The following is a 144,179-nucleotide window of genomic DNA, read 5'->3' as shown; positions in this document are numbered from 1 at the left end:
TCAAGTATAAATGGCTTTTTTTATTTTCCAAATATTTTTCAGGGGTGTCAATAATTTAGATTAAACATAGTTAACAAATTAGTTAAAACAAAATGACTTTTTTCTTTGTTGTTTGTATCAAGTCAGTTGAAAGGGACTTTATACATGTTACATGTACCTTACAGAACAGTGAAAATTTTTATTCATATATCCAAGTGATGTTGGGAAGCAGAAGACAGAGTGCAGGATCAACCATGATACAGCGCCCCTGGAGCACAGATGGTAAAGAACCTTCTTTAGCAGCGGATCATCCGTCTCCATACTACCCTGTCCTCCACATCTGCCTCTACATCTGGGACAGTGAAATTATTACCTTAAATATCCCAGCTGTTCAGTAAACCAGGGTCAAACATGATACAGTGCCCCTGGAGTTTAGAAGGTTAAGGGCCTTGCTCAAGGGCCCAAGATTAGTAACTTAGAGACTTAAACACTGAGCTACCACTACCCTAAATAAAGAAAGAGGCTTTCATTTGTCATACATACACTACAGGACAGGGAAATTCATTCTTCGCATATCTCAGCAATGTTAGGACGCCAGGGTCAAAGATGATACAACGTCCGTGGAGCTAATAGGGTTAAGGGCCTTTTCAGGGGCCCAAGACTGGCAGCTTGGCAATACTGCGTCTGGAACCTAGGGATCAGTGAACCAGAGCCTTAACCACTAAGCTACCACTTCTCTAAATAAAAAAAGAGGCTTTTATTTGCCACATATTCACTACAGGAAAATTATATTCTTTCCTCGTATTTCCCAGCTTGTTAGGAAGCCAGGGTCAAAGCGCAGGGTCAGCCATGATACAGTGTCCCTGGAGTACAGAGGGCTAAGGGCTGTTGAGTTCAGGGGCGCAGTATTCTTCTACTTGGGTACGAAACAAGCAAATCGTATTCGCTTGAACGGTTCTCTAATTCACTTCTTTAGAACATGTATTCAGAAACTTTTATTCAGAAAAGCATCAGCTCTGTACATCCGACTCCAACACTATTAACTTTCTACTTTTTCCAAAGTGCATTGTACAACGTAACGCCATCAGACCTGAATGTACCGTATTATCTTCACGAAAACAATAGGTAGTTTCCATAATATCATTTGGCTTGAACCTCTTATCTTCCAATCAGTAATGCAGAGTCTTAACCACTGAGAATGTTTTTACCTGCTTAGAAAGCTGTAGATTTTGATCTGGAAAATATGTCTCTTTTTCAGACAATATGAAAAAGACAATATGGAGCATTATGTGCTTTTCTAGAGCTGGATTTGTTCCAGAAACATCAGCTAATATTTAAAATAGCTAGCTTGCTACACTTCGCTAGCTCGCTGCACTTGTAACTCGTTTACATTCTGTGACTGGACTAAATGCAAGGAATCATGTAAATTTGGATGTCCGTTTAAATGTCTTAATGGACAAAATGTCTGGTTTGTTATTGCTAATTCCATTTTCTTGCTTCGAGCTTATATAAACTGTTAACCTGACAAAGCTTGTGTGAATTGGGTGAATCTGGTCTGAGAATGACATTATAATGTTCCTCAAAAAGAACTTAAACTCAGAGAATATGGGGGGTGACATTCAAATTAGTGTGCCACCCTGCTTTCACTCTCACACACACACACACACACACACACACACACACACACACTTTTACACAGAGACTTCAGTACATCTCTCCTGTTCTTAGAGTGGATCTGATCTAAAAGGTCTGCTGCGTGTGTGTGTGTGTGTATGAGTGTGTGTGTGTATAAGTGTGTGTGTGTGTGTGTGTGTGTGTGTGTGTGTGTGTGTGTGTGTGTGTGTGTGCGTACCACGTAGCTCTGCAGTGAGCCTCCTGCAGAAACGTGATCACCAACACCTCACTTTCAATCTGCTGCTGAAGGAGAAAGAGACGTGAAAAGAATTAAAGTTTCGGGAATATTCCTGTTTTGTACTATGTGTGTGTGTGTGTGTGTGTGTGTGTGTGTGTGTTATAAGCAAAGGATAATACTGTACATGCACATAGTTGCTTTTTACATACTATAGTGGATGAAAAGATAACAAAAGGAATGGTGGATTTTTATACAGCAAAGAAATTTTGTGTTCTTCCAATTATTTTTTATCCATAATAAGTGCCTTTATGTATATATCATGCTAATGTGGAAGTGACATAATAATAAAGATATGGATTGATTGACCTGTATAAATCCACCACTTAATAATCATCAATATTATAGAGAAACACAGAAGAACAAAGCGCTGCATCACACACAGGAATCTCATACAGTGGGGATGAATGGCATGAACACAAATCAACAAGTCTCCTTTCACTGTAGACAGCTGCAACACCTGCATACATCATCCCTAGCACAATCGATATTAACCCCATGAAATAACCTCAGGTTTTCTGTGCATTTTTTCTGTGGATTATTGTTTTCCTGGAGGTTTGAAATGAAGGCAAATTGTGTGTTTTTGTGCAAATTCCACAGGGAAGAAAACGCAAAAGTAGAAATGGTTCCTGAAAAAGCTTTTTGAACTGTTTTAGCTGATATTTCCTTATGATGTCTAGCTTCTCTTGAAATGTAGGTTTTGTAAAAGCCTTTGTGCTGTTAGTATATCTGAGACCAAATAAATTTCTTCTCCTCTGTCAGCCATTGCGACACATTTGAGTGCAGTTTGCTACATATGTGGTTTGTGAGCTCTGACTAGTGCACTCTCTGACCATCCAATCAAAAAACTTTCTTCGGCTTCTCCCGTTAGGGGTCGCCACAACGGATCATTCGTATTCATGTTTGATTTGGCACATGTTTTTACGCTGAATGCCCTTCCTAACGCAACCCTCCCCATTTATCCAGGCTTGGGACTGGCACTAAGAGTGCACTGGCTTGTGCAACCCTAATGGCGGGCCGCTGACCATCCAATCAAAGAATGTGAAAATACAGACAGGACTGGACGCCTTCTAGAGGGCCTGGAAGTCGGCAAGTTGAATTCTGATTGGTTCAAGCAAATTCGATTGTAAGTTATACAATGCCTGCAATGTTCACAGTGAAGGCTTAAGGCAGACAGATACCTTTGACCCTGGCAACACGTGATGTGATGGCTGAAATTTGATTGGAGGAAAATTAAATAGTGTATTTAAGTTAACTAGTTAGACCACATTTGTTTAATACAGATGTGTATGTAAGTGTGTGTGTGTGTGTGTGTGTGTGTGTTTTGCATTTAATATTTATTTTATTTTATTTTTCTCAACATATTACTTCCATCCTTCATTCGTTCACTCCCTTAATATATATGGAATTTCTCCTTTTATGAGCTGGACATAAAAAACACTAAGGAATCAATAGCATTAGCCACTATTCAGGAATCTTATTGGACAGAGTGGGTGGGCCTTTGATTGTAATACCTTATCTTATATCTTATCGCTGTGTCTTACTTTCTCATACATTTATTTTTCTCTTTGTCTTTCCCTTACTCTATCTTTTTTCTCTTTCTCTCTCTTCCTCTCTCTCTGCACTCTCAGCTTGTATTTTCTTATTGCAGTGAAACACCTGTGACAGAAATCAAAATAATACTTCCACATTTATTCTCTGTTTAAATATCAGTGCGTGTCTCTGTGTGTGTGTGTGTGTGTGTGTGTGTGTGTGTGTGTGTGTGTGAGAGTATGTGAGATGAATTCAAATGAGTGCTACAGGTCCCAGAGAGCAATAACAACTTCAAAAGGTCTCTCTAGGGTCTCTCTCTCTCTCTCTCTCTCTCTCTCTCTCTCTCTCTCTCTCTCTCCCACACACAATATATATATTTATGATACGTGTATTTCAAATATGCATTTCAAATAAAAAATACGATTTTGTAATTTATATTTGATAGGGTTGATAAAAATGGCTTAATATTTTGTATAAAAAAACTAAAGTGTTTTGTATTTTTGTTGTTTTAAAATACTTTAAAATATTTTTAAGAAGTCTACATAACATCATTATGATTGCGGCCTCGGTTTGATGCCTGCTCAGAATTTTCTGATCAGATCAGAACAGAAAATTGATCCACATGGAAGAATGTGGTGAAGGTTAGAAACATGCAAACTGCCAGCTTTTAAATCAGTGTCCAATAACTGATAAACATTTTATTGCCAAATATTGTACCCTAATTGAAGTAGCTGTTTATGTAGGATCATGATTTTGACTGCTTGACACAATATATATTATATTTATGATTTACAATCAAAGATTAATTAATTAGACACTAGTTGCTATGAATACAGGTGTCATCAGTCGTCTTCTTATAAATGACATGTTTATCATTGAGTTGCTGATGTAAAGAAGCTCTTCGTTACCAAACACCAAGTAGCTATATTAGGTTTCAATTCTGAGTAATTTGCAAACTGTTAAACATTAAACTGTTGGTTACTTTAAAACTAACCTTTATCTGGGAGATCACAGGGATTATGTTTGTGGATATTTCATCTGTTAACTGGTTGCATATGTCAGATTTATTGCGTGACTCAGCAAAGCTGTTGCTATCAAACATTGTTTACTTAATCTACTGAGCCGGTGTAATGGTGAAGGAACACATCAAATTTCTGGAATGGTTGCAAAGAAATTTCATGCTCCACTTGTAAAAATCTATATTTTTTTTGTATTTTTAAAATATAAAAATACAGTAGTTAATTTTGATACACTTGAAGTTAAGGGACTCGTTATTTTATTTTAAAATTCATTTTGATGTATCTCTGCCCAACCCTGTATTTATGGTTTGGGAGTGCATTAGTGCATTAATACTATATATAAAATGACATTTGCAAAAAATAAACTCAACATGTTTTACTAGTAACATGCTTGTCTACATTCGTCACTCAAGGTCATTCTAAAAACTCACTTTAGCTCATTTCTCACAAGTTGGAGATATGCCTGTGTTTTTATTTCTTGCATTCAATTATGCTCTTTCTTTTATTTTCTCATTGCTTTGTCTCTCTTCTGTCCTTTTCTTCTCTCTCTGTTTTGTTGTCTCTTGCTAGATCAACCCTCTCAACCTCAGCTTGTATTTTTTTTTGCAAAGAGTAAAAAAATCCCAACAAAAATGTTTGTCATTCCCATGACTAATCCCCAATGTATCTTTCCATGCAGCTGAAAACTTGTGTGTGTGTGTGTGTGTGTGTGTGTGTGTGTGTGTGTGTGTGTGTGGGTGTGAGTGTGTGAGTGTGGGTGTGAGAGAGAGATAGGCAGAGAAGCAGACTGTGAGTAAGAAAGTGAGAGAAAGATAAAAGCAGTGTGTGTGTGTGTGTGTGTGTGTGTGTAAACACAGAGAAAGTATATGAGACAGAAATGTTTTGTAACATAAGCGTGTGTTTGTGTTTGTGTGTGCATGTGCGCACGTGCATGCGTGTGTGTGTGTGTGTGTGTGTGTGTGTGTGTGTGTGCGCTTGTCTGCAAGATGGAGAAAGAAATACAATGAGAGATAGAGCAAACAGTCAGAAAGATGGTGAGGCAGTGTGTGTGAAAGAGAGAAAGGGAGAGGTAGAAAAACAAGGGAGGGAGAGAAAGTGAGGGAGAGAGAAAGAGTGTGTGTGAGAGAGAGAGACAGAGAGAGAGAGAGAGAGAGAGAGAGAGAGAGAGAGAGAGAGAGATGGAGAGAAATTGAAATTTAAAAGTCTCTTTTTGCTGTGTATTGATTAAACTTCACTAGTTTTGTTTAACCAAATTCCTTTTTTCTTTTACTGGGATTGTTTGATGGTGAGTGTGTGTGACAAATCACACACACACACACACACACACACACACACACACACACACACACACACACACACATAACAATAACACAATTAATTTCTTTAATGTTCAAATACCAGCTGTGTGTGTGTGTATGTGTGTGTTTTATGCTAAATAATGAAGTCAGTTATCTTACTTTGTATCATATTTGGCTACTTTGAATGACAGACTGCTACTCCAACGATGCTAAATCAGTAGTATTGCTAATATGGCTGGGTACAGGAAGCTAACTAGCTGTTGTAGTAAACTCTAACTAAAGATGTGTAACAGTGAGGAGATATTGTGCTAGATCTCTAGTTCTTGTGCTCATGTTTGTAGTTATTGTGTGTGTTGTTTCATTCGTTTGTAGCTTCCACATTTCTTTTGCACTACAAATAAACGATTCACACTTCATTCGCATCCATCTGAAAAAGGCACGCAAACAAAATAAAAGAAAGATAAAAGGATAAGGAGAAAGGAAGGGGACAAACAAAAAATACAGAAAGAAAGAAATCGGGGGGACGGAGGGGGAGGAAAGAATAAAAGCAAACCAAATAAAAGAAAAGAATAAGGCAAGCATAAGGATAAGGAAAAAGGAAGAAAGGAAGGAAAGCAAACCAAAATGAAGAAAGAAAGAAAGAAAGAAAGAAAGAAAGAAAGAAAGAAAGAAAGAAAGAAAGAAAGAAAGAAAGAAAGAAAGAACAAAGGGAAGTGACCTGGAAATAAACAAACTCATGTTTAAATCAGACTTAAAACTTACAACTGTACAGACTGCACACTATACTTACATGCAGTGTGTGCTTGTGTGTGTGTGTGTGTGTGTGTGTGTGTGTGTGTGTGTGTGTGTGTGTGTTCAGCAGCAGGATCGCTGCACTTCATCAGATTAGAATGTGTAATCATGACACTTCCCGAGCAGCACGCTGCGCCGGAGCTGGTATTCTTAATTTAGTGCTGTTCTGTTGTTCAGCAGGGTTGGAGGTGTGTGTGTGTGTGTGTGTGTGTGTGTGTGTGTGTGTGTGTGTGTGTGTGCGAGCGTGTGTGTGTGTGTAAGGAATATTGTGTGCATCTATCGAACTGTATGAAAGTGTAGATTTCTTCTCCTCACCCCCCTACTGTTTTATCCATCCAGCGCTGTCACGGCGGGAGTGCAGCCAATCTGTCACAAGCTCACCTGCACACACACACACACACACACACACACTGACAGGCAGAAAATAGATGTAATAAAGATCGTTTCTACACGGCCTTCACATCACTGATAAATCACCACCCACAAAGAGAGAGGGAGAGAGAGGGAAGGAAAGAAAGAAAGAAATGAAGAGAGAGAGAGAAAGGAAGGGAGAGAATGTGTGCTTGGGGTGGACATTGTGTCAGGGACAGCAAATGATGGTTGTGTGTGTGTGTGTGTGTGTGTGTGTGTGTGTTACATTCACTGACCACTAACAGAATACACCAGCTAGAAGACTAATAGATTGTCAGAGAATGAACAAATCCTCTTTAAATACAAATGAAAACTCATCAGGAGTCTAGTTGATTGTCGAGACGAGACGTGTGGGACGAGGACACAGCAAAAGGTCATGTGGTCAGATATGAAGCTTACGAGACAAAGAAAGAGCACATTCATTACCATAAACACACACCATTGTGTGATGCAGTTAGATTCTTATTACTGGTTTGGGCGGATTGCGGGGGCCTTGTTTAGGTGAACAGACATTTCTTTGTTTAACACAGGCAGGAAAAAAACCCCAAACAATTATATTGATAAACAATTAACAGTAATGATCTTGTCATACACCGTGCTGATGACATCAAAAAAGGTACACAAAAAGAGTTTCATTTTTATAGAAAAAAGACAAACTGAATGGAAGTAAAAATAGTAAAAAAAAAGAGAAAGAAAGAAAGAAAGAAAGAAAGAAAGAAAGAAAGAAAGAAAGAAAGAAAGAAAATAAAATAAAAAGAGTTTTTGTCAAACGGGCTAAAAATAAAAAGAGTGACTAAAGGACTGAAGGAGTGAATAAAGAAAGAAAGGGGACATGCAAATGAAAAAAGAAGGAAGGAAGCAAATAAATGAAGAAAAAGACAAACAAACTGAAGAAAAAGGACAAAAAGAAAGAAAGAAAGAAAGAAAGAAAGAAAGAAAGAAAGAAAGAAAGAAAGAAAGAAAGAAAGAAAGAAAGAAAGATTCTTGTAGGGTATAAAGGAAGACAAACCAACATGATAAAAAATAAAAGAAAGGAAAAGAAAGATAAAAAGAAAGAAAAACAAAATGAATAATAAAGAACATTAGATAGATAGATAGATAGATAGATAGATAGATAGATAGATAGATAGATAGATAGATAGATAGATAGATAGATAGATAGATAGTAGTGAATGCTCCACGCTCTCTTGAGGGAAACTTTATATTGGCAGCACTGCAGCATGTATAATAGAGTCATATTTGTGTGTGTGTGTGTGTGTGAGTGTGTGTGTGTGTGTGTGTGTGTGTGTGTGTGTGTGTGTGTAGGTTGGGAGTCGTAGCTCTCTGGGACCTGTGAAGCTCATTTGAATTCATCTCACCTTTTTACACACACACACACACACACACACACACACACACACACACACTACAACCTGCTTGGTTCAGCATCATTTGCATGCAGACAGAGGTTTGTATTCATGTGTGTGGTTATAGTAGGTGTGTGTTCAGACCTCTGAATGTAACACTGAGGAGTGTTTGTATTTAAAGAGTGATCAGGCATCATTATGTTTCAGGGTTAATTTTCTTTCTACAGAGTCTGTCACATGCCACTGTTCACTCACACCTGTTTGTTTGTGTGTGTGTGTGTGTGTGTGTGTGTGTGTGTGTGTGTGTGTGTGTGTGTGTGTGATTGTTTGTGTGCATGCTTGCATTTACAGGCTAAAATTTTTTTTAAAGTATAACACACCCTCTGTGTTTACTCAGGGTCGGTGTGGGTAGCAATCATGTGTTACAGTGTGTGTGAGTGTGTGTGTGTGTGTGTGTGTGTGTGTGTGTGTGTGTGTGTGTGTGTGTGTGTGTGTGTAGTTGGACAGATTAATGACAGAACCATGACTGAATCTCTGTGTGTGTGTGTGTGTGTGTGTGTGTGTGTGTGTGAATGAGAGGCCAAGTGGGCCAGATTAATAGCAGTGCCAGGGCCGAGGGAATATGGGTGGTTGTATGTTTGTTTGTGTGTGTGTGTGTGTGTGTGTGTGTGTGTGTGTGTATATTGATAACAGAGGGAGTGTGTGTAGCTTTCTGGCACTCCATCACGCCCCCCAGAGGCCAGTGTCACTGCTGCTAATGTGCTTCTTAATTACATTCGGTTTGCAAACAGCCATCAGCGTATGCCCGTACACACACACACACACACACACACACACACATACACACACTAATATTTTAACAACAGCTGAGGGCGAGAGGATTGAACCCTGTGTGTGTGTGTGTGTGTGTGTGTGTGTGTGTGTGTGTGTGTGTGTGTGGTTAATGTTGACTGCACTGTGAAATGAAGATGGTATAAATATGATGTGTACACTGATGTCAGTGCCAAAAAAAGTACCCCATTGGATTCGCAAAGATTTTCACAGATTTTTGGTGAAATGTGTGTTGTGGTCTGGGGTTGTTGTTGCACCTGGTTTTTGGAAAGAAGAAACAAAACCTCAAATTTAGACAAACATAATTTAGTTTATCTGCCAGTAATGTACACTGATGGCACAACTTTAAGTAAATATATAAATATATATATAAATATAAATAGATTTTGTATTATGTTATTATGAGAGGTTTGACCTTATCAGTGTATTTCATTTTGCTTTTCTGACTATTCGTTTTCCAATCTGAAGTCTAAAAGTCTTTTATGCCTGACGAGTCCAAATCAGAAGAAAAATCTATGCCCTTGACTAATTTGCTATTGGTATATTGTTTTTGGTTGAAAAAACCAAAGTCAGTTCATCATAACCTTTACCGTGTAAACCTGGAAATCAAAGAAAATGTTTGATAATTATGTCTATTAATGGTCCTAGGATATTATTCTCTGTGTGTGTGTGTGTGTGTGTGTGTGTGTGTGTGTGTGTGTGTGTGTGTGTGTGTGTGTGTGTGTAAGCACTCGTAGTTAGATTCATCAGTGTAAACTTGGGGCTCATGAGGGATGAAGCTGTTAGCATTTGGTACACTAGCCATGAATCACTCACACACACACACACGCACACACACGCACACACACGCACACACACGCACACACACACACACACACCAATGTAAAACATAAGATGGAGATGAAAAACACAGCAATTAAGTGATTTGATTCTGACTTGAACTGTTTCATTATTTTATTCCACACACACACACACACACACACACACACACACACAGAGAAACACAGTTGCCTAATGTTTACTTTGAGAAAGAAATATGAAGGTTGAGAAAAAAAAGAAGGGAACGAAGATCAGAATCATGTTCAAGTCGAATAGGAATCATTTCCTGGTTGTGTCCTAATCCAGGGTTAGAAAAAGCAAGCGTGTGGATGGGAGTTTTTAATTTGTCCACGGCTACCAAAGATTTTGTTTAAAAGAAAACGATTGGAAATGCAGTTTGTGTGTATATGATATACCAAGTTACCACAAAGTTGGAAACACAACTGTATAGGATGTCTTTGGATATGGTTGCATGAAATGTTCCCTTCACTCGAACTAGAAGACCCAAACCTTTCTAAAAATCACAATGCCCCTCTGCACAAAGTCAGCTAAATGAAAATATGCTTACATGGGTTGGAGTTAGTGGAAGATCCTGAATGTCCTGCTATAGGGCTCTAACCCTTTTGAATACCTTAGGGCCTACTCACGTCACCTACATCAGTACCTGACTTTGCTAACGCTTTTGAGGCTGAATTAGCAAAATCTCTCTCAATAAGCAGACTCCATAATTTAGTGGATCATCTTCCCAGAAGATTGGAGGTTATTATAAGAGCAAATAGGGACTACATGTGGAAGGAGATGTTCAAAAAGCACAAACCAAGTCTATAGGCAGATGTCCAAATCCTGGAACTTCATCCTCTATATTAGGTTTTCTCACTTGCCCTCTTGTCTCATGATAAGGAGTCTCTTTCTATAGGATTATATATAATATGTGTGCTGGTGGTTAAGAAAACACAGTAAAAATTGTCAAGTGCATCATGAATTCCCTCTGGGCTATGTCCCAATCCAGTAGGAATTATCTCCTGCAGCCTAGCCGATAGCGCTAGTGAATCTTTGGAACATCTGATCCACCTTACTATGTGTCCTCAGTGTTTAACTATGCCTTCTGTATTCTCATTAGCTTTATTATTAATTACTTCTGGTTTAACCTCTTATCTAAATACACGGATGTGTCTTAATTCATTAATCCAGCATCACTGAGCTGTATTTAAATTAATTAGGGAATGTGGCTGGGTTGTGTCCTAATCCTTCAGGGATTGCAGCTCGATTGTATCCTAATTCCATAGGAATAGGCGTGTATTATTTCAGAAGTAATTAATCAGGATTCTTTGTGAGTGTGTTTGTGAGTATGTGTGTTTGTGTGTGTGTGTGAGTGTTTGTGTGTGTGTGTGTGTGTGTGTGTGTGTGTGTGTGTTCCTTTCTGTTCTTTTAGTCTTCATATTTCACACATCATCACTCCAGCTGTGTTTCCAGTGCTGATCGTGAGCTCTGCACATCTTTATCCATCTTGTTGTTCCAGTTGACATTATGTTTGTCGTGTGTGTGTGTGTGTGTGTCCATCAGGGCAAGGAGAGTTTTAGACAGCAAGGAGATCACTGCAGTATGCCTGGCAAACACAAACACACATACACACACCAAGAAATGATGTTAACACCATCATATAGCTAATTACAGAGACACAGCAAATCAGGACGAGAACAGACATATAACATTGACTTCCTCTTCCAGCAGTATTGATTCTGGGTTGGGTTTTATTCCAGTAAGTGAAAAGCATTGACACCTATTAAGGTGTATTTAGACTCATTTCTTAATATCTGTTTTTAAGTTTCCACAAGGATCTCTGGTTTTCTACTACTTCCAAAAAACATGCTGGCAGGCAAACTGGTGCCTATAAATCGCCCCAAGTGTGAATGAGTGTGTGAATGTGTGTGTCTATGCTGCACTGTTGAGAATACACTGCTGTCCCATTTCGGGTATATTCTCACATCACCTAATTAACTTTGGGCCATGTCCTACTCCTAGAATAAAATAAACTTTTTGTTTTGTCTAGTAACATTTGTCTGTGGGTCGTGTCCTAAACCAACTAGAGTCAATTCTATATTGTGTCCTGTAGTACAAGGTCTAGTAGGGACCATCTCCAAGCCATGTCCCATTTCAATCAGCACTTTGAGCAATGTCACATTTTACTAAATACACTCTTGGCCAGATGTAGTCCATTCTACTACATCTAATCTCTGGGTTATATCCTAGTACACTAAGCAGTCTTTGGGTTATGTCCTTTTTCACTAAAGTCATAACTAACTAAGAAGTGAAACAGAAACCGGACCTTTTCGAATTTTGATAAAGTGTGTGTGTGAGATGGAAAGATGAATGCAGACAGTGGACGTGTTTGTTTTTTTCCTCCCTTTCTCTGCTGTGGCTGATGTGACTGGTATGCCGTCACCATGGTGACAGAGGTTGTGCTACAGCATGGCCCTAAAGCATGTTCAGAAGGATTTGTTTGTGTGTGAGAAAGTGTAAGCCTGGGTCTAGTTCTAGGAAGGTTGCTTACCAAATGCAGGATAAGATTTACTCATCACAATTATTCCATCTGATATATTGAGATATATTAAGATCAATAATTGGCTAATGCCAAAGCTACAGAAGCCTGGAGAGGACAGTAAAATGTTTTTTGTTTTTGTTTTTTTTTTTTTTTTTTTGTTTCCTTGCATATATCGTAATGCAGTTTGGTTTAGCTCTTAGTCGGGATACCGTAATGTTTGTGTATGATTTTGAAGTTTATTTCTTATCCCTGAATTATGTTTTTTTAAGCAACTATGTTTACAGTGTCAATGCTTGGACAAACGTAGGATCATGTCAAATCAGCAGCAGTCCAATCCAAGTATAGCACAGTAGTATAACACACTCTGAAGAGTTCGCTATCTACCCTCTTCCGCATTACATGAGCTCACAGAAGGCTATAATGTCACAGGCATAATTGCAATGTAGTTCGCTTGTCATGCATATTTACCTCCTCAAAACAATAAACTGTCTACCAAGATAACCATAATAATTGGCAAGGCTTTGTGAAAGAACTTGAGTTTGATTTGCCCTCGACTCCGTTAAGACTTGATCTTGGCTAGTCACAAACTTGTTTCAGTTCTGACAGTGGTGTTCATGACTAAAACTTTCTTTCGGCTTCTCCCATTAGAGATTCGCCACAGCGGATCATCTGCATGTTTGATTTGGCACACCAGGGATCCAGTGGTGTTCATGACTACAGAAAGAAAAATGAAACAGGTGAATACCATTAGTAACCAGTTGGAAAATAAATTACATTTACTCAATTACTGTATTTGCCTTGTTGTTTTTTTTGCGTACTTCTACTTTTTAAAGTAGTTAAAAAATCTGTAATTTTTACTTTTACTTGAGTATGTTTCGTTGGAAGTATTGTACTTAACTACATTTTAAATAAAATCTGTTACTGAGTTAAAAAATAAAGAAATAAAAATAATGCATAAATCCTCTTTTAATATACAGGTAGACCCCAACTTACGAAATAGATAGGGACCTAAATCTGGTCGTAAGTCGAGTGGTCGTAGGTCAGGGTCTGACTGTACATTAAAATCCGCCACCCCACCCCCCACTGTTAAAAAAAGTTGTGTAATATTTCATTACTCTTCCCACCTCTGTCAGAAACAAACTAACAGCAGAGACAGGAACAACTTACCTTAGTCATCCTGTAACAGAAATTAATGTGTTGTCTATCAAATGTGCACCCTCACTGCTGTGTGTTTCCACTGAACAGCCTCACACACCTCCCCTTGAGCTGCAAGTGCACACTCATGCCGACGTGTGATGCACACTTTGTTATGGGAAGTTGATGAGGGCATGTTGAAAACAGGCAGCTATATTTAACACTCCCTGTGAGGTTTGCTCATTAACACCTAGTCATGTAGCAAAGAAATGAGCACCTACATTTAATTTAGGTGTGTGTGTGTGTGTGTGTGTGTGTGTGTGTGTGTGTGTGTGTGTGTGTGTGTGTGTGAATTTAACTGAAAGACAGAAAGAGGCAGTGATATATTGTGCCACAGTTTGACTCTGATTAGAGTAACAGACACTTTAATGTATATATTATATATAGAAACAACTTGCTGTGTGTGTGTGTGTGTGTGTGTGTGTGTGTGTGTGTGTGTGTATAAGTGTTAATTGGGGTGAAAGAGCAGCGAGCAGTCTTGATGTGTGGACACACAGTGCCAGAGTGTGAAGAAGCCTTAGGATAAAATGTCACACCCGAGACTGCTAAAGAATACACACACACACACACATACACACACACACACACACACACACACACACACACACACACACACAGTATGTACATCTTCAAAACAACAAACTGTGAAGTTTTAGTTTTGACAAATAAATATATCTTTACATTGATTTGACTTAAAGTAGATGTAAAGAATTAACTAGAAATGTATTTTTTAAAAATGTCATATTTTTAAAATATAATCTAAAAGTAAGACATTTTGTTTATTGCTTTGTTTACTGCTGATGCTCTGAGCACCCATGTTGGTTTCATGCCTGAATTTTTTATTTTCCTGATTTCCGAGTAGGAATAGGAATGAAGAGTTTCTATAATTCGGATTTTCCTACTCAATTTCCACGTTACAAGTTAAAGTCACATGCAGATGTCTATATGCATATATTCAGAAAATGATCGCTAGCAGCACTGAGACAGTAATAAAAACAGAAAAAAACCCTCAGAAACTGTATGAGGGAAAAAAACAAGAAAAAGAGTGTCATTAATATCTACTCATCTTCCTTTCTTTATTCCTGATGCTTTTTGCTCTACACCTCCTTTCAATTCCTTTCTTCCCTCTTCCTAGCTCAACTCTTTTCTCCCCCCTCAACTATTCTCTGCTTCTTTTTCTTTTTCCTCTTTCCCTTCTGTATTCTCTTCATCTCTGTCCTCTCCGCTCCTCCGATTTCCTTTTCTTGCTTACCTCTGTGTCACTTATCATTCCTTCTTTCCTCTTTCCTCACCTCTCTTCACCTTATTTCTTACCTCCCCCCCAACCCCCACCTTTGTTTTGTGTTCTGCTCTTCTCCTCTAATTTTCTCCCTGTTCTCATCTTCTCTTGTTATCTCTTACATTCCCTCTTCTTCTTTATTCTCTGTCCGCTTTGATTCACCTATCTTTCATCTCTTCTGTTTCCTACTGTAATAAATTATCCTTTGACATGTTCATGAGTCCCACTGCTACTCATTACACACACACACACACACACACACACACACACACACACACACACACATGCACACAAATTCTATTCATGTAAGCTATAAATATTATATGTTTATACCTACGTGCAATATAGACTAGAAAAAGTTTGTGGACACCTGACCATAAGTTTAATTTGTGTTTTTTTAATATCCAATTTCACATTTAGTCCCCGTTTGCTATTATAATAACCTCCACTCTTCAGGAAAGATGTTCCACTAGATTTCAGATTATGATTATAGAGATTTGTGCCAGAGGAAAAGGCTAGGTGTAAGTCTGCGTTCCAGCTCATCCTATACAGTTGTGTTCAAAATTATTCAACCCCCACTGAAATTGATTGTTTTGGTCGGTTTGACATTGATTATGATCATTCAGTCATCCTGCTTACAATTAAATCAAAGAGGCACGTGTAGGTCAGACAAATATAACATAACATTTATAATGAAATAACCACAAATGTCTTTTCTGAGCTCACATCATTATCAGTTTTATTCAACCCCAAGTGACATTCAATCTTAGTACTTAGTACAACATCCTTTTACAGTTATAACAGCTTTTAAACGTGAAGCATAGCTTGACACAAGTGTCTTGCAGCGATCTACGGGTATCTTCGCCCATTCATCATGGGCAAAAGCCTCCAGTTCAGTCACATTCTTAGGCTTGCGCACTGCAACTGCTTTCTTTAAGTCCCACCAGAGGTTCTCAATCGGATTTAAGTCTGGTGACTGCGATGGCCACTTCAAAATGTTCCAGCCTTTAATCTGCAACCATGCTCTAGTGGACTTGGAGGTATGCTTGGGATCATTGTCCTGTTGAAAGGTCCAACGTCTTCCAAGCCTCAGGTTTGTGACGGACTGCATCACATTGTCATCCAATATCTCCTGGTACTGAAGAGAATTCATGGTACCTTGCACGCTGAAGCTTCCCAGTACCTGCAGAAGCAAAACAGCCCCAAAGCATGATTGACCCCCCGCCATGCTTCACAGTAGGCAAGGTGTTCTTTTCTTCATAGGCCTTGTTCTTCCTCCTCCAAACATAGCGTTGATCCATGGGCCCAAACAGTTCTAATTTTGTTTCATCAGTCCACAGAACACTATCCCAAAACTTCTGTGGTTTGTCCACATGACTTTTGGCATACTGCAGTCGACTCTTCTTATTCTTTGGGGACAGCAAGGGGGTGCGCCTGGGAGTTCTGGCATGGAGGCCTTCATTACGCAGGGTGCGCCGTATTGTCTGAGCAGAAACTTCAGTACCCACATCTGACAAATCTTTTCTCAGTTCCTCAGCAGTCACACGGGGACTTTTCTCCACTCTACGCTTCAGGTAGCGCACAGCAGTCGAAGGTAGCGACCAGGTAGCGTTTCAACAGTGCCCTTTGCCTTGAATTTGCGAATGATGCTTCCTATGGTGTCTCTTGGTATGTTTAACATCTTTGCAATCTTCTTATAGCCATTGCCCTTCCTGTGAAGAGTAATCACCTGTTCTCTTGTCTTCCTGGACCATTCTCTTGACCTCACCATGTTTGTAACCACACCAGTAAATGTCTAGAAGGAGCTGAGTATCACAGTCATTTTAAAGCTGCCTAATTGGTGCTTATTAGGCTTTATTGCTGCTCCCTGATATCCACAGGTGTTTTCAATACCTGATTGAAAACACTTCATTGAACCTCTGTTCTTCAGAGTGGTAGTCTTTAAGGGGTTGAATAATTATGTCAATGAAGAATTCACAAAAGAAACATTTACTACTGTATTACAAAACTAATTGATGTCATTTTAGTTGCATATGGTTCTTTAAGAAGTCCTTGTAGGATTTCATTCTGAATACAATTACAAATGTACACTAAATTCCCTAAAACCATTTACAGCATTGGGGGTTGAATAATTTTGAACACAACTGTAGTTGTTCGGGAGGGTTGAGGTCAGAGCTCTATAGCAGGCCACTCCAGAGCTTCCACTCCAACCCATTTAAAGCACATGTTAATGATGCACAGGGGCATTGGAACCGTAACTGCTCTCTCTAACATTTATTTAGTTATAAACAGTCAGTCCAAATTTTAATTTGTCTCAAATTAAAAGGTAATACTTGGCACATTAGTAAATAAACAGAAAGACTTTCACATTCTGGAAATTTTAAACTTTACTTCCAGCTTTACCTTTTACCTTTAGGATTTTGGAGACTTTCCAACATACTAAAACGAGCAAAATCTTTCATAATTATGAACAATATAAAAATTTGTATTGAACAATCACTATGACTGCGTCACACTACACAACAACTTGAAATTTTGTCACATACATTTACGTATACACCATACGACTGTGTAGTAAAATGCTTTTTACAACCGTTCCATGCTATATAATATTATAATAAGAAAAACTTTAAAGAATGAAATTTGAATAGAAAAATTAAATAGAATTTTACAATAGAATTTACAATATAATAAAATCGAATTTACGATAAAAAAATAGCAGTTCAATAGTATAACTAGAAGTAGAAAATTGAGTTTTTTTCTGTTCTATTGACTTCCATTCATATGCATGCGAATGTTGGAGACTGGAAAAACTATTTCAGAATAACAAAGTTTCCAATTTCACTGCATTCTAAAGTTCAATTTGGTGACAATTATTGCGTGCCGGATAATTTTACATTGAAATGAGCATCCCAAGGATACCAAAATGACGGTACCCAAATTGTGGGATCCTGCCCACAATGGAGGAGGAGTATTGTGATGTTTTGGTTCACCAAATCTAAAATAAAAAAAACATGGCAGTGATGCCAGTGATGCATTTTTCAGTTTTAGTTGTAAAGAAATTAGGAGTAGAAATAGTACCCTTTGAGTGCTTAGTACAAGTATGGTGAATTGTGATGCAGAACCCGTTCTAGTTGTTAAAAGAGAAACAATAATGTATTACTACAAGTGTGTTCATATACACCTGTGATTTGAATTACAGCCTTTCATCAAAGCTGCTGTAATACAAAACAAAAAATGAATAAAAATCTTTTTGACTTATCAGATTTCAGAATAATTCCATATAATGTGTTCTGATCTTGGCATCATAAGTTCCACACAAAGAGATAAATCCTGTTGTGTGCACAGACCGTCTAACAGGTTCACAAGAGGAACGAGGTGGAATGCACCCAATCTTAGCAGTGAAGCAAAGTACTCAGTAAGACGTCAATCCGTCAATCCTTCATTCACAAATTCCCTTCAGCTGTTTAATTCAGCACTTGTCATGTTAAACACAGACTCACAAACACACTCTTTATTCACTCATTGAATCTGTGTGTTCATGTCTCTGTGTGTGGGTGTGTTTGTGTCATTTCATACACCTTTTATGTCTGATATCGCCGAAAACCTGAATTCGTACAGACCCTGGAGGATGCTGTGGGGGTTCTATAATTTTATGACACGAAATGAAACAATCGAACTAACAGAAGCGCCAATGATACAAAAAGAGGCACAAAAATTTAATTGAATAAAGGAAATTATTCTTCTTTTTACAGTGACCATGACTTTTCAACTATCATAATATGCTAGGTAAGTATATAAAGACTGTCAGAAACGGGAGTAAGGACTGTTGGAGAGACTGTAGAACAGGGGTCACCAACATGGTGCCCACAGGCACCAGGTAGCCCGCAAGGACCACATGAGTGGCCCGCGGGCCTTTTCTAAAAATAGCTGTTTCCTACTTTGTTAGATCATTGTTGATAATTATTATGAGAAGTCATTAACATGATCAGTGTCTTCACATAGATGAATATCATTAATTATTAATAATAACATATAATAAAAGGTAAATTGAGCAAATTTGTTATTTCAGATTAAACTAAAAAATGTGTGTATCAAACTGGTAGCCCTTCACATTAATCGGTACCTAAGAAGTAGCGCTCAGTTTCAAAAAGGTTGGTGACCCCTGCTGTAGAATGTCTTGGAAAGTCATAATTCCCTCCCTTTTTTTTTAGAACAAACTTTCAATTTGAGTCATTTTACACCAAACAGATTGTAGTTACTTTGAAAAAAAGTATTGGGACTCCTGATTTTTCCAGCTATTTTTATGGTACTTCCCCAAACTCTTACCAAACACAATTGTATAGGACGTCTTTGGATGCAGAAGAATAAAACTAAGAACTAAGAGATCCAAAACTGTTCCTGCATGCCCAATGCCCATCAGATCTTGAGTAGCCTGCAATAGAGCTCTGACCTCAACCCTATGCACCCTATGCACTTCAGGCCTCCTCACCTCACCTACATTAAAACCTGACTTTACTAACTTAGAAGAATCTCTTGGAGATGAATCTACACAAAATCTTGTGGAACATCTTCCCAGAAAAGTGGAGCTTATTTTAGCACCAAATTGGGACTAAATGTGGAACAGGATTTTCAAAAAGCACCTCTGAATCTTATAGTCAGGTGTCCACAAACTTTTGTAAATATAGTGTATATTTGGTTCATTGTAATTATCTAAAGATAGAAGATCAATTATATGACTTTCCAAAAGCTCCAACTGTTCCAACACTTTGATGAAGAACCCCGAGGGCCAGGTGTCCACATATGTTTGGCCTCAAAGTATTTTTAGTTTTATTTTGATCTAACTTTAGGGTAACGGCATTTTTTTCCCCCTAACAAAATGGCTCTCTACCTGGCCGAGGTTTAGTTTGAGTGCCATATTTTATAAACTGTTTTTATTGCTATTAAAGTTTCCTTGAAAAAAAAAACACATTTATTGCGTTGAAGTGGTTCTTCATCTAATCCAGTGCACGACTGATGTTTGGAAAAATGTGTTTTTTTTTCAGTTTATATTCTCCAAAAAATAAAGAAGACGAAACTAAATCTCAGGAGACCAGAAGTGGATTTTCAAGAGCAAAAACGCCTTTTTGCAAATAAATCTGTGTGTGTATGTCTGTCACAGTTCACTAATTAATTCCCATGTCGAGGGTTTTTCTGCGCCTCTTGGCCCAGTCTCTCTCTCTCTCTCTCTCTCTCTCTCTCTCTCTCTCTCACTTGCTCTCTTACTCTTTCTCTTTTTTCCAGTTTTTATTCTGCTGTGATTCAGAGGAGAGGTTTTGGAATAATTTGTCCCAGAGAGAGCAGCTCAGTAAATCACACATGCTTTGATTTAGCAAACCAGATTTAATTTTGTTTGCTTTATGCAAACCCACTCTGTCCTGGCATGTTTTTAAATCTTAGTGTTTCTAAGAGAATAGGGACACATTCAGAGGTCAAAAAGCAGTCATTTGGCTGGTCTGCGGGAGGAAATCCTATTTTTTTAATTGATTTTGATTGAGGCGAGCTTTCCTTTTGATTACAGAGGTTAAAATAAGTGAGAGATTGAGGTGTTTTATAGCTTTTTTTTATTTAATTTGCATTAATACGGAATTAATAGAAGGTCAGTACAAGGAGAGTAGAGCAACCTTTCCTTATTGTCAAGTGTAAGATAGATAGATAGATAGATAGATAGATAGATAGATAGATAGATAGATAGATAGATAGATAGATAGATAGATATAGATAGATAGAACTTTATTGTCATTGCATAGTACAGGTACACAGCAACGAAATGCAGTTTAGCATCTACCAGAAGTGCAAATAGTAAAAATTGTGCAAAGTGGAAAAAATGAATACCGAATCTCAGAATCTGGAGAGACGATGGGCCTTTCGTTGTGCACACGCCGCCATCTTGGTCTTTTACAGTTAACTATCCAAATTCAAATTTCATTTTAAGACATCTATCTGTAGATTAATCATTTCCTTGTGGAATTTTGAACGTCAATAATTTCACATTTAGAAGTTTTAGGGTATTGGTAAGCTTGGTTAAGCACTTTGATCTGTGTGTGTTGCTCTGCCCTGTGGTGCCGTACAAGCAAACATAAAAAGAAACAAATAAAAAAAAAGATAGGACTGTACTGAGCTCACTTTTAGCTTAAATTTGAGTCTTTTGCCAAACAGTGAAACACACAAGCCCATTAAAAGGGAAAGAGAGATAGAGATATGAGATATGTGTCCAAGTGAAAATGTATTATTTTATTTATTTATTTGTTTGTTTGTTTATTTAGCCATTATCTTGATAAGATTAGTCTGGATGCTCTTAATAAATCCAAACTTTATATACTAATAAAAAAGTCAGCTGTGCAAGTGAAGATATCCTGAGTATAGTTAAATTGATCTAGATTACCAAATAAACCAAATATAAGATCCTTATGCATACAGCATTTTGCTCAATATTCAAGCCTATAATGCTAAGCAAAATGCTCTATCAGTAGAGCAAAACTTATTAAGTTTGGAATGACTACAAATGATTTGAAATAGGTTTAATAATTCTATAATATATTGACAAAAGTATTGGGACATCTGACTTTTCCAGCTATATGTAGTTTTTCCCCAAAAATTCGGATTCATGAAGATGTACTTTACATGGTTTGGAGTGGAAGATCTCCTGCTATAGAGCTCTTACCTCAACCATATTGGGATGAATTTAAACTCTGACTGCACCCCAGGCCACTAAACCTCACCTACATCAGTTTCTGACATTACTAACACCCTTGTGACTGAATGAGCACAAATCTCCATGACCTCACCCCACAATCTAGTGGAACATCTTCCCAGAAGAACAGCAAATGAGGAGTGATTGCACATACAAATCTTATGGTCAGGTGTCCACAAACTATTGTCAATATTGTGTATATTTGATTTATTATAATTGTATAATAATATAAGTCCTCGATACTTTTGTTAATATTCAAGATATTTTCACTTGATGCCATTAATTATAAATATAAATTGAGCACAATATTGATAGTATCATGTTGAACACACACAGGCTCAGTTTATGTAATATAGTCAATGACAAATCTTTTGTCGAATCTCTAAAAGCTTCATAAGTGCTGTTTACATCAAGTTGTCTTGCTTTCTCTGCTCGAACGTCCTCCAGGATTCTCGCCAGCCTAGCCGTTCGGAATTACCTACTCCCCAGAATCCACTATTGTGGCTGTTCTTGAGAAGATTCGTGCTGTTAGATTAGGCAAACTATCCTCCACCCTGACCCTTCTTGACCTCTCAGCATCCTCACACACAGCCGCTCGCACGAATTTCCTGCCTGTCTTTGTGATCCATGGATTTAGTGGCACAGCATGATGGAACTTTGCTTTCTACCTGGTCAGACGGTCATATGAGATGATGATCCCATCTAGTCTCTCCCTTGGAGTCCCTCAAGGCATAGGTCTTGGTGCTCACTCTTGGAGTGTAGTTTTATCCTGACACGGTAACACATGGGGCCGAGGATATTTTCATACAACTGCTATGCTCTAACACACTTAATCGTCCTTATTTTACCAACTCAGATTTGATCTTGTATCTCAGCATGTCTAGCAGATATCTTCTCATCCCTTGAATCTGAGCAAACATGAGGATGTCCCTGAAAATGTGTCCCCTTGTCGATATCTTGAAAAACTCTCTGGATCTTTGGACTGCTTCTGGGTTTGAAAACAGGGTTCAGGGTAAAGGCAAGTGGTGTAAAGTATTTGAGTAAAAGTATTTTATTACTGTACTTAAGTAGTTATTTGGCTATTTTCTAAGTTTTACTGAGTAGATATAAGATATAAGCAACTTTGACTCTCTACTTAACAATATTTATGATTCAATATATGTACTCCACTCAGTGGGCAATTTGGTACCTGGGCCTTCAGTAGCGACTTACCCGACTTAATCCACTTCTTAATACCACCACAATCACGTTGCGTGGATTTACAGAGAGAAAGTCATTTCTCATATGGAGGGTGTATACCCAGCAAGAAACCCAGTTAAGACTCCAAACCTCTACACTACCACCGCAACTGTGCACCTACATCATCTGGAGCAGTTCAGAATCAATATTTGTCTAATTAACATGACACAAACATTAATAATTTTAATAAAATACAACCTACTCACCAGAGATTTATACTCATAATTTGCACCGCTCCTCAGAGGCTGTAATCCAGTGGTACCGCTCGTATTCACTGGTCTGGAAGTGGAGAACAAACCCTTTCCCGGGCTGAGACACGCTAGCTAGCTTCGGGGTCGGCCGACCTCCTCACGATGTCTAGCTTTTCTGTAAAATAGATTTTTAAGTATGTCTGAGACCAAATTAATTTCTCTTTCTCCATAGGAATAAAAAAGTCTAATTCAGATGTATTAATGTGTGCAATGCTACACACGTGTTTTGCCAGTCGAACTTGGCTGTTACAGTTTCCCTCTGAGCAACCAATCAGAGGATGGAAAAATGCTGAAGCTATTCTGGAGCCAAGAGAAAACGCAAAAAATGAAAAAAAAAAGAGAATAAACTGTTGGGAATATATTAATACAATTTCATGGAACAAATATTAGAATTTAGGTTGTAAATGTAGGTCAATGCTTCTGATAGTGTTTAGGCCAGCAGAGAAGGCTTTGCTGGCCCTGACCGCCCGCCATTAACTCCACTAAATTTTAATTGATAATGACCATTACCGTTACCATCACCTCTGCTGATGTCATTAACACTCCCCTACTTGCATCTGCTGCTTGTGAGTGACATTTTAGCACCGCTTGCCTCATTTTCAGTCCAAAATGAGTCTGAAAGGTGAATCAAATCAGGCAGCTCTGAATATTTGGTTTTACTTTATCTAAAATTATTTGTCCATTGAATACTATTGATTCTTCTACTTTGTGACATGATACTGTCATTGGATACTGTCAAGGTGTACACATTGATTTGTATTTTAGGTAATAAAACCTCACAAATCAACAGTTTCTGGCATTTTATCAACATTTGACTTGGTGTCGAGGACTAGTGCATATTCGAGCCTACGTTCAATATGAATAAAACGTTTAACTACTGTTTAAATCAGATTCTCTAAGACTTTTACAGTCATATTGAATTTGTGACTTTTATTGTGATGGAACAAGTTTTGAAGTAAGGAATCTATATATATACTCAAGTATGATTTCCAGGTACTCTTTACACCTTTGGTAAAAATGTAATTAATAGCCATGTCCTGAACTCCAGCTACAGGCAGCCAGATTTTGTGTTAATCTTCTGGTGCTTATTGGAATTCAATCTTTACAAAAGATTTTCTATCACTAGATTACAGGAAGCTTGCTTGTTTTTTCCTTGTATTACAATGCAATGGTGTTGGAAAAAATGGAAAGCATGACGTTAAATGTAGTTTCAGTGACATTTGGTGAAGTTCAGGAGCTTTTATTAATCAGAAAGCTTGTCAGTCTGATTTTATTTATTGTTTCTAGGCACTAGAATGCACTGTTATTCAGATTCACACACACACACACACACACACACACACACACACACACTATGCCAAATATGAGCACAAAAAACTTTTAACATCATCTAATTTCTTTGGGAAGAATCATCACAACTCGAATAATCCCAACATCAAAGGAGGAAAAAGATCAAAGAAACTTGTGTTCTTCTGAAACACAATGTAGGTATGTGTGTGTGTGTGTGTGTGTGTGTGTGTGTGTGTGTGTGAGAGAAAGATAGAGAGAGGCAGAGAAATAAACATACAGTATGAAAAATGAGCATGGATTCAGATGGCCGTGTTTGAAAAATGATCCGGACTTTATGAGGCTCGATTAGCATGTTTACATTGCATTCTGTATCTGAAGAATTAATTGCCACCATTTGAAAATTAAATGCGCATTACGATGCAATTAACAACGCAAATGAGTCCTGTACTTCCTCATCCACACACGTAGGGGTTTTATTATTATAAGCATTAGGATTATAATTCTTAGTGTTATTATTATTGTTTATCTGCTTTTTCATCTTCCTCTTGTAAAATTAATAGTTCATATATACAATAATATAAACAGCAGACGGACAGTACACATGGAAATAATACAGACAGGCACACTGACAGTCATAAAAAAACAACAGACACATAAAGAAACATATATATGAAATTAATGTAGATAATGTGCATACAAAGACCTATTAGATAAATACAGATATATAGATAATTAGGCAGACAAATAGATAAATAAACAGGCAGACAGACAGACAGAAAAACAGACAGCTAAGTAGGCAAAAAGACACATAAACAAACAGACAGACATAGAGACAAAAAAATGGATAAAATGGCAAACAGTCAGACATATAAACAGACTAGCAGACAGACAGATAAACAGACAGACAGACAGATGGGCATATAGATAAACAGACAGACAGATAAATAGGCAGATACAAACAGATAGACAGGCAGACAGTGATATAGACAGACAAAATGTGAAACAGGCAGACAGATAAACAAAAATATTATAAATGGAAATACAACAGAGAGAGAGAAACAAACAGACCCAGGAAAAAAAGAGACATATAGTGTCAGACAGACAGTGCCAGTAAAAAAGACAGACAGACAGAGACAGATATACAGTACACAAGAAAATGATACAAGCACACAGGTAGACAGAGACTCATTTAAAACAACAGACCGATATATAAATACCTATTCGAAAATTACAGATATATAGATAAACAGACAGACAAATAGATAAATAAACAGGCAGACAGACAAACAGACAGACAGACAGATAAACAAATATATTATACCTGTAAATAATACATATATAGAGAAAGCCAGACCCACAGAAAACAACAGACAGATAAACTAAGACCCAGGAAAACAAGAGACAGATAGCGTCAGACAGACATTGTCAGTAAGATAGACAGACAGACAGACAGACAGACAGACAGACAGATATACAGTACACATCGAAATGATACAAGCATACAGGTAGACAGAGACGCGTTGAAAACAACAGACCGATATATAAACAGATAATCAGACATACAGTACACAATTAGCATACAGACAGATGCAAAGATGAAATAATACAAACAGTAAAACTACAGACAGACAAATAAAAAATAACAGACAGAGATCCATGTGTCTTGATCTCTCTGTCTGTAATTAATAGTGTCCATTATTCATATCAACCCATTTCATGTTAAAATGCTACTTTATGTGACTGATAATAATAGATTTTTAAGATTTTATTACCAAAGTGTGTGTGAGAGAGAAAGAGAGAGAAATGTGGTCCATAAAACTTGAGCTGCCCATAACCTTCCCTTCCCTAAAAACGATATAAAAGTTTATTGTGTGTGTACACACACACACACACACACACACACACACACACACACACACACAAAGCTGACGAATGTCTTGTGTCGTACATGCTTTAATTGCTCATAAATTGACCTGGTGAAGTGAAACGGCTTCTGTACTGGTGTTGGAATAAAGAGAAAGAGAAAGACAGAGACAGAGAAAGAAACAGAGAGACAGCAAGAAAGAGAGAAAGAGAGAAATACAGTGAGAGATAGAAAGAAAGGATAATATGGATTATGAACACTATTAACCAAGGGACAAAGAAAGAGTGTGAGACAGAGAGAGAGAGAGAGAGAGAGAGAGAGAGAGAGAGAGAGAGAGAGAGAGACAGTGGATACTATGGATTATGGACACAACTCACAGATAGACAGAGATAGAGACAGCAATATGAAAAAATATAAGAGACACAGAGAGACAATGATTATTATGGATTATTGACACTACTCACATAAATAGAGACACAGGGAGAAATAGAGCGAGAGACAGGGGACACTATTGAAAGAGGGAAAGAGAGAGCGAGAGAAAGTGGGAGAGGGAGAGCTTTATACCTGCACTAGGGTATAAATTATTTTTTTCTCCAGCCTATCTAGTGCACTTCATGTAAGTAGAAAGCCACATGTAGTGCACTATACATCCAGTACGGAAGACTTTGTGATACTGCTCCTGACTTTCTCTATAACCGTACTACAGAGATATGGTGAGGGGGGAAAAAATGGACGAAAAAAAGATTTCTTGGATTTATTTATTTATGAATTTCTTGGATTTTTCTGTTTCTGCCCCCAGCAAAACATCAAAATTGCGACTTGGCATGAATTATGCATGAGCCGAGGCTGAGACGAGGCCCCTGGGGGGAGAACGGGCTGCCCGAGCGCGTGCCTGCTGAAAAACTCCCTGCTGTGACAAACCTGCCCCCCCACAGGAAGCACATCACTCTACTTCCTCTGTCCCCGAGGGCGAGACGGCATCTCGCACACTCATTCAGCTAGCCTGTCAGTCAAAAACACACACACGATCGGTGAGACACAAGAGGCCAACACACACACACACACACACACACACACACACACACACACACACACACACAGCATAAGTATGTATGTTACACTCAGGTTCTGTAAATCGTGCAAACAAACATAAACTCCTGTCCATGATTCTTCCTCCTCATCCTCAGCTTCATCTTTTTTATGTTCAGACACCCATAAGACATAATCACAATGGTCATGTGATTCAAGATGTTGACGAGATCCTATTTTTTGTTTAATTTTGGCCGACGATATTTAGGATTCTTCACAAGTCTAAAGCTTCATCCACATCAATTTGAATAGATACATTTTTATTTTATAGCTGGATACATTTTTTAGTATTGACATTGACGATTTAAAAAATTCCCTCGACCAGCTGGGACGTCTGAATATCCCAAAATCGTATCATATGCACCACGTTTATTTACTTTCTGTTTTTTTTATGGATGGAGCAATGTGAAGGTTTTTTTTAAACGGACAAACAAAGTGCTGGATTTGGTGCTGAATGGGTCACATGACCGAAAAAAACAAACAAAAAAAACCCAAATTACCTAAATTTTTGCTGCACAATAAACTCAGATTTAATGGACAGAAAATGTAGTTTTCAAATGTATACAAATGAATTTGGCTGTAGCTGAAGCAACCTTCCCAGCACCTAATGTAGCCAGCTAGCCTGGTGATGCACCTGTAGGACAAATTTCACAAGGAAGGAAAAAACATGTGAAGAAAAATATATTTGAAACAGTTTAAAAGCTGTGCACTAAAGGTATGCTGGGTATGTGCATATTCTGAATTAACCTCAGTCTACTTCCTGGTGAGATGATGTTTGGCTGGCTTACATAATCAATATGAAGTAATTGCATAGAAAACGTTTGGCTCTTCATGGCGTGCAACACGACAGCTGGCCGAACTCAGGTTGACAAAAGCAAAGCCTGTGATTATGATATCACGTGAGTTTCGGTTGTAGTTGCTAATACATCTCCAGTTGACACATGGCTAAAATTTCTACTTTGACAAAAGCTGATAAAAAGTGGAGTCATATTTTTGTACTTTCCTCTGAACTGCTGATTTCGGAATGTAGACCATTTAATGGCATGAAAGCCTACTAGCTCTTGATATTTGGATTTGGAAATCACAAAGTAAACTATCCTTTGCTAATTTTAACAACATTTGCTAGCTAACTAGCAAACATACACTATTTAAATATCAGATCATAGGATTCAGAGGTGCTTTTTGAACATCTCATTCCACATTGTGTCCCTATTTGCAATTTGCTGATAGTAACCCCAACTCTTCTGGGAAGATGTTCCACTTGATTTTAGAGAGTGCTTGTGAAAGGATTGTACTGATGTTGGCGAGGAGAGAAGGGCTGTTCCAATTAATCCCAAAGCAGTTTAACAAGGTTGAGGTCTGACATCTATAGCAGGAGATCTTCCACTCCAACCCATAGACTATATGTTCATGGAGCTGGCTTTGTACACAAGGGAACTGTCATGCTTGAACAGGTTTGGGTCTCCTAGTTCAAAGACATTTGACTTTAAAATGTCAAAGGTTTCCTCAAATGGAAATAGTTTAGTAAAGTAAATATATGTGAAAAAGCTACTTAAGTGCACTTAAGTTGAATTTTTATGTTTTTTACTGTACATCACTGGTCTTTAGACATGGAATGAAAGTGGACATTTATTTAATCATGGCCCTGTAACATGCAGCCAGTCCACTATTTGGCGCTCAGTCCACTATATATCTTATTTTCTCTCTTTGACTTCCTTTTTTTCCTCACTTTCTCTTTTAGATGTCTGGGGATTCTTTAAATTGTTCATGCCTCTCTGCCCTCCTGCCATGTGGTTTAATATCATCTACTTTTTCAGAATGGGATGTTGTAGGTGTTTGTGTGTGTGTGTGTGTGTGTGTGTGTGTGTGTGTGTGTGTGTGTAAAATAGTGTGAAGCTCCTAATGAAGGTGGGTGACTCTTATGTCCAGTTCACAGCTGGGCTCAATCTGGCCTGAGGACTTAATCATTTTAATTATCTTAAATGAAATGCAGGTACTAGACAAATATCCTGGTTTTGTTTTGTCTCAAGTTACTGTAGAAAAAAAAACATATGTGGAACCTTTCCGTCTTTTACTTTATTGTAGAGGTATGTACTGTGTGTGTGTGTGTGTGTGTGTGTGTGTGTGTGTGTGTGTGTGTGTGTGTGTGTGTGTGTAAGTGTGTGTGTGTGTGAGAGAGAGAGAGAGAGAGAGAGAGAGAGAGAGGTGTAGTTTTATCTGTTGTTGCTTTTCTTATGCCAGATGTACATCTAATTGGCTTAATTAGGTAATTAAGAAGTCATAATTAACACACACACACACACACACACACACACACACACACACACACACACACACACACACACACACACGTTATCTTATTTCAGCAGTTTAAATGTCAAATACTGTTACTGAGAGTAGAAGGCCAGGCTGAACATGCCAGAATGTGTGTGTGTGTGTGTGTGTGTGTGTGTGTGTGTGTGTGTGTGTGTACAAGTGTGTATACGTGTGTAGAGGTGTTACTCACCTTTCTCAAGAGAGATGATCAGCTCATCAGATGAGCTGCCAATAAGTCTCCATTCCAAAAGCTGTCACTCACACCAGCTCAGTGCACAGGACTACCACTCCATCCACACACACACACACACACACACACACACACACACACACACACACACACACACACACACACACACACACACACAGCGCATCCCTTTCTGAAAACTAGATGGTTCCCACCACATAGCAAGATCTCAAAAAGGGTGCAGAGGCATGAAAGACCAAAAGAATTCTTAGACCGTTAAAAAAGAAAGGCGAGAAAAAGGAGAGACACAGAGAGGGGAGAGCGAAAGACAGTGGGAAGGAAGAGAAATGAAACGCAATGCTTTTTTTTCTAATGCTTCACATAGTGATGGTATGAAAGGGAGCCTATGGATCTGTAGCTGTGAAATGTGAAGAGGTGTTTCATGCAGCACTTGCTGGCTAATACAAGACGCTGTCAATCACTAGTCCAGACATGAGCTGAAATTGAAAATGTGCTGAAATTTAGGGAAGAAACCTCATATGGCTTGAAACGGCGGGTGTCCCAATACTTTTGCCAATATAGTGTATATTAAAATTCTGTAGAGATGGTTTACAAGGTCTTATTTTCGATCCAAAACAAACTTGCACTGCTGAGTGAGATGGGGTGTCAGTAATGGAATGAGTGTATAGGTTGTAATGAGGATAGATCATGACATAAGTAAGGGATGAATGTGTACAGGGCAGTGATTCTCAAAATGCCGAAAATAACTCAAACAAAACCGATTGCCATCCATTGTTGTTTATTCCATATTGAGTAAAACTCAGACCTTGCTTTTAGTTTTTGACTTAATATTTTAAATAACTGCCCCTGACTTCTGCACCCATCAGCAGGCCCACCTTTCATAAGCAACCTGCTCCAGCTGCCTCAGTTTTGAAGAATGCCTTGTCCATTCTGTTGAAACTTCCACACAACAGTTACAGAGCAACTCAAAAACTTTGAGGATGGACTTGGACTGTAATGAATAGGACCACAGGTGTCATTAAAATGCTAATCGCTGCAACACCTTTACAATGACGGAACTGTAATGAGTGAACAGATGGGTTGCCTTTTGAGTCCGGTTCCTCTCAATGTTTCTTCCATCTCAGGAAGTTTTCTCCTGCCATAGTCACGCTGGCTCGTGTATTAGGGACAAACTTATACATACGTTTATAACTTCTTTTATAAGCTTTCGTAACTGTATTATCGCTATATCTCTATATCTCTATAAAGCTGCAGAGAGACAATGCCTATTGCCTAAGTGCTTTATAAATGAAAATTAATTGTACTGAACTTACTATAAAAGTCGGATAAAATTCAGATCATAGAAACCGTTTGAGACTAGTGCAATGTTTTGTTTTTAGCCGTTCATAAGAGCTGTATTTACTGACACACTGTGAAGTGTATTCTAAACCTGGGCAGTACATTTCTCTCCAGAATAGCTTGGTAGTCTTGAGATTGTAATGTTTGCTGCACAGATTAAAGACGCTGCAAAGCTTTTGAACATACATCTGATTGTCTTGACTGTCCAAAGCACATTCTCCAAGAAGCCTTGCATTTCTAATTCTTTTTAATGGGTACCAATAACTTGGTTCATGTCTGTATGCACCGACCGAGAATTATGACATTCTAACATTATGACTGGTGTAGTGAATAACACTGATTATTTCTATCTATCTTCATTGTGGCACCTGTTAGTGGGTGGTATTTATTTATTAGGCAGCAAGTGAACATTTTGTCCTTAAACTTGATGTGTTAGAAGCAGTAAAATGGGCAAGCGTAAGGATTTAAACGAGTTTGAAAAGGGGCCAAATTGTGATGGCCATACGACTGGGTCAGAGAATCTCCAAAACTGCAGCTCTTGTAGGTTCCCGGTCTGCAGTGGTCAGTGTCTATCAAAAGTGCTCCAAGGAAGGAACAGTGGTGAACTGGCGTCATGGATGCCTGAAGGCTCATTGATGCACACAGGGAGGTGAAGGCTGGTTGGTGTGGTCCGATTCCAACAGACAAGCTCCTGTAGCTCAAACTGCTGAAGAAGAAAACACTGTTTATGCTCAAACTATTTTGGCAGCAAAAGTGGGACCAACACAATATCAGGCTAGTGATCATAATGTTATGCCTGATTGTTATGGCTGATCGGTGTATATAGGTATAGTGGATTGTGTAAGAGTCAAGTTGTGCTAGGAAGTAGTGCATTATCATGGGGATATGTTGTGGTATATTGGTTTATATTATGATATTTTGTGTTGCATTTGGGTACATTGGGGTATATAAGAATATATTTAAATCTTTGAGAGTTCATTGGGGTGTATTTAGGCTGTATTGGGTTGCCCTGGGGTATACTATGATATATTGGATTATATTGGGTTCATTGGGATGTCTTCAGAGGTGCAAAAATTGGGTACGCAGTATATATTTTTTAATTTACCACCCTTTTTTGGGAGAGCCATCCAACCATGGTTTTGCATACCCCTCAGCAAATGTGTAGTTGTACCCCTGGATGTGTTAGGAAGCACTGGTTTGCGCTGTTTTATGGAAGGTGCTTTCAAACATAATGGGGTTCGTTGTGGAATATTAAGAAATAGTGGAGCACAGTGGGGTACAATCTGGGGTCTATTTAAGATATTTTAGTGCCAAATAGAATTTACTGAGGTAAAGTGTGGTTCATTGTAGTGTGCTTATGTATACTGGGATTGGTCTGTTTAAACAAACTGGGCGTATTGGGGATTACGATATACTATCTATTCTTGAACTGCAACATTGTACTGAAATATATTTATTGCAATCTAGAGAATACTGAAGTATAGGGAGGGTGTACTAGCGTATATTGAAGCCGATGTGTTGTGAATAATTGATGTAGGCTATTTGGACTGCAGCCGGCACCACACGATTCTCTCCTGCTGATCTACATGTGTTCACACAGCACGAAATGTTGCTGGCACAAGTCCACAAGCACTTTCTTTCTTTCATAATTTTTTTTCCCCAGCTCTCTCTCTCTGTACATCCTGCATCCTACCGTATCTTTCGCCGAATCATGCCCACTGTCCGTTCCGCAATCTCTACTGCAATTTCTCCTGCTAATCTTCCTTTTGCGCTGTGTAAAATCTTTCTTTTTTTTCGCCCCATTTTCTCTTGCCAGTTTCTGTCTATATATACATTTTCCATTGTCCTTCTCTCTTTATTCCAAACCCAGCATGTTTTTTTTTTGTTCGATTGTTTGTTTGGTTTTTTTTGTCTGTTCTGGTCTACTGATTTGAGTGGAAAATAATAAAGATGATAATAGTAACAAAAGTCACACAATTAGAAGAAAGGAAGCTGTTCAGAAAGTTCAGAGTCTTTTATACAATTTTATAAAATAGTGCTATTATTATCAAGTTTTTGAAATCGGTGTCCTTAGTAAGTATCAGAGCATATCTTATTCCTTCAGTTTTCCAATCAGCCAATCATTGGGCAGCAACACAAATGCTAGAAAAAGTGATTTCAGTTACTTTGCCCATGGGTGGTTTGAGTTCAGAAACTTTGGGGATTTTACAAACACAACAGTCTCTCTACTTACATTTACTTACATTTATGGCATTTGGCGGACACACTTAACCGAAAGCAACTTACTTTTATCTCAGTCATACAACTGAGTAGCTATGGGGTTAAGGGCCTTGCTCAGGGGCCAAGGAGTGGCAGTTTGATGTGGCTGGGATTTTAACTCACAACCTTCAGATAAGTCTAATGCGTATACAAATTGTTGCAAAAAAACAAAAAGCATCCATTTAGCTGCTGGTCTGTGAGTAGAACCACCTTTTTGTTGAGAGGAATCAAAATAGGCTGGTTTAAGTTGACAAAAACCTTGTTTAAGCTGACAGAAACCTGGTTTAAACTGACAGAAACCTGGTTTAGGCTAACAGAAACCTGGTTTAAGATGAAAGAAACCTGGTCTAAAATGACAGAAAGCTGGTTTAAGATGACAGAAACCTGGTTTAAGCTGACAGAAACCTGGTCTAAGATGACAGAAAGCTGGTTTAGGATGACAGAAACCTGGTTTAAACTGACAGAAACCTGGTTTATACTGACAGAAACCTGGTTTAAGATGACAGAAACCTGGTTTAAGATGACAGATAGCTGGTTTAAGCTGACTGAAACCTGGTTTAGGATGACAGAAACCTGGTTTAAGGTGACAGAAACCTGGTTTAAGATGACAGAAACCTGGTTTAAGCTGACAGAAACCTGGTTTAAGATGACAGAAAGCTGGTCTAAGATGACAGAAACCTGGTTTAAGATGACAGAAACCTGGTTTAAGCTGACAGTAACCTGGTCTAAAATGACAGAAGATGATTTAAGATTACAGAAACCTGGATTAAGCTGACCTGACAAAAACCTGGTTTAAGATGACAGAGACCTGGTTTAAGATGACAGTAACCTGGTTTAAGACGACAGAAAGGAGACGTATCTCAAATAACCACTCTTTGTAACTGCGCTGAGCAAAAAAGCATAATACACACAATAGATTTTCAGGCAGATATGCTTCAACAGCAAAAGAACACATCGAGTTCAACTTCTTCCAGTAAAGCACAGGAATTTGTACATTGAGTTGTATTGTCCAGTGACACCCGTCATTGGTTTCTCCTCCATCATTATTCCTATATCATTTATCAATTGAAGACTTGTTCAGAACCTTCCAATTGGCCAGTGGACAAATCGTGGCCTGCCAAAGACTTTTTCCCAGATAGCAGAGCATTGTTTCGGCATCTCCTGTGTCATTCTAGTCAAGTGGCACAACATGGGTTCCTAACAAATGTATGTCTTTGCGAAGTAAAGTGTGCAGCTGACCCTTTAAATAGTATGAGCATATAGTGTCTCTGAGGATGTAGTAAAAAAAAAACAACAACAAACTGAATTAAATTTTAAACCCAAATTTAATTCTGTAGATACGTGTTGTTAAAGGGAGCGATATCGACTTTGCAGAGAGAGAGAGAGAAAGAGAGAAGTGCATCTGTGGAGAGCCGGCTCTCTGCTTGTGGTGAGAAACACTATTGATCCACCGACGGCATCCGGCAGCTTATTTACCAACAACAAATCGATGCTGCCCTCCACCAGGGGATACCAAGAGGTGTTGTTAGAAGTACCTCTGTTCTGTACCGTTACAATGAGACGATTAATCTGTGTTTGCATCCACCGTTTTCACTGCTACAACCAGAATCCTGCATTATGTTTGCACTTCTAAAATTACAAGAAACTTTTGAAATGATCAACCATGAGATGACGGGATTTTGTGATGCAGTCTGACCACCCCAAAGCTGATGATTTTCCCTTCATAACATCTTTGGAAGTTTTCTTATATTGGATCCCACATCATGTTTGGAGTTTTGACATTGGACCTCCTGGAGTGTTTAAAGGCTCTGGCATGGAGAAGCTGGTGTTGGATCTGTGATGATCACAAATGTTGAGCTATTTTATGAGTTGCTCAGTAGCTCCCAGTTTTATAACCATAATGACTGTATAAGACTGTAGAAAGAACGTTACTTATCACACACTCCCGTCCTCATGTTAGTTCTCAATCTCCAGTGTTCTGTATTGTTGAAAGACTATAATCACACTCTTGATGTCACCCAAATGAGGATGGGTTCTTCTTTGGAGTCTGGTTCCTCTCAAGGTTTCTTCCTCATAACATCTAAGGGAGTTTTTTCTTGCCACAGTCGCCATGGCTGCTCATCAGGGATAAATACACACCATTCACCTTGACTGTTGCTTTGAGACAATGACTGTTGTGAGAAGCGCTATAGAAATAAACTTGACTTGACTTGACTTGACTTGACTTGACTAGACAGCAATACATACCAATAATCACAATTAATTAAATAATGACAGAAAAGCAGTTAGTTCATTGTTATCATGTCAGCTGTGTTCACACATACTGTACAGCGACAGGGGATCAATCGTTTCCGATGCGCACTTCCCGAAGATGAAGATCCAGCTCAAAGGTTGTCACTGTTTTGACACCACAGTGGAGATCCAGTCTGAATTGCAGATGGTGCATGACACGCTTCGAAAAGAAGACTTCAAGTACAAATTCCAGAACGCTGGAAGCACTGTACTGCTGTGCAAGAGGACTATTTTGAAGGTAATATGTGTAAACATAGATAAATAAAGCACTTGTAAACAGACCAAGTCTCAAATCTTTTTGATACCACCTTGTACATTTGCTGTGACTTACTATTCCAAGTGCAATGGGATTTGAACTCATGACCTTCCAGTCAAAATCTAGCATCTTGACCACTGAGCTACCACTTCCTAATTGTACAAATGAAATAGATGTTAGTCACTTCGAACAAAAACATCTTAAAAATTGTTTCAGTTTGCCTCGAAATCAATACAATTAATAAAAAGTCCTGGTTGCAATAGTGACAGTAAGACAGTGCTAAACCAAAAGTGCCTTAGGAATTAGTGTACTAAACCCAAGAGCCTAGCATAACAAGCAGCATGAAACCTAGAACATTGTCTATATTAAAGCAAATGATTTCAATTCTTGTCTTTTAGGTTGTGCTTCAATGATCATACCTACAAATAAAGCAAAAAAAAAAAATGCTGGTACTGCTCATTTCTCACAAATCCACAGATTGATAACTGATAAGATTATTGTCTTTGTCCTTGTGCTACATTATAGGAAATGGTATGTTAGGAGCCATTTTGTGCCTAACACTGTACACACCATAAAGCTTTTCTACTTTGGCACACTCCCTCTCTCATTCTCACTTGGTCGAGCATGACCACTGGGTTCTTCTCTCTTTCAATCACACTCTCGCAGTGTGTGTCCTCCAAACACACAGTCCAGCGCAGCGTGTGTTCGACTCCGGAGTGTGCGCATGTGTGCGCTTGTGTCATGCCTCTTAATCCAGCTTCTCCCCTCGTACCGTGTCTAACGAGACAGCAGAGGCACAGAGGGTCTGACACACATCAATGACACGAGATGGCTTGGACGTAGACACACAAAACTCTTTACAAAGCAGCTCGAACGGACACTGGTTTCATTTCCTCAGAATGGTCTGAGAATGGAGTTTTAAAATCAGTATCGTAATATCCAATATACAGAATAGCCTTTATTTGTCACATATACATAACAGCACAGTGAAATTCGTACTTCACATATCCCAGCTTGCTCAGAAGCTGGGGTCAGAGCGCAGGGTCAGCCATGATACAGCACCCCTGGAGCACAGAGGGTTAAGGGCCTTGCTCAAGGGCCCAAGAGTGGCAGCTTGGCAATACAGGGGCTTGAACCCCCAACCTTCCGATCAGTAACCCAGCACCTTAACCACTGAGCTACCACTCCCCTAAACTAATTTACCAACATTATCTGTGGGCTTTTAGCATTTCATAGCATTCTAGATTCTAAAGCTTGTTTTGCTGTAAATAAGAATTATAGCACTGAGAAGGAAATAATCAAAGATGTTAAAGAGGTATTGTTACCTTCAAGTAAATGCTTATTAGTTTGTTTTTTTGAACAGTTAGTTTTTTTTACTAATAGCTAGTCTATGACCGTTAGAGGTTTACCTACAGTAAATTGTAAAAATAATAAATAAATAGAAATCATTTCTAAGTAATATATGTAAGTATTTTCTGCCACAAAACTGATTTTAGACTCACCAAGCAGAGATTTTTAGTGGTTAAGATGTTGGACTTTACATTGCAAGGTCATGAGTTCAAATCCCAGCACCACTAAGCTCCCAGTGCAGGGCCCTTGAGCAAGGATGTGAGCCCCCTGCTGGGCAAACAATTCACACATCTCTACAAGAATACTGGTGGAGAGATAAACCAGACAGCACAGCACGACTAAAGCTTTTGTGATAGTAAAAAAACGAATACAATTTCTACAATAAAATTACAACATTTGAGCTTCAGTAGTAAAACAATCACATATTTATGAATATCTGCAAATCTTACCTCTTTTATATGATTTATTAAATTACTGTGGAGTGTGACAAGTACATTCAATGCTGAACATGAAAACCTACAAAAATAAAGCAGGTACTTTGTTTTTTTGGGGGAATTGTATACAATCAATATTTGAATTTGTAATACATACATTAAACTGTATCACCTGTATCTGACTCTAAATATAAATTATGGACAAAAGTATTGGGAAACTTGACATTTCCAGCCATGTGTAGTTCTCCACCAAGAAAAGTTGGAGGCACACAAATGTATAGGATGTCTTTTGATGCAGTTGCAAGAAATTTTCCTTTCACTTCAACTAGGAGACTTATACCTGTTCCAGCATGGCACTGTATGGCCAGCATTCCAGAATCCAGTGGAACATCTTCCTGGAAGTTGGAGTGGAGATTTTTATAACAGTAAATGGGGACTAAATGTGGAATGGAAGTTGATAAAAGGACATCCGAATCTTATGGTTAGGTGTCCACAAACTTTTGACCATATAATAATGTGATATCAGAACAGGCTAAACTTATTTATTGAATTATCTAATAATTCTTCATAACAGGATGCACCAGATATGAATTTTCACCTTTTTTTACTTGTAGATTTTTTTTGTATACAAAATTTGACTTATTCGAGTGGGATTTGATGGAGATTAATAACTTTTAATGCACAATATAAAAAAAGCTGGAGAAAATAACCAAATAAACACAGAGTAGTTCGATTAGATGATTAGTTGTTTAAGTTGATGAGATGATTATTAGAATATTATAATCGATATTTACTTTGGTATTATTCTCATTGTGCATATAATGGAGGAGAGAACGGTGTTATGGAGTCTACAGGACCGGGTACGATCCGAATGATGAGTGCATGCGTGCGACGTTTGATCATCATGGGAAGGAAAACGGCGCTTTGGTTCATCAACAATGCATACCGTGCAGCTATTCATCTCTCTCGCTTTTTAGATCTAGGGGTCTCTCTCTTTCTCTGTGTCTCTTACACACACACACATAAGCACGGATACACACTGGGGTGGTCGGTCTTTTAAACCCCAACAATCACCAGCCGAGTTTAGAGAAGGACAGATTTAACGATGTCTTTGTGCCGCCTAATTGCATTGGATTACGAGATCCTGTGGAAAGATACCCCACCACCAGCTCCTGCACCACCACCACCAGGAGTACCGCCACCACCACCACAGAGAACACTCACACACTCACACTCACATACTGGGCGTGTGTGCAACCTCCTATGAAGAGATTTTAATGTAGGAATGTGTATAATAATTGCTCACACTCTCATAAAAACACTAAAATGTCCTTTTTTTTTTTAAAAAAAAAAAAAATTTTATATAGTATACCTTTAAAAAAAAATTTACATTAAACTGAAATAAACGCTATGTACATACAGGGACCGCAAGTATTTACTAATGCTTTAAAGATGCACTGCATGTTCCTTTCATGGTAAAAAGCATACAAAATATGCACCGTGTAAGGTCCTAGTCCATGTCCAAGAAAGATACGGTGTAGTAGAGAGCACAGGCCGGCCCTGCTGATACGCTATTAGCCATGTGTCTTTTGATTTCAGACGATTTTCAGCTTGTCCTCGTAAAACGTGCTTAATTATTTTTTAACGCCATGTTCGAACATGACGCATGAAACCCCCTGCTGCTGTACAGGGAGACAAATTCTCCAATTAGAGCGTAAAAAATTAGAATCTTTATAGCATGCGGGTCACATAATTACTGTTAATTTAACGCTTTGATTCTCGCTCTTCCGTTTTTTATTTCCTTATATGTAGTTCGGGCAGCAGCTCACCGAGCACCGTGATCGCCTGGACGGGAAATCGGCAGCGCTTCGTGATGAATCAGGGCCCAGGCCTCGCACATCAATTTGCGTGCTGTTAAGCCGTGTAATTGAACGAGCCGTAGTTTGCATATTAGGCCATTAAACGTAATGTGCTTTGGTTTGCTCCTGACACAGAGTGTTTAAGGTTTTGCGGTGACATGCTAATGCGCTGAATTATGACCCTAATCGCACACAATTGTTCTTTTGATTTGGCCGATTTGGCCATGAGGCGCCAATGATATTCGTGATTGCTGTGTCCATGCTGAAGCCTGAACAATTTTACAGTGGTAAGTCGTTTCGCTGGTGCACAGATCCCTGCTAGCATGTTTGTAGATGACTAATGTGTGACATGATTCATGTCATGTTTAGGACTTTGAACAAAAGACTGGCATTTGACAGACTCGCAGTTAACTGTATTCATTCAACTGAATGTAATTCGTTACTGCACTTAAGTTGCAGCAAGCAAGCAGAACATTCAGAAGAAGAAGAAGAAACTCCTGAATCAAACTTTTAACAACACCCGTGGCCTTATTTGCATAATAGTTAGAAAGAAGGGTTTTGAAAAGGAATAATAAAGTAAAACGTACTCATAAATACATTTTAGCAATCAGACCTATTTACATTAAAACAGCACTGTTAGATTGGTCTGTGGTGTTTGGAAAGAATCAGGCATATCATTTGGACCATCTGCCTAATGTTGTGTTGGTCCCCCTCTTGCTGTTAAAACAGTTCTTCAGCGATTTGAGCTACAGGAGTTTGTCTGTTGGATCAAACCACACAGTCCAGCCATCGCTCCCCACGTGCATCAATGAGCCTCGGCCACCCATGACCCTGTCGCCGGTTCACCACTGTTTCTTCCTCGGACCACTTGTGATAGATACTGACAACTGCAGACTGGGAACAGCCCACAAGATCTTCAGTTTTGGAGATCCTCTGACCCAGTTGTCAATTTGGTTGAACTCACTCAAATCCTTGCTAATTGTTCTGCTTCTAGCGTAACAACTTTGAGTACAAAATGTTAATTTGCTGCCTAATATGTTTCACCCATTAAAAGGTGTCATGTTAAAGAGATGTTATTCACACACCGGTCAGAATGGTATAATGTCATGATCAGTGTAAACAGTGCATGGTATGTCAAAGTAGTGTTCTACAATGCAAGAGAGTTTAGCCAGGAGCTTTTACAGCACCATACTGTGTTCATGTAGTCTTACCCAGGCAAGAAAAGTCATTCTGCTCTGAATTCCAAGTCTGGAAACGAGGCATCATCCACCTGAGTTTTCCGACATACCTGACCTCACAACAATATAGCACCTGAAATACAACATAAAATCTACTGACTGGTAAAGTAAATAACACTGATTATCTAGTTACAATGGCACCTGCCAAGTGGTGAGATACGTCATGCAGCAAGTAAACAGTCGCAAACCAGTCAGAGTGCTCATGCTGCTCCCAGTCCACCACTAAAAGCTCGTACAGTAGGCAACTGGTCAATGCAGCAATGGAAAAAGGTGGTCTGGTGACATCATCAGGCTGAATAAGTGTGTGATCGTCACTTATCTGGGGAAGAGACAGAATACGGCATTCATATGAATGTTGTTTTGACATGTACCATCTGTCATTGTTGTGGTATTTACTAACAGCAGTGGACTTTAATGGCAGGCAACTGCTCCCTGCTCATATACACTGGAAAATCATTCCTGGTTTGAGGGTCATGAGAAAGAGTTCAAGGTGTTCGCTTGGCTTGAAAATCACCCAGATCTAAACCGAGCATCTGTGGGATGCCATGGATTAGCAAAGTAGATCCATGGAGACCTCACCTTGGAACGTACAGGACTTGATGCTACAGCTTTATAGCTGTACGTTCATTTATTGTCACCAATTGTTTAAAAAAATCATACAAATCTTTTAGATGTTTATCAAATACAGAGACAAGCCATACAACAATGACCTTTGCTCCAGACTTCCCAGAGTGTTTTATTCCTCTTATACTATTGCATTGTGCCATTGTAGGGTCGATGCTAGATACAGTATAGACAGAGTGGGCAATAACCATGGCTCAGGCTTGGAAGCATGGCCTCCATAACTGTAAAAATCGTACACACTAGTTCACCAATCAAGATGCTGCACAAGACAAAGCTCTTTGTCCAGTGGATATAAAATAACCGTCTCTCACCTGAAGTGGAACCAGTTCATATCACTGTTAAAATGTGAGTCCTAACCCTCTGAATGCATGTGTATGGTGAAAACCACAGATGAACATCAGCACCCTTTGAAAATGGATCATAATTTGCAGCCGGTTTAGTCTTTAAATTTGCATATGTTTGACGCTTTGAATCTGAGCTGATCGACTTTACAGTGACATTGCGTCTGGAGCTGCCTTTTAAAATACTGAAGAAAAAGTCTGTAAATAAAAATAGCTATCGCAGCTAGGTGGCCATAGCCAAGGAATAATAATAATAAGGGCTAGTCGCGTTAACGTTTAATTGTTTTCTTTTTTTTATGTGTTGACCTTAGTTAAAGTTTAATTACTATGCATATTTATGTAAATATTAAAAAAATATTGATAACAGGTTTTGTATAAATAAAAAGGTTATAAATTATATTTGTTTCAAGCGCGTTTTATTTATTCTGAAAGGTGGAGGGAAGAAGGCCGAGGGGCCTTTAGATTTTGCCTAGGGCCTCCAAATGTCTAGAACCTAGCACACCCTGTGCCATTGATTTAATTTCTAAATGTATTAATGAAAGGCATAAGATAATTTGTGATATTCCAGCCCTCACCAATCTCTCTGTAAATTCTTTGTACTTGATTAATTAACTTACAGACTGTTATGAGAACTACAGACGCTGGAGCCAGTGTAGATTGTGTGTATGAGTTGACGTTAATACAAAACATTTTTTGAATAAAAGCTTAATAGTGTCTTGATTCCAACTCTGAAATATAACCATATCGTGCTCTGATGTTAATAAATAGAATAACATTTCTGCAAAAGAATCATTCAATGCTCGTAGCTTCGTCGACAGAGTTTAGTGTTTTTGTTTAACACATGCCTGTTTCATTTAATATGACAATAGGGAGAAGCTCTGAAACCAGAATGCCCCCCATTCCAGCCCTGCCTCCATCCTACCACCTTTACACACACTCACACTCTTACACACTTAGTCTGTCTTCTTCCATTCTCTCCTCTCTTACTCGGTGCTTTGTCCGCTTGAAAGCTGATGTAAGTAGGCTCTCAGATGCCCCACAGGGGGGTTACAGGGGGGGGCACTGTTTGATTTACCCTTACCCATTCCCTCAGCTGGTCTCTATAGCAACCCCTGGAGTTGATAAAGAAATGTACGGAGGGGGAAGATATAATAATGCGGTGTGCTTTTGCTTTCAGCACGGACACGGACACGGACAGCTGGTCAGTCTGAGGCACCTGCAGCCTGCTAACACACACACACACACACACACACACACACACACACACACACATGCACACATGCACACACACACACACACACACACACACACACACACACACACACACACACACATGCACACACACACACTGACCACCTGAACTTCACTCTGTGTGTGTGTGTGTGTGTGTGTGTGTGTGTGTTCTCTCTTTCTATATTTCAATCTGGCTTTCAGTACAGTATATAAATGAGGCTAGAGAAGACACAGCTTCAGCAAGATTTTATTTAATGGTTATCCAAAAAAGCCTCAAATTTCTGTTCTGGGCTGACAAAAGATAGACCTGATGGGACTTGTTTGACGTGTTGCGCTCCCCACGGTTGTAAAGAATGGTTGCGTGACTGTAGCCTTCCGTTCAGAACCAAGTCGTTTGACTTCGTTTATTGACCAGACGTCTTGCATTGTCATTTTGTATGCAATTCAATGTAAACCACTATCTACAGACAGACAGACAGACAGACAGACAGGCAGGCAGGCAGGCAGGCAGGCAGACAGACAGACAGACAGACAGACAGACAGATAGATAGATAGATAGATAGATAGATAGATAGATAGATAGATAGATAGATAGATAGATAGATAGATAGAACTTATTTTACATATTTAACATCAACAGCATTAACTTTTTTAGCAATTTGAGCTCCAGTAGCTCGTCTGTTGCATCGGACCACACGTCTCCTCTCCCCACATGCAATAGTGAGCCTTGGCCACCCATGACCCTGTTGCCGGTTCACCACTATTGCTTCCTTGGACCACTTTTGATAGAAACTGCCCGGTGGAGACTGGGAACATCCCACAAGAGCTGCAGTTTTGGAGATGCTCTGACCCAGACGTCTAGCCATCACAATTTGGTACTTGTCAAACTCACTTATATCCTTACATTTTCCCATTTTTCCTGCTTCTAACACATCAATTTTGTGTACTTCACATCACCGATCATAATGTTCTAATGTCAAAATGTTATGCCTGGTCAATGCAGGATGTGTCTAATATTCAATTCAGTTTGGATTCATTTCTATAGAGCTTTTTACAAAGGACATTGTCTCTAAGCAGGTTTACAAAATGTCAGAATTATAGCACAACATTCACTTACACTGAGCAGGCAAGAATGTAAAAAACTCCCTTAGATGGTATGAGGAAAAAACATTAAAAGGAACCAGACTCAAAAGGGAAACCCATCCACATTTGAGTGACACCAAGAATGTGATTATAAATCATTAAAACATTACACCAGAGAGTGAGAAATATCATGAGCACCGGAGTATGTGGTTATGAGTAATGTCCTTTCTACAGTCATCTACAGTCAGCTGGAGTTGTGGAAAGAGGAGCTCCTGAGCAACTCATAAATTAGCTCAACGTCTGAGATCATTATAAATTCAACACCGACTCCTCCATGTCTTTAAATGTTCAATGATGTAGAAACAGCGTGTGTAGAATGTTATTTTGAGTATTGATTAAAAGGTTGTTTATCCTCAGTCCATCATCTGAAATCTTTATAAGGTAGAATCCAACTGGAACTGGTACATCTCTTAATAGCTCAGGATGTGTAATGTGGGATATATAAATTTACAGTATGGAATATGTACATTGTATGTACAACTCGAAAAATTATGTACATTCCGATTATTTTCTCGTTCTGAGGTTTGGTTTTAACATCGAATAAAGCTCTTGAGATGTCTTCATTATTTGCATTGATCATGTATCATGTATGTCATGTCCATATTATATATGTTATCACGGCTTTTACTGTTTTGGTTTCAAAGTCGTCCTCTCTGTCCTCATTTTCTCGTGCTTTCCTCGAAACGCTAATAAATCCTAATTTCAAGATCATTTATCGACTTTTTTAGAAACAGGTAAAAATATAATCTACACTCACAACCCATAATCTCTCTCTTTCTCTCCTCTATCTCTTAATTTGGATTACTGATGTGCATTAACTATAGAAAGGACATACAGAAAAGGTAAAAAAAAAACAAAAAAACAATAAAAACAGTAGAAAGGAAATCTGTCACCTGTGACTTCAGCAATCTTTAACCGTGTTGCAAACAAATACACAATGAGGATATTCATAAAGAAGGAAAGACTTTTTGAATTTCTTCACTAGTTCAGTTCAGTGTCTAGACATCAGGAGAAAGGGTGGAATTACAATAGAATAGACAGGGAGAATAGACAGATATTCAAGATGAGAAATCGAGAAGCAGACAGAAGAAAAGGCAGAATGAGAAACAGAATAGCAGAAGGGAAGAAAGTGGCAGTTAGAGCCAGAGAGGAAGAGTGAGGGAAGAGTGCGAGAGACATGAGAGGCAGAGAGAGACATAAGGGGAGAGACACACTGATAGAGAGACCTTTGCAATAAAGGCACATCTGGTAACAAATCAGCAAATTTCGGAGGCGGGGCTTAGGTTAAAAATATTTGTATGTGTGTGTGTGTGTGTGTGTGTGTGTGAGAGAGAGAGAGAGAAAGTGTGTGTGTGTGTGTGTGTGTGTGTGTGTGTGTGTTATACCTCCGTCTCCGCCGTTCGCTGCGTTTCAGTCTCGCGCTGCTCCTCATGGCCGCGACAGCCTCCGCCGCCGCGCACTACAGTCTGCTCAGCGCGAGCGCGCCGGCGCACGCGGATCCCGGCGGCATGCAGCAGCACGCGGCTCCTGGTCCGGCGTACAGGCACGCGCACGCCGCCGCGCTGCTGCAGAGCGAGTTCGCGCTGCAGAATAACGGCGGCGTGGGTCACGCGCACCAGTGGCTCGCGGCGGCGCTCTCTCACGGCGGCAGAACGGGATTAGGAGGTGGAGGTGGAGGAGGTGGAAGTGCAGGAGGAAGTGCGGAAGAAGCCGCGTGGACGTCGGCCGACATCAAGCCCACGATCCGAGGGACCGGGGACGAGATGCACGAGGACACCGACAACAGCGACGATAACAACAACAATACCAACAGCTCAAGCAGTGGCAACTTACAGCACATGCTTCATCATCCTCATCATGCCCATCATCACCCTCATCACCACCACCATCATCATCACCACCAGCAGCATCACGAAGAGGACACGGCGCGCGCGTGGAGGAACGCGAGCGGCACGGCGGCGTCTCACCTGCCTGGCGTTGGCGCGGGGGCGTCCGGGCAGCAGAGCCTCGCGTACACGGGTGGGTTCGGAGCGCTCAGCGGGCTCGTGCCGGGCGTACAGGCGCACCACCAGCACCGCCAAGAGCACGAGCACGATCCACCGCCACATCACCACAGTCCGCACGTGCGCGAGCACCATCAGCACCACCGGAGTCTGCATGAGTCGCCGGCGTCGGACGAGGACGCAACGCCGACGTCGGACGACCTGGAGCACTTCGCCAAGCAGTTCAAGCAGCGGCGCATCAAGCTCGGCTTCACGCAGGCGGACGTCGGGCTCGCGCTCGGCACGCTCTACGGCAACGTGTTCTCGCAGACGACCATCTGCCGGTTCGAGGCGCTGCAGCTGAGCTTCAAGAACATGTGCAAGCTCAAACCGCTGCTCAGCAAGTGGCTCGAGGAGGCGGACTGCAGCGCGAGCGGCGGCGGCGGCGGTGGCAGCGGCCTGGACAAGCTCGCGGCGCAGGGGCGGAAGCGCAAGAAGCGCACGTCGATCGAGGTGAGCGTGAAGGGCGCGCTCGAGAGCCACTTCCTGAAGTGTCCGAAGCCGGCGGCGGCGGAGATCACGAGCCTGGCGGACAGCCTGCACCTCGAGAAGGAGGTAGTGCGCGTGTGGTTCTGCAACCGGCGGCAGAAGGAGAAGAGGATGACGCCGCCCGGGGTGCTCGGCGCGCTCGCGGGCGAGGAGGCCATGCTCGAGCTCAAAACGCAAAGCGTGCAGTGATGATGGAGTGAGTGAGAGAAAGATAAAAAAGAAAGTAAGAAAGAAAGAAAGACAGACAGAAACCGGAGTGTGAACAAAACTACAGCAGGATATACTGTGCGGAGACAAACATGCATCACTGTGACAGAGGGTTAACTTGGAAACACACACACACACACACACACACACACACACACACACACACACACACACACACACACACAAATCCGCGCGTGCAGGGCTGCTTTCCCATTTCCTTCTTTCCTTTGCAGAAAACTGTTACAGTGTTGTGAGCATTTTAAATACAAAAAAATTGTCCACATTATTATTATTATTATTATTATTATTATTATTATTATTATTATTATTCGAAATGAGCTATTGGCAGGTTATAATAATAATAATATTAATAATAATAATAATATTAATAATAATAATAATGGGACAGGATGTAAATAGTGTATAAATGAGAGGGCGATATTTCTTCACTTCAGCACTTTTTTTTCTCTAAACAGGCAAACGATTTTTAGTGCTTCTTATTATTCTTGATTTTTTAATTTTTATTATTTTTGTATAATTATTTCGAGATATATATATATATATATATATATATATATATATATATATATATATATATATATATGAATATATTCGATATGTTATGAATTTCATTTTTGTTTTCTTCTTTATGCATTTAGCATTTTTTTATATATATTAAAAAAAACGAAATAAAATATTTTATAAATTTGACTATACAACATGACCGAGTGTTCCTACTATTGTATACATCATATACTCTGTAAATATTTGGAATCAGATTTTTTTTTTTTTTTTCTTAAAACAAATGTGCTTTTTAAACATAAAGATTTTAAAGAAACAGAACATGTTGCATAAGGCTGGATGTGTTGTGTGGTTGGTATTTATATATTTTTTAAAACGTTTTATAAAACAAAAACAATGATACTATTATTAGTATAATAATTATTTTATAGGGGTTTGTTCCAGCTGTGGCTTTTTGTAGAAATCATTTATTTATCTGGGTTTTACCTGGTCCATTTGAGAAAAAAAAAGTGGTTGATTGTACATTATTTCTTTTATATGATATAATATTTATAAATTTTTTTATATATGTAATGATATAAATATGAATCTTTAACTGATACTTTTTCATTCTAAATGCTTTACAGGACTATAATATTAATAATTATTATAATTATAATAATAATAATCTCAGTGTTCCCATAAAATATGTTAATGATAAAGCATAAAATCCAACAATCTACACTTCCCAGTATTACAATTTCTACAATATATATATATATATATATATATATATATATATATATATATATATATATATATATATAAATAAAATGCCTGATGAATAAGAAGACCCTTCTAACCATTCCCAGGCACTCGACTTATTAACAGCCCACAGATTTAATCTGCACAACAAATTTTTTCATTTCTTGATCACACTTTTTTTCAAAACTTTTTCCACCTCTTTCTGCAACCAGCCAGGAAAATACTGGGACATCTGGATGTTACAAAATCATAGAACTCATTGTGCTGGATGATAGAGATGTGGGGACAGTCAGGATGTTGTTGTCAGGATGGAACATGTCTTGAATTTTAAGCTTTTGAGGACAAAAAAGAAGCACCGGTTGTTAGAGCTGGATGTAACTGATGTGTTTTGGATGTAAGATGCTGAAAATATGACAGTTTCAGTGAGAATGTAATGGAGATCTAATGGAGCATTCGTGGCAAACTGAGACTAATGTCTACTAGGAGAAAGAGGCAGGACTAGCAGAGAGAGAGAAAGAGAAAGAGAAGCAAAACAGAAGCTAAAAACACATTCATTTCTAATTTCTTTGCCTTGTAATGACACTCTGTTTACATCCAAAACTTGTCGATTATTCTGCAAAAAAGGATAAAAAAACGAACAAAACCAAAACCAGTGAGTGGACACTGTCCAGAGAGGGTACTGTACAGACCATGTACATTTATGGTATAAATCACACAGATCTTTAACTCCTCCAAAGCTCCAGAACCTACTTTTGTGCGATCGGGACGTATTCCCAGGTCCTGAATCTCTTTTAAAAGAAGTGTTGAAAAGTTGTTTCATTGCGAAAATATCACTTTGGCACTGAGGAAATGAATTAAACCCGACCTGTGTAATCAGAAATAACCAGAATAGGCCATTTAGGAGGGATTGAGCATAAACCAGGTTATAATAATAAGTGTAGGTATTATGAGTGAAGGAGTTCTTAGTGTCTTGTAATGAGGACGATGGTGGATACAGATGCAGATTACGATGACACACAGATCCAAATCGCAATCCAAATACTGTCAATGTACAAGAAGTGTGGGTCAGTTAATCAGCAGACAACATGATCTGGGCAAAACAATAAAGAGAATGTGAAACATGAAAAAAGTAGGAAAACAAAACCTCAAACAAAGGCATAGAAATGGCAGAGAGAACTGAACATATACTCCACAGTGATCTGAATGAATGAGGGCTGCAATGAGTGCATTTGGAAACAGGTGTAACTGATCAGTATTAGGGTGATTATGAACGTGGAAGTGTGTGTTGGGAGTCCAGCGAAGCCATGTTGGAAGGCAATGTCTGGGAGTTTGAGTTAGTGACCTGAAACTTAGAGAAAATACGTTCTCTTCTGATGCTGAGGTCAATTCAACTGTAAATAATGAAGTAGAACCTTCAAACACAAAAAAAAAAAGGTGCAACGAAGACAAAAAAGGTTGTTTTTTTTTTTCCCAGTGATGACACCAAAGAACAATTTTTGGTTCCCCAAAGAACAATTTTTTGTTTATTGCCATAAAAGACCTTTTCCGAAACCACTCATGACCTGTTTTCCAAGACCCTAATTGATTCCTCCAGGAAGTCAAACCCTGACATTTATCATATTCAACTCACCTTTTTTATTACAGTACCATAATCTGAAAGTTGTCCCGCAATAAAAAAGCACATGTGCAGTTGGAAAGGTTCTCCAAGGAACCATAAACCTTGACCAAGAACCGTTCAAGAACAATGATGTAGGAATTTAGTGTAGGAGAGAATTAAGCGAAACTAGAGAAAGAAGGCGATGAAGGTGTGGATGAGATTGGAGGGAAAGAAGGAATATATTACTTTTTAATACTCTCACCGTGATTCTTGATTTGTACCGATTGTCACAGTGTTCATTGGTTTAAAACTGTTTATTTCTAATTTTGCAAGGCGTTCTCTAGATGCTCCTAGTGCTGGTATAAAAGAATGAGGATGCAATCTCATAGCCAGGGTGACACGGGAGATAAAAAGATTATAAATGGTCAGTTTTAAGGGCTGAAAGAAGAATTTTAGGATCTTGAACTGATAATCGTTGAAAAACTGATTGTAGTTCAGCAGTCTAACCCAGCACAGCTTCTGTTTGAGATATGACATACTTAATCTGTTGATAGAGGATAGATAGGAGGACAGAAAGACAGATAGATAGATAGATAGATAGATAGATAGATAGATAGATAGATAGATAGATAGATAGATAGATAGATAGATAGATAGATAGGTTTCTCTTGACCTATTAAAGTTGGTGAATAAGCACTGCAGCACTATTGTAAGAAGATCATACACTGTCAGAAAATTGTACAGTTTTTACTTTAACTATTATTATATTCAATCATAATTTTTCATAATGTGTAGTCTGGCAGATTTAGTACTATTAAGGCCTTCTCCAGTAAAAATGAAATGCACAAAAAAGATACCGAGACAATTTTTTTTTTTCCAATAAAATAAGGTATGGAAAATGATTCTGTATTGTTTAGTGCCCCCTGGAGGAAAGTACAAGATATGCGGTTTTCACTAAAAAGTGTACAGTTAATTAGAGGCATTAGGGCTGATGGGAAATGACAAGAAACTTTTTAAAAACCCTGTGTTGTGTATCATATAAAACACAAGCTCTCACTGTACATCAGCTGATCAACAAACATCAATGTTCATTACAGTGTCATCCTTTGCAACTCCATGCACTCTTTAAATGGCTAATTCTTTTCGACTGAGCAATGCTTTAAAAGATTTATTCCACCTTCTATCTGCTCACTGCCCACCAGAGTTTTCATTACGGCTAGTGGCCACAAATAGGAACTGCAAACAGCATTAATGAAGGCCCATTGGGACAAGAATCACGCTGCCCCACGCTTACTCGATTAACATAAAAGGGAGATGGAGCAGAAAACAAGGTAAATAACAGGGTTGCCAGGATCTTTGTTTTTTCCACCAAGACTTTGTTTTATAACAATCAGAATTGAAACTAACATTGTAATTTGTAAGAAAAGACAAAGTGCCACTGTATATGAGGTTTCAGTAATGTTAAAACTGCATTGCAAAATTTAGAAAAGGTAGCTGGGTTTGTGCACGGGGTATTTTCATGCTGGAACAGGTTTGGGTCTCCTAGAAAACGAGAAGCTGTGGTGAAAGCACAAGCCTAACCATCATTCTAGTAAGAGTGTGTGGAATAAGTGTGTTCTCACTGTGTGGCTGTAACTACACGACACTTTCTCAAAACATGGTCCAGGAGAATGGATCGCCGAACTGCATCCTTTATTCAAAAAGTTCTCATAGATCATTATTTTTATTTTCCATACGCCGGTCACTTCAAAAGCTAGTGTACTTTTACTGGAGGCATGTTTAAGCAGGAGGTTAGTACGTTTAATTAAGTACAGGATCAACGTACAATTTATGGACTAAAAGATTGTGGACACCCGACCATAAGACAGGCGCTTTTTGAACATCTTATTTCACATTTGCTCTTATAACAACCTCCACTCTTCTGGGAAGATGTTCCACTAGACATTGGAGTGTGTTTGTGGAGATTCGTGATCATTCAGCTACAAGAGTGTTAGTAAAGTCAGATATTAATGTAGGGTGAGGTGAGGAGGCCTGGGGTCCCGTTGCAATTCATCCCAAAGGTGTTCAATAGGGTTCAAGCTCTATAGTTTCTATACATTTTCCACTACAAACCATGTAAAGCGGCCCTTTGTGGAAAAGATGGAACATCTCTGGTGTAAAGCATTTCTTCATAAAACTGGCTTTGTGCACACAGAGGCATTGTCCTGCTGGAGCAGGTTTGAATCTCCTAGTTCAAGGAAGGGAATATTTCATGCCACCGCATCCACAGACATCCTATACAATTGTGTTACTGCAATACTTTTGTTTCGGAATATCATATTGTGTACCTCATCCAATACTGGGCGATATAAACGTTATCCAGTGCCACTAAAATCTACCCAAACATCGTCTCTTCACTCGCCGTTGCTGTTGAAACCATCATGGTTGCGCCTGTTAGCAGGGGGTCTCATCATGAAATGATTACACATACACAAAAGCAACAAACAGTGAAAGACATATATACGCAACACTATACCTGATTGCTATTTTGTCCTGTCCCCCCCCTGAAGTCTAGTCGTTCTAGCCTGTAATCATGCTGCATCTCTTTTCTCTTTCGAATAGTGAGGACGGTAAACAGAAAAGCTGCCTCTTTCATGGCAAAACACACAAAACCTACGCTTGGGCTGTTTATCCTTTTGTGTCATTTGTACTTTGATTGCACTTCAATTGACTTTAAAGGTTTGCTGAAGACATTTTGAGAAATACGAGAAACACAGAGAAAGACATCCATACCGTTCATATTTATTACACTCACAACAGTGTATTCTCTCTCTCACACACACACACACACACACACACACACACACACTCACACACACACACACACACACAGTATCTCTTCTTCCGTATAAGGCACTGGCACACTGTTTAGAATACAGCTTTTTATTGATAGGAAATACAATAGCTTAGGGCAAACACACACACACACACACACACACACACACACACACACACACACACACACACACTTGATGGCATGTGTTAACTCCTAGCTTTAGTCCAATGCAACTCAATTCTCAAGAAACCCATCGCAGAAATAAAACTATTAGTACCACAGGGCTGCGTCCAAAACATGTATGTCTTATAGATTAGATGTCCAAAAGAATAGATAGATGTCCAAGCAATCGGATATCCAATAGACTAGATGCCCAAAAGATCTGATGTACAAAAGATTTGATGAGCAAGAGAATGAATGCCCAAGAGATCTGATTTCCTAGAGATTTGATCTAGAGATTAGATGTTCAATATATAAAGTGTACAATACATCGGATGTACAATCGATTAGATGTTCAATAAATTTGATGTGCAATAGATTAGATGTAAAAAAAGATTGGATGTACAAGTAATTAGATCTTCAATAGATTTGATGTCCAAGTGATTAGATGTTAAATAGATTAGATTTCCAATAGATTGAATGTGCAATAAATTTGATGTATACTTGATCGGATCCAAGAGATTGAATGTAGAATAGACTTGATGTCCAGGAAATGAGATGTCCAATAGATTGGATATCCAATAATTATTATCCATAGCTTTTGCAGCTGATCTATAATGAATTATCTGAAAAATAAAAACCTCCAGTATATTCGCATAAGATTCACAATAACACTGTATACAGTATGGTATGTAAACTCTTAACCAGCGCCCCCGACTGGTGGAGGTATGTTCTAGTTTATTCTCTAGTTAGTGTTGCAAGACAGATCCAATCTTGATTATAATGTGGAATTAGTGATCATTTACTACAATAATTACTTCTTTTGTGCATTTTTACTCTAGTAAATACTTGAGCCTGGTAAAAAGCGCTGTTTCCAGAATATTCACATTAAAACATTAACACAAGATAGTGTTAAGACAGTGTTTATTGATGAGATCAAAGGTCATGACTGATCTCTAAAAAACACACAGCAAGAGGATGCTGAGATCCTGAGTGCTGAGTAACTTCTCAACCAGTCTGTGTTTCACTGTCTCATATGACCCAGTGCATCATTGAGTCCTTCCAGTTTTATGTTCGTGTTCAGTTGGGTGTCCGTTTTGTTAACGCCAGACCACAGGGTCCTAGTGCCCACTGATCAGGATGTTATCAAAGTGAGTAGAGTTAAAGATCAGGGGTCACTGGGTGAAGCTATTTTTGATGGAGACGTTTGGGAAAAGCGCGCTGAGCTCTTGTATTGTCCGTGTGTCGATCTGGGAGCAGAAGGAAACGTCGAGCAGACGCAGGCGGGGACATGACTGGAGCAGCCTGCGTAGAGCAGCCGGGCTCACTAACCGTGTACCTGCATGTGCACACACACACACACACACACACACACACACACACACACACACACACACACACACACACGTGCGATGACCAGACACCTCTGTCACATGTTCAGGGTTCCTACACCTTTTTTATTTTTAAAATTCCATACTTTTCCAGACTCAAATATGCAGACTTCACTAAATATGTTTTGCTCAAGCACAGTTCAGGGACATGAGCATTTTTAGACGTTTCAGTGTGGATGAAATCGTGGACGCGGAGCGTTTTTAGACGAAAACGCTGTTTTTTAAGTGTTTTGGAAGTGTTTGAAGTGGTTCCCCCCCCAACTTTTAGTACTTTTAGTACTTTTTTATACTTTTCCAAAATGTGTAGGAACCCTGCATGTTCATTTCAGAGAAAGAAATTCTGTAATTCTCTGTGGCATAGTATATCATAGTATAAAGGTGTTATACTGATCTAGAAACTGTGTGAGTGTGTATGATTGAAAATTTCTCCTCACCCAGTATATCGAGGTGCTCCAGTGCAGGACACTGCGTTGCGATGTGTTCCAGGTCTGCGTCACAGATATTGCGGTTAGCGGTGAGGTAGAGTCTGCGCAGACGGCTCAGTCTGCGCGCTGCATGTCTGAACGAGGCAGACGCCCCGTGGAGGGCGGAGCCGCTGTGTAGGGCGGAGCTCCATCCGAGGTCGAGTTCCTCTAAAGCGCTACAGCCGGACAATAACTCGGCGAGGCCGCGCTCGCTCAGACTCCTGCAGCGCCACAGATCCAGAGACACGAGGGAACGACAGCGGGCGCTTAACACACTCACCACCACATCATAGTCCTCAATCTGGAAAGACACAAACTAAAGGGTATCATTTGGCAAAATATAAACACAAGGTTGTTGATGGAAAATGATCAAACGTGTCCATTTACACTGTAGGGACAAAAGTATTGGGATGCCTGACTTTTCCCACCACATGTTGGTCCGAAAGTTACCACAAATTTGGAGGCACACATTTGTATAGGATGTCTTTCGATGTGGTAGCATGACATTTTCCCTTCACATGAACTAGGAGACCCAAACCTGTTCCAGCATGACAATGCCCCTGTGCACAAAGCCGGCTCCATGAAGATATGGTTTACATGGGTTGGTGTGGAAGATCTTAAGTGGCCTGCTATAGATCTCTAACCCAACTCAACACCTTTGAGATGAAATGCTGACTGCACCCCAGGCCTTCTCACCTCACCTTACTTTACTTTACATTAAACAATAATGGCTGTATGATGAGTTTCAGAAGACAAGTAAATCTATACTGCTATACAAGCTGCACATTGACTGCAATAAAATATATCCAAGTTTCATTTCTACAGTTTTGTCCCCAGTTCACCACTGTTCCTTTCTTGAAACACTTCTGATAGACACTGACCACTGCAGACCGGGAACAGCCTACAAAAGCTGCAGTTTTGGAGATGCCGTCTAGACATCACAATTTGGCCCTTGTCAAACTTGCTCAAATCCTTACGTCTACCCATTTTTCCTGCTTTTAGCATGTCAACTTTGAGGACAAAATGTTCACTTGATTCATTTCAGTGCTCATAATGTTATAATGGCATAATGGCATAACGGTGTATATATATATATATATATATATATATATATATATATATATATATATATATATATATATATATATATATACATATATAAATCTTGTGTCAAAGAAACATCCTTCAGAATGGGGATATAATATTTTTGCCAAATCACCACTAAAATATAGCCCTGAACACAGAGACAGTGAAATGTGCTCGCTGAAATAATAGGCCTTATTTTTTTTTGGACAGAAATTGTTCTTTGGATTGAAAACGCAGACTCCTTAGACAGAAAATAAAGAGTTTAGTTCAGGAAAAAAAAAAAAAAAAACACGTACATTAGACAATTTAGTGATTCTTAGAGCCAAATAGTGGCTTTCTCATCGACACTTCAGCTAGAAAAAAAAGAACTCTTTGTACTAATGCTGGGGCATTATTCAAGAAAGGTCACACTGTGCGCATATCGGTGTGTTTCGGGAATATTCAAAAATGGAAGAACAAGATGGAGAGAAAAAAAATAAATAACTCACCATCACGCAGCTGCCTAAGTTGAGGTGTCGCAGTTCAGTACAGAACGTCAGGATGCTCAGTATAGCTGTTTGCTAAAGACACACACAGCAAAAACAAAAAGAGCATTAGCACGGCTCAATCAGGCAGCCTGTTTTATTACCAATAGCTGAATAGAAACTCATTATTTCCTATTTAAATCCAGAAAGGGATACGGCACAGCTATGGCAGCGTTATCTTATTTGAATGCATGCCGGAGGTGAATAACCGCTGACGTGAAACAGATTTCATTGTATGTACACGGATCTAGAAGTCTGCTTAAATAAAACATTTTAATAAATCGGAATAAACTTTTATCAAAGCAATAAACAGAGAAATAGAGAAAGAGAAAGAGAATGTGTATGTGTGAATTACACTATAATGCCAAAAGCTTCCGGATAAAAATATGGTGCTTTTTGAGCATCACATTCTACATTTAGTCCCAGTTTTCTCTTCCATCAACTCTTCTGAGAAGATGTTCCACTAGATTTTGTGAAGTGCTTGTGATAATTTGTGCTCATTCAGCCACAAGGGTGTTAGTAGTCAAGTACTGATGTAGGTGAGGTGAGGAGACCTGGGGTGCAGTCAGCGTTCCAAATCATCCCAAAGGTGTTCAATAGGGTTGAGGTCAGAGCTCTGTAGCAGGAGATCTTTCACTCCAACCCATGCAAAGCATATCTTCATAGAGTTTGATTTGTGCACAGGGGCATTGTAATGTTGGAGCAGGTTTGGAAATCCTAATTCAAGTGAAGGGAAAATTTTTTGCGATAACAGTATGGAAAAGAACCACATATGGCTGAGAAGGTCAGGTGTCTCCATGATTTTGTACATGTATCTAAACCCTCTTTATTAATATTAAAGCTGTTGGTGTTAGCTGCTTGTGCCATTTTTCGTTACCTCCTCCAGTCCTTCAAATTCATCTTGTGCCTCTGCTTATTTATCATTTACAATATTTATATTTACAAATAAAAGAATCAACAATTACGCTCAATGTGGTCATTCAGAAATGTCTCACAATAGCTGCATCCCACTTTATGAACTGAGACTATATGTTACTACCGTTACAGCTGATTATAAAGCAACGTGTTAATATAGCACGCTGCTTAAACTGTTCAATCAGAAACGATTTGAACACACCTTCCAACCAATCAGAATCGAGTCGGACTCTGACCACTCTGAATGCGTACAAATATTTTATTGAGGAAATTTCTTTTTCGTAGATTTTTTATGAATTTATCTATAATTACATTTAACGACGTGACACCCACAAAAGGCGTTTTATTTCCATTAGTTAATAGCATACTGATATTATGAAGTTATTATTCTATTAAATCGCTTCTATAAAGTTTTAAAGGTAACGTTAAAATCGATCAATCGCATCCACTTTTTTATTATCTGTTGACAAATATAGTCCTGTTCCTAAAAGAAAACATTTTCTCACCCATGATGATGTCCCTCTGATGGAAAATAAATAAACAGCATAACCTCTTTGTCTTACAAGCTACTGACACTGGAGACTCCTTCCATCAAAGTTAAATAGCATCTCCGCAATGAACCCGCATCGGTGACAATTTAAAATCCCATGTTAGAACAGGAGCATTAATATAAATCTAGTAGCTGATACCTTCAGAACCGTTCGATCCTAAACATCAGCGTTTGTTACACTGCCGAAATGAAAGCTAGCGTGCTCCGATTGTATTCGTGACCCCTGAACCGAGGACATCCAGAACAAAACACGTTTTATAAAGTCGTGCAAGAAAACAGAGCCGTGAACCGCAAAAGGCTGAGAAACCCTGGTTATGAAAAACAGAGATGTCAAAATGAAACTAGAATGTGACTTCATGGTCTGGCAGATATTACTAAAACCGGGATTCATAACAAGTGGGTTTCTAATTTCGGTTTTGGGGTGGGTGGGTGAGGGGGTTAATATTTAATTTTCACACAGACTTGGTAAGTAAAAAAAACAAAAAAACAACACACACATCTCTGTTTAAGCTGAGAGAACAGAGCTATTGTTCTGAGCTCGAGTTCAAACACGTCCTGGTGTATGTGTGTGTGTAAGTGTGTGTGTGTGTGTGAGAGTGTGTGGTGATGTTTTTTGACTGTACATCTCTTATTCTGCTGATGAAGAAAAAAAGAAATGTGTTAATTATAGCAGTGACAGTATAATTTGAGAGTGGAATGGATATAGCTTACAGAGATAAAGATATAGAGAAAGAGTGTGTGTGTGTGTGTGTGTGTGTGTGTGTGTGTGTGTGTGTGTGTGTGTGTGTGTGTGTGTGTGTGTGTGTGTGTGTAAGTAAATAATGCCCCAAAACACCATGCACTGATCGGTTTTGTACTACAAAAAGGCATTAAGGGGCCGTTCTAACCCGGTTTGTCCACGGTACAGGAAAATGATCTGGAATAAAAAACATTATAAAACTTATTCATAAGAGTTTTATAATGTTATAATGATTATTTATCTCATAACGATTCCGTTTTCACAGATCTGCCTACACAGACAAAAGTTTGTGGACACCTGACCATAAGATTAGTATTTTTTTTAACATCCCATACACATTTGGCAACCTCCACTCTTCTGGGAAGATGTTCCACTAGATTTTGGACTGTTAGTAAAGTCAGGTAGGTGAGGTGAAGAGGCCTGGGGTGCAGTCAGCATTAAAGTTCATCCCAAAGGTGTTTAATATTGTTTAAGCTCTTTTGAAGGCCACTCAAGATCTTACATGTGAAGCATATTTTCATGGATCTGGCTTCACCATCATGCTGGAACAGGTTTGGGTCTCCATGCTCCTAGTGCATCCGCTGACATCCTATACAATTGTGTGCCAACAACTTGGTGGTAACATTTTAGGAGAAGAACCACATATGGCTGAACAAGTTTTCAATCCTGCCACATGGATCCTGAAACTACTCTCACCACAAAGATGCAGACTTCTGCTGATTCTCAGAATGACTCTTCATTCTGACAGGTTATTTACAAAGATATTAAAATTAATTCTTGAATGCACACATTCAGCTCCATCGTGTGTGCACCAGAACTGTCTTAGAGGTTTAAAGAAAAGTGTCACTCTTGGAGACAGCAATCAGTAAAATTTTTCCTTTCACTTCAACTAGAAGATCCAATCCTGCTCCCAGTGATGGACAAGTTAAAGTAGAGATACACCAGGCAAAATATTACTCCAGTAAAAGCAAAAGTGCTTCCTTTAGAGTAAAAGTATTTGCCTTCAAATGTATAAGATTCATAGTAATATGATTTATGATGGCTATAATGTTCCTATTATAATTATTATTAAATAATAATAATCAACTCAGTTCATGTGAAAAGACTGTAATGCTGCTCTTAGCACACTGATCTATTAATAGAATGATATTAACGATTCAAACATTGACTGATATTTATTAAAATGATCATGAGCCCAAAATCTTCTTTTTAACTACTTGAGAAAAAAATGCGCAAATAAAGTCACGAGTGTTGTGGCGAGTTCGAGTCGGGTGTTTCTTCAATCATTTATTATTTTCAAAATGTTTGCTTGCTGTTGAACTAGGTCCCCTGGTGGTCTAGTGGTTAGGATGCGGCGCTCTCACCGCTGCGGCCCGGGTTCGATCCCTGGTCAGGGAACCAACCCCAGCCACTCTTAGTGCCGGTCCCAAGCCCGGATAAATGGGGAAGGTTGCATTAGGAAGGGGATCCAGCGTAAAATGACCCCTAATGGGAGAAGCCGAAAGTAGTTTTTTGCTTGCTGCTGAACTGTATGTTGGTGATCAGTAGATACACCAAGCGCCAATCAAAACAAGTTGAAAACAGAGCGCGTCCTCGACCCTGATTGGTGGATTGCTGCGTGTTTGAGCAGTTAAGTTTTTATCCGCTCATAAATAAAAAGGAATGACTGATTTCGGAAAATTTCGTTGAGTAAAAAGTAAAGATATTTGACTTTGAAATGCAGTGAAGTCAAAGTTAAAGTCTCCCCAAATAGAAATACTTCAGTAAAGTACAGATACGTGAAAAAGCTACTTCCTTACTGTCCACCACTGACAGCGAAGCCATTATTATCTCAGGCTGAACATAAGCGCAGAGTTGACATGACGATTAGAACTGTTTAAGTCTTATGTCTGTGCTTGTAGCTTCACCTCGATCTTGGTGCGGTACAGGACAAGTCGGCGCAGACGAACGAGTTTTGCGATTTGCACGAAAGCCTGGGGTTCGAGACGATCGCACGACGCGAGGTCGAGCTCCTGGAGGCTCGTGCACGTTTGCGCGATCGCCTCCAGGCACGTTCCGTTCACGTAGTGACAACACGAGAGCTCCAAGCACACCAAGCTCGCGCCGCACGCCCTGATAAAACTGAAAGAAAGGAGAGAGTGTAAAAAAGAGAAAGACAGAAGTGGAAAGACAGTATGAAACATGATTTAATATAGGCACTTGGTGTTTAAAGTGTGTACATCCTTCTTGAACCATCTCACCTACAGAATCCAGTGGGCGAGATAGCTGATCTGTTTCCGGTCCAGGACATGTTTAGACGCTGAAGGAGTGTGCAGCGGGATTGTAAGTGTGCCAGAGACAGATCGTTCAAGCGGGACCAATATGGCTGCAGGCTGAGCTGGATATACTGCAGCGGGTCGTAGCAGTGGCGCTGTAAGAGCTTACAGCTCTGAGCCAGGCGACACAGATCCGGCACGGCTAAGTGGCTCACAATCAATTGGATCAGCTGGAAAGATTTTTAGACATGGGTATAATTAGAGGGTCGACATTTTGCAATAAAAAAAAAATGTAAAATTTTGCGCTGGTCAGAAATTAATTTCAAAGATGACGCAAATGGGGCAGCACCAAATCCGAAAAGACATTTTCAATTCACCATCTCAAGAACAAAGTTCTCACGTGTGGCTTTTCGAACACCACTCGAATGAATACAAAACATTTCTTGACGTGCCTTTTAGCCGCAAACACTGTGGAAAGTTTATGAACAACTGACCATAAGATTTTACGTGTTTTAAACTATATCTGTATATTTATTTATTTTTTATAATAAAATTTTTTTTTTTTACAGCTGATGATGTCAATTAAACCACAAGTCTGTTATACCGCTTGGTCGACAGTTAAAATCGTGTGATAACATGAATTAGGCTGTTGTATAATATGATACGGCTTCCATCATGTCCTGTAACATTGCCATAAGTATGCGTTTGAAGCCGCACTTAATTTGTTCGAACAGAAACACAACTTAGCAGACGCAACTAAATGTTACATGTTTCTGTCTGCGGTGTTCAAATACATACAAGGAAGAATAAATAATGATGCCGCAAGAGTGTTCTGGGATTAAAGTGTATATTCGGCTTCGTAGGTCCCGAGAAATGAGAAGTCCTTGGGAAACAAAATGCTCAAGAATCCTGTATCTGAAAACGAGCGGGAACGTGTCAGACACGGTATCGGCTGACGCGTAATAGCACGTGTCGCATTACAGACATAATGAAGCGCTAGCGGTCTGGCTAGAAGATCTGAGCAGGGCGCATCGTGCCGCTGTTTGGAAAGTGACGTCCTAATGATCAAACAATGATGATAAACATGCTGTAATGGGGAGTCGAGTCGAAACTTGAAGCACGTCCTGTCGAACGCAAACAAAACAAAGAAGTGCAGTCTTTTTGGATCTCGGCCATGAAGCACTGGTGTGTTTTAAATGAACTGAACTGAACTGACCTCTGCTTGTATGATGAGAAGGCTAGTTATATCAGAGGCCTAGTTATAGCCTAATGTTAGCGTGATCGAGCTGGTCGTTCATTCATAACTCTGGATCGGAAGGTTACAAGTTCAAATCCCAGCACCACCAATCAACTGATTAGATGTAAGTCTCTCTCTGGATAAGGGCCATGTTTCTCCTCTAATAGACATTTTGGTTAGAAAATGGAGGATTGCTGAATTCTCACTCGTGATTTATAAGAAATTATCGGTTAATTTTATTTAGCATCAGTTCCAGCATTAATAGATGTTTGACATTTCAAGTTTTTGAAAATGTCTTCAAAAAAATTTGTCTGATGTGATGAGAAATAAGCCGATATTGAGCATTTTTGAAAGATGTCACTATGGGGACGATGGACACTCAGTAATCAAGGCATTGAACTCTGGATCGGAAGGTCACAAGTTCAAATCCCAGCACCACCAAGCTGCCACTGCTGGGCCCTTGAGCAAGGCCCTTAACCCTCAACTGCTCTGAAAAAAGGGTTTCTGCTAAATGATATAAACGTAAATATATGGATGAGGTTTCCCACCACAGTGAAGTCTTCAAGACAGACAACTGCTCTCCTGATTTCCAACATAATTACCTGATATCTCTGCACCAAGCTAAATTTGCAGTGGAGGACTTCAATTTTAACTTAATTAATAATTAGGCATTTGTGACCTTCCTATCATTCATAGTTTTTCCCTGCAATATTGCTGTGCCAGTTATCCCCACCTCGTACGGGAGTTTGGCGAAGTATCCATTGCCCTCGGTGAGGTTGTCTTGTGTGGTGTTCAGGATGGCGGGACAGGTGTTGGCGATGACGGGCGTGATGCCGCTAGCGCGTTTGCGAACGCCGCGCAGCACGATGGCATCCAACTCGGTGTAATAGTCTAATAAGGAGCTGTTGAATTCCAAACGCAGTAAATTAGTAGCGAAGCTAATCTGACGGATAGGAGGGCAAAACTGCCGGGCCTGAGGACTGGTGACTTTGGTGGGCTCGCCCGCCCACAGCACCTCCCACCTGCACACACTAAACAAGGAACGAGAAGACATTGTCAGAACATTGCCGTATACTTACATATAGTATTGGAAAGAATGAAAAACATGGTGTACAACTTGGACATGACTGGATGGTATTGTACGGTTGGTGATCTGAACCCCAGAACATCGAAACACCAGTTTAGAACCAGTGTTCTTTTTTATTTAATAAAATCAATAATCTGAACCAGGTCTAATTCAGGAAACTTCATCCTATGTATCATCAGAATCAGGTGTATTGGCCAAGTGTGTTGACACACACAAGGAATTTGGTTCCAGCTGTTAGTGACTCTCAAAGTACAGACATAAATAACACTATAGAGAACTAGAGATATTGACTTCTTATATTCGTATATTATCAGGAACTATGTTATTTGTAATCTAATTGAAAAATTTGTTGATATTTTGGGACGAAATGAAGGAAAAGGGAAGAAAATGTCAAACATTGAGCACAAGTTGGGGCAGAAATGGTCAAGGGTGTCAGTTAGAACAAGTGGAAAAAAGTCGTTCAAATTTTGATCAGGGTTTAACAGGCATGTAATTCTTTAAAAACCAAAAAAAAACCAGGTCATCTCAACATTGGAGGGAATGCATTACTAGTGGGTGAGACCAATTTCACGAGTAATCGGCACACAAACCATGTACCGTATTTTTCGGACTATAACTTTTCTTTTTTTTATATTCACCTGACATCAGTAGTGTGGCTTTCAGCATAGGGGTTATGAGAGCAGGCGAGTATTTGGACGATGGCCCCGGGGTGGTACGTCTCCAGGACGGTGACGGCGGTCGGGAAAATCTGCTCCTCGAATGTCACCTCGAGGAAATCTCGGCTGTGGAAGGAGCTCGGTGTGCGACTGAAACGCTGCGCTACGCCCTCGTCCTGCCACCAGCGTCCGTACGTGCGGAACACAGCCGTGTGCGTGAAGTCCCCTGAGCTCGGGAACACGCTGGGTGGTCCGGCTGCGTTCCACATGGTGTACGACATGCTCCCTTCACCACCATAATGCGAGCTGAAGTCCAGCACTTCCTTGGCGTACTGATCCAACTCGGACTCTGTCTCGGCAGCGATGGGAAGAGCTGCACCTCGCCCATGGTTTTGCGAGCTGCTCCTGTACCAACGCCAGTGCAAAGACACGAAGGAAGTCACGGCCAGAACAGTGATCATAGGGAAGAACGAAGAAGAGGAATCTGTACAGTCTATGAATAAGAAGTAGCTGCACTAAGCTGATAGATAGATAGATAGATAGATAGATAGATAGATAGATAGATAGATAGATAGATAGATAGATAGATAGATAGATAGATAGATAGATAGATAGATAGATAGATAGATAGATAGATAGATAAATAGATAGATAGGGAACATATAGGGGACAAGCTGGAGGTGGAGGACAGCTGTCTACATTCCTACAGGCCGAGCTGCATGCATGACCTGCGAGACAAACACACACACACATATACACACACACACACACACACACATAGAGTAAGAGTTAGAACAGCAACAATACAGCACACCAAGCATTTCTTTTAAAAATCTCATTGCATCTCTGACCTCATATTTTTATTAGATTAGTAAGCGCAGTGTCACTGTGGCTACTCACTCCATACTGGAAATACGATTTGTAGTGCGTTGTAAAATTGTAAAATTTTGCATATGCGAGAAATCGCTGCCACTTCCTGCATATTTAGGACAGTTAGCGTTTTCTTTTCCGTTTTATGTATAACTTCAAGAATTTCTCTTAAAAGGAGAAAATCCTGACAATTCAGAATCAAGGGAGTGAATGAATGAATGAATACATTTGTTAAAGTATGTTGAAATAAGTATACAGTTAAGTAAAACACACACACACACACACACACACACACACACACACACACACACACACACACACACACACTTATATGCACCTCTGTTTTGCCCAAAATGGGTAATACATTTTTCCATTTATTTAATTGTATTTAATCAATTTTATTTTTGGCAATTTAATTGATTACACAATTGATTTCATTTACTCTATTTTATGTTTATACACTTAGTTTTTTTGTAAAATATAATAAGTTTTAATATAATTTATCCAATTGTATTTAAATAGTTTTAAAAATGTAAACTGCTGATGTACACAAATGTTAATATTCATAAACTGCGTTAATAAAAAAGGACAAACAATTTTATGTTTTGCATTTCTTTCTTTAAACTGTACGGAAATAAAACCAAACCGTGACTTAAAATCCGAGGTACGTACCGAACCGTCGATTTTGTGTACAGTTACACCCCTATTAACTACACATAATTTTCACTCTTTTACAGCCAACTTCCAAAATTATTGACACCCTCGAAATGAAAGTTCTTAAGAGCCAGTCAGAAACCAAATTTCAAATTACCTACAAGTAAAATCCAATCTTTGGATAACTAAATTGATAGGAAGGTAGTAGCTCAGTGCTTAATGCTCTGGGTTCTGATCAGAAGGTTCTAGTATCTAGTAACTAGTTCTAGTAGGTTCAAGTATCACCAAACTGCCACTTTGGCAAGGACCTAAATCCTCTGTGCTCCACAGCTGACCCTGTGATCTGACCCCAGCTTCCGAACATCATTGGCATATGCGTAAAAAAGAATTTCACTGTGCTGTATTGTGCATGTGACAAGTAACAAAACTCTCTCCGATGGTGGACCTATAAAGCTTTCGAGCTGAAATCTGGATATCTGGTTGCCTCTGCCATTAGGTTACAAATGAGGAAATCTTTAAACACAATGACCCAAAAGTTTGGTGATATCACAGCAAATCCTGTATATTCATTCACAAAGCATCTATTATTTAAGAATTACCAGAGATTTTGTGAAAGAAAATATTTTAATTTAATATTTTATAGAATATTTATAAATGTGTACATAAATACGTATATATAAATGTATATTGTGCTAAAAAAAATACCACAAATTTACATATGTTTAGGCTTCGGGGTGCCAATATTTTACATTTTTGTAACTACGTTTGGCTTCGCATGCAATTGAATAAATAAGGAAAGTAACACAGCGGGGTGTTCTGTTATAGGAGAATAATCAATAGCAGGGTCATGCAAGGAACTCAAAGCAAAGCAAAGTTGTTAAAAAAGGAAAATCATAACAGCATACCCTGGAGTATTTTATTTCTCAGAAAGTTGCCAACATTTAACAATAATTAAAGAACCTGCCATACTTCAATCTGTTTACGGTTACATTCAACGTCGTAAAACGTCCAAAACTACTTGTTATTTCCTGCGATCAGCGACTAGAAGCAGTTAACAGTTCTTAATTGTATAGACTTCTCTACATTTGTAAAAACCCCCTAAAAACCATTACAAACATTTTTATAATTAGTATTATTAGATTATTTGGTGGGCGTGGCCCATTGTGTGAGCTGTTGCTATAGAAACCTAGAACCTACTTTCTGAGCCTTTCTGTTATTCAAAAAAAGTCTGCAGATCAACCGACTAATCTGATTTAATTGCGCATTCAATTTATATACACACACAGTAATGTGCAAAGGTTTTAGGCAGGTGTTAAAAAATGCTGCAAAGTAAGAATGCTTTTAAAAGTAAAAGTGTTTTTACCAGTTAAGAAAATGGAATACAAATGAACAGAAAAAATCGAAAAATCAAACCAATATTTGGCGTGACCACCCAGGTACACCCATTTACTGTTTGGAGAAGTCTGGCCAGAAATGGTCTTTATGGAAGAATTGTGGTTAAAATGCTTCACCTCTGACATGGAGACGCTGCTAAGTGACTCAACTTTGCATGAAAACAAAAACTGTGGAGCGGAAAAATAGCAGCGCGTGCTCTGGGCTGATGAGTCAAAATCTGAAATGTTTGGCTGCAGCAGGAGGCAAATTGTTTGCCGAAGACCTGGAGAGCAGTACAATGAGTGCCCGCAGGCAACAGTGAAGCATGGTGGTGTTTTTCTGCAAATGGAGTTGGAGATTTGGTTTAATAGTGTACTTAATGCTGAGAAACACAGGCGGACACTTTGTTATGCAATACCATCAGGGAGGCATTTGATTGGCCCCAAATTAATTCTACAGCAGGACAACGACCCCAAACATACAGCCAATGTCATTAAATTCTATCTTCAGCATAGAGAAGAACAAGGAGTCCTGAAAGTAAAAGTTTTGGCCCCCACAGAGCCCCGATTTCAACATCATCGAGTCTGTCTAGGATTACATGAAGAGACAGAAGCATTTAAGGTCGCCTACATCCACAGAGGATCAGTGGTTAACTGTCCGGGATTTCTGGAACGACCTTCCTGCCAAGTTCCTTCAAAAACCATGTGCAAGTGCAACTGGAAGAATTAATGCTGTTTTGCATTAATCGGATATCTCTTTTGTTCATCTACTTTCTATTTTGTTCATTGTTTAAAATAAACTATTAACACTATTTCTTAAAAGCATTTAAATTTGACAGCATTACACACACACACACACACACACACACACACACACACACACACACACACACACACACACATATATATATATATATATGTTAGGGCTAAAACGATTTCTCGAGTAACTCAAGTGAATCAAATATAAAAAATGAATTCAGTCTACACACAGAGAACTGCTTTTCCTCACTGACCATTATTACTGAGGCACCACCCACTAAACTCTGGACCGCTCTGGGGTCTCATTTATAAATTGGGCTGAAAACTTGCGTGGAAAATGGTGTACGCACAGGTTGTGTATCTGTGTCACCAATTTGACTTCTCACCTTCTGTGTTTCCACGTTGTGAGTATGCAGGGCTAATAGTTTACTTGCAGGTGCACACTTTCTCCTGTCAAGTTTTTTATTTTTTTTATGAATCACAACCTTTGCGAATCAGCCTTGTTTTCTGCGTACCCCCGGTTTATAAATGAGACCCCTAGAGTGGTAAACACAGAAGAAGCTGTAGATTGAAAATAGGGAAATGGCGAGAAAACAGCGAGGGGCCAAAGTTTGGGATAATTTCAAACTAAAATTATATATATATATATATATATATATATATATATATATATATATATATATAACTAAAATTAAAATAAAATTATATATATATATATATATATATATATATATATATATATATATATATATATATATATATATATATTTACAGTATCTTACAAAAAGTAAGTACACCTCTCACATTTCAGCAAACATTTTAGTATCTTCTCAAAGGGCCAATACTATAGAAATTAACTTGGCTATAATACACAAGTTTGAATCAAAAAATAGCTCTTTATACAAGAAAACACTTTATTTCCACTATTTTTTTTGCCACTTTCAAAATGTGTCCTGGATGTCTTCTTTTCTAAACATGTCAAGCACTTTCTGCGATTCACACTATGTTTCTGCAATGCTGTCAAAAGGGCAACTTTTTGGCTTCTAGTGATTTTCTTCGTCTCTTGACTCTCGCCTTATTCAAAACACCTTGAACGATTCATTGCAGCATCGCCGTAAATTTGCCAAATCATGCCAAACATCTCTGTGGCAGATTTGCTCAGTTTCACACAAAATTTCATGTTTGCTCTTTGTTTTAACTTGCTGTATATCATTAAATCACATCAATGTCTTTGGCACACTGACTTATGAAGGTCGGTGCTTCATGTGACTGTGCGTGCAGCTTCGTGCTGCCATCTGTTGGCGGGTTACAAAACTAGTCTTAAAAGCACACGCGCGTTTGTTACTATAGCAACGGTAAGTGCATTAATTGTGTCTATAGAAACGAAGCAACTTTGACCAATCAGAATAAAGAATCAAGAGACTTCTGGTGGGTTTTTGTAAAATACAAAAGTGCATTATCCTTTTAAAAAAGCATGCATTTTCTGTAAATAGACTGTAATAATCAGAAATCGCTGAGCTCCATATTTAATATCAGCTACTTTACTGTATCCAGTTTGTATTTGTATTATTCATTAATAAAATTTTAAAAAATATACAACAAATACAATATAAAACATCCCAAAAGCAGTGCAATAAAAACAGATCATCCGAATTATGAAGCAACTTCAACTCATATTAATAACTCACAGCGAATCAAACTTCGGAAACCGGAAGTCCATCTGCCGCTCTACTTCCTCCTGTCCCTCTATACATATAAATATTTTCACTAGTTCAATTTACAAATAAAATAAAATGAAATAAACAACAGTTTTTATACATACTACTTCTACTCATGTGTCATTACACTGCAGGCGCTCATACGGTTTACTTCCGAAATCAACATCCGGGGAAACGGTGACGCAATTCTACGCGTTCTGGGATTTGTAGTTCATTTTGAGTTGAGTCCATGAAAAAAGAAGGAAAAGCTCCACAGGAGCAAAACGAAATAAAATAAATCAAGATAAAGTGCTGTATCTACATGTTTGCAGTAGTTTTAAGGTAAAAAGCACAAATAAATATGAATCAATTATATAGTTTATGCCCCCCCCCCCTTTTTTTTTTTTAGCATTTCGTAGGCCTGTTCAAAATGCCAGAACCTGTGCGTGTGTGTTTGTGTTGGTTTGGCCAAAATGTCCACTCTGAAATGTCTAACAGCTTCATATGTCTGATGCGCTGAATAAAACATTTTCACAACACAAATGAACAGACAATGTGTTAATTGTGGCATTTAACTATTTTCCTTATAAATGCCCGTTCCCTCGTGACATGACCAGCTGCCTCTCCCGGGCTGTGGCTCTCCGAGCTGAGTGGCGTACGCACAGTCTCACCCGCATCCATCACACATCACAAACCTCTTTTTTGACAAAGGCGGGATTTTATGCCTACCTTTTTTTCTTGGCATGACATTTACATTCAGAGGGATGAATGGCTCGTGCAGTCTCGAAGGAATTGAGCATTGAACCACAAAGAGCGGCAGAATAGCATAAGAGGAGCTTTCGGTTCTTCACTGTTCTCACTACAAAGGATTTTTTTGTGTCTAATTTTTTATAAAATACTATTTGGGGTTTTTGTTTTACCTGAATTGCCATCAATCACATTATGTATATTAAAAATTATTAATTAATGATTTAAAAGTGTATAACATCCACAAATATTTAATGTACGCATGTAAAATAGGTTTACGCATTAGAAAGGGATGACTGGGGCAATTCATACGGGTTCTACGTCTTCAAAATTTGGGGTATGATTACATTTTGTACTAACCCTAACCCTATTAGTGCTACTACAACTACCGTACAAATCCATATTATGGCAAGAAACACTAAGTTATGTAAAGAAAAAAGACAGTCCATCATTTCTTTAGGAAATGAAAGTCAGTCGGGATGAATAATTTCAAGAACTTTAAATGTTTAAATGTCTCCAAAACCATCAAACACTATGATTAAACAGGCTCCGTGATGATCGTAATAGGAAAAGAAAGACCAAGAGCTACCTCTGCTGCAGAGGATAATTTTATTAAAATTAATTTAACAGCTTGAGAAACTGCTGATTTACATAAACCCTTCTCAGAGTTCAAGTGGCAAATAGTTTAGGGCTTCATGTTCGACTTCACCATTACTTTGGAAGAACAACATAAGGTAGAGAAACACAAAAGACACAAGAAATTGGCATTAGCTCAGTGGTACACTGTCCTTTAGTCTGATGAGTCCAAGTTTGATACTTTTGGTTCTAACCACTGTGTCTTTGTGAGACATGGAAAGCGTGAACGGAGGGTTCCTGATGTGTGGGTCCTGTGTTGAAGCATGGAAGAAGAGGTGTGATGGTGTGAAAAAAATATTAAAACATATTCTGAGTTGTTTAACACATTTTTGCTTACTATATAATTCCATACATGTTTTTTCATAGCTTGAATGTCTTCAGTAAAAAAAATATAAATATATATATATAAAAAAAACTTTTAAAGCAGAAGGTGTGGCTAAACATTTGTCTGGTGGTGTATATTCCTACACATCTGCTAAGACATATACAATTTTCTGATCAGCCAATGATGTGGAAGAATGGCAATTCATAATATCATGCAGCTATATGCAGAATAGAGCGAAACAAAAAACATCCATTGAGCAGCTATTTATTTAAGAGGACATGCCTTGTTAAGGCAAATAGACAAAAAATTTAAAGACTTTTCTATTTTGGCATCAAGACTTCCGCTTGATGTCCAGCTGAGTTTCTAGCGAGCTTTAAATAAACAATTTTTCTTGATTATTTTGCTTTCCAACCAAAAATATTCCTTTTCATCAGTTTCTTACTGATATTCCTTTCAATCGATGTCCCTATAAACCAGTATCAGAATACATTTATCAAGAGAGACTTCAAAGCACTTCTGTAAGTTGCTCTGGATAAGGTCATCTGCTGAATTCCATAAATCTAAAGGAAGTCTTAATTTTTCCAGACCCGGATTTGCCTAAAAACAACATTGGATTGTAATGCAGGAGCAGTTAAACACTAATGATATTAGCATTTCCTTATCATATAATACAGGTGTAAAAAAAAAGAAATCTGAGCGTATTGGCGAAATAATAAACCCTAATCAACATTGGACACAGAAAATTATAGCTATCTTTTCTTATCCATCAGCCTAAATGCTAATATTTATTCATAAATTCATCTCGCCTATCAGAACATTTGATTCCCCACTCAGTGAGCGTTTTGGTTATTAAGGAGTTCCAGGGTGTTTTTTTTTTTTTCAAAATGACACAATCTGCAAATGTAATTAACACGACGCGATAGCGCTGTAAGGGGCTTGTAACCTTCATCTATCCCCCTCCATACTGCAGTTATAATTTTCATAAAACTCATGCAAATTCCTGAGGAAACAAGAACAACAAAACAGAAATAATGTCGCAGTGCCCGTGCAGCAATTTTTAACACTCGTTACATCTGTTATCATCGGCCGAACTGATTAATACTGTAAGAAAGACTGACCTTGAAACCCTTTTTCATTTAGAAACATTTGTGGACACCTTATAATAACCTCCATTTTTCTGGGAAGATGTTCCACTAGACTTTGGAGCTCCAATTCATCCCGAAGCATTTGACGATATGTGGTATTCTGTATGAATGTGTATGTGACAAAATTAAATTTTAATTTAAGGTTTAATAGGGTTGAGGTTAGAGATCTAGCAGGCCACTCCAGATCTTTCACTCCAACCCAAATAAACCACATCTTCGTGAAGCTCAGTTTGTGCACAGGGTCATGCTGGAACAAGATTGCATCTCCCACTTGTGTGCCTCCAGCTTTGTGGAAGAACCTCAAAAAAAGTCAATTGCCCCAATACTTTAGTGTCTGAGTGAATATATCTGATCAGCCAATCGTGTGTCAGCATTGCAAAGCATAATATTCAGAGTGGTGCAAAACACAAAAAACATCCATTGAGCAGCTAGTCATGTAAGAGGAAATGCCTTGTTAATAAGAGAGGGTTTAGGGTTGAGGGTTTGAGATGACTGGAAGTCACATAGCCACTCTTTTCAACCGTGCTCCCTCCACCTTCTTCCAGGAGCTATATTAGATTTAAAACACTGGTGCTCACCTAAAGAGCCAAAAAAAGACCAGCAACCATATCCCCTCCCTGGCGTGGTACCAGACTTATTCCTTCCTCTACCACTGCTCAGCTGGTCCTAACATTTCTCAGGAAGAGATGCGTTAAGACTCTACTTTTCTGGCACCTAGGTGGTGTGCTGGACTCCCACTTGAAGTCCGAATAGCTGAATTTCCAGCAATTTTCTTGCTTTTTTGTGCTTCCCTAACTATATTCCCTTCCATCAGTTTCTTGCTGATGGTCCTCTTAGACTGTGTCCCAATAATTCACTGATTGGCAATGGGGAGATTGGTGTTGAGGGTTTTTAGATCGCAGGATTGCTAACTCAAATAGTTACTCTTTAAAACCATGGTGAGCTGAAAATCGTTTCAGGAATCTGGAGTGAGGGTAGGCTCCGACTCTGGAAACTGGACAAGTGAAGATTGGACATAATATTCCTCTCCCAGGTTCTGATGATGATCATCTTACTGCAGTCATCTTTTTGTTGTTAAGGACGTCTTACATTTTAATGCTGCTGTCTAACAAAATTTAGTGCACTTGGTGTTCATAACAATTTTTGTTGCTTTGTTTATTTGTACGCTTCATCCCAGACAGGCAGCGTCAAACTCTAGCACTCACATGAAACCACATTTCCAGCTCCGTAGCCGATTTTCTCGTTCAGCCTTGAGGGAGCCGTTTAAAAAAACCATAATTACCGATCAACCAATAGCGTTCTCCTCTGCCGAGACAGTCCAGCAGATTAGAACATTCCCATTCCCATCGAAATGCCTGCTGATTCTCATCAAAACATTGGCACAAAACATTCGATGATTAGGGGTGCGATGAGGCGCGCTTATGCTAGCACAACATAGCTGCTAGCGTGTCTGCTGGGACTCTGTTTAGGCAATAAGATGATTTGAATCCTATTAATGAAAGGGGGGTGCGCTCTCTGAGGTGTTTGTGTCGAGAGGTTGAATGATACCATTGAATTTCTGAGTTAAAATACAATATTTGAAGTGAAGAGGTCTATTACATGACCAAATCCTTTTTTTTCCCCCTTCAGCATTGGTCCTTCAAACAATAGTCCTGTAAAGGATGATTTTTTTCTTTTATTATCAGTTAGTAACATTTTTCTGAGGTAGCTTGAAGTAATAAAAAGGCCTTTAATTTTATTAGTAGGCTTTAATTACTATTTATTCACCATCAGGGTTCTTTATTTCTGGCTTAATTATCGTCCTCTGATACACCTAAAAACACTTGTTTCGATTTCTGACTCTGACAAGTGTAAATCACGACTTTACACAAACACTTCTGCTCAAACTCAGACCTTGTGTTCCTCCACCTCTTACACTTATACACTGTGTGTGTGTGTGTGTGTGTGTGTGTGTGTGTGTGTGTGTGTGTGTGTTTGCATGCTCATGATTCTATGGGAGTTGGGAGTGTGTGTGTGTGTGTGTGTGTGTGTGTGTGTGTGTGTGTGTGTGTGCAATTGTGTGTATTCGCATGCACATGGTAATTTTGTGTGCACCCAATTGTGTGTCTCAGTTTGTGTGATTGTGTGTGCTTGCATGCCCCTGTTCATGTATATCTGTGCACCTGATTGCGATTGTGTGTGTGTGTGTGTGTGTGTGTGTGTGTGTGTGTGTGTGTGTGTGTGTGTAAAATTGTGTGTATTCGCATGCACATGGAAATTTTTGTGTGCACCCAATTGTGTGTCTCAGTTTGTGTGAGTGTGTGTTCTTGCATGCCCCTGTTCATGTATATCTGTGCACCTGATTGTGATTGTGTGTGTGTGTGTGTGTTTGCAGGCTCATGGTGCACCCAATTGTGATTGTGTATTTGCATCATGTGTGTTTGCATGCTCATGACTGTACATGTGTGTGTGTGTGTGTGTGTGTGTGTGTGTGTGTGTGTGTGTGTGTGTGGACACGGTGAATAATTAAGTCGCGTTCAAATCCACCGGTGTAAAGGGACAACGAGGCAGATGGCAACGCGCAGATAGGATCCAACACACACGCACACGCACACACACGTGCGCGCGCGCACTCACGCACGCTCACACACCCTCCACGCCGAGCGGATCTCGCGCCTCGTGCCTCGTGCCTTTTGTTTGCCCCGGGTTTTTTAATTTCAGAGACTCGACCGAGTGTGACGCGGCGTGTTTACCGGAGCCGCGCGCGCGCGCTTCACACACCGTGAAGCGAAGGAACATAATAGAAATTAACATAAAACAATCTTTCGGGGGCGCGCGCGCAACCGAGTTTAATCCGCTAATGAGCGTCCTGCCTTTCTGGAGGGAGAAAGAAAAAGGAAATAAATAAATAAATAAATAAATAAATAGGTGAGACGGATAAAGCCGCTGAAATTTCCCCTCGGATTGTTTTTTTTTTTCGGGAGCAGATAATCTGGTGTTGGAAAAAAAAACTATTAAAAGGCCAAAGAGAGGAAGGGCATCCATCCATCCTAAAACCTTCAATAGCATGACTCAACAAGTGATTGTTCACAAGCTTCTGGCTATAAAGTGCAGAATCTAGAGATGGTCAGATGCTTTTAGAAAGACTTCCTAAAGCATCTCTGTAATGCCCATGCAAAAGAGACACCCCTTATAGAGTATCATACAAAGAGTCAAGGTGATGATGTACCACCAGCCAGTAGACCAAATAGAGTTCCTGATGTTTTTTTTCCTTGGTGTCAGAGGAGCCTACTATAAGGACTATTCTGGAAATAAGAAGAAACCAACAAACAAGGGCAAAAGTAAGTGATCAGAACCACTCAGAACTTTGTGTGAAGGTTAGTATCTCAGGAACCCAGACGATGGAAGACTGCTGGAGATCCAGTGTAGACGGGAGTTTTCTGGCAAAAGGTGTGATTGTGCGTTTGGCTGACATTCAGATCGAGACGCGGGTGGCCCAAAAAACAGATTACGCACAGAATCGGAAAGAAAAAATGCACACACACACACACACACACACACGTGTTCAGTCAGTCAAAATGATCTGGATAGACAGAAAAAAAAATCTTAATTATTTAAGAAAACAGCGCCCCCTGTTGATTCTGTAGATGAAACCCCACTCACACAATGCACACACATGGCACACAGCAGGAGGCAGATGGAAGGGTCATGGTTTGTGCCAGGCAGTCAGAGAGCCAGGAGATAAAGCCAGAAAAACCTATCATACACACACACACACACACACACACACACACACACACATTTTCTCAGATTTGTTCTTAGGGTATTGGGGGAGCTCTCATTTAATTTCTGTTTACTCTCATAATGTGCTGGGAGAGAAAAATGTGTAATTTCTCTTTCACTTTCTGAAAAAGCTCCAAATCTACTCAACTGCAACTAAGTTAATGCATCAGAGAACACATCTCCATGCTTAGTCAGTAGGTCTCACGTCTAGCAGGCCCCAGTTGTTGTCCAAAGACCCAGATGTTTTCTACAGAAGAAAATATCCCACTCTGTACTTAGAAGCTTTTTCATTTTGGATGCTTTCATGCAAGCTCTCAAGCAACAAAGACAAACTGGAGAAGCCATGAACTTTAAGCTTTCTGATATATTTAATAATTGGAGGTTGTGGCTTGTAAGTCTGCACCAGTAAATGACAAGATGGTGACCATCGGACGTGCTCTAGATGGCACTGATAAGGATATTAGGACACCACAGATCTTGATTTTCTAGAGTTCAGACCTTACTGCTATTTCTAGAGAGATGAATTCGGTTTCAGAATAGGCTCCAAGTATCAAGTTCCTCTTGTGTAAGAACATTTAGGAGCCACACAATCCAGTGGGAATTTCTTTTATTTACAATGTACAGAAAATCAGACCAAAAACAGTTTGTGAACCTACAGACACTGAGGAAGACAAATGTTTTACCTGTTATCGCCCATGTTTATAATTACAAACATGAATTTATTGTAAATTGGTACAGTATTAACTGTTGTGTCTCCATTAGCAACTATTGAGCACCAGCGACATACAGACCCAGTCAGAGGGAGTCATCTTGAAAATTGTTTTAGGCAAATACTAATAAAAACAACAATAAATAAATGCAAAGACATATAATTAATTAATAAATAAATGCTTCTGGGTTTGAGTTTAGGTGACCATTCAACCACATTTAAAATATGGACACTCACAGTTCTCTTGGCCTACGAAAGTAGTCCACACGAAAAAAAAGGTCTCTTATCGTACCAAAAATATGATAGATTTTTTATAATCAAATTTGAGAGTAAATTCTTAGTTTTCTTGTACAAGTTTGAAATTTCCTTGCTGTTGCTAAGCTGATTTGATTACTAGCAAGCGAGCAAAACAAACAAGAAAAAACACACAAAAAATGGATTTGTTCATCCAATTTGAGCCCCCAAAACTAAACATTATATGTATTAAAGTGGGAAATGTAGTGTATACATTTCATTACAATGCAGTTTGTGAATAAATAATGTAATACAACGTAAAATGTAAATTCTATAGTTTTATGTGCGAGTTTGCATTTGAAAGATAAACGTGAGAATGGGCGACATCTTGTGTCTAAGAAGAGGAACTGCAACCCTGAACAATTCATATAGGTCTCTCTGTGTGTGTGTGTGTGTGTGTGTGTGTGTGTGTGAAATTGTACATAACTGCAACCTTTTATCTGAATCATTACAGTTATATTGTAGTGACAGACAGGACACATTTTTACAATCAATCAATCAATCAATCAACAAATCAATTAAAAACACAAGTACTTGATGTTAAATTTGCACATCACAGAGTGTATGAATTCAGTGCATTCCCTGGTTTGCAAACCTTGTACACACACACACACACACACACACACACACACACACGCAGTCTGCCATCATAGTGATTTATAAGGACACATTATGTTTAGTTTTTTTACTCAGCCTTAAAGAAGAATTTCAACCCTGATGCTTAGATAAAAAAAAACTGTGACATGCACAACATATCCACACACACCCACAGACACACAAGCTCTGATAAGAACTGCATGTGTGTGTGTGCATGTCAAAACGTCTGCTCCTTTTAAAATGAACGTCTTTCAAGCTTCGAACTTCAGCTCTGCATCTGATTGGTCGACCTCGATGTCAGAGTCGGAGAGTGAGCGGCCCGAGCGATCGGTGTCCGGCGAACATTTATGTGAAGGACTCTGCGTGTCCATGTCTTCGAAAGTGTCAGCACAGGAGAACAGGCCGTGTTGCTTATAAACATCCGTGAACGGCTCTGAACACAAATCCTCGTAATCTAGTACCCACTCGGGCCAGAATTTATGCCGGATCCGCTCACAGTATCGCGCCAGGTTCGGCAGCTCACCTGAGAACAGGTAAGGTATACATTACACTCTGTAAAACAGAACTGGTGCCAGAGACAGGTCAAAATCTACAGACACATTGATCAGACAAATACGAACATAGAAAGAAGAATAGACAGAGGGAGAGAAAGAAAGAGGCATATACCATGTAGTCACATGATATGAAGTGTATGGTGTAGGAAGAAGGAATCATCATGGCTTTTGAAACGCAGCCCACTGGCAATGTCCAGGGTAAACATGCAACAAATGCTAGAAATATCATAGATATTATAGACAGGTGTGTACTTGGTTAGTACTAAAAGACAACCATAGTGGATTTTACCAATAACGACAGCTTGGACTGTACCTGCCAATAAATGATTCATAAAACCAATATTTTTTTTAAATGAATACTAAATAAGAAAAACATTTATTAAAACTTCATGTAAAATAGTACTGAGCTGTATCACAAAAAAATGTATAAACATAATTATATAATTAATAAATTATAACTATTAAATGTTTTGCGCAGACTCACGTGTAAAGACAAACAGCACGTCATGTCAGTGAGTCACCTCTAGAGGCCGCTCTCGTAATTACAGCGGACCTTTTCATACGCTCCAGCAAAGGACGCAAGCCGAAAAAAATGATCGGTATGTATTGTATACAGTGTATACATTTTATTACAATGCAGTGTGTAAATAAATAATGTAATACAAAGTAAAATGTAAATTTTATAGTGTTTTATGTGCGAGTTTGCATTTGACAGAAAAACGTGAGAGAATGGGCGACATCTTGTGTCTAAGAAGAGGAACTGCAACCTGAACACTTCATATAGTAGGTCTCGCTCTCTCTCTCTCTCTCTCTCTCTCTCTCTCTCTCTCTTTGTGTGTGTAGGAACTTATACATAACTGCAACCTTTCATCTTAATCATTACAGTTATATTGTAGTGACAGACAGGACACATTTTTACAATCAATCAATCAATCAATCAATCAGTCAACAAATCAATTAACAACAAAAGTACTTGATCTTTAATTTTCACATCACTTAGAGTATATGAGTTCAGTGCATTCCCTGGTTTGCAAACCAAGTACACACATGTCATTGGAAATTTTATTAATATATTAATATGACGTGAGGTCCAGTAAGGCAGCAGTAATGGTTTCTTTTTACTCAAGTACATGTCAGAGCCCAAACTTCTTTACTTTAACTTGTGTAAAAAAGTATAGACAGTACTTCAACCTTTACCAGTCTTTTAAAACATGAGTATTTATACTTCTATTTAAGTGAAGGATGTGTTACTTTTGGCATCTCTGATGAGCGGCCGAGACTCATTGATGCGTGTGCGGAGTGAAAACTGGCCCATGTGGTCCAATCCAACAGACGAACTACTGTAGCTCAAATTGCTGTAGAAGTTCATGCTGTTAATGCTTAAGGGGTCAGAACTGTTTTTGCAACAAAAGGGGGACCAACACAATATTAGGCAGGTGGTCATAATGTTATGCTTGTTTGGTGTATATCAGCATGTAGACAAACACCACTGTGGGTAATTGTGCTTGTTTGCAACGTTTTCTTCAGCTTATGGAATCAGATCGATTGGACATTTTATTGTTGGAGCTGAAATATAATGATGACTTGACAGTGCATCCTGTCAGGTGAGGCTACTCAAATTGCTTAACATCAAGGTTTGGTAAGTATCAGAAAGTTCAATGGAAAGATTGTGGTGCTTCTGAAATGATATTTAGGAGGCATTTATTCAAGGGATTTCCCAGTGTATGTCTGTGTATGAGTGCACCTTTAATGAGCTGCTCTGGTCTGGATCCCGGTAGTGTCCACATGGCCTGAGCAAGATGTCCAAACACTGCAGCGTCCACACTGGACAATTTGGAGCCCATGATGTATTTCTTATCTCCTAATAGAGATACAAATGCATGTATACTACTGACAACAGTACGCATGAGATGACAAACACACACACACACATATCCAAAAGGATTCTCACCCAGCAGTGTGGAGAGACTGCGCAGGTCTCTCTCTAGCAGTGTATGGATGAGGTGTGAGTTGAAGTGGCCAATGCCATGGCAGAACATCTCCCTTTTCACCAGGCTACCATTCAGCTCGCACACACTCCACTGCAGAAGGTCACACACACTCAGCATGTGGCGGGTCTCCTCCACATTCTCCACCCACTGACAGTAGGCTAATGTCCTGTATACACACAGTGTAAAAGAATGTACACACAAACAGACAAGCAGGTCATTCAGGGTCATTGATGATTCAGTCTTAAATAGATAAGGAAGAGTTCTTACTGACTGATATGCATCTATGGCGCAATCCACGATTCGTTACAGTGCGTTCATTTATAGTTATTCATAGCCCTACAACTATAGAGTATTCTAAATTATTTCAGATCGCTGGTCGTACATTTGGGACCTGCGAAGCCTCTAGAGTGCAGTGTTTCTACTTCAGCATTTTCTTTAAACGAGCAGAGTTTAGAAATATCAACAATGAATCCCAAAATGTTCCAGAAGAGAAAATTTGATGCCGAAGGAAGACTTTAATGAAAGATGGGAAAGTGAAATGTGTAACCAGGCAGTGTCGGTTGTGAAGGAGTACAATATACGTCGGCATTTTGATGCCAAACATACTTAAGAAAAACATCAAATGTATACTACAGCCAAAAATGTTAAATCTAAATAAAAGATTTGGCTTGCAACTTAGACTGTGTTTTAGATTTTGGCCCCTCGTGTGAGCAAACACTGAATAGGCATGAACTAGAGTGTTCGGGATGAAACCTTAAAATGTCACACATTCTCAATTTCTAAAAACATCAAAGAGCTTCAAAGGGCAAAAGTGGCTGTGCTCTCTCTATGGGAGAGACATGGGACAGACAGTATTATTTTCTCCCCTCTCAACCATGGCAACACCAACCAATTCTAAACATGAGCTCATGTATGCAAAAGAGGGCAGACAGCATTTTAAAAAATGATCTCGGAAGATTTCCGCTTCCCCAGTTGTTAATGTTCTGTAATACTCACCAGTGTAAGTGTTCCTCCACCATTTTGGTGATGGTGTGAGCGATGGCCTTATCCTCCGCACTCAGACTCCTATTGAGACTCACGCCCAACTTTTTCTCCAGAAACTCGATTATAAACTCCGTCCCAGACACGCGTTCGTGGTTGTACTCGATCCACGGCATCGTGCTCTGAGCAGAAAGACGGCCGTCGAAGTAAGTCTTAACAGACATGGGGAAACAGAGGTACAAATTAATTAATACGGCATCAAATAAAGAGCAACAATAGTGACATTCATTTATATGGACAATTCAAAATATCTACAAATGCAACCCCTTTCAAAACTATTGGAACAGCATTGTGTTGTTCCTACACACTGAATTAGGTTGAAGATCAGCGGATACTAGATCGGAATTTCACCTTTCGTTTCCTGACATTTACATCTAGACCTAGAATTTAAAACATGACACCTTTGGTGACAGAACATCAGATTTTTAGATTATAGGAAAACCGTATAAGCTGTTTAAAGTCAGATTATTAGTACACCAATGGCTACTTTCTTTTTTAGAATATTCTACATACTTGTATTGGCTCTGCCCAATGCTATAAATGATTTTCTCCACCTCAAACATGACTTGCTTTTCTCCCATAGACATCTTTCTGGTTTTGATGTTGTCAAACCAAGACAAGGCATTTAGACTAATTTACCTTTTAACAACAAGAAACACCTGTCAGTTGCCTTTAATATTTGGGCTTACTTTTAAAATGGGTTCAAACTAAAAAAAACGTGCACGTTCTATTTTAGCGCGGACGTGAAATGTTTAACGATCACCTCATATTCATCCTTTGATGTCTTCCATGTACCAAAACCAATGGTGTTCCAGTAATTTTGGAAGGGACTGTGGATATCTATCTACTTATTTCTCGGGTTAATAATGCCTGTTCATCAAATGGTGAAATGGTTCTTAACACTTCAATAACATGACCCAATATCAATTTATGCACACATGACAATTCTTTATGATATTCTGCCAAATGACCTCAAGAATCCTTCTCCCATGCATTCAATTGATTTAATGATGAAAAGATGATTTAGGAGATTATATATTGTGCCTAGAAGTTAACTTAAAGATGAAGTCTAATAAAGAAGTGGGAAATATCAAAGAAAAGTTACAGTGTGAAATGCCTTTAGGTGCTGCACTTCAAATTCAATTGCATTAAGGTGTATGTTGGTTTGTACCTGATAGGGAAGGTCCACCATTCTCAGGTAGGTCTCTATCTTCAAGCAGAACGGATAAAGACTGGGAGAAACAGCGGGGCGAGAAAACTGGTGGAGGATGATGGAATCTGTAGAGTCAAGTTCCTGCTCCTCTCTGCAAAACACACTCTGTGTTAAGCAGTGTTCATGTTGGGCTAGTTTTAAATGAGAGGAATGGGGTAACGTAATAAATCCTGGAGTAACCCTGTAATAACATTTTTATGGAAAATGTGAATGCAAAAATGGAAAGTGAGTGCAAATACAAGAAAGGTTTTTTTAAACCAGAGTTTGCAGGACAAGCATATTATTTATTCAGCGTTTCCCAGCAGGAAGGTGACTCCACTGACTGTTCTCACGGAGTCACCAGCACTACTTTTCTCCCATCCATCAATCAGAGAAAAACCCTCCTGTACAAAACCTGAATGCAATCCAAATGATTCATCTATTCCAGTCAATCTTGGTGCTGTAGCTTGCTACTTGCTCTCTAATTTCATTGAACAAGGACACATCCTGTTCACCATTTTGGGTTACATCATGTTCGCTGTCACTTGTAGCTTTGCTGCGTTGCTAAGTATCGATTTTTCTTGCTAGTTTACAGGATGAAAATTGACAAAGCATCATCTTAAGGAAACCACATACACTGGTCAGCCATAACATTAAAACCATATACCTTTGTGTAGGTCACTCTTGTACTGCCAACTCAATGAGGTATGGACACCATAAGACCCTTAAATTTGTGCTTTGGTATGTCGCCAATGTTTTAACAGCAGATCCTTTAAGCCATATAAGTTACAAGACGAAGCCTTCATGGATTGTACTTGTTTGTCTGGCACATCTCACAAATGCTTGGTTAGATTAAGATCTGGGGAATTTTCAGGATAGGTCCACAGCTTGAACACGGTCACAATCCTTAAACCATTCCTGAACCATTTACGCATCAAGGTTGAGCACCATGAAGGGGTCTAACCTGGTCAGAAACAATGCTTAGGTAAGTGGTACATGTCAAAGTAAAATCCATATGAATCCCAGGATGCAAGGTTTCCCAGTAAAACACTGCTGGAGTATCACAGATTCCATCTGCTAGTCTTCTTCCTATAAGTGCACCTGGTGCCATTTTTTCCCTTTTCACATTATTTTAAAGACAATTCAGACCATCAGACCAGACACCTTTTTCCACTGCCCCATTGTCTAGTTCTAATTCTTACATATCTATTAAAGGTGGACAGAGGTCAGCATGGACATTCCATACAGCCATATATGCAGAACTTGGCCTGATATATCCTTCCTCTTGTGAGTGCGATTGTAACAAGCTCATCAATGTTATTGATTTGAAATGTCCATTGTTTTAATATTATGGACTATCAATGTATATTTTAATGCAGAATTTCAAATTTCGAGTTACGATTGTTATTAACTTATATTTTAAACCATCTAGAAATAAAAGAATTTCATGGTTTTCAAAAGAGCAAGCTAAAAAACTGTCACCAAGTGTGTGTGATCAGATATTTCACATTCAAATGAAGTAGCACCATTTCTATTCTGATCTTCCATAGCATGGTTACACACATTTAAATTGTCAGAACATGTCATTTGTTGCCTGATTATTTAAAAGAAGGAGAATTTCTTTCCATGCAATACTACTTTTTTTTTTTTTCTTAGAAAATAATGTTTTAGGTTGAATTTCAAACATTCAGAAAAAAATTACTTTCAGATATTTTTCAAAACGCAACATTTTAAGTCATTCATTCATCTTCAGTAAGTGCTCTATCGTAATCCGGGTTGTGAATCAGAGTTGGACACGCTGGGCTCTTTTTTTCACAGATTCACACCTAAGATGAATTTAACTGAGCCAATCTATGTACCGGTATATACAGTACAGACCAAAAGTTTGGTCACACCTTCTCATTCAAAGAGTTTTCTTTATTTTCATGACTATGAAAATTGTAGAGTCACACTGAAGGCATCAAGGGCTATTTGACCAAGAAGGAGAGTGATGGGGTGCTGCGCCAGATGACATGGCCTCCACAGTCACCCGACCTGAACCCAATCAAGATGGTTTAGGGGTGAGCTGGACCGCAGAGTGAAGGCAAAAGGGCCAACAAGTGCCAAGCATCTCTCGGGGAACTCCTTCAAGACTGTTGGAAGACCATTTCAGGTGAATACCTCTTGAAGCTCATCAAGAGAATGCCAAGAGTGTGCAAAGCAGTAATCAAAGCAAAAGGTGGCTACTTTGAAGAACCTAGAATATGACATTTTTCAGTTGTTTCACACTTTTTTGTTATTTATATAAGTCCATATATAATTCCACATGTGTTAATTTATAGTTTTGATGCCTTCAGTGTGAATCTACAATTTTCATAGTCATGAAAATAAAGAAAACTCTTTGAATGAGAAGGTGTGTCCAAACTTTTGGTCTGTATTGTATGTATATTTTTGGTTAATGGGAGGAAAGAGAAAAACCTGAAGAAGCTATATAATGGAGGACAATGTATGCACAAAAATCTGTGGACACCTGACGATGAGATTGATATGTGCTTTCGAACATCAAATCCACATTTAGAGCTCCATACTTCTATGAAGATGGTCCACATTTTTTAGTGCACTGATGTAGGTAAATGAGGAGACCTGGGGTGCATTTAGCATTCCATTTCACTTTGTTCAAAGTTCTAGAGCTCTATAGTAGACCATTCAAGAGTCACTCTGACCTATGAAGACCTTATGCATCCAAGGATATCCTATACAATTGTGCACCTCCAGCTTTGTGAAACAGTTTGGAAAAGACTCACATATGGCTGGAAAAGGTGAGGCATCTGTGCATGTAGTGTATATAAGAATTATGTATGAGTGCCAACACGATGATCAAACAAAATCCCTTATTTTTAGAATTCGATATCAATTCGATATAAGATAGTAACATTCAAATTCAGATTAATTCAATTTCAATTTAAACGCATGAATCCAACTCTTTAGAACCAACCGAGAATTGATGGTTGAATGGAGATTTGTGCTGCTGTCCGAGGTGCTGAAATCACTGCAGCACAAAATCCCTCTGCAGTTTTCTTCACTGATCCGGAAAGAAAAAAATAATTCTTGGTTGTGGTTGAAAGATATTTTTAGCCTGACAGATTCATTCCTTTAATCCCTTACAATTCTTCATGAACTCGACTGACAGAGCTTTAATTTTCCTGACACTGATGAGCTCAGAAGGTCAATGTAAACACCATGCTCAGATCTCAGATGGCTGTAATAATGGCTTGAAAGGGCTTTTAAAATCATGCCATTTCGAGATATCGAACAACCCAATGGTGGATGGTGTTTTTGTTTCTCTGAAATGATATTATGACTGATTTATTGTGTTATAAGGGCAATAATATACCATTCAGATGTCTGCATATATGTGTATGTATGTATATAATATAAATTTTTCAATGATTCGTGTTATTATTATTACTTAGTAATAGCATTGAGTTTGAGCAATGAGCATTGAGTGACTATTTCAGACATAGAGAAATAATCTTTTAACCTTTAACTTATATTGGTTTTAGAAGACCACATACTAGAGTGCTAATTATATCTAAAAATGATCAAATAAATGTATAAAAAAATCCTCGTACTTTATAGAGAGCAGTTCGTAGAAGATATACGCAGCAGCAGCGAGCAGCGCTCCTCCGCTCACATACAGGGTTTTCCTCCACCAGGAGTCAGACATCCAGGCCGCAATCATCATCCAGCTTCTTTCCTGACAAGGCACGCCGACTCTCACTACATCAAAGCCCGCGGGAAAGAGTGCGCCTCTCGCCCTGATCCAACACCACCACCGAGCGGGATGAAGGGAAGTCTGCGAGCCGCAGGAGCAGCATCCCCCTGCTTCCTCTCCCCTGCTTCCTCCTGGATTCCCTCTTGGTCTTCATCGATGGAAACGGTGGAATTGGTGATATTAATAGATGCAGTAGGTCCTCAAGTCATGGCAAAAAAACAACCGAAGGTGAACGTGACACCATCTAGAAGTCTCCTGCTCGCAATCCCCATCAGTGTGGTATGTGTCCCGAATAGCACCTCCTACCTTCTCCCTCCACTCCCTGCACTGCGTAATGTAGGGGACAAGCAAGTGTGGACAATATTTTTAAGGGAATTTCCCTATTATTATTATTATTATTACTATTATTATTAAATTAGATAGATAGATAGATAGATAGATAGATAGATAGATAGATAGATAGATAGATAGATAGATAGATAGATAGATAGAGCAAAAAAAAGGCAGTAAAAAATGAAGTACAAAAAATAAATATAAAGGCTGTTTAAATACTATAGAGCAAGTACACACACACACACACACACACACACACACACACACACACACACATATATATATATATATATATATATATATATATACACACACACGTGGGCTGTCAATTGATTTAAATATTTTAATACTCTAATCAACATGGTCATGGACAAATATAGCAAATGCATGTTTATTATTAGTAAAACCAAACTGGTGGAGAAATTGCAAAATCTGGATAAAGTTCTGAAAAAAATATCAGTCAGGGGAAAAAAAAAAGATTCCCAACTTAAATCATGCAGCAAAGCACTATAAAATGTTTACCATTATGTGAGAAATGTAAACTGTGATGCTTGTATAAGAAATACACTACGTACAGACGTTTTAAGACACCTGAATTCTCCAGCCAGATGTGGTTCTTGCCCAAAGTGTTTCCACACACAATTATAAAGAATGTTTGGAAGAAATTGTCCCTTCACTTAAACTCAGCTCCAACCTTTTTCAGCATTTGCTCAAAGCCAGCTCCATGAAGATGTGGTTTTCATGGATTAGAGTTGGATTGTACTCTAATCCGGCTAAACACCTTTAAGATGAATGTGAATGCTGACTGCACCCCAGGCCTCCTCACCTCACCTACATCGGTACCTGACTTAAATTACACCCTTGTGACTGATGAGCACAAATCTTCATAAATACACTCCAAAATCCAGTGGAACATCTTCCCAGAAGAGTGGAGGTAATAATCACAAGTAGCCCAGTGCACAGAAATACTTTTTTTTTTTTTTTTTTTTTATCACAGACAATATTATTAACCACAGAGCATCCAGTATAGAACGAATAACGCTTTAACTCAAGCCATTGTTGAGGTTCTCAGACTTATAATAAAATAAACCCTTTTATCAGGTTAGCATTCATTCAATATAGACCAAAGGGGTATAGTGTACAGAAAAGATCTTTAAAAACAAAACCCCAATGATTTAATATAAGCATAAGAATCAGAACTGTAAAACAATGAAACCACGTAATTCTATGTTTATTTAATGTGCGTTTAATTCAGTTGTCTCATTTCAATATTATACATATTTTACACCCAAATAAAATCCCTGAGCCGAACCTTCGATTAGTCTCAGTATAAGTGCATTTTTTGTGTGTATTTTTGTAACCTTGTATACATCATAGGACTTATATTACATCATACTTTATTTTGTATTATTTTGTATACCCCACTCAGAACCTCGTATTGATTTAAATAAAAGTCTAATCCTCAGCAGCGGCTTGATGTGGCGGCTCCTCCTTCTGTTTGATGGCGTGCAGCGCGTAATTCACAGACGTGCTCTGCTGCCAACTCCAACATCTCGTGAGAGGGTTATAAAGCATTCCTCGGACCGACTGAACGATCATACCGGCTGAAAAATAGAGACCAAGAGAGAGACTTTGAGTGTGCTACACCAGACAACCATTTCAAATAAATAAGGGCTGATCATATATTAAGAAAATGTCATGTGGGAAGAAAAGTGCTGTAGATCTTGTGGTGATTGGTCCAGCTCATTAAATGCATTATGAATCGTAAATGCTAAAACCATCCCAGCTTAATACTGAGATTTGGAAATGTTTACAATAGCTGCTTTACTTCATGTGGAATTATGATTGTATGCTCCAATGGGTACAGATGAATAAACTGACCAGGAAAAAACTGTGCGTTCAATGGTTTGAACTCATTCTCTCACTCCAATCAGAATTGAGTATTCAGACTATAACAGAATATATAGAACCGTCTATATAGTCAGCCCCCGACCTACAAACGCCTGACTTATGAATTTTCGGAGATATGAACATGGCCACCCAAAAAATAAAACGAAGAAAATGTCAATTTATTCAAGAAATTTATTCAGATTTGGCAACGGCGCAAACAGAGTCAGAAGAAGAACCCCTGGCAGACATGCATTGTGGGACCGAGAACAATACCACTTTCGTCTGCGCAAAGTCCTCATTGTGAGAAGACGTATTCCGTACAGTGTTCGTACAGCGGGTTGTGATTTTAGTGTTTGCTAATTTCTTACCACGGCAGAAAAAACGCAAATGTGGTGCTCCATCTGGTGGACATTAAGGTAAAGTAAAATAATTATCTACATCTTTGTAATATAGATTTAGCATTGGCTGCATTTATCTTAAAAAACTATATGTATAGTTTATCGCTTGGTTTATCTGGGGGATTATAGAGTCTGACTCTTCTCGACTTACGAATAATCGACTTAAGAACACTTTTACGGTCCTTATTAATTCCGTAAGTCGGGGGGGCTACCTGGATATTGCTCATATGAATAAATATTAGAGAGGCTCACACGACTCCAGCAGGGTCTCCAGCTCCACTGGAGTGATGAACTTGTCCCACTCGTGTGTCCCTCTCGGGACGATACGCAGAACCTGCTCAGCCATTACGATTCCCAACATGTAGGACAGTTGAGTGCGGCTGATAGTGGTGATGAAAACGGAGCCACCTGGCTGGAGACACACACACACACACACACACACAAACACGCACACGCACACAAGGCTCAGTGTGGCCTGCCGAGCATCCTTGGAGGAACTTGCAAATATCCTCTGTAGCATTGAGAACAAAAAAAAAATCTACAATTGTGGGATTAATTGTGGGAATTAATATCGAACCTGCCTTAGGATAAAGTGCTTGAAATGAGCAAATTGAAGATTATATTATACGAGGATGTAACTGGCGCTATTCTGGCCGTATGCATTACCCAGTCTGCGTTTGGCTTATGGCGATGCTGCGACGAGTCGTTTGAGGTGTTTTGAGTCGCACGAGCACTTAGAGAGCGAAAGAACAGCACTGGAATGCGATGAGGGATCAGGTAGACCCTTCAACAAGCTCAAACACCAAAAATGTCAAAACACTTCGGAAACTCGTGCATGATGATTGTCGAACAATCACCTGCGGACTTCACCCTCTCTTCCAGGGTTTCTGCAGGTTTCACAAAGTCAGATTTAAGACCATTTAAGACCATTAAGAATAACATTTAAGACTTATATCATGACATTAAACACAGACAAAGAAATTGTTAGCAACTGACCTTAACCAAGGCCTAAATTCATCAAAGTCCTGCTAAAATTGCACTTCCCCATATCTAAAATTTAAAAAATGTTTTATGTCTGTGGTACAATCGGAGAGAAATTTGCGCTAATAACAGTAAGCTGATTGGCTGTTGCATGCTGGTCTCATTTGTAGTCGTAATACAGTGAATTTATCTATAGACTAGCGAAAGTAAGAAGGACAACACCACGCAAACAAACAAAAACGTTCTATAGCAATATATTGTTTTATAACAAAAAAGTGCTATAGGAGCATTGCAATGAGCACTGAAGGTAGCGTTAACATGGACATCTGAAATTTAAAACCTGTTTCTAAATTTCCTTAATGGAAATAAATAAAAAAAAAATTAAATTTTAGACTTTTTAAAAATTTTTTAAGACCCTGCTGAAACCCTGTTCCCGTAGATAAAGATTCAGCTCAAAGGTCGCCGTTTTGACACCGCTGCGGAGATCCAGCACAAATCGCAGAAGGTGAAAAAAGTCTTCGAAAAGAAGACTTCCAGAAAACATTCCAGAAGAGGCAGGAACGCTACGGGCGCTGTATTGCTGTGCAAGACGACTATTTCGAAGGTGATCGTGTGTAAACGTAGATTAATAAAGTGCTTTCTTGTAAACAAAGCTAATCTCAAAACTTTTTGATACCACCTTAAAAAGTAGAACCTGCACACCAGTGTTTTTTTCGTGGATGGAATTGAATCGGGAATAACGTCACCTTCAGTATGCGGTAGCAGCAGTGAACAAAGGTGTCGAGATCCGCCAGGTGTTCGACCACTTCCGAGGCCACGATCGCATCGAATGCTTCCTCGTTCTCCTCCTCCTCGGTAAGATCTTCCAATGTGCACGCACGATACCGAACGCGTTCCCTGAGCGCAGGATCGAGGGACGAGTGCAGCTCTGCCGTCCGCACGCTTACCTCCACCGGGTCTACACCCAACACCTCAGCACCCATCCGCCCTAAGGGCTGATGAAGCGAGAAATCGAATGTAAAAGACAAAAAGAAAAAATGATTGAAGAGATGCTGCTGGTCATGGTGTGGAGGAAAGATGAAGTACCTCAGTGAGAAGACCGCCACCACAGCCCACATCGAGTATCCTGAGCCCAGTCAGCGGGCGACCCATCTCACCTCCACCGTGCACCGTCAGCAGATTATCACTAGAGATTAAGAATCAATTTCAGTTCAGTGGATTTTCATTCATCTTATTTCTGTTTTCTGTACTCATAAGAGTACGCTGATAAAACAATTGAGAGGATGCTTTCATAGGAATATAATCAGTGGTGGACAGTGAGGAAGTACTGTACTGTAGTACTCTTACTGTACTTTACTCAAGTATTTCCATTTGGAGAGATTCGAACTTCACTACATTTTAAATACAAATATCTTTTTCAATTACGTTTTTTTTTTTAAATGATGAGTAGAAATACGTAAACCGCTCAAACGCATTTAATCAGGGTAGAGACCATGCACTGTTTTGAACTTGCGCCTGGTGGTATCTACTCATCACCAACATACAGTTCAGCATCCGCTCAACAGCAGGCACGACTTTTAAAAAGGAATAAATGCTGTAAGAATCTCCTGATTTGCACGATTTTTTTTTAAGTAGTGGAAAATAAGGTTTTGGGCTCATGATCATTTTAATAGATATCAATTAGTGTTTGACTCATTAATCTTCGTCTTCTTTCGGCTTCTACCAGTAGGGGTCGCCAAAACGGATAATTCGTGACAGAAATGATAAGAACATTATAGTTAAAATAAATTATAGTATTTTGGATACTTAAGTAAATTTGAAGGCAAATGCTTTTGTATTTTTACTCAAGTGAAAAGTTTAAAAGAAGAACTTTTTCTTTTTCAGGAGTCATATTTTACCTTGTGTATCTACTTTCACTCAAATACATGGTCTGTGTACTTTGTCCTCCACTGAATAGAATCAATAAGCACTGGTTCACTGCAAATTAAAGTTTATACTTTTCCTCAAATTCTGTAGAGTTTTATTCCCCTTATACATTTATATGACCACAGGGATCTATTTGTAATCTTTTAAATGATGGCATAACATGTGGAACTGTTATACTAACCGGATGAAGGGAACTCGTAGCTCATTCATGGAATGGAGAGGTGCGAATTCACCCTGAATGTCCCACCATTTATTGGCCAGGACCTGGAATTTCCTGACCTCAGCCGGGTCCAGAGTGCTGTGTGAGACAAGACGGACCCTGTGGACATGCGCACAAGTCTTTAAACGTGTCACCATCACGTTATCTATATTACTATGGTCTTCAAAGGAGATATGAAATATCAAAAATGTCTTCTCATTTCAGTACAATTAAATAAATTCACTATATAAATATAATTTTCAATATCATTGGACATAAAACAATGACCTCTTTGGCTGAATATAAACCGATCTCTTAAAAAAAATATGGAATACAAACTGAATGTTATTGGTATTTCTATTTGTTTTGAAGTTGATTCTCTCACCCTCTTGTTCTGCTCTCAGGGTGCGTGTGATGTTTATGTCCCGTCCAGCTGCTGTGTGAACGTTTCATCGCCGCACACTGACATTGATTTGTCTGATATTTTATCACATGCACCGGCCATTTTAATCTGGACTTCATAAATAAAAAGCTCAGACCTACAGATTTCTTGCAGAACATCACTTCGAATAATTTAAACTCACGTCGATATCAATGTGACCGCAAACGTCCGTCACTGATTTCCGTCGGGCGGAAACCGAGCAGTGTAAAAATAATTCCGGCTCTAAACAATACATTCAATATTGTTATACATAAAATATATATTTTATAAATATATCTATATATAAAACAAAAGGATAGTAATAAATCTATGTAAAAACACTACAAATAATAATGTATTTTAAAATGCTATTTATTAAAACTAGTGTGGCGGCCATTTTGAAATGGTGTGTTATTAAACATTTATAGTGAAATTCATTAACTACATAGCAACCTCTTGTGGAAGTTTAAGTTATTACATCAAAACAAGATACTAAAGGAGACGCGGATGTATACTTTGAGGCCTAAACAACACAACCATAGAAACCATTAATATGATAAACACAGTATAAAAGAGCTCAATCGCTGGCAGGCTTTTCATGAGGTTAGAACGAATGTCATTACTAAAGCAAGAAACCCAATGAACACAATTCATCAAGTCTCCCTTCATTGCAGCCACATCTGCACTGACTGCATACTTTATCTCTAACAGAAGCATCAATATTAACTTCATAAAATGAAAAACAAATAAATACTGTCTACTCTGGGTTTTCTATGCATTTTTCAAGTACCTTTTGGAAAACCCTGGGAATTACAGTATTACTGATCTTGAAAATGGCATTGTAAATATATTTTGCAGACAAATCAGTTTCTTCTCATCGGTCAGCCATTGTGGAATAAATCTACATGATTATATTTAAGCTTGTGCAATTTTCTACAGATGTAATTCCAAGTTTTGACTAGTGGACTTTCTGAGCATCTAATCAAAGGATGTGAAAATGCCGACATTATTGCATGCCTGCTAGATACTGGTGTTGCCAAAACTCAAACTCTTAATGGTTAAAGCCAGTTTTATTGTCATGTATTTGAAGCTACAGGTTTCCACTGTTGATGTCTGAAGGCCTTCTAGCAGATCTGACCATACCAACATGTGATGGCTGAAATATGACTGGATAGAAATTGGAGAAAAGGTCAGAAACCTGGTAGTGCAGGACCTTGAATCATGAATCAGTAAGCAATGCTCCATCATACCTGATGTTCAGGAGTCATACACTATTGAACTGTTATCACCAATAACTATGAATACTGTTAATAGAGAATATGCTTATTTAAAATGAGGTAATAGTCACCTATAGAACATCATTTTTCAGTATTAAAAGACTACCTGTTTACAAGAAGTTTGGGAGAGCACCTCCCACAGGAGCCAAATCCGGCAAGTAGGGTGGGTACGGAAGTGAGATCATATTGTTTCCGGTGAATAACTCGCGTGTGAGGAGAGCTTGGTGAAAAGAATTCACGCATGGTCAGAACAGCACCAGTTGCACACATGATGATACGTTTTGGCACAGAATTATGACGACCAGTGCTCCCTGTGACTGTGCATGCAGCCTTGAGCTGCCATCTGCTGGCATGCTACAAAACTAGTCTAGAAACATTTTAATACCACCTTATGTGTCTTGGTCCGTGTGTCATGGTGGTGCCAGTGTTCTCAAACATTTAATCATGAGCTTCTCTATGCATGTTGATTTTTGTGCAGGTTTTCCATGCGGGTTCCTTCTGGGTTCTTCAGTATCCACGGTCACTCAAAAACTAAAATGGCTATTAAACTGTGTGCGAATGAGTTTGGAAATTTGTGCATGTGTGCTGGGTGACCTTTTAAATGGCTTCCCATGCACACTTTTGACCGACATGAGTCTGATTGAGCTACAGAAAGGTATCCGGGGTCCAGAAGGAGCATCGAGTGAGACTAACCTATCACAAGTGTCTCTTATTTTACTCTGTGCTAACACGAGACAGGAAAGGACATAAGAAAAAAAGACAACGCTCAAGCTGAACAGAAAAAAAAAGCATTCTTATTTTATTAGACACTTTACATTAGATGAATTCTCCCCCTCGTCTCGAGGGCTTTAAAATGTAACAGCTTCGAGATCCTTAATCAACCACTAATGCTGAGTCTTTTATAATACGAGGCTGAAATAATCTTATTGTTCAAAACGGTTCATGTCACAGACGTCGCTTTAAAAATGAACACATATTTACAGTGTGGGTTTGAGTGCAGAGTTCACCTACAACGCTGCCTCCATAACGAGACACGCCCTTTAAACTCATGGAATTTTAAAATAAGTGAGAGCGCGCAGGTATCCTCAGCGCCTGCGACGGCTCGGGGAGTTCGACCTGCGGAGAAACGGAACACACACACGGAGAGAACGTCAGTGTTATCTCGCTCGCACCAGCGCACCTCACAGCTTGTAGCAAAACGGAGCAGGGTTAAAAGGTACAATGGTTCAGTACAACATGGATTTACTGCTTTATGTCTTGATAATCTATTATAAAAAATAGATCAAAATAGATAAATATGCATGTGCAGAATTAAAGTTTAAAGTAACAATGCGAAATGGTAAACATCACAGACATGGATTAATATCTGAAGGGGAAAAAAGGAAAAAAAGATAAAAATGGATACTACCTTGATCGCGATTTAGACTTGTGTTTGCGGCTTGCCTTCTTACCAGACTTGTGCGATTTTTCCGTTGACCTTGAGCGACTACGTTTCTTTTTAGACTTTTTGTTTTTGCTAACCTCAGGGGACGGGGACCTGCTGGATTCGGAGTCCGAGTACTTCCTGTTTGATTTGGTCGAACTCTTTCTGCTAGACCTGCTGTCCTGTCGGGAAACGGGCTCGCTTTCTCGTCGCTTCTTCTTCGATCTGCTCTCCTCCTCCCTGGCTGCGCTAGCATCCCTTTCTCTTTCCCGTTCCTTTTCTCGCTCTCTTTCCCTCTCCTTGTCTCTTTCCTTCTCCCTTGCCTTTTGCTTGTCTTTTTTTTTCTCTAGCTCCTTGTCTCTCTTCCGCTTCTCTTTCTCACGGCTTGGGCTCCTCTCTTTCCTTCGCTCCCTGTCTCGGCTTCTCGTTCTCTTCCTTCGGCTGTGGCTGCGACTGTGCCGTCTGTCATGGCTGCGGCTGCGCTTTCTGTAGCGGGCGGAGCTCCGGTCTCGACTACCTCGCCTCCTGTCCCTGTCACTGCGTTCGGCCCTGCGAGAGCTCCTACTGCGACTGCGGCTGCGCCTGCGATTGCCGCGTGAAGCTGAGCGGCTGCGCCTCCTCTTCCGGCGCGGAGAGGAAGAACGGGACGATGAGGAAGAGGAAGTGGAGGAGGAAGATGATGACACGGAAGAGGAGGAAGACGAGCTGGAGGAGGACGTGCGGCTGCGACGTGACCCTGAACGCTTAACCTCGCTAATCTCCGACCTCTGGCCTGACTCTACCTCCCTATCCTTAACTTCCTGTTTGTGTTTGGAATCTGACTGCTCGTCCTCATGACACTCTTTCTCCCTTTCCCTGCTTCCTAAAGCTGGGGGTTCTGGAAAACACACACACACACACACACACACACACACACACACACACACACACACACACACAAATATATTAATATTTTTTGATATAAATATAAGCACACCATGAATAAAGAAGCATGGCTGTAATATATAATTGAAAATAAAATAATCATACAAAGAGGCTGAATGTGATGGAAGGTGCGAACAAAACAGCTGGAGATTAAAGAAGCAGGTGAAAAAGCAAATAAAACTAAACGATTGATTCATTTATTGATTAGCATGAGCAGATGTGGTCACTTGGACCAAATGATTCACAGCCCGGTACAAAATAGTAGAAAATGAACAAATCACTTGTTCTACTGAGACACAATAAAGACTCAAATGAACAAATCATTCATGAACGGCCCATCACCAGTACCAAATGATCTGCGAGCCCAGTGGTTGGGGATCCCTGCTATAAAAGGAAGGATGCAGATTGGGTCACTAATATGAAGTGTGTGTGACCGATGCTGACCTGGGTTAATAACAACGTGCTCCTCCAGCTCCTGTCTTTCCTGCTCCTTGCGGCGAAACGCGTCCTGTTTCTGGCGGATCCGGTGCCGAAGCTCCTCTTCGTCTGTGTCGGATGAGTCCGAGCCCTTCGCGCTACGCTCATCCTCGCTCTCGTCTGAGCCGTACGCACCCAGGTCGCCTGCGGTCATAAAATGGTTTATTATTATTATTTTTTCAAAAAAAATCACAGAAAAATCATTACAGCTTGTTACTCTTTCTGAATAAACCCCACACACACAATAAATCTAATGATTTTCAGTCCTTTTTTTGACTTCTTTTTTCCTGTTTGAAGCCAGATTAAGCCCGTTTAGGGTTTACCATTAGGGTAAAGCTAGACTACTGAGGCCAGATGTGATGAGGCTAAATTAGTGTAACGTTAGTGTTTGAGTGACATCGACGTGAGGGTGGTAGCATGACTCCTGAGTAAGGACAGTTGTGTTGAGCAATCTAAGCTGACATGTGATTAGCATTATATTAAAATGATGTCAGTGTGGTGTTAGCGTTGGACTACCAGGAGAATGCGTAAGATGATCGTGTTTATGTTGATAGAGCAGATTTAAAAAAATAAAAATAAAAAAATAAAAAAACTTCAAACCACACACACCTTCTCCAATACGAGATTCTGGATAATCAAGCATGCTGTTAATGACTGCTTAATAATCAGCTATTAATAAAAAAAATTTTAAAAGACAGAACAAATAATGCCTAGACAGACAACCCCTTCCCTAACCCTTTCCTTTGACCCCTGACCCCGTCTGAGGAAGTGTGAACTTACCGAGGGATGACAGAGAAGCCAGTGCACTGGACTGTGCCAGCTGTTTTGCAGGAGCTTTGATTCACATCAACAACAGGAACAAAATGTTAAAACACAAAGCCACCATTTGCTCTCTCAAAGCCTCTAGACAGGAGGGTACACTGATAACGCAATACTGACAAGCGCCGCCTTGGCAAGAACATAAAAAAGAAATAAAAAAATAATAAATAAATAAAATGGAGAGAAAAAGAGGGTTAACAAAAACACATACACAGAGCAGTAGAGGGAGAAAACCAATCTGTACTAATGCAGTGTCTCTGGAAAAAGATGTCCATTAATAACAGTTCTTATCTTGCAGTTTTTTTGTCCTCCTTTTTTTCTTTTTTTTTGTGTTGAGCAATGTTTCTAAACGCTGATACAAGTCAAGTTGTCAAATTTGGGAAATCAAACAGTGCTGCGAGACTGTGAGAAACTGTCTTGCTTTGATTGCTTAAAGTGGAAGGCACGAATGAATGGGCAGAAGAGGAGAGGACTCAGACCTTTGCTGGCTTTGCGGTGCGTCTCCAAGGCCACGCGGACAATTTCTTCATTTGTCACCTCCAGCAGAACTTCGGTCAGAAGGGTTTTGGTCAGCAGCATCTGTGCGACATGACAAGACGGTGAGGAAGCGCAAAAGGTGGGCCCGCACTGGGTTTTTGACGTTGATAGACGGGGCTGTGTGTGTGTGTGTGTGTGTGTGTGTGTGTGTGTGTGTGTGTGTGTGTGTGTGTGTGTGTGTGTGTGTGTGCACAAATATAAATTATACAGGAAAGCAATGACCTAAAAAGTCAAGAAAACTATTATTAAATTTTAGTGGGAACAATGTTGCTGGTCACCCACATATTTTGCTGAGCAGTAGTTTCCCAACCCCCCGCCTTTTTTTTTTTTTTTGCATGCTTGGTGGAAAAGTGGGGATATGGTAAAGAGTTTCTGCAGGTTTCACAAAGTCAACTTTAAAACTTAAGTTTAAATTAAATTAATCATTAAATTTAAGACCGATATCACCGCATTAAAAACACATGCAAATACGTCATTAGCAACTGAACTTAACCGAGCCCTAAACAAATTTTTTTTCAAGCCAAATATCGGTAAAATTGCACTTCTTAATAACTAATATAAAATCTGTTTTACATCTGTGGTACAACCCAAGAGAGATTCGCAGAAAGCTTATTGGCTGATGCATGTTGGTCTCGTTTGTGGACGTAAAACAGCAAATGATATTTGGACTAGAACACCAAGGAAAGAAAAAAGAAACAAACAACAACAAAAAACATTCCCCCAAAGTGCTGCAGGAGCATTTCAATGATTTAGTGTTAAATGGACATCAGAAAACTAAGACCTGTTTAAAATTATTTAAGACCTATAACAGCAATTTTAAGACTTTAAGGTCTAAAAATATAGATTTTTCAGTTTTAGACTTTTTAAAACTCTGCAGAAAGCCTGTTTGTGAATTGTATATTGGGATATTGTATTCTTTGCAAATACTTTTTCTTTATTTGGTCTGTTCAGTGTTACAGTAGGGCTCAATGCAATGACGAACGAGAAGGATGGATATATGCGTGTGAAGTCTCTGCAATGTTCGAAGTGCGCCATCTAGTGGAACCAAGTGATATTTACGGTATTGGAAGGAAAAGGATAAATAAATGGGTCTTGTAGGACAATTTTGTAAATAAGTGACGAACCGGATTAAAAAGCCGAGGCCCAAAAGTTTGCTCACCATTGCTCTAGTGACAAATTTGATAGTGTGGGAATTTACAGAGATGAACATGATAAATCGCACAATAACTGCGCTTACAGTTATGAATATTAAGTACAATAAAATGTGTGCGCTGCTGTGTGGTGCTGACCAGCTGAAACTCCCGCTCCTCGTCTGTCATTTCCGGCTCGCTCTGCTCCTCGTGTACAGGAGATGGGATTTTTGCTGTAACACTTTCCTCTGCATCTTCCACTTCTTCACCATCCTCATCATCGCTGTCCTGTTATAGAATTAAAATACATGTGCATCCATTGCAAATGATACTAAAAACAAATCAAACAGAACAACCTTTGATTTTATGCAAATTATCTAGTAAATAAGTTAGTAAATATGAGTGCACTGTGGTGAATATGGTGTGGTCCAGAAGACGTGGAGAGAACGCTTACAAACTTGCTCTTGCGTGGCATGCGAACTGCTTCTTCCTCTGCTGCTTCGGTCTCTTTCTCCTCATGCGACATTTCTACTCGCTCTTTCTCCATCCTTTCCTTCTCCAGTTTCTTCTGTTTCTCTCTGTCCATTTTCTCGAGGCCTTCTCGAATCCACGCGGGAAGAGTGCGCCTTTTTACAGCATCTAATTCCGAAATTGAGAACAAAACATCAGGAAGGAACATCAGCATAGGGAGAGAGGGAAAAATTATATGTCTCTATTAAACAATTTAATGCATTTATGTGATAAAAGGCTGCTTAAATTTGCCTGGCTTTCTAAAAAAAACAAAAAACATCATGTAGGCATTTTCATTCAATTCATTGTCTTAAAATAAGATTTTAGATAGTGTGTGTGTGTGTGTGTAAAGCTTTACCGATAACAGGTGCTTCTGTTTTGATGCCCATCTGCACGGGTGACCTTGGTCGCTCTGGTCTGAAACCTGGCATCCTGTCTCGTCTGTTTTGGGGCCCATCAGACCAAAATGGTGGGGGAAACCCAGTGCCAGGAGGTCCGAATGCTCCGTGCTAAACATCACAAGCATTTCAATAAGAAAAAAAAGATAACACTCTCATTGCATTTATTTTTTAACCAAAGTAATTAAATAAAGTGAATCTAACAGAATATTACATAAATCCGTGTCATACCTGATAATCAAACTGGTTGACTGCCATTGGAGTGACGGGGTAGTGTTCTGGCCCACTGCTGAACCCATGACTGTTGTGTGTGAAGGTGTGATGCGGGTCATTGGTGAACTCAACACTGTCCTGACTGTTACTGTCCTCAGATGGATTTACAATGTCCATTGGTGCTGGAGCTGGAGGAATCCACGTCTGGTCAGCGGAAGGTGGGGGAGGCGGCGGAGGAGGAGGTGGAGGCTGGCTGTGCATCCCCCACTCTATACGACAGTCAAAAAAATAAATAAACAAATAATTACAAGTAAATATCAGGAACGAGCACCAAGTGTCAAGGCCCCAGTGCACAAAGTCAGATAGATATGCTTTACATGGGTTGGAGTGGAAGATCTCCTGCTATAGGGCTCTAAGCTAAACCCTAGAGAAAACCTTATTAAAATGAATTAAAATGCAGACTACACCCCAGGCCTCCTCACCTCACCTACACCACTACCTGACTTTACTAACACCCTTATGGCTGAATGAGCAAAAATCTCCACAAGCACACTCCAGCAGAACATCTTGCAAGGAGGGTCAAGGTTATCGCAGCAAATAAGAGACTAAATGTGGAATATGATGTAAAAAAAAAAAAAAACAATCACTTTTATGGTCAAGTGTCCTCAACCTTTTTGTCCATATAGTGTCTTCCCCACTGTATATACAGACGACAATGTAGAGTCAAATAAAATGACCTTAACCTAATTCAAATGAAAAGTAAAGTCATACAGTAAATAGGAAAAAGTGGGACCGCTTACCTGGTTGCCACATCCTGTTAAAGCCGGAGTCATTCTGAAAATTTGTGTGATTGGTGTGTGTGTCGAGCGCTGCAGTGTCCTGTCCGTTAGGCTGCTGCTGCTGCTGCTCCGTAGCCGGGCCGCTCGACTCCTTCTGCGCGATCCAAGCCTGAGCTAAAGCTGCCCAGTCCACCTGACCTGCAACGTGGGTGCACACACATGCAACCGGGAGGTTTCCATCAGCCACATTCTCTAGCTGCGCCAAATCCGTACTGCCTTCCACAAGATTTACAAATCTACCTGGATCCTGCTGATGTTGAAATGACTGCATCCACTGCTGCTGACTCAGAGGCCATTGCTGCCAGGGCTGCCCTCCCTGGTCCCACATCTCTGATCTTCCAAGGTCTCAGGCTTCACACAAAACAAACACCAATGAACAAAAAAAAACAACCACACACAAAACCACGTATTCCCAATAACAAGACCTTTGACTTGTGTTGAATAAAATGGTGAAAGTGAGAAGTTTGGATAAAATTGAATAAAAGGCTGGATACATCAATGCATCTTCAGCACCGAGATGTTTTAGACCTGGTCATCATACACACAGATTGCTGCAGTCTTTTCATTCCCAAACATACACACACACACACATATATATATATATATATATTGCTGTATTTTCTGCACTAACTAATACAAAATTCATAGGCTAGGAACATTTTGGGACTTTTTTTTCCCTAATTGCTACATTGTTAGAACTATGATCACATTGCTTTTTTTTTCCACTGCCAGAACCTTTATATTTATTTGCTGTCCATATATTTACATATTTCCCTGCACTTGCCAGTTTCCAAAATGCTCCTATGTACACCTCTGGTACTGCATTCCGTTGCAGTGTACCTGTACTATGCACTAAGAGATACAACGTTATTGTACAATGTTTTTAGGATCATTGCACTGAATACCGAATACAGATAAGCTACACTACTGAACACCATTAATACATTTCAGTATTGGGATAAATACGCTGCATCTCTTCCACCTAACAAACTACACTTCTCTCCTGGTTGGTTATAACCTCCAGCTCAGTCACGAACTCATTCGCTACCAAGAACAATCTGAACGATCTTCACTTCAGCTGGAAGAAACGATGGCGTTAGAACTGCTGCAGCGCAGCGCAGAGCAGCTATGCTAATGTTAATGCTAATGCTAGGCCTCGGGACGAGCGCCTACAATATTTGACGTCCAAATAAAAAAAATACAAACTAAAACTATCTCCTAAATACACAGCGACGACAATAACACGCGTTTTAAACACCGTCCGTGGATTTAGTCTGCAAAAGGAATAATTTATTACAACATAATATTTGTCTTTTTTTCACACTCGGGAGCGCTCGCCTACCTCCGCTGCGGCCTGCAAAGAAAATGGCGACGTCTTGCTTACCCGGAAGTGATCCACGATTAGCGAACCGGATGTGTATCGGTTGAAAATAAGAAATTTACAACAAATAATCACAAAAAAAGTATAATGTATGTGTATATTATATATATAAGAACAGAAAGAGAAGAGAGAAGGGGGCATACAGATACTACAAAAGCATAGAAAAGTATGCATTTGGTATTGTAAAACATTAAAGGTTTCTAACAATGGATTTAAGAATAGTAAATTTTTTTAAAGCTTTGAGGAAGAGTGACCTGCCCTCCACAATCACCCACCTAAATCCAGCTGAGATGGGTTGGATGAGTTGGACCACAGAGTGAAGGAAAAGCAAGCAACAAGCACTCAACACCTCTGGGAATGACTCAAGATCGTTCATTCTAAGTGACTACCCCGAACCTTTGACTGGTCATATATATATATATATATATATATATATATATATATATATATATATATATACAGACATACAGACAGACAGGCAGACAGACAAGCAGACAGACAGACACATTTATCAGAATTTTTACATACAATGTTAGACCTGTTCTGAGCACAAAGAGGCGCTGTATGACTACTCTTAAAAAATCTAGTCCTGTTTTTGATGTTTGCAATGCTTATACTTTGATACGCTTACCTGCAAATATAGTATGATTGGATAAAAATGTATAGTATTAATATAGTTTAGACATATAGGGAAATGTCAAATTGTAATAAAATCGAAAAGTCTTTGTCAAATGTCATATTACATAAGCACTATAAGGCACATCGCACCAATATGTGGGCCCTTCACAAAGTTGAAACCACACATTGGTATTTGATGCATTGAGCCCTGACATATAATCCTTTGAACACCTTTGGGATGAATTGGACCAAGCCCTCACACACGACTGAATGTGCAAATCTCTACAACCACAATCCAAAATCTGCTAGAAAACCTGGAAGAGTACAGTTGTAAAGAAAGGACTGAATCAAGAATTGGATGTTCTAATTGGATGGCCAAAAGTTTGTTTGTTCATGTATTAATGATAATTGATTTTTCTGTTGTTAATTGGTTATATGACCATAATTCTAAGCATAGTTATTAATGTAGTATTACATTTTGTTCTGGTTTTACCACACACTGATTCTTTTAGTTACACTTTATGGCCAAAAGTTTGTGGACTTCCTCAAATGTTATTTGAGGCATTAAGATTATTTAATCATAAATTAAATTTTGATATTCAGGGATTTAGGAGATTTGGGAGCTTAATAACAGTATTTTATTGCAAACACGTTACATGAACAGTACCTTTCATAAACAAACAAACAAAAAAAAAATTGGTTTTATATTGTATTATGTAGTAAGTAAATAAATTAATGTAATGTAACTAATCAATGTTTATTAGAACCCATTAGATCTGGTTTTATTGCACTCACACTCACACACCAAAAACAATTTGTCTTGCCGATAGAAGCTTTCAGGTACAGTATATAATAATAAAAAAGTTCCTTTTTCCTGTTCCTTTTGTTTAAAAGTAAGAACTTTGTAGTAAGTAGTAAGATTTACTTTGACCAAACAAATATGGAAATCGAGACTAGTTTTGTAACATGCCAACAGACGGCAGCACAAGTCTGCACGCACAGTCACAGGGAGCGCCAACCTTCATAAGTCAGTGTGCCAAAAGACATTGTCCTGGGAGCTGTGCAACTGGTGATATTCTGACCAGATGCATTACCACTTCTGCTATTCTGAGCATGTGCGCACCCTGTCACCAAGCTCTCCTCACACGTGATTTGAACTCTCTTCCCACCCACCCTACTTGCCAAATTTGTCTCCTGCGGACTTCACCCTTTAGTCTGTAAACGTAAATAAATCAAGTATTATCTTGTAAATATAGCTAGTCTCAAAACCTTTTGATACCACCTCCTAACACCAACACATAAAATGGTTTTAAAAAATAAAGCATTAGAAGTAATTATTGTCCATTCAGAAACAGACACCCACACGGGTAATACTTAAACACTTGGTTGTACATAATTCACATTTAAAACTTTGGATTGCTCTTTGTTTTTTGATGCATTTCTGTTAGATAATAATCAGGTTTGTCTGTGTAAAAGCTCTGTCACACTTAAATGGCAAGATGATTGTCTGTTCAGTATTTCATAACGATAATGACGATACTGCCATCTCAAATCATTTCAACGCATGACATTACCATATTTCATAATAAATGTTGATTACATCGAGCCGTCTTTTTAAATAGAAAGTACACTAAAAGTAAAGCAGGATTCTCTCCTGGAGGGAGCCCATGCCGATTCTCAGAGACGTTTCTGGGAAATGCGGTGCATTGTGAGTAATTGGTCTTTCTCTTTCTGTCTCAGTCTCTCTCTCTCTTTTGTGCGATCACAGTGACCCAGTGTTACCAGGTCCACAGTTTCCCAGGGCTAAAAGGGGCTACATTTTATCTTTAACATTAAATTGAACTGTTTTCACAGATCGATTGGAGGTTTGAAATTTGACATACATCAGATTAACAATATTAATCCTTTCCAAATCATGTAGTTTGTTTTAAATGCAAAAAGTGAATGCACATGCACAAGTGAATCAGTATAATTTTTGATGCATTTTATCTATAAAAAAATTGTTGCTAGTAAAGTAAAACCAGATACCAGTGGTAGACAAAGTACGCAAACCATGTTGCTGAGTTAAAGTAGAGATACACTAGAAAAAATATTACTTCAGTAGCGACACAATAGGTAAAATATTACTCCAGTTAAAGTAAAAGCACAAAAGTATTTGCCTTCAAATGTATGTAAGTATCCAAAGTACTATGATTTATCATGGCTATAATGTTACTATCATTTTTGTCACAAGTCTCTTGCATAATCACCTCAGTTGAGGTGAAAAGACTCTAATGTTACTCTAAGCACACCGATCTATTATAATGATAAAATGATATCAAATTAGTCAATGACTGATTGATATCTATTAAAATTATCATCAGCCCAAAACAATATTTTACTGTTCGTAACCCCGGTTCTATGAAACTTCGAGTGAAGAGATCCACCTATGGGAAGGGCATCCGTACCTGACCTCTGCAGAAGCATCCAATTGCACCAAGTCTGGCTTGACAGACAGGAGCGCGTGCCCAATGGCAGGTAAGGGAACGTCCCTTACCCGAGTGCATAAGGCACCTGCACATGCCACCTTTTCTCAGTGAGCATATTCGCTTCTCGTGCAGCAAGCGGGGCAAACTTGGTGGATCTCTCCACTCGATGTTTCAGAGAACCAGGGTTACGAACAGTACCTATTGTTATCCCCTAGGGGCTCAAAAGGCCATTGGGACAGCACCTCCAGCACCATGGAGAGGTCCCATTCTGGGACTACACTTCTGGTGACCAGTAAGGAGCAGCAAGCCCCCTTCATAAATTTACGGATAAGGGGGTGTTGCCCCACGGTAGTGCCACCAAACCCGGCATGGCACGCAGCGATAGCCGCTAAATAGACCTTAATCGTAGAAAAGGTGATGGGTTGCTGATTGGAAGATCAGGGGTTTAAGTCCCGGTATCACCCAGCTGTATCATGGCTGACCCTGTGCTCTGACCGCTGGGATATTCAAGGAAAGAATTTTGCTGTAATGTATATGTGACAAATAAAGGTTATTCAGCAGTCAAATTATGGACTCAGCCACGGGTGAGATAAACATGTCTGAGTTATATTATGTACTTTGTCATCATTTTGCACCTAATGTGTTTGGATGAGAAACTACATTTGATGGAGTCTAATAAAAGAACAAATGACCAAGTTTATTTACTTTATTTGCATTTTGAAATTAAATGAAACAAAACATGCCACAGGCCTACTATATTACAACCATGGGGATTGTACACTTTAGGATTCACCAGGGATCAACATTTATCGCTTAAAAGTCATGTAAGTATCTTATAATAGGATAATTAGGCTGGGTAATTGACCATAGAGTATTTTCAACATCACTTATCTTCTGCAGAGTGATAATGGACCATTCAGGCTGCATCAAGAGGATGAGCAGATAAGTTTACACTGAAAGGCCAGCAGTAAGGACTGGGAACAAGTCTTTTTGGTGTTTGTGTACTTCTTGTACCCATGCAATATTTCCTGTATACTACATGAACAAGAAGCACAGCCCTGAATCTCACACACAAGCCTCAGCAAGGGAACAGACAAGCAGTAGCTGAAACATGATTATATCATACTTTGCTTTTCCCTTTTTTGTTTTTTAACAAAAAGATTTTTAACAAAAAGTTTTGTTCTTTTTATTTTTTATTTTTAAGAAAGCAGATATATATTAATTTAGGAAATAGATGTGAGGAAAGCAGACCTGAATGCTAGAAAACTGTATTTTGAAATGAAAAAAAAAAAGAAAATGAAAAATAGAGCTTTAACAGTTACAATCAGCTGTGCATTTACATAACTACTCTTCACAACCATGCTGAGCAGAAAAGCATCTCACAACAGGGATAGAGTGGCTAGTCAGTATAATTCATCAAAGATGTACAATCAAAAATTAGAAAACATTATGAGATTGGATGGATTTTTTTTTTGCCAGAACATGCAGATAATTGGGTTGCGAATTGCCTTCAAAAGCATAGATCAGTGGACGTAGCCTGCCTTGTGTCAACAGTTCAGTAACGTAGTGGCGTAATAGTGTGTGGAAGGTTTTCTTGTGGGTAATGTTCCCTCAATATCAACTCAGTATAAATGATTTTTGCTGACCATATACATTCATTTGAGGCTACCAGAAGTGTAACGAATAAATCATACTTAAGTAAAAGTATAGATACCTTGCTGCAAAACTTAATTCATTACAAATGAAAAGTCACCAATTCCACAATGACTATTGCAAATGTCTAGGAGTATCTGAATTGAACAGTATTTGAGTATTTGACTCATATTGATCATAGGCTCAAAGATGCTTAACACCAAGACACATGTTAGTGAAAAGCCAAAAACTGTTGATTTGTGAGGTTTTATTTCCTAAAATACAAATCAAATTGTACACTGCATTAACCAAGATCAACACAACAGCTTCTTCAACATGCCAGAATGAACAAAGGTCGGTCACAAGAAAAAGACAAATTAGTAGCGAACTTTGAAAAAGGGATCTTCAGTTAACCAGTAAAATGACAGAATCATGTCACCATTAGTATTTGATGGAGAAATAAATTTAAAGATTGAATATTAGATTAAGTAAAACTAAATATTCCAAGCTGACAGTGACTTGATGCACCTCTCAATCTCAGAGAAAAAAAAAGTATTCAAGAAAAGCTGGTTCTCGAACTTTGTGGAATTTATTCTAGCTGTTTTTGGACTGAAAACAAGGCCAGTGGTGTTAAAAAGTCGATCACAGGCAGCAGATGCGGGTAGAGGATTGTTGAGTTAAATAAAAAAGTCATGGGAGATAAGGCTGTCGTGCAAAATGTACTGTCCATTAAAATATAGTATATTTTAACCCTAAATACAAGTACATATATTAAATAATAAATGTAGTTGAGTAGAAAGTAAAAGATGCTTATATCGTTGATACTCAGTAAAACTAGAAAGTAGCCAAAAAATTACTCAAGTACAGTAACAGCTGCTTCCTGATTTATAATGCACCATGCCTAGTACTAATATATATACATGTTCATGAATTCATGAGTCAGGAATGTACATTTATGATCAGTCCGTGACCAGTCAACATGGACCATAAATCCATACTACAAAGACACATATAGACATATTACTGTTTCACTTATAATCTGTATAAAATACACACACATATTCAGTACGTGTATTAATATATATATAAATATAGTATGTGTGATTATAGTGTGATATAGTACTACAGTGTGTGTGTGTGTGTGTGTGTGTGTGTGTGTGGTTATAGAGTATTTTCTGTTGTATTATTGCCAAAATAGCTAGCTTTTACTAATATATGGAGTACATTAGCTAGCTAGATAGGGTATCCCCATAAACCAAAAGTTGTGCATGAGTCCTTTTTGTATCTGTATTTTTTCCTTGTTATCTTGTGTATTATAAAAGTGTACCCTGGCTGTAGTTTAGCTATTCTAAATCACGAGTAGCTTTTCGTTTGACAACTTGCAATATTACAAAAGTAATTTCTTAACACGACTGCAAGACAAAAAGAAAAAAAAATGGTGTACCTGCTGATTCTTCCTTTTAAAACATTATTATTTTTTTGCAGCAAATTGCATTAAAGTGCGAAACAGAAAAGCATCTTAGAAACTTGGCAGAAATCATGATGCCATCCATCTTTCCAGGTGTTCCTAAAATGCCAGGCACAAACTGGCCACAAAGCCTAAATTCTCAATCTTCATACAATATGTTGCATATAGTGTGCTTAGAAAAAGCTATTACTTTTACATTTAGAGCATTTAGCATTTTTCCTGGAATGATTTACAGAAGTGTGTCTATGATCTTCATCCATTTTCTCATGCTGGGATAAAGAAGTGATTCCACTATAAGTAGAAGTAGTAGCTAAGTGGTTAAGATGTTGTACTTTTGATCACAAGGTCATGGGTAATTATCCCTGCACCACTAAGCTGCCCCTGCTGGGCCCTTGAGCAAGGCCCTTAACCCATAGTTGTATAAATAATACAACAGCGATAACTGTAAGTCACTCAGTGTACAGTAAGGATATCTGCCAAATGCCATAGATGAAAATGCAAACGGTAAAACCTGAATTAATCTTAAAAATGCATTTAACCTGGAAATAATATGAAGGTTGTCAGTATTACAGCCATGAACTGCACATACCATTTGGCTGCTCTATGACTGATTGGATAACCCATTTTCAATGCTTTACCTGTTTGTTTATTTATTTATTTATATTATTTTTTGACCTATTACTTACTTACTTATTTACATACAAAATTAATTAATCATGTTACCTGCAAGCTGTTACCTAGACTGAATGCCCTCAGCATATTTTCTTTCTTTCTTTCTTTCTTTCTTTCTTTCTTTCTTTCTTTCTTTCTTTCTTTCTTTCTTTCTTTCTTTCTTTCTTTCTTTTATTTGCCATTTCCTTTATAAAACAGGAGGAATTAGTTACAGAACTAAATCTTTAGTAGACTGGTACCTGAAAAAATGTATTATCATTCAATATACTTACATTTATGAAGTGCGACATTATAAACAGCTAAACAATGAAAAACGAAGAACACTATATATATATATATATATATAAGATTTTAGAGAAAAAAAACTCAGGACCCAAGACTATATTTACCAATCCATTTATTGAAATCACTTGAAATGTTGAAAATAAATAAAATCATTCTTGTTATTTTATTATTTGTTGACCATTAAGGATATATTAAAAGTATGTATCATTATTTACAGTATAACAAATGAAATCTCCCAATCCAACAATTCTAACAAAAATGCACCTTAAATATTATAGGCATCGATTTTGATCTTACCAGTTAACATATGAAAAAGTATGAGAACAAAAATGGCTTCTATTTCCAATCTACAGAACCGTGGAAAATACAAAAACAGGAATAAATAAAAATATTTGCAGCCATTGCTATAACTCTGCTATAAATCTTTTGGGGATTCAATAGCTTCGGCCAGAATAATAATGCAGAAGGAAAAAGGTTTATAAATCGGAAGAACTGAGTATAAATCATGTCCCGCTGAGCTGAGAGAAAAAAAAAGTAATATAAAGGTATTACGTTTTGTTTTTGTGATTTACAGGTGTCTTTGATGTTGGGTTGTGTTCCAATTTCACCACATTAGTTGTTTCTTATACCTTTAGATAGATCACATGTTAGATGAAAGTGCATTTGGATCATGTCTGGAAATTGATAGAACAGTTAGCTGAAATAATGATCGCTTTCACAATAACCAGTGGTCTTCACTATTGACATTATTGTCATTTATAAATGGGGAAAGAAAGAGAAGGTTAGTGGTTCAGTTTGTAAAACACAGCCAAGTTGTGGTTGTAGAATTTTATTGCATTATGGTTATGCTGATATCAGCACAGTTAATATAAGACAGTAAGGCATCTCATAAGGTGGGAGATGTGTTCATTCCTTCAACATATCAATGTATCGTAAAAAATGTAAATGCTAAGTGAAAATGTTTAGATTCGTACAATTTTGTCATCGTAAGATCGGAAAATCGTAAGTCAAACCAACTTGGCGACTACCTGTATATGTAGCAGGTTAATTTACTAGGTGGAATTACAACTTTGAGCGTTACCTCAGTAATATATGTATAAACTTCTCATTGTGATAGCTTTGTTGTTCTCCATGTGTTGGTTACTTGCTCTTGGGTCTGTCCCCCTCTGTGATAAGTCTTTGATTACTATGTCTACCTACACTTCTGGTCTTGTTTTTCTGTTCCATATATTCTGATTAATCATCTGCTTTTAGTATTACCCAAATATCTCATGACCCCTGGTATAACTACATATTTATTATGGTTCTCGGATTTATCCAAATAATATACAAGTTCCTACACTGCATCCTGCTCATGCTACACACCGAAGAAGACTTACAGTCTTAGTGATGGAGTACTAAGATGTTGTTTTTTGATGATACTCAGCTATATGTTACCTGTTAACCACCAAGTTGTATAGACACAACCTTCAGGTTTCAAAGATATCTACGGGTTAAAAAAAGCATGGATTTTATTTTTTGTCATATTTTTCAAGCACATTGGGTGCCCTTGTTTATCCTAAAATGCTGTTATGAGCATGCCTATCATGCATTGATTTGCTGAGACTTTTAAGTTTTAATTATTTGCAGTATTATAATGAACGAAATGTTCTTTTGAGTCAATGACTGTAATAAGAATGGTAGTGTGATGGATCTGTTTTATTAAAAGTGTATTGATTTCCTATGAGGATTTTCTCTCACAGTATAATAGACATGATATTGCTCTTTACTTTTACATGATACGAGTTCAACAACAGAGGCGTGCATTTTTTTTTTTATATGGTCAATATTTGCCTGAAAATAGTGACCTTTTACATCACAATCATCAGCATTTCAAGACACAAGAGGTTTGTGAGAGTCCACTGAACATGCTGATATCATGATTGTGCAGATGTAGGTCCAAAATGTACAACCCCGATTCCAAAAATTTTGGACTCATTTGCACTCATAGATAGATAGATCTAAACATCCCAGTGTGTCAGGTCACAGTAAATTTGCAACCTGATTTCCCAGGAAATACTGCGGTCCTCAAACATGGCCGCCAAAGACTTCTTTTCCCAAATACATAAACACACAATCACATTTTTCATTACCAAACTGCAAAGTATTTGCTTAGTTTTCATACTCTTGACATTTCTAAACCTTGTTTTTCAGGTCACAATCAGGTCACTTGTTCTGTTTTCGACCACAGTCCACAGTCTAGCACTCTTTATTCTGTTTGTAGATCCCTCACAGCTTTAACAATAAAAATTGTGATGAAAATTGTGCTGATTGTACAAATAAATAATGTGAAATGAGCATTGTGTTATCTGGCGATTTATGTTTTTATTTTATTTTATTATTATTACTAAAATCTATAAAGCTAAAAAAGTATACAAGTGCCTCAATCTTAATCAATCTTTAATTGGTACAATTATAAGATATAATCAGCTTTTAGAGACATAATGCTGATAATAAAGCTGATAACGTGATATGTCTCTATTAAATGTCTCAGAATTGAAGTGGGGAATAATCATTCTGTAAATCATGTTTTTGTGGTTTTGTGTTTATGATGAATCAGGGTTTCACTAGTCTGCAATCATTGTTAGTTATACTTGATTTGAAATAAATAAAATAATTAATGAAAATAATGAAAATGGTGATGAGCAATGCAAAGATTAACGGTGTTCTGTAAAAAATGAGGTGCTAGAAATCCTTTAAAAAATACACTCACCACAAAAAGAAGCTATAAAGCTTTAAAGGAATTAAAGTCACAAGATTTTGCATGAAAACCTCTGAATGCTGTACAATTTATTATATTGAACAGCCTTAAAAGTATTAGGACACCTGACTTTTCCAGCCATATGTGGTTCCTACTAAGACTGTTGCCACAAATGCCAGCGTCATGAAGATATGGTCTACATAGTGTGGAGTGAAAGATCTTGTGTGGTCTGCTATTGCATTCTAACCATATTGAAAACCTTTGGAATGAATGTGAATGCTGACTGCACCCCAGGCCTACTCACCTCACCTACATCAGTACCTGACATTACTGGTGACTGAATGAGCACAAATGTCCATAAGAACCCCTTGGAATCTAGTGGAACATCTTCCCAGAAGAGTGAAGCTTATTGTACATATACTTATTGTGGAGCTTATTGCACATGGGGATTAAATGTAGAATGGGATATTCAAAAACCACATACAATCTTACCAGTCAGGTGTCCACAAACTGTTGTGTATGATTTATCACAATGTGAGAATAAGACAGATTTCTGCTCCAATAAAATGATTGAGTGGAGCCATTGTTAATCCAGAAATTAGTAAATGATTGTGACAAATATACTGTAAATATTTGTGTTTCAATAACGAACAAAATAAGCCTAGTCTTCATAATAAGCAAGACACACAGACTTTAAATCTCACTTTATTAGTAATGTGTGTGCCTCATTTGAACACACACTTCATTGAGTTGTCCAGAAAATAAGCAACCTATGTATCGTTACAGTCGACGAGTGACTTAAACACAAAGTTTCACACGAGGTACTCCATGAAAAGAGGCACACATTTCCTCTTCATAATATACAACAGTGTCATAAGGTCATAAATAAAGTTACAATTCAACATATACACACATGAAACATGCACAGGGTTCATTGCACAAAAGTCGAGATTTACAGCACATATGCGCTGAAACATGCTGCACATAAATTGAAATTCTGAATAGAAAAAAAGATTTTGGAAAACAAATCTCCACATGAAAACAAATTAGAAAGAAGGATGATGTTAGGGTTCAGTAATTTAATATCCATGTAATGTCAAATGTAGTCCATGATTGATGGTTGCACTAGTTAGCATTCATTTTTAAGGCTAACCAGTGCAAAGTAGTTAACTGTTGATAAAAGCCAGGCTGGTGCTTCGTCTTGATTAGCTCTTGCATTGTGTAGGCTAGTTTTTGTTTTTTGCTAACTTTCTTCTGAATGTAAATGGATATATGTGCACATTTTGCATGTTCTCCGTGTGGGCTCCTCACCACACGGAATCTCTCCTTCCCCCTCAAGTCCAAAGACATGCATTGTAGGCTAATTTGGCACTTGATTCAGCCTAAGATAAACTCTAGATTCCTCCATGACCCTGTGTAGGATAAGTGGTATATAAACCAAATGAGACATAGCAAGAAATGACAACCTTGAGACTGCTAAAGGACATACCTATGTATAATTACCCAAAATAAGCTATACTCACTTTATAGTGTCATATTGTGGTCAAATTCATATAGAAGCTGGAAAGATTTTACACATGAAAAGAGATACAACCTAATATGAACATTTCAGAACATGACCAATTTATGCTTCTTGGCATTTTCAATACACACTTACATCAACCTTGGCAAGGAGATAAATAAGTAGAGATAAAACAAAATTGTCCGTCCATTCTTTCTCTCAGTGGTTCTGACATGGTAGTGCATTTTTGATTGAAAGACTGGACACATTGACTGTTTCTATGAAGAGAAGCACAGTGCAGGAGCTGCAAATGTCTAAGGTTTATGACAAGGCTTTCAAAAGCACACAATTGCTCTAAATGTCCTCAAACCAAAAGGTAACTCCAATACAAATCAAGGATTCAGAGCTTCATTTAAGCATCAATGTTCCCATTTTCTCTATTTTCAGTCCAAAAAAACCCAAATGTGCCTTTCACAAGGCTCACTGACCATCTTCTGGTTCTTATTCATCCACCCAGAATCATCTCTCATGCTCTAAATGGTTGTTTTTACAAGATTGGCATAGAAACCAAGCTGGGGATAATCACAACACATGAGGACAGGCAGGAAAAATAGGACAAATATAGTACACTGTATACACTGCATCAGGAAGGCTTTATATACATATAGAAGTTTAAGTCTTTCTTCACTTTATTAGACTTTATCATATTCCAAAATAATTTTTTTTTAAACACATTGTGTCCCTCTTAAAGACTGGTGCAGTTGGTGATCGGTGGCGTCTCGGCTTTGCTGCGTACTCCCTTAACATCGTTGGACGGCGACCCACCATTGCTTTGACACTTGAACACTTGCTTGTACGCCTTGCGGAAATTCTCTGAGAGGAACGCATAGATGATGGGGTTGACAGAAGAGTTGCTGTAGGCCAGGCAGTGCGCGATAACACGGAACATAAAAGACGCTTGGTTCAAGGGAAAAGAGCCGAACTCCACCCACAGATGAACGATGTGATGAGGGAGCCAGGAGAGGCAAAACACCACCACGACCACCAACACTGTCTGTGCTGTCTGGGGAAAAACACACACATACTCATAAATTAAAATACAGTACAAGACATATACTGACTAGCGCGGTTCTTACCATTGATCAGAACAAAGGTTTAGGGGTCAGGATAATGCCTGCTTGGTTAAATAATATCTAAAATAATATTTTATAACATTTTATAAAATATATAAAAATTAAATAAATACAATTAATTCAATATACTTTTTATTTTATTGAATTAATTGAGTAATCAATTAAATTGGCACAAATTAAATTAATTAAATAAAATTAAATATATGAAAAAATTCAATAGTTTACATTTGTTAGACCCCATTTGGGTAATACAAATTTGTATATATGTGTGTGTGTGTGTTTTACGTTTAATATAAAATTTTTTAAAGACTAAATGTTTTCACAAGTTTACTTTAACTTACTGGTGCCAATAGTGCTTCCACAAGCTACTGAATCATAAGGTGTACTCGAATCATAAAGTTTCTCACACATTGTTTCTCCAATCTGCCTTGATTTCTGTAAAAATAAATAATGACACTCTATGTCATGTGTTGTTCATTTGAGGTTGTGTTTAGCTCATTCCAAGACCTGCCTAAAGACCCGATGATTTCTATTATGTCCTGATATGTAAAACCATAGAATTAAAATGACAGTTTTAATAACATTTGTCTTTATGATCCTGTAATAATCCAACTATTTATATCTTGATCTTGGTTAAAATCAACTAAGAGAGCTTCAGAAACCCTGTCTGTGCTTGGGTGGTACCCAAAATCATCTACCAAACTGTGGTAAAATGTAGCATTATATTTGACAGCCACTGTATCTCTTCAAACATTTTAGAGAATTTCTCTTACCCCATTTTTTCCATTTTTTCATTTTCAATTCACATCTACTAGCCAGTTCTTCCATAACAGCTACCAATTGGGGAGGGTGAGGGCTTCCTCCAAATAGAACATTCAGGACACTGTGCCATTCGGTATATAGAAGAGATCACAGAAGGATATGATTGCCTAATGGCTATGGATCAAAGGCTATAATTGGCTAATGGCCATGTGGCACCACTTGAGAGGGAGAAAAAAGATTTAGTGTTGTTTTGTACCAACTTATTTACAAAAAGAAACTTGTTTTGAATGACAAAAGCATCCTGTCAAATTAAGAAAAAACATTGTGTCATTATAAGAGGTATGTTATAAAAACAACATAATTGATAATAGTCTTTGGTTGCCATGGAAATATGCAAACGTAGGAAAGGGAGAAAGAATAACGTGTGCTTTCTGAACAACATCAAGGCTTTTGCTTTTGCAAAAAGAGCAAAATCACAGAATCATGGAAAAGTAGCTGAATAAATGCCATTTTAATTAATCGGATTAGTCACAAATGGAGCTAACAAATAGTACATTATTACATTCATTTATATTTATTGGCCGCAAAATTTGCTACACAATTAGGTTCCAAATGTTTTTTTTTTTTATGGGTTTGGCTTAATGAAGGACTGGTTGGGATCAGAAAAAAAAAGTAAGCAAAAAAGTACTAAAGGGCTTAGACAATAAAGGGCTCCCAGAAAAAAAAGCCACCTGAAAGAAATTTTTTTATACACATGGAAAAAAAACCCTTGAAAAGTAAAATAGTGATAAAAGAATTTAAAAAAATGTATCCGCTGAGATTGCCCTTTATTGTATTGCCAGCTGAGGGGAAGCGAAAATGGGAAAATAAACCCCATAATAAACAGCAGTACATTTATAGCAGGACACATGAACACTGGATTGTCTAAATTTTGCTCAGTCAACAACCTTTCACAACATCAGTATAACAAATTCCCTATCACCATCCACTGTATAGGACTTTTCAGCACATTTGGCAGATGTACTCATTCTGAGCTACCCACAATTATCTCATTAATTCAAGAGTCTTGCTCGAGGGCCCAGCAGTGGCAGCTTGGTGGTGCTGGGAATTGAACTTATGTCCTTCAGACCAACATCTTAACCACTAAGTTATCACTTCCTACCACAGACAAGTGCCTGAGGAGAGCTAAAAAGAACATCAACAGCAGTATTCATACAGCACACTCGCTTTTTCAGCTGCTTTTATCTTGACGGCTTCTACTTAAAACCCCTCAGGATTTTGTGTATCTTTTGTTTTTTCTATGTTTCTTTTTGTTTATTCGATATAGTGTTCACATTTGTATATTGCAGAATCAGATTCAGGTTTATTGGCCAAGTAACACACGAGGAATTTGTGCGACAATATAGACAGTACGAGTATTAAATAGAGATACAGAGTATATGACATCAGTAATGTGTGAGAGTGCATGGTCGTGCAAGTAACAGTATTGTGCGTCAGGTATTATAAAGAGTTACTTCAGAACTTGTACAATGTACAGCAGCAATAGTGTGTGTAACATATACGGATGATGTGATGACTGACAGTTCTGATAATGCAGTACTTATAGATATGAAGCAGGGAATATAATTATGGTGAGTTTTTAATGAGGGTGATTGCCTGGGGGAAAGAAACTTGGGGAAAGAAACTTGGTACACAACAGGGTCATGTTGTGTAATACATGGAGCTCCCTGTTGAGCCACCATATGAATTTCAGTATGAAATTTCCCATGTGTCCCAGCTGTGCAAATGACAAAGCTTGGCGCATTGCCTCAGGAAAATAAAATGCTTTGGTGATCCAGTTGTTTTGTTAGGATCTGAGGAGTCTGACTGACGCCTGTCTAAGATATTGTTCCCTTTTTCTTTCGTTTCTCCTCTGTTTCTGAGAAGACTTTGTTTGACAGTATTTGACTTAATTTTGAGAAGAAGGTTGTGTCGATTTCTACCTTTGCCCCTGTGGATTTTTTTTGTTATATTGGCATTTTTTTCCTTTCTCTGTTTTCTGTGTAAGGATTTTCAGTAACAAAAACATGAACCTTTAAACATGTCTGAGTTTCTGCATTGTGGCACATCCTGAGAGGGTTCAGACATTCACCCTGGTTTGAGTCCTGACCTTGAACTTCAAAATTAACACCATGTAGGTCACATACAAAATACTGACCATACCTAAACTCATGTAAGTGAATTACTGATTCATCAGACACACAATGTGTGTGTGTGTGTATTCAGATAGGAGCTGTCGTTTCGTAACCGTGGCGATAGTGCCGTTTCCTCAGCTGTATTTAACGGCACTGTTCTCAGAAAGCGAACTGAGTAATGTCCATCTGAACGCTGCTTTTAACCTTCATCAGTCACACTGATAAGAGACAGGCTCCACTTTGCCCCGGCTCACGGTGGCCGCACACGACTAGACCGTGGCAAATCCGGCACATGCCTTAATAAACAAACCCAAAAGAGACGCTTCATCATACTGTGTCATTATCTTATGTAACCATTTAGAGCAGCACTTTATCATGTTAATGTGAGCAGCTTTGCTGTTTGGTTTCATATCAGACAGTGTTTGGATCTGTCGCGTTCTGCCTGTTAAATCAACACTGTAAATGGAAAACCGCTTTGAGCATCATAATTAATATGATTATATCCATGTTTAGAGAAGAAAGAAAGTTCTGTAAAGAATTAGGAAATTGGATTTTCACACTTTCACAGTAACAAAAAATCTGATTCGTTTCAGTGTAGACAGATCCAACAAATTGTAGTAATATGTCAGGATTTGTCTAAACTTTATTTCACGCGCATGAAATAGCAGAATCTAAAGAACTATATTTCTTGCACTCTGGCCCTTGGCTTGCTCTTTATGGATGTATATCTTCAGCCTATTTATTTCTGTTAAAGCTGTCTTTTGACAAGGTCCATTTTTAAAAGAGATATACTAAAAAAATTACATTTGTTTTGGATTAAATAAGCAGAAATAGAGTTCATTTCTAGGGTGCATGACAGTTTGCGCAGTCAGCTGATTATGCGGCTTTTTTTGATACTTGTAATTTATTCCACAAAATCAATTCGCTTTAAAAAATGGAAAATTAATGCTAAAGATTTAACGTTATCGTTGAAATACACCTGTACTGAGCATAGTAACCTGAGTCTGTACTGAGCCCTGGTAGTACATTCATGCCAGCTTCATTTTGAGTGTTTTATCTTACGGTTATTTTACAATCCCAACATCAAGACTGTATATAAATATTAGGAAATATTGAAGTAACCCAGAGTATACCTAAATGTTGTTAACCAGAGCCCTAAAATGATTTAAGCCCCTCATATTGTGACAAAAAAGACAAGAAGACGAGAATGATAAAGGCCAAAATGATTCATGTATAACAACATACATGTGCAAAAATGTTCTCTAGATTTTGGAGGGTAATGAACCAAATAGCAAATAGATCAATTCTTCGGAAATAATATATAGACAAGGCAACAGTGTTCGGTTATGCAATGTTAGCTAAAGTTAAATTATATCAACTAGTTCCCAAATTTACATCCTAAAACTGTACGCATTCTGAAAGTACCCTAAATTTTAAAAAGATGTTTCATGAGCAGATCAATTTTAATTATAAATCTTGGAAACTTTATGCATGAAGTGAATTGTGTGATACTTGGAAAGTTAAAAGTAAAAATGTTTTTAAAGGTGTTATCATTCATTTATAAGATGTTATAAGGAATTATAAGATGTAATGACAATATAATTACATGCTACCTATTTTTTACTATTAACATTACTTCTAATGAAACAGGAAATTAGACCAGAGATTCCCAACATAACACAACCCAATACAGGTCATAGAAGAGTTGCTACCAAATCATTATATAGATCATATATTTATATCTTTGTCAGTTTCCGATGTTACCTCAACACTTGTTTGTTGTTTATGTCTCTAAGGAGGATACAAGTCCTTGTTCCTATACAGACTTGTTCATTGCAGATGCTACACAAAAATTTAAAGAAAATGTGATCGAGGGCAGTCCTTTGAAACAGGGCATTTTGCAAATACAAATTACAAATCCTTTTCTCACCTAAGGGATTGGTGTAATTTCCATGACATTAGGTATATGTTTATAATTTACTGATTATATTTAAATAGCAGAGTTCTAAGGGTGCGCTTGGGAAAAATACTTCACTGAAAAAATGTATTTAATTAAAAATTTGATGGCTTACTATGCCATGTAGTGTGTGTGTGCTTATGACAGAATGCTGGTATTCAGCGTATTAAAGTTGCTGCAAAATTTATGCATGCTAACTTTTTTCAGTAACTATTTTTAGGTGAACTGAGTTGGAAAAGAACAATGGGATTAAATCCAGGACTTCTGCCTGAGGAGAGTATAACAATTTAAAAATAAAATACAGTCTAAATTTAAGTTTAGACCGCACAAACAGCCCTAGAATCTAAAATATGCTTGTTTTTTCTCCTTAAAAAAGAAAACCCAAGGCGATTTGTCTAAGACTTGTTCGCATTTCCAGTAATAATACTAGGCTTGCAGTTTGAGATATTTTTTTTTTTTACTACATTTGGTCCATGAATATTGAATCCATGATGAATCCTCAGCTTGCCTATTTATTCTCACTCTTACCACTTGGTCTTTTTCACTCGTTTCAGTCTACAGTATTGATTTCTATTCAGATTTGGATATAAAGATTTCAAAAAGCTTATGTTTCATTTGTAGCTAGAAAAGATCAGGTTTCTGCAGCACCTTAATGGCCGTATCCTTGCTATGGAAAAAAAAAAAAGAAGCATATCTTCATTTTTTTTTTTGACCCAATACTCATTGCTTCACATATCTGCAAGGTGTGTTTTCTTTTCCATCTCTTTTTGAACCAAATCTGATTGACCTGCTTTTTCCAGCCAGGTACAAATTTTGTATCGGTTGATACATCATTATTGTCCACTTCCACTAACACACACAGACTCTCCACCTGGATCTAAATATTTGCCTGACTGACGAGGAGTGTCTCAAGGGTTCATGGGTCTTCTATTTGTGCCCCACACACATTTTCTTGCAATTTAAAATGGTACAAAGACTTCAGGCCATGTTGGTAATTGTGTACTCCTCTACTGACCCCAATTTGTTTGTCCATTTATTTATATGTTTTGGTTTTTCCCAGTCTGTTTGTTGACTAGTCAATAATTTCTGTCACTTATTCGAAAACAATTATTGGGAAAAAAAAATCACCCATACCCTCCAACAGCCGTGTTTCAAAAAGTAATACCAACTGTATTGCTTGTACGTCTCTCTTGGTACACTGATTAATTCTGTTCAATTGGAAACAGGCTTCGCCCCTTACTGTGGGCTTGAGATGTGCTCCAGATTGTAACTCTGGAAAAAAGAATTGACACAGATACCTGATTTTGTTCCTGCTTTTTCTATGTTGTTTTCCATCTTTTTTTTTTTCTTTTTTCCCTAAGAAATATGTCTGTAAAATTAACTATGAAATTTTGTACAACCAAAATCAGATTTTTGTAAAGAGAAAAACTATTAAAACTGTGTTCGATTTACAGAATTTAAAAATCACATTGTAAAGTACTAAACCAAACAAATCAGCAGTTTTTACAAAAAGTTTTTTGTCAAATTTACCGATTCAGTAATTCAGAAAGCAGTAGAATGCAGTTTACAATTACAAAATGACTGTTAAAATAAAGTATTACATTTAAAAAACATTTTTTTTTACAGATAACAATATGTGCAAGTACAGCTACACTGTGTTAAGATGAATAGTTTAAAAAACAGGTGACTTTTTGGCTTTTTTGTGTAAAAAAAAAAAATTATATATGAACTAGTGGTGACTTGCATATATTTTATTCATGTTTTTATGTTTATGTTTGTCTTGCAAATAGTCACAAGTCATTTGTTTCATAGCGTGGATGTTCATCAGTCTGCCATTTCGTATAGTCAATTGTAAATAAAATAAAAAAACGTAGCTGTTGTTATAGAAATATTCATAAAGCCTTAAGGCCATTGATAATTGCATGAATGTACATATGGCTTTGAACAAACCATATCTAATGTAGTGTTGTTTTCTTGCTGCTATCAAAAGTTTCATGAAGGATTTTTAGCTTCATTGCCATCATGGCTTTGGGTAAATGAAATTTTTTTTTTGCCTTGAGGAGGACAAACCCTGATTCATCTGTCAACCATTGCACATCACATACATTTACTGTAGGTCCTTAGACATTACCATGAAGTTAAATGACCTGTGTTTGAAGAACATCTTGATTTTCCAGCCTCAGGCTTGTTGCACACCAGTCACTGGAACATTACTTAACCAAGTAGACTACAAGGTGCTTAATCAACATCAGCAATCTACCACTGGCTACAGTTCATTTTTTACATTTATACCACATCTGCAGTATATTGTCAACTAAATGATATATGGCATTCAATATCTACTAAAAAAAACTGTAACTTATATCCACACTAGTCACAGCAGGTCTCAGGAAGGGGCCCACTGCCAGGCCTAACAGAACATAATTGAATTTTTAAAGTGAGAGCAGTGGGTAAGGAAAAAACGTTATTTAATAAATCCCGGCTGGAAAAATCCTTTGGGGCTTACAGCCTGAAGTTGCAGCCCTAATGATTCCATTTGCAGTTCAGTCTGTGATCTGTGATGCTAAAGGACATTATTCAAACTTTAAAGAGGAAATAAAAAAAGATGCTTACCTTCTTTTTAGATGCCTCTGATTTTTTTGACATATTCTTCAGCTTTTTATGTAAGTGGTTTAAAACCTGCAAAATGAGCAGACAACAATCACAGCTTTTACATCAACCTGCTTTAACAAACTGCAGAGCAAATGAAGAGGATGAAGTAAGTGAATGTAATCTATCTATTCATCCAGCCTTCTATGCATCTTTCTGATGCATTCCAGTTCCTTAGTAGCATCATACATAACACCAGTAAAAGAGAGACCCAGCTTTAGAGAAAAGTTGTGCCTCACAGTTCACGCTTGAGGTGCACACTTTTATAGGAGCAGACTGAGGACACTGATCTCTATTTAGTCACTTGCTAGTCTTGTACCTTTGCTTAGTCCCCATTTAACAGGTATCCTTACTTACTAGTACACTGACTGTACTGTACTGTCAATAGTGCACTTACTGTGGTATACTGATTGCATTGTACTGACTAGTATACTGATTTTATTGTACTGACTGTATTTTATTGACCCCAGTGTACTGACTGCATTGTACTGGCTGTAATGTGCTAACGGTATTTTAGAGACTGCATTAAACTGGCTGTAGTGTACTGACTATAGTCTACTGACTGTATTGTACTGACTGCTATGTTCTGACAGTGGTGCACTGACTGTAGTTTACTGACTGTAGTTTACCTACTGTAGTGTACTGACTGTATTTTTCTGACATTTGTGTACTGACTGTAGTGTACTGACTGTAGTGTCCTGATAGTATTTTACTGGCTTTAGTGTACTGACTGTAGTACTGTATACTTATAGTATTGTACTGGCTGTAGTGTACTGACTGTAGTTTACTGACTGTAGTGCATCTAATGTAGTATATTGACTAAATTGTGCAGCCTGTAGTGTACTTACTGTAGTGTACTGGTGGTATTATAAAGACTGCAGTGTACTGACTGTAGTTCACCTTTTGTAGTATACTAACAGTATTGTACTGACCTTATTGTACTGATAGTATTATATTGGCTCTCGTGCACTGGCTCTAGTGTACTGACTGTAGTGTACTGACTGTATTGTACCGGCTGTATTATACTGACTGTAGTTCACCTACTGTAGGATACTGATTGTATTGTACTGACTGTATTTTACTGACTGTATTGTCCTGTCTGTAGTGTACTGACTGTATTGTACTGGCTCTATTATACTGACTGTAGTTCACCTACTGTAGAATACTGATTTTATTGTACTGACTGTATTGTCCTGGCTCTAGTGTACTGACAGTATTGTACTGACAGTATTATACTGACTGTAGTGTACTGACTGTATTGTACTGGCTCTATTATACTGACTGTAGAGTACTGACTGTAGTTCACCTACTGTAGAATACTGATTTTATTGTACTGACTGTATTGTCCTGGCTCTAGTGTACTGACAGTATTGTACCGGCTGTATTATACTGACTGTAGTTCACCTACTGTAGGATACTGATTGTATTGTACTGACTGTATTTTACTGACTGTATTGTCCTGTCTGTAGTGTACTGACTGTATTGTCCTGGCTCTATTATACTGACTGTAGAGTACTGACTGTAGTTCACCTACTGTAGGATACTGATTGTATTGTACTGACTGTATTTTACTGACTGTATTGTCCTGTCTGTAGTGTACTGACTGTAGTGTACTGACTGTATTGTACTGGCTCTATTATACTGACTGTAGAGTACTGACTGTAGTTCACCTACTGTAGAATACTGATTTTATTGTACTGACTGTATTGTCCTGGCTCTTGTGTACTGACAGTATTGTACTGGCTGTATTATACTGACTGTAGTTCACCTACAGTAGTATACTGATTGTATTGTACTGACTGTATTTTATCGACATTTGTGTACTGACTGTAGTGTCCTGACAGTATTTTACTGGCTGTAGTGTACTGACTGTAATATATAGGATGTAGTGTACTGACTGCATTGTACTGTCTGTAGTGTACTGACTGCATTGTACAGACCGTAGTGTAGTGATTGTATTTTACTGGCTGTATTACACCAACTGTAGTGTACTGACTGTAGTTCACCAACTGTAGTATACTGAAAAACATGTTAGTCCTCCTGTAATCCAGCTAACAGTAGACAGAGGCCACCACGAAACCCCTGCTGATGACTCATGCTGGTTCATTCTCAGAGCAGCAGTGACAGTGACATGCTAGTGTATATATGTGTGTGTGTGTGTGTGTGTGTGTGTGTGTGTGTGTGTGTGTGTGTGTGTGTTTGTGGCACGTATGTGAAACACCTGAAACATTCGATTATGATGTATTTGTTTAGTTTTTCTTTAGTTTTTCTCCCCTCCATTTCAATCCTTTTCTTACTTTCTTTTACTCAAATTCCTTTTCTATTTATTACTCAAACAATTCTTCTCGGTTTTTCTATTTTGTTGTCACTTGTTTTTCTTTCTTTCTTTCTTTCTTTCTTTCTTTCTTTCTTTCTTTCTTTCTTTCTTTCTTTCTGTTTTTCCTTTGAATTTTTTTCTTACTTTATTTATATAAGTAAACAAAGAAAAATTATGTATTTATGTATATACATACATTTTCTGTTCTGGTTTTGTTTGGATCTCTCTTTTTTTTTTTTTTTACTCAGTTTCAAAGGTCCTTTTTTTCTCTTTTTTAAAAAAAAATTTGCTTTTGTTACATTGCATTATTTTCTTTCCTTTTTCTTTTATATAAATATATATACACACACACACACACACACACACACACACACACATATATATATATATATATATATATATATATATATATATATATATATATATATATATATATAAAATTTATTTTTCACTTTTACTTTTAATTTTTTTCTATTCTCTTCATTATTCTCTCTTTAGATTAGTTTGATAATGATGATGATGATGATGATGATCACTCACGCTGGCGTAGCAGAAGCAGATGAGCAGCAGCGGCAGAAGGTAGCCGAAAACGAACGTGCACACCACGTAGATCTTCCGGTCCCGCGCGCTCGGCCACAGTTCCCAGCAGTACGTGGCGTTCTCCTCGCGCCTGATGATGTTCTGGTGGTGCGCCACGGGTGCCGCCATGGCCAGCGAAAGCGCCCAAATCACAGCGATGGCGCGCACGGCGTGCCGCGCCACGCGCACCCCGGAGCACCTGCGCGAGTGGACGATGGCAACGTAGCGGTCCACGGACATGGCAGAGAGCGTGAAGATGCTCACGAGCATGGAGACGGTGAAGAAGTAGTGCGTAAACTTGCAAAGGAACGCGCCCAGCACCCAGGTGGGCAGCACGTACACGGTGGCCTGGAAGGGCACGCAGAAGAGCAGGTAGGACAGGTCAGCCACGCTCAGATTCAGGATAAAGATGTTGGTGGTGCCGCGCGGAGCTCCGGGACGTCTGCGCGCGAGCACCGCAATCACCACCGAGTTGCCCAAAACCCCCAACGCGAAGATGAGCGCGAACGCGAGCAGCGCGACCACGTTGTCCACGCCGATGTCGAGTTCCAGGTTCCCCGGTGCCGCCGCGTCCTGCGTCCCGTTCTCACACCATCCCGCGCTGGGCTCGTTCACACCAGAGCGGTTCATCCCTTCCTTTAGATCCATAAGGTTTCCCAGGTCCCACAAACACTGCATGAAACACGACGGCGTCACACAAGCTCCCACACACACAAACACACAAACACACTCTCTGTGCGCACTTCCCAAATAACTCGGTGCGCGCAAAGCTGGTTATGTGCTCATTTCGGCTCCAGAGTGTCTCAGCGCGCGAAACTCTCTCTCTCTCTCTCTCTCTCTCTCTCTCTCTCTCTCTCTCTCTCTTACTCACTCACTCACACACACACACAGACACGCACGCACGTTCTTGCTCTCTCTTTCACACACACACGTTCTCTCCTAACCATAAAAGTCTTTTCTGTAAGCAATTTAAAAAACTTTTTACCTTTACAATCCTTTATTTGATAAGTCATATTAAATGCCAGATGGTATCAGGTTGGCTTGTTAATTAAATAAATAGATAAATAAATACAATTATAAATAGATATAAATTCAACCAGCCAATGACAGTTAATGATTGCAGTTCTTCCTCTTTTCCAGAACACAGAGCTTCTCTACAACACCACACAGCCTCATAAACATTTAAAATCAACCAAAATCCTTGATTTCGTTTGTCTGGAACGTTTTTGTCACTTTGTTTTGTCTGCTCAGGTATATGGTCATTTTAGCCTGCCCAAAAAAAGAATTAATTAGTTGGCACATATACCTGTTCCTCCTGACATACTTAAAAACCAAAACTCAAACATTGAAAAGTAAACTTCACATTAAATGAATTGAAAATACATTCTAAAAACTCAAACAGTTTCTCTCTGTGAATGGAACAGACAGTCTTGTAAAATATCATGGTTTAAAATACAAATAAAAGAGTTCACAGAGATAATACAATGTAAAATCCTCCACTGGAGGTCGGCAGCCTTTTTTGGGTTGACGGTGGTTTGTACACTGCCTCCACTCTTGTTTAATATCATAATTAAAACCAAGAACATTTCTCCACTTTTTAGTCAAGTCAAGTCAAGTCAAGTTTATTTCTATAGCGCTTTTCACAACAGACATTGTCTCAAAGCAGCTTTACAGAAATCAACCGTTAAGGTGAATGATGTGTATTTATCCCTGATGAGCAGCCATGGAGACTGTGACAAGGAAAAACTCCCTTAGATGTTATGAGGAAGAAACCTTGCGAGGAACCAGACTCAAAAGGGGAATCCATCCTCATTTGGGTGACATCAAGAGTTTGATTATAGTCTTTAAACAATACAGAACACTGGAGAGTGAGAACTAACATGAGCACTGGAATGTAATAATTTAAGTAATGTTCTTTCTATAGTCTTATACAGTCATTGGGGTTATAAAACTAGGAGCTACTGAGCAATTCATAAAACATCTGCAATCATCACAGATCCAACACCAGCTTCTCCATGCCAGAACCTGTTTACTCAGTTACTCCCACTCAGTTTGTTCTTGTTTATAAAACCCAGGCCCTGTAGAGCATCTTCCCGATACTGTCCCAAAGATCATCTCCGCTTCACCCCTGCATTCCAATAGGGGAGGTCAGGAGCAATATGCTTGGTAAAATGTTCTTCCTCTGCAGGACTGGTCTTGGCAATTTTCTAGTCCTTCAGCTGAATGCTGGACCTTCAGCGATGTTGGAGCTGGTTAGCGATGCGCAGGGACCGGAGTCCATATATATATAAATGTACGCTGAAAGGTAAAGTAAAGCATTAGAGTGTGGAATATTAAAACCAAAGAGATGATTTTTTAAGTTGAATAAAAGAGGCTCAATTGCTAGCGTGTACAGCATTCCTGACAGTGAACAGTGGACTTTCAGTACACTCTCAAGTTCACTGTACAGCACCTTGATCATGGCTTTAAAAACATGGTTGAACCCAAAATTTTCCAGCACCTTCCACAAGTATTCATGCTCAACCCAGTCAAAAGCCTTTTCCTGGTATAGGAAAATCAGACCAGTCTTTAAGCCCAATAGCCTGGAGACATCCAAAATGTCAAGGTGACCACCCCCATGCTTTGGAGATTTTCATGAAGTGCATCTAGTGACAGCTCTCTGTCTATCTCTCTGGCTCTGTGAGCTTAGGCAGGTCTTTGAGGAAGCTCTCCTCAACTACCTGTGCTCCTGAACTCTCGCATGCTATACAGCTTTGAGTTGTGAATTTCAGTAGGCTCTGCCACGAGATCTACTGATTCTGTTCACACAGCATGCATAAATCTTTTCTGTCCATTCTTTTGTTCTGAACTAAAGAAGAACTTAGAAGAAACATCCATCTCATTGACGCTTTTAAAGCGTGAGCAGATCAGCACCCCACACACACACACACACACACACACACACACACACACACACACTAAAAACAATAGCCTTTTACCTTTAAGTACGTTTCCTTGTTAATTACAGTGAAAAACTGTAATTTGAGTTTACAGTAGGCACCAAAACTGGAGATTTGAATAAAAAAGCCCTGGAAAAGACTAAGTGATTTTCAACTTTTTCAACAATTCTTGTGTCCTGTGTTTTCTTTTAGGGGGCCAATATTTCCCAGGAATTGAAATGTATCCTGGGAGAGATTGCTTTGACGGTGGTATTAGCAAAAAATCTTTCGAAAGATTATTATTTTCTTTAGATAAAGAGATAAAGAAGTTCAAACACCAGGCAGATAGACGGACTAAAGCACCGCTGCACTGCTCGTTTTTTGTTACAGGTGAACCAAAAATCAAAATCAGAATACTTTATTGAGCCCACAAGGAAAATGTTTAAAACGATTTAGTGGAATACACTCGAATAAGGAGTCCTATTACAAAAAATATGTTAACATATTAATTATGAATTAAGAATGAATATGCAAGTTTTTTCTGTGAATTTGTCCTGCAAGAACACCACAGAATGCCCATTAGCACTTTATTACTCTAGCTTCAGTTACATTTTCAGTTAAATGTCATGTAACCATAAATGTAAGAAAGAGGAATAAAATATCCAGAAGTGCCCCTGTAGCAGGGCTTTATTATTATTATCTCAGTTAACAACTCATAACTCATGTTTTTTTTGCATCCGTGTCTGTAAATGTCTTCACAAAATCATCAAAGGCAGCAATAAATAACTCCAGTGGCAGCATGGGGAAGTGTTCACTGGTTCACTGAGATAACACTCGTTCTTAGTTATATATAAACTTAAAAATTCTGTATAGTTTATTGCTAAAATCCTTGTCTGATATACTGTACAGTAGATATTCACAAGAGTTTTGTATATTGTATGTCAAAAAGATGGGAAACAGCAAGTTTTCTATAGTTTACGAGAGACACGTTCATGCTCCTTTCGTTTATATGCAACAAATTTGGTCATTTAATAGTCATTTAATAGTATGAAGATTAACTTTGACCAAACAAATATATATATATATATATATATATATATATATATATATATATATATATATATGTATGAGATGTTACACTTTATTTTCTTCCCTTAGAATCCAGATAGTTTGTTTCTCCAAACATTTAGCTGAAATACTTTGACATGCTTTTTGTAAGACTCTCCAAAAGTGTTCTTTACTAGTTGGAGATTTTTTTCTGAAGGTCATCTCTTAGCAGTTCAATAGAATTTAGGTGTGGTGATTGGGCAGACCATTCAATGATAGATGACACTTCAGACGACTGTTAGCTCTTGCTCAAAAGTCTCCCGTTTCTGTTTTCGCCTCTTCCGTGTAAACTTTCCGTTATTCCTCTGATTTCCTGATTATAAAATCTATCATCTATTGATCACTCCTCATTTTTACTTCCTTTTCTTCTTCTTGCTCCAAGCTGCAAATGTTTTAACTACTCTATATGGGCAAACAAATTGTGAACACCTGACTAAAAGATTTATGCTTTTTGATTATCCCATTCCAAATTCAGTCTCCATTTGCATGTTTAATGACCGCCACTCTTCTGGGAAGATGTTCCACTAGATTTAGGAGTGTGCTTGTGGAGATTTGCGCTCATTCAGCCACAAAGTCAGGTACTGATGTAGGCGATGTGAGGAGGCCTGGGGTGCAGTCAGCATTCACATTCATCCAAACAGTGTTTATTGGGGTTGAGATCAGAGCTTTGAGCTTTAAGATCAGCGCTCCAACTATGTTAAGCATATCTCCATGGAGATGGCGTTGTGCACAGGGGCAGTGTCATGCTGGAACATGTTTGGGTCTCCTAGTTTATGTAAAAGGAAAATTCCATGTTGTAGCATTAAAGTAATCTTTGACAATTGTGTGCCTCCAAGAAATGTGGTAACTGTTTGGGGAAAAACCACAAATCGCTAGAAAAATGTATTTTCTCTCCAAGTTTGGAAAATCAGGAAAAGACGAAAGAATGAAAGACAAAAAAAGGGACCAGAACATGAAGGAGAAGTGAAGGAGAGGTTAGAATAGGAAGAATACAAAAAGAGTGGACTGAAAGGAAAAAATAGAAGGATGAGAAGAAAGAAATTGAGTACATGATGACAAAAGGAGAAGGATAATAAAGAAAGTAAAACAGGAAGTTAAAAAAGGAAGAAAAGAAGGAAGGGAAGAAAGTGTATTTGATCTCCCATCTGAGTTTTAAATTGATAGTATTCTTGGTCTGTGCCCTTTAATGAACCAGTCTCAGAGGGAATTTATTAATGGGATGTTGGATGGAGTTCCCAGAAAGTAAGGAGAAGTAGAATTGAGGAGTAGAATTGGAGAAAGAATGGATGGAATTGAAGGGGTTAAACCATTAAACATGTGACCTGATCCACTGTTGAGCCCGTGAGCAAGGACCCCCCCTTAAACCTCAACTGGTCGGCTGTGTAAATTCCATACAGGTTGCTTTGGATAAACTTCAGCATATACATTTTTTTCAATCATCAGACAAGAAAAATGTGTTCATGTGTTTTTTTACATTTATGTATACGCCATTGTGAGACGTCCTTAACCTCTGAGCTACCACCTCAATTTTATACATGATTATGGTAATACAGTACTTTACTGTAAATGTATTCTACAGTTGTTTACCATTTACTTTGAGTTGTTTGTCACTGATCATCGAAACTCACAATCATAATTGATATAATCGGAATCGTTTTCTTTCTCACAGCAGGATTCAAATGACTCGAAACGAGCCGTAAAAAGGGAACAGCTCATTCTTTCTTTAGAGACTCATTGTTCTCTCGCGCCAAAGGTCAGGTGTTTATGGGAAAAAAATAAACCTGTAGCATTAAAAAAAAAAAGAAGATAAATCATAAAAAACAAAAAAACAAAATCATAATCCATATTTATAGCCTTCTACAATGCTCTATTCATCCACGTATGAAAAGTGAAGAGGAAGAAAAAAACGCTGAGAGTTCACGTGTGCACGAGGCTATGGTTTCTCCGGCAAGGCTCTTATTAGCCTGTTGTTACAACGAATCATAATGAACACGAGGCTTCTGAATGCAGCACAGCCAAGTCGCAGAAAAAGGGAAAGGAGAAAAAAAACAGACAGGGTAATGAAGTGAATGAGTGCCAGCGTTATGGCAACAAGAAGATCGTGCCCATGAGCTCCAGATCAGGAAATGTAAGGGGTGGGGGGTTAAAAAATTTAAAATAAACAAAAAATAAAAAGAACAGAAGAATGCAAAGAACGAACTTGAGGAAAGCAGGGAAAAAAGAAGATGGAGAAGCTGTGGAATGAAAGACAAAAAAAATGGGAGAGAATATAGGATGGAGAAGTAAAGGATAAGGTTAGATCCAGAAGAATATAAAAGAGGAGGGAGTAAACATTAAGAAGAAAGAAAAACAGGAAGTAAATAAATAGGACTTTCATGAGAAGGTTACAGAATTTTTAAAAAGGGCACAAAAGCACAAAATAGAAAAGAAACCTGACAAACAGGAGAGGCAGAATGCTGAAGAAAAGGAAAAGAGGAAGTATAACAGGAAGTAAAACAAGGATTAAAACAGGAAAAAGATTCAAAGTAATGAACAGGAAATGCAGCAAATAAATAGTTAGAATAGAATAGAATTTGTTAAAAAACAACAAAGAAATGAATGCAGAAAATAGGAAGAACAGAAGAGGAAGAAGAAGAAGAGGAAGAAGAAGAGAAAGAAGAAAGAAGAAGAGAAAGAAGATGATTAAGAAGAAGAAGATGAAGAAGAAAAGAGAAAGAAGAAGAAGAAGAAGAGAGAAGAAGAAGAAGAAGAAGAAGAGAAGAAGAAGAAGAAGAAGAGAAAGAAGAAGAAGAAGAGAAGAAGAAGAAGAAGAAGAAGAAGAAGAAGAAGAGAAAGAAGAAGATGATTAAGAAGAAGAAGAAGATGAAGAAGAGAAAGAAGAAAGAAGAAGAAGATGAAGAGAAAGAAGAAGAAGAAGAAGAAGAAGAAGAAGAAGAAGAGAAAGAAGAAGATGTTTAAGAAGAAGAAGAAGATGAAGAAGAAACAAAAACAAAACAAGAAGGAAAAAAAGAAGAGAAAAACAGAAAAACAAGGGAAGCAGAAGAAAGAAGAAAAGGAAAACAGAACATTTATAGTTAATAGAAATAGTAAAAACAAAAGAAAAGAAGAGGAAGAAGGAAGCAGAACATGTTGGAGAAGTAAAAGGAAAAGAGGAGAGGGACATCAAGAAAAGATTGAAGAGAAAAGAGTAAAGGAGAAAATAAACAGAAGAGACAAATAGATGAACAGAAGAAACAGAAGAAGAAGAAGAAAGTAAATCAGGAATTAAATAAAAGATGAACGATACACAGAATAACCTTTATGAGGGAAGAGATGGATTTTATTTGTGACAGAAAGAAAAGAGGAACGATTCAAAAGAAGGTATGATGAAGGAAGATGAACAGGAGATGGAATGGATGGATGGAAAGAAGGAAAAGGAGCTGGAAGTGATAGAAAAGTAAAGTAAATAGGGAAGAATGGGAGTAAAAGTGAAGAACAGAAAAGAAATGATAAATGGAATGAGGGAGTAGGAGGAAAAGAGACATAACTTTAAAAAGTAGCAGAAGGAGAAGAAATGGAAGAGAGTAAGATGAGGAGAAGAAGAGGGAGAAGAAAGAGGAGAAGTGTGCAAAATAAATTTTAAAAAGGCATAAAGTGGTGATTTTTATAGGACATCTGAAAATAGCAGTATAGAAGAATAGAAGGGATAAGAGAAGAAAAGAAAGAAGGAAGATTTAAGAAGAGAAGGAGGATGATAATGATAAACAGAATGATAAATGAGAGGAGGATGCAAAAGGGTGAGAAAGTTGAAAGAAAAGAAGGAAAAAGCTGCAACAGATGAAAAGAAGAGGATATTAAGCAGAAAATATTAAACATGGAGGGATAAACAGAAGCACTGGAGGAGAAGAAAGAAGGAATGAAAAATTAGAAGAAATAAACGAGGAGACAAGGATGAACAAAAACAAAAAGTGGAGCAGAAATTCTTTGGCGAAGTTAAAGGATGCCGAGGAGGATTAAGATGAAAGAGGAGAGGAAAAATAAGAAGAGCAGAGCCAAGAGAAGAAAAGAAGAAAGAAGAAGGAAAAAAGGAAGAGATGGAAAAGGAGTCAAAGAAGAAGGGCGATAGAAAGAAAATTAAATTAGGGAATAAATTATGAGAATCAAATGAGATTGAGAAGGAGGAATGATTGAGACGAAGTATAGAAGGCTAAAACAAGGAAGCAGAGGAGACGAAAAACAGAAAAGAAGAAGGAAATTAATCTTCTGAATAATAAAAATAAAGGAAAACAGAAGAAAAAGAAGAAACTTTTTAAGAAGTGAAAGAAGAGAAGAAGAGAAAAACAAAAGAAGAAGAGGAAAGGATTTTTTCGAATAAGGAGAAGAAGAACGAAAACAGAAGAGAAGAAGGAAATGAAATATTTGAAGATGAAAAGAAGGAAAACAGAAGAAGAGATGAAGAAGAAGGAAATTGAATTGTTGAACAAGTTGTAGGATATGAAGATGATAGAGAAGAAGAAGCACAGAAAGACATATGAGTGTGATGAGGATAAGAACAGAAAGCAAAACATAAGCACTTGGTGGTCGTTGCCATGGGAACCACCATCCTGAAGTGGGGATCTAATGACAAAAACTAAAAGTGGAATAAGAACTTGAGGGGGGAAAAAAGGGATGAAGAGAAGAAGGAGGAAAGAAACAAGAAAAGGCAATGAAAGGAGGACGAAGAGGAGGAAAATGCTGGAGAAGAAGGATTGAAAAAGGGAAATAGGAAAAGGGAAGAAAAAAAATTGAGAAAGGATCTTGGACTTCTGGAAAATGTGACAGATGTGATAGAAGGACCTGAGGCAAGCGTCACTTAGGAGGTCCCAAACGTGCCCTACAGCACTGTTAGAGGGGCAACCTGGGGGCAGATCAGGAAACTAACACAAGGAAGTGAGCCCAGGAAATTTAGTGAACTCTGATGAAGCGAGCACCTGAGGCGCAAAAAACATCAACAATAACACTGTCTTCACCTCACATCTGTTTTTTTATTTTTAAATGCTAATACACAACCCACTAGTAGCAAGAAATCCTCATTGAAATGACAGGTGGTGGACACAAGTCTTGACAAGATAATTATTGTTTACAAACCAGGAATCTTAGCTGGTTTCAAGCTACAGCACTGTATCAGCTTAACCCCGAATCAAACGCTGTCAGATTCTCTTTTTCTTCCTAAATTTGCATGTCCGTTCATCATTTACTTTGATAGAAACATCTGTACACACAGTTATTTCTGTAGTCATCCAACAGGCCAATCATGTTGCAGCAGCAGAATGTAGAAAATGACACAGATCTATCAGAATAAATCTGATCTCTGTGATTGGTTCCAGATGCTCATTTCAGAAACAGCTGATCTGTTGTGTCCTACCTCATGAAGATTATTGACCATCAAAGAAGTAGACGCTGACCCTGCAAACATCCTAAACCATCTTACCAGTGCCATTTGGATCCCACTTCATGGACCGGATTATATGTTTAAAGGCTCTTGCATGGAGGAGTTGGTGTTGGATCTATAAAGATCTCAAAATGTTGAACTATTTTATGAGTTGCTCAGTAGCTCCTGGCTCCACAACATCACCCGACTGTAAAAGACTGTACATAACTCATAATCACACATTGGTATTCACAGTATGTCCTCACTGTTTTGTATTGTTTTAAGATTTATAATGAGGATGGGTTTCCCTTTTAAGTCTGGTTCCTCTCAAAGTTTCTTCCTCATAACATCTAAGAGAGCTTTTCCTTGCCACGGTTGCCCCGGGCTTCATCATCAGGGATAAATACACATCAATCACTTTTATTCTTAAATTCTGTGAAGCTGCTTTGAGACACTGTCCATTGTGAAAAGCGCTATAGAAATAAACTTGAACTTGACCTCCTAGGACTTCATCCATCATTGACAAAAATATCCCGTGAGTGACACGAAATGATTTGTTGATAGGAAAGTATTGAGAAAATTGCCCAGATTGGTTCAAGCTCACAGGAACTCATATAATCACTCTTTCCAACCATGATAGGTGTTCCTATTAAAGTGGACAGTGATATATGGATATAATGTAAGGGACAGTCCATGGTTAGGTGCGAGAAACAGGATTCGAATTCACTCAGCAGGTACACCCACCTTCTAGTGGATGTCAGATGGGGGTATTCACCTCCCTGTCATGCATTAAAATCGTCTAACGCACACATATCCAAGGAATATCCTGTTTATACCATAGTGACTTTCTTATACCATGGTCACATGGTCACAACTGACTGAATGGATAAAACTGATTTGACATTATTAGCATTATTAGCGTTAGCATTATTAGTAGCATTATTTTACATATGACCAATTAGACACACACACACACACACACACACACACACACACACTCTCTCTCTCTCTCTCTCACACAATCTCTCTTTCTTGGTCTAATAATTATTTATTAACATCTATTTCTACTTTATCTCTGTGTATGATAAAAAAGTGAGCAGAATTCAAATATTAGCATCCATTCGAAGCCATTCAGTCAGTTTTTGCTCACGAGAGATTTTTTGTGTCAAAGCAGGCATGTGACCACGTTAACGACAAATAACACACAGCTAGGTGTGCTTTACACCATTTTACGATATGGCCTAGCCTACCCAGAAGTCTTAAAGAATAATGAGTAGTATAGGGTAGTATACTGTAATTTGTTAAAAATTTAATAAACACATTACAATACGTAATTTAGCAAAACAGAGTAATTTACATTATCGTCCTGTGTAAGCTTTACAGTATGTCTGTATGTGGCAGCGAGTGCAAGAAACTTCAAATATGTTTACTAGGGCTGTCAAAAAACGCAAATTCATTTAAATTAATTGTATTAGGGTGCGATTAATGCAGCGTGCATTTCTGTTCGACCATTTTTATAAATAATTATAAATAAATAAATATAAAAGGCGAAATTAAAGCCTTCAGTGCAAAACAGATTTGTTTATGACGTCCTTTCTTTGCTCGGATATATAAAAAAATAAATAAACTCCAGCACTAAACATTTCACTAAACAAATCAATAAAATAGAACCAAGTCTCAAATCAGCACCAAAATATGCACACATACGGCAAATAAAACCGTCCGTGTGGAAACATAGCTTTCGTTTGGTGTCCTGATAATTTATGTAGATGGAACTGAGATTGCTAGTAATGTGCTTTTTGAATGCTTTGCAGGATGTAAAGCACGTTTTTCCTCAGGATTGCTTCTGATAAATCATCAGGACACCAAACGAAAGCTATGTTTCCACACGGACGGTTTTATTTGCCGTATGCCCTCAAATAAGACGATGGGTTTTTTTTCTCTCTTGTTGTATAAAACAATGGGAGCTCAGGTCAGCTTCCCGCATATTCATCCTCATTCGGTGTGTATCCCTCGTACAGGCAGCATTTGTGCAAACGTACTATTTACTATAGTATTGTGACCATGTGTGTTTTCATCGAAGGTGATTCTCCTTTCAAACAATAGCTCTCCTCCTCCTCTTCTCCTCCCTCTCCTCTCCCTTATGCCAGCCACGACTCTTTTCAAAAGGTTAAGTGCAGGTCAATTTGTTTTATTTTTACTTTATATTGTGTACTAATCATTGTTATGTGTTTCAGATACATTAGGGACAATAATTTGTGCATGAACAATACCATAAAAAATTATTTGTATATAAATATGTGGATAGTGTGGATAGGATTATCTGAATTTACATTATTTCCTTTGGGAAAATTCGCAATTCAATGCGAATTTTCCCAATCTAAATGTGTAAAATTAAACATACATTTGCATAAAGCATCCATGTGTGTCCATGCCCATGTTGATTAGAATAATAAATTTAGAACAGAAAAAAATGTGTGATTAATTTGCAAGTCAACTCATGACAATAATGAGATTAGTCACAATTAAATATTGTAATCGATTGACTTCCATAATTTTTTTTACATTTTGTCGTATCACTATTGTCATTGTAAGATCGAAAAATTGTAAGTCAAACCATCATAATTCATGGACTGAAGGACATGGTACAGGTGAACACAGTTAAGCAACGAACCAATGACAGAACATGCACAGCGTTAGGACTTTTTTCTTTAATTGCACTAATGATATTTGAACAGGACCACTCTAATAACATTACACGGATGATGCTGCATGTTCGGAAGAAGAGAGAATCCAGGAAATAAGAACAGTTAAAAAAACAAAACCCAGAGCAGATCTCCATAATTGATTTAAGGATAAAGGATTAAATGTGTTTCATCAATTATAATAAATCTGAAAGCATTGTTCTCAGTAGCTGTTCTATTACAGGGGCAGTGATGGGTGCTGACATTAAACCGAAATAATATGTCATGGCGAGGGGTGAAGCAATAAGCAAGACTATTATTTTTCTTTTTTTACTTTTTTCATTATTTTTTTTTTTTACTTTTTATTTAGGTCTAACCACTAGAGGGGGCACTGATGTGTGAGATAGTGGATGGTGGATGTACAGTACATTTATATGAAGAAGAAGATCATAAAGAAGAGGCTTTTAATCTTCTTGTAATCACTAATCTACGACAGTTTTAGTCTTCTTGGGCTCTGACCCAAATGCTGCACTTCCTAGAACAAAAACTATATTGGTTTCATCCCAAAAATTAGCGTTCATAAGATACTTTACTAAGAATTTCTGGATTTTCATGACTTTGCCCTAAATGCTAGAATTCATGTCTGATTGGTTTGTTAGAATGTCAGCCATTTTACATTCTGTCCCGATTCATGACTAGTTAGTGTTTCCATTAGATCCATGATTTTGCCTTTATTCAAATTGCTAGAATTCAGAAACTATCTTTAGATATTTTATGGTTTTAATTCTGTATGAAACATTAGAACAAACCTTTCTAACACGTTTTTTTTTGCACTGATGTTTTAGTACTGTGTCATCCCATGTAGCATCCATGTGAACTTATCCTCCATTATGTACTACAAGCACCCAGTGAATATGAACAATAAGAATTGTTAACGAGTTGATTTTATGTTTATATAACACTGAAAAGCATGTAATGAAACGATGTGTATGTTTAACTATAGTACTTGAAACATACATTAAAAATACACTACAAATGGATAAAGGTTTGTGGACACCTAACCATATGTTTGGTATATGCTTTTTGGTCCCATTCCCTATTTGCTGCTATAATATAATTTCACTCTTCTGGAAAGATGTTCCACTAGATTTTGGAGTGTGATGGTGAAGATTTGTGCTCATTCGGAGGCCTGGAGTGCAATCTGCATTCCAATTAATCCCAAAGGTGTTCAATAGGGTTAAGGTCAGAGCTCTACAGTAGGCCACTCATGATGTTCCACTCTAAACCAAAACCAATGGAGCTGGCTTTTTACACAGGAGCATTCGCACGTTGTGTCACGCGTGGACCAAGAGTCGGGAACCGGAGTAGGGTTAGACAATTTATTAGTTTAAATACACAAGGCAGAGGGGCTTGATGAAAAGCACAAACTGGAGAGTCGATTGAATCGTAATGCGGGTTGAATCCGTAATGCAGTTAATCCGGGGATGATCACCAGTGTGAACCGGTGAAGGCAAACCTATCTTGAGCGCTTCCTCCCAGGAGCATGGAAGTACCAGTTTTAGGAAGTCCGGTAGAGCTTTAATGGCAACAAGTAGATCGTACAATAAGTGAGGTAAAATCGGGCCCTTATGAAGGGGAAAGGTAATGGGGAACAGGTGTAGGTGATTTAGAGCAGGGAGAGGCTGAGTGAGAGTTGAGCTTTGGAGGGAGGCGTGGCTGGTGGTTCCCTGACATGTTGAGCAGGTTTGGGTCTGAAAGTAATGCTAATGTATTCAACGACATCCTATAAAATTCTGTGCCTGTAACATTGGGGTAACAGTTTGAAGAAGAACCACATATGGCTGGAAAAGTCAGGTGTCCCAATACTTTTGTCCCTATACTGTAGTATGTCATATGATTGTTGTCCTTGTGTCCTTTTAGAGTGTGTGTTCTTTTATGTAGAGCTCCATGTAACCATGAGGATCTGCGTTGCACTCAGGTTGTTTAGTGCACAAATTCAACATTCACATTAAAGCAGATGGATGGAAACAAAACACACACACACACACACACACACACACACACACACACACACACACACACACACACACTCAGTAGCCCTGAGTCAGGTTGGTGATATCATTTGTATAATCCCTCAGTCTCAGGGGCATTGTTTTGGAAATACAGACAAAAGCATCAATTATAGAAAATTACAGATAAAAAAAAAACTCCTGCAACATTTTGAACATTTGGCCTTTGGGGCAGCTTGTTGCTATGGTGCTCGGAGTGCAGCGAGGCTTTATGGAAAGCTGAAATGAGGTTTACAAAATTCAAACACAAACAGAATGTCACAGAGGTCCCTCTCAGCAAGACAAAGCCCCCTTAATGTTCTGACTGGTGCCCAAATCATTCAAAGAATTGTCCAATATTCCAAAGAAAACACACTCGCTTTGTTCTTTTGCTGCAATAATCGCATCCTTTGAAGGTACAGCATTTTGTAATAATTATTACCTGATCCATTGTAGATCACTAAAGCTTGGTTTGTGATTTGTGGTCCATTACTGCATTTGAGAGCCATGCCAAGCTAAAATCCTGGATCTTTCGAGAATTTACAGAAGCGATATTTTCTGTTTAACCATTTTATATATTCATATGATTATTTTAAAACATAAGTTTATATGAGTTTTGTTTTTTTAAATCATGCATTTTTTTTTAATAGAAGTCTGGCCAGAAGAATTTGGGTCAAAAATCATTGGAAAAAACATGAAAACAAGGCACTAAACTATGCACAAAAGCACATGAACTTGGGTGCAGAAAAATGGCAGCGGGTGCTCTGGACTGATGAGTCGAAATGTGAAATGTTCGTGACTGTACCCAAGAACAAGTTGTTTGCCAAAGATACAATAATGAGTGTCTGCAGGCAACAGTGAAGCTTGGAGGTTGCAAGTTGCTTGCAAGTTAGGGGCTGCATTTCTGCAAATGGAGTTGGAGATTTGGTCAGGATTAATGGTGAAATCAGTGCTGAGAAATACATGCAGATACTTATCTATCATGCAATACCATCGGGAAGGCGTCTGATTGGCCCCAAATTTATTCTGTAGCAGAAAAATTACTCAAAACATACAGCCTATATCTAGATAGATAGATAGATAGATAGATAGATAGATAGATAGATAGATAGATAGATAGATAGATAGATAGATAGATATTGTTTCCAATCCAGGAATCGTAGCTAGGTCCAAGATACTGCTTCATATCAGCTTAGCCCATAATCATGGCAGGACAAACCCATTTATGACATTTGGCAGACGCCCTTTTACAGAGCGATTTACGGTTATCTTAGTTATTCATCCAAGCAATTAAGGGTTTAGGGCCTTGCTCAAGGGCCCAGCTTGGTGGTGCTGGGATTTGAACCCATGACCTGATCCGAAATCCAACAATTTACCCAGTGAACTACCACTTATATATTTTTACCATCCATTCTAATAGGCAGACCTTTACACCCTCTTGTTTATGCAGTTATCCAACTGGCAAATCATGTCGCAGCAACATACAGGTCAAGAGCTAGTTCTCGGATCTCTGTGACTTGTTGTTGGTGCCAGATGGGCTTGGGTGAGTATTTCAGAAGCAGCTGATCTTCTGGGACTTTCACACCCGACAGTGTGTACGAGCAAACAAAAACAGGTCTGTGGGTGGAAACACTGTGGCTTGTTGATAAGAGAGCAGTTCTCTGGGAAATGACCAGAGAGTTTCATGACCTAAATGAAGGCTGCATTTACATTAACATCTGCGTGCTTTTTCCTTAACGTCCACTTCGACCCACATGACCTCTTGTTCTCTACTTAATGAAATTGGCCCGTAAGTAGTAACAGAACCTGCACCTGGAGGGCAGGAATCATGAATCTGATAAAACAGCGAGATAAAAAAGGTAGAAGGGGAAGTTGGTTGTTTCGTTTTTTTTCTCACACACACCTGCTCTCAGGGCTTCATTTGTCATTATTGATCAGCACTCAGTGGTCTGAATTCGAGAGTTTGAGATAGGACTTAACAAAAGTTCACATTCAAGTACCCCCACAAGCTGTTTTCAACCTTTCTAGGTTCTCCATCACCAACCAACTGCTACACTGCCTCCTTCCCTCCACTGGCCAACTGGTTTTCAGAGCTGTTGACCTTTCTGCTTTCAAATGCAGTCTGAGTAGGGGGCACTTTTACAGCTTGGATCCTGTCAAGTTTCTGTGAAAACAGGATGTTTTGGGAAAAAGTCTTTCAGCAGCTCTGCAATTAAAGTAGCAGGTGTGTGTAGGTGGGGGGTTCGCCTACTACAACTTGAGAAGCTCTTTCATTACACAACAGTAGCTACTACATTTATATTTATTACTGAGGTACCCCACCTACTCACCGGATTATTTTCAGCATATCATCAAGCCACGTATGGCCCTCAAGGTCCTCATGGTTTAATGATTTAATCTGAAGATGTCTTTCTATAATAGTGAAGCTCTGTTTTCTGGGTAAAAAGTGACAACGCTGTGAGTTATTGCTTTTAATACTCTCGCTGGCAAAACCGACAGCTCTGTTTCAGCTCAAATCTTTAAATCTGGATCAGGTAACACGAGAACATAATGACAAAAAGTCCTACATTTTGGCGCTGATGAGTCACGATTCACAATTGAGCAATAATATACAAAGTCATGCAGAAACATAGTAAAGAAGAATGTTTTTCTACTATGCAATATCCTGCCTGGACACACACACACACACACACACACACACACACACACACACACACACACACACACACACAGGTAAATAAGTATACAATTCAAAGCCAGTTTAAGATTCCTTGTTGCCCTTCTTCCTTTGTTCCTTTATACCTTCCTTTTTTAGGTCCTTTCTTTTTGTCTTTTTTCTTCCATTCTTCCCTAATGCTTTCTTTGCTTCGTTCCTTATTTCCTTTCTCCCTTCTTGCCCCCCATCCAAAGGGGTCTTGCTCAAAGACCCAAAAGTGGCAGGACCCTTGATGACCTTTACATAAAAGGGTTTACCATCTTAAACATTGAGCTTTGACTTCCTTCCTTCCGTCCTTCCTTCCTTCCTTCCTTCCTTCCTTCCTTCCTTCCTTCCTTCCTTCCTTCCTTCCTTCCTTCCTTCCTTCCTTCATGACCTTTAGATCAGGTTTAACATCCTAAACACTGGGCTAAGACTTCCATCCCTTCCTCCTTCCTTCCTTCCTTTCTTTACTCCTTCCTTCTTTCCTTCCTTCTTCATTTTTTTCCTTGGTCTCTCCTTGGTCTCTCCTTGCTTCCTATTTGAGTTCATTCTTTTTTGAAAGTGAAGCCCCTACTCGTCAGAGCTGCCAATTATATGTTGTTATATGCCATGTAATCTTATGCTATGGTCGTATTACAACTTTTACACAGTGTTCTTACATCTCATAACATGCCTTTCATGTTCTCTTCTGAATCTGGTTCCTTTCAAAATTTCTACTTTAATGCTTGCTGTTAAAAGTGCTATTTGATGTAAGGTCTCATTAAAACCCTCTGCATATTACAATTAGCAAGCAATAAGCAAAACTCTACATCATTGTCAGCAATACCAGGGGTTTCTTTAATCAAAGTTACATCAAAAATATCCGAGTGTATTCAAAGATGGGTTCCACACCTGCCTGAGACCAATCAAAAACTTTTATCAAAACTTTTCTTGTTCTCGTTTTTGTTCTTCTGGAGTCATGTCCTGATAGGTGTAAATGGTTTTTACAGATAAGCACACAACAAACTTAGATGTTTGCCTGAAGGTTTGGTAGGAGCTTGGTAATAGTTTAAAGTTAAAATGAGAACGAAAGAACGAACGAAAGAAAGAAAGAAAGAAAGAAAGAAAGAAAGAAAGAAAGAAAGAAAGAAAGAAAGAAAGAAAAAAAAAGGAGCCAAACGAACAGAAATACAGAGCGGCAGCTAGTTGTAGAAAGATAGATAACAAATATAATGAAGTAGAATGTCAGATGGAATGATGGAGTGAGACGAGTAAATACATAGAGTGAGTGTTATTAGTTAGAAACAGATGCCAGGAGATTAATAAGGAGATGTATGAAATCCTGTATGATTTTTGGCATTTGGAGTTAGAATCCCAGACATTACAACCCATGCTCTGTTTATTCCCACAATGCAAGGCAATGGAAGTATTTTAGATTTTTTTTTCTTGTCCACTATGGGACGATAATTATGACCTTAAGATCCAAAGTTTAACATATTACCCACTGAGCTATGACTTCCTTCCTTCCTTCCTTCCTTCCTTCCTTCCTTCCTTCATGACCTTCACATAAAAAGTTTAACATCTTAAGCACTGGATTACAACTTCTATTCCCTCTTTCTTCCTTCCTTCCTTAGTTCATTTGTTCATTTGTTTGTTTGTTCGTTCGTTCGTTCATTCGTTCCTTTATTCCTTCATGATTTTCAGATCAGAAGTATAGCATCTTAAGCACTGAGCTATGACTACAATTCCTTCTTTCTTTGTTCATTGGTTCATTCATTTGTTGGTTCGTTCCTTCCCTCTTTTATTCCTTCTTTTCTTTATTCCTTTCTTCAATCAGACAACTGAGCAGCTATGGGGTTAAGGGCCCTGCTCAAGGGCCCAGCAGTAAGCTAAGCTACCACTTTCATCCTTCCTTCCCTCCTTGCTTCCTACCTTCCTTCCTTCCTTTATTGCTTTCTTCCATATTTCTTCCTTGAAATGTACAACCATTAAAATTTTACGTTTACATTGAGACATTTGGCAGAGACCCTTATTGAAAGCAACCTACATTTATTTCATTCATACAACTGAGTAACTATGGGGTTAAGGGCCTTGCTCAGGGGCCCAGGAGTGGCAGCTTGGTGTGGCTGGGAGTTGAACTCATGACCCTTAAAACACTAATCTACCACCCCATTACTCTTACACGTAATATAATCTTGGTGTGGCATTCTATATATTTTGTCTTGAGCGTATTTACAATGGCCAAACATTTCAGCGTGATATACTGTAGTTTCTGCAAAATGTCAGATTTTGGAACTAAATCCTGATCCGGTTTTGCACGAGTAGAATATGGGTCACAGTCGTGATTTAAAAAAATGCCTCTGTTGTGCTTAGATTTCGTTTGACCCTCATAGGTTGTAAATCACACTTATTGGGGGATATTGTGTCCTCATTATAA

At 38.5% G+C, this 144,179-nt stretch overlaps 6 protein-coding genes across 8 annotated transcripts; 1 reads left to right on the top strand and 5 right to left on the bottom strand.

Annotated features, from left to right (window-relative positions):
* The first annotated feature begins 45,668 nt into the window (after window positions 1-45,668).
* On the top strand, window positions 45,669-47,350 carry pou3f2b (POU class 3 homeobox 2b). Its single transcript, XM_046876797.1, has one exon. The coding sequence runs from the start codon at window positions 45,740-45,742 to the stop codon at window positions 47,027-47,029; it is 1,290 nt and encodes a 429-aa protein (XP_046732753.1). The 5' UTR covers window positions 45,669-45,739; the 3' UTR covers window positions 47,030-47,350.
* A 6,441-nt stretch (window positions 47,351-53,791) lies between these two features.
* Window positions 53,792-69,320, bottom strand: fbxl4 (F-box and leucine-rich repeat protein 4). 2 transcript variants are annotated; one of them, XM_046877052.1, is made up of 8 exons: window positions 69,133-69,320; window positions 63,771-64,516; window positions 62,779-63,076; window positions 60,794-61,038; window positions 60,461-60,674; window positions 56,314-56,385; window positions 54,710-55,055; window positions 53,792-54,223 (listed from the first exon to the last, which is right to left on the bottom strand). In XM_046877052.1, the coding sequence occupies exons 2-8, from the start codon at window positions 64,247-64,249 to the stop codon at window positions 54,060-54,062; spliced, it is 1,818 nt and encodes a 605-aa protein (XP_046733008.1). In that variant the 5' UTR covers window positions 64,250-64,516; window positions 69,133-69,320; the 3' UTR covers window positions 53,792-54,059. The 2 variants fall into 2 exon arrangements, with proteins under 2 accessions (XP_046733008.1, XP_046733009.1); XM_046877053.1 differs by having other exon boundaries at window positions 54,710-55,040.
* A 7,036-nt stretch (window positions 69,321-76,356) lies between these two features.
* faxcb (failed axon connections homolog, metaxin like GST domain containing b) lies at window positions 76,357-86,162 on the bottom strand. Of its 2 annotated transcripts, XM_046877117.1 has the most exons (6): window positions 85,746-86,162; window positions 82,114-82,246; window positions 80,898-81,094; window positions 79,862-80,067; window positions 79,655-79,771; window positions 76,357-77,879 (listed from the first exon to the last, which is right to left on the bottom strand). In XM_046877117.1, the coding sequence occupies exons 1-6, from the start codon at window positions 85,856-85,858 to the stop codon at window positions 77,608-77,610; spliced, it is 1,038 nt and encodes a 345-aa protein (XP_046733073.1). In that variant the 5' UTR covers window positions 85,859-86,162; the 3' UTR covers window positions 76,357-77,607. The 2 variants fall into 2 exon arrangements, with proteins under 2 accessions (XP_046733073.1, XP_046733074.1); XM_046877118.1 differs by lacking the exon at window positions 79,655-79,771.
* A 1,017-nt stretch (window positions 86,163-87,179) lies between these two features.
* Window positions 87,180-92,326, bottom strand: coq3 (coenzyme Q3 methyltransferase). Its single transcript, XM_046877119.1, has 6 exons — window positions 92,001-92,326; window positions 91,598-91,735; window positions 90,577-90,676; window positions 90,237-90,485; window positions 88,762-88,921; window positions 87,180-87,825 (listed from the first exon to the last, which is right to left on the bottom strand). Exons 1-6 carry the CDS (start codon window positions 92,174-92,176, stop codon window positions 87,677-87,679), a joined length of 972 nt encoding a protein of 323 aa, XP_046733075.1. The 5' UTR covers window positions 92,177-92,326; the 3' UTR covers window positions 87,180-87,676.
* A 1,759-nt stretch (window positions 92,327-94,085) lies between these two features.
* On the bottom strand, window positions 94,086-101,956 carry pnisr (PNN-interacting serine/arginine-rich protein). Its single transcript, XM_046876865.1, has 12 exons — window positions 101,926-101,956; window positions 100,824-100,934; window positions 100,545-100,721; window positions 99,763-100,013; window positions 99,492-99,642; window positions 99,078-99,262; window positions 98,783-98,911; window positions 97,436-97,535; window positions 96,918-96,971; window positions 96,105-96,281; window positions 94,722-95,613; window positions 94,086-94,429 (listed from the first exon to the last, which is right to left on the bottom strand). The coding sequence occupies exons 2-12, from the start codon at window positions 100,909-100,911 to the stop codon at window positions 94,399-94,401; spliced, it is 2,235 nt and encodes a 744-aa protein (XP_046732821.1). The 5' UTR covers window positions 100,912-100,934; window positions 101,926-101,956; the 3' UTR covers window positions 94,086-94,398.
* Window positions 101,957-112,558: 10,602 nt separating this feature from the next.
* Window positions 112,559-125,760, bottom strand: LOC124402764 (galanin receptor type 1-like). The gene is made up of 3 exons (XM_046875979.1): window positions 124,881-125,760; window positions 121,988-122,053; window positions 112,559-114,411 (listed from the first exon to the last, which is right to left on the bottom strand). The coding sequence occupies exons 1-3, from the start codon at window positions 125,595-125,597 to the stop codon at window positions 114,094-114,096; spliced, it is 1,101 nt and encodes a 366-aa protein (XP_046731935.1). The 5' UTR covers window positions 125,598-125,760; the 3' UTR covers window positions 112,559-114,093.
* Between the last annotated feature and the right edge of the window lie 18,419 nt (window positions 125,761-144,179).

Source organism: Silurus meridionalis, chromosome 20, assembly GCF_014805685.1.
Source record: "Silurus meridionalis isolate SWU-2019-XX chromosome 20, ASM1480568v1, whole genome shotgun sequence".
In the NCBI taxonomy this organism is placed as follows: Eukaryota; Metazoa; Chordata; class Actinopteri; order Siluriformes; family Siluridae; genus Silurus; species Silurus meridionalis.
The sequence above is the reverse complement of the archived record's forward strand: the minus strand, read 5'-3'. Positions and strand labels throughout refer to the sequence as shown.

Bases quoted from the DNA above. Each gene is read 5' to 3' on its own strand.
- fbxl4 (XM_046877052.1), bottom strand. From the start codon at position 64,249: ATGATCACTGTTCTGGCCGTGACTTCCTTCGTGTCTTTGCACTGGCGT. The intron at 63,077-63,770 runs GTGAATATAAAA...TTCCTTGTTTAG, and splicing joins AGCCACACTACTGATGTCAG to TGTGTGCAGGTGGGAGGTGC. The intron at 61,039-62,778 runs GTGGGGATAACT...AAATCTTTCCAG, and splicing joins TCGCCAAACTCCCGTACGAG to CTGATCCAATTGATTGTGAG.
- pou3f2b (XM_046876797.1), top strand. From the start codon at position 45,740: ATGGCCGCGACAGCCTCCGCCGCCGCGCACTACAGTCTGCTCAGCGCG.
- pnisr (XM_046876865.1), bottom strand. From the start codon at position 100,911: ATGTGGGACCAGGGAGGGCAGCCCTGGCAGCAATGGCCTCTGAGTCAG. The intron at 97,536-98,782 runs GTCAGCACCACA...CATGTCGCACAG, and splicing joins AGGAGCGGGAGTTTCAGCTG to ATGCTGCTGACCAAAACCCT. The intron at 94,430-94,721 runs GTAGTATCCATT...GTTTCTCCGCAG, and splicing joins AAGTCTAAATCGCGATCAAG to GTCGAACTCCCCGAGCCGTC.
- LOC124402764 (XM_046875979.1), bottom strand. From the start codon at position 125,597: ATGCAGTGTTTGTGGGACCTGGGAAACCTTATGGATCTAAAGGAAGGG. The intron at 122,054-124,880 runs GTGAGTGATCAT...CTCATTTTGCAG, and splicing joins TCTGCTTCTGCTACGCCAGC to GTTTTAAACCACTTACATAA. The intron at 114,412-121,987 runs GTAAGCATCTTT...GTTTTTCCCCAG, and splicing joins CAGAGGCATCTAAAAAGAAG to ACAGCACAGACAGTGTTGGT.
- coq3 (XM_046877119.1), bottom strand. From the start codon at position 92,176: ATGTTCTGCAAGAAATCTGTAGGTCTGAGCTTTTTATTTATGAAGTCC. The intron at 91,736-92,000 runs GTGAGAGAATCA...GCATGTCCACAG, and splicing joins CCTGAGAGCAGAACAAGAGG to GGTCCGTCTTGTCTCACACA. The intron at 87,826-88,761 runs GTGAGCCTCTCT...TCTATTTTTCAG, and splicing joins GGAGACCCTGCTGGAGTCGT to CCGGTATGATCGTTCAGTCG.
- faxcb (XM_046877117.1), bottom strand. From the start codon at position 85,858: ATGATGATTGCGGCCTGGATGTCTGACTCCTGGTGGAGGAAAACCCTG. The intron at 81,095-82,113 runs GTACAAACCAAC...ATGTCTGTTAAG, and splicing joins TGGTGGACCTTCCCTATCAG to ACTTACTTCGACGGCCGTCT. The intron at 80,068-80,897 runs GTGAGTATTACA...GTGTGTATACAG, and splicing joins GTGGAGGAACACTTACACTG to GACATTAGCCTACTGTCAGT.